The 128407-nt window shown below is 52.0% G+C and overlaps 7 protein-coding genes across 10 annotated transcripts in view; 4 read left to right on the top strand and 3 right to left on the bottom strand.

The window, feature by feature from the left end:
• Tp73 (tumor protein p73) overlaps positions 1–3991 on the top strand; it is a 35269-nt gene extending 31278 nt beyond the window's left edge. The window contains exons 8-12 of one of the 2 annotated variants that reach the window (XM_051173941.1): positions 1–104; positions 501–649; positions 1330–1468; positions 1849–1942; positions 3284–3991. The exon at positions 1–104 is cut by the window's left edge and continues 24 nt beyond it. In XM_051173941.1, the coding sequence (XP_051029898.1) occupies positions 1–104; positions 501–649; positions 1330–1468; positions 1849–1942; positions 3284–3619 (822 nt within the window). In that variant the 3' untranslated portion in view covers positions 3620–3991. The remainder of the gene's footprint in view (positions 105–500; positions 650–1329; positions 1469–1848; positions 1943–3283) is intronic. The other variant, XM_051173942.1, reaches the window with a different exon arrangement.
• Positions 3992–17068: 13077 nt separating this feature from the next.
• Positions 17069–28744, top strand: Ccdc27 (coiled-coil domain containing 27). The gene is made up of 12 exons (XM_051173889.1): positions 17069–17251; positions 17904–18030; positions 18239–18349; positions 19097–19251; positions 20936–21115; positions 21714–21806; positions 22203–22584; positions 22796–22926; positions 23820–23897; positions 24127–24339; positions 27406–27510; positions 28622–28744. The coding sequence occupies exons 1-12, from the start codon at positions 17072–17074 to the stop codon at positions 28742–28744; spliced, it is 1878 nt and encodes a 625-aa protein (XP_051029846.1). The 5' UTR covers positions 17069–17071.
• A 725-nt stretch (positions 28745–29469) lies between these two features.
• On the top strand, positions 29470–32156 carry Smim1 (small integral membrane protein 1 (Vel blood group)). 2 transcript variants are annotated; one of them, XM_051173961.1, is made up of 5 exons: positions 29470–29594; positions 29868–29996; positions 31396–31551; positions 31659–31788; positions 32013–32156. In XM_051173961.1, exons 4-5 carry the CDS (start codon positions 31679–31681, stop codon positions 32137–32139), a joined length of 237 nt encoding a protein of 78 aa, XP_051029918.1. In that variant the 5' UTR covers positions 29470–29594; positions 29868–29996; positions 31396–31551; positions 31659–31678; the 3' UTR covers positions 32140–32156. The 2 variants fall into 2 exon arrangements, with proteins under 2 accessions (XP_051029918.1, XP_051029917.1); XM_051173960.1 differs by lacking the exons at positions 29470–29594; positions 29868–29996 and having other exon boundaries at positions 31239–31551.
• Positions 32157–33852: 1696 nt separating this feature from the next.
• Lrrc47 (leucine rich repeat containing 47) lies at positions 33853–45141 on the bottom strand. The gene is made up of 9 exons (XM_051173884.1): positions 44977–45141; positions 44649–44828; positions 43895–44563; positions 38408–38863; positions 37138–37254; positions 36379–36494; positions 35825–35927; positions 35387–35476; positions 33853–35271 (listed from the first exon to the last, which is right to left on the bottom strand). The coding sequence occupies exons 1-9, from the start codon at positions 45139–45141 to the stop codon at positions 35026–35028; spliced, it is 2142 nt and encodes a 713-aa protein (XP_051029841.1). The 3' UTR covers positions 33853–35025.
• An 8138-nt stretch (positions 45142–53279) lies between these two features.
• Positions 53280–79952, bottom strand: Cep104 (centrosomal protein 104). Its single transcript, XM_051173823.1, has 22 exons — positions 79882–79952; positions 76155–76306; positions 73950–74123; positions 73583–73721; positions 71949–72011; positions 71620–71702; positions 70211–70379; positions 69741–69899; positions 69372–69599; positions 67863–68060; positions 67293–67460; positions 66652–66825; positions 64392–64568; positions 62583–62789; positions 62009–62116; positions 60588–60624; positions 59702–59768; positions 59111–59219; positions 56868–57006; positions 56592–56659; positions 54371–54461; positions 53280–53755 (listed from the first exon to the last, which is right to left on the bottom strand). Exons 2-22 carry the CDS (start codon positions 76265–76267, stop codon positions 53640–53642), a joined length of 2787 nt encoding a protein of 928 aa, XP_051029780.1. The 5' UTR covers positions 76268–76306; positions 79882–79952; the 3' UTR covers positions 53280–53639.
• A 469-nt stretch (positions 79953–80421) lies between these two features.
• Dffb (DNA fragmentation factor subunit beta) lies at positions 80422–93612 on the top strand. 2 transcript variants are annotated; one of them, XM_051173943.1, is made up of 7 exons: positions 80422–80609; positions 80769–80895; positions 82249–82437; positions 83964–84043; positions 86320–86490; positions 88332–88432; positions 92152–93612. In XM_051173943.1, exons 1-7 carry the CDS (start codon positions 80487–80489, stop codon positions 92378–92380), a joined length of 1020 nt encoding a protein of 339 aa, XP_051029900.1. In that variant the 5' UTR covers positions 80422–80486; the 3' UTR covers positions 92381–93612. The 2 variants fall into 2 exon arrangements, with proteins under 2 accessions (XP_051029900.1, XP_051029901.1); XM_051173944.1 differs by lacking the exon at positions 88332–88432 and having other exon boundaries at positions 92152–92392.
• A 2233-nt stretch (positions 93613–95845) lies between these two features.
• Positions 95846–100050, bottom strand: CUNH1orf174 (chromosome unknown C1orf174 homolog). Its single transcript, XM_051173922.1, has 4 exons — positions 99997–100050; positions 97962–98075; positions 96754–97218; positions 95846–96111 (listed from the first exon to the last, which is right to left on the bottom strand). Exons 1-4 carry the CDS (start codon positions 100009–100011, stop codon positions 96004–96006), a joined length of 702 nt encoding a protein of 233 aa, XP_051029879.1. The 5' UTR covers positions 100012–100050; the 3' UTR covers positions 95846–96003.
• Between the last annotated feature and the right edge of the window lie 28357 nt (positions 100051–128407).

Raw genomic sequence — 128407 nt, 5'->3', positions numbered from 1 at the left:
ATCTTGATGAAAGTCAAGGAGAGCCTGGAGCTGATGGAACTTGTACCACAGACTCTGGTGGATTCCTATCGACAGCAGCAGCAGCAGCAGCTCCTGCAGAGACCGTGAGTCAACCCCACCATCTGGACGGGGAAGTGTGGGTATTCTGACCCAGCATGGGGAAGGCCAGGAGCACATGAGGTATGGCGCAGCGGGCTGGACAGTAGGGCCAAGGCAGCTCAGCTCTCAGCTGGCATCTTCTCCTCCAGGAAGCCTTCTGGGACTTAGCTTGCCCTGGGATCCTGGGCCCCTCACCTCCACCACACTTCTGCCTCCCATGGGCCTTGTAAATGTAGGTCAGGAAGGGGCAGGCGTTGCTGGTGAGGAGTTTAACCTTCCTGGTAGCTCTCTGAGAGGCAGGGGTCTTCATCTACCTGCATGTAGGAGTGTCTACAGAAGTGCCGGGTGTGGGAGGCGTTACTTTTGCCTCTTATGAATGTACACTACTGTTTTCCAAGCAGGAGTCACCTGCAGCCTCCATCCTATGGGCCCGTCCTCTCCCAGATGAACAAGGTACACGGCGGTGTCAACAAGCTACCCTCTGTCAACCAGCTGGTAGGCCAGCCTCCACCACACAGCTCGGCAGCAGGGCCCAACCTGGGACCCATGGGTGAGTCCCTGGGGCAGTCAAGGCCTCCTGTGGGTTGCAGGGACCCAAGGAAGGGCCTGGTGGATTTACCAGGCTTATGAACAGGACTGGTGGGGGACTCTTGATGGCTGCCTTCCCTGCAGCTCCACCTGAAGGAGGGTGACAGCCTCAAGGAAGTTGGCTATGATTGTTCCAATCCCGGGAGTCCTGTGTCTGTGGCTTTGCAGATGTGATATAGTTAATGACATCCTCCCTCTTGAGGACAACCTCTAGCTTCACTCTGCCTCAGTTTCTCCATCAGCAAAATGGCAACACCAGGTCCCCTCATTTTAAGGATGACAGGACATGAGACCTCACTGGGGGCTAGCTGTAGAGCTGGGAGAACTGGAGTGTGGGTCTCCGCTGAAAGGTATTTATGGTGACACTAATAGACACTCCTGACACTGAGCATCCCCAGGGGCATCCCACATAAGGGCCCTGGCACCTGGTAACACCCACACGCCAGCTGCTAATCCCTGGCTCATTTAAACCTTCCACTTCCACCTCTGGAGGATGAGTCAGGCCTCAGGGCTCAGCCCTTGCTTAGCCTCAGATAGCCCTTCCAGTGCTACGCCACACTACCAGACCGGATCGTAACCTGGGACTCCTCCCACTGTGTGTGGGGCTTGCTCTCAGATCCCTGGACCTGCTCTTTTGCCCAGGCTCCGGGATGCTCAACAGCCACAGCCATACCATGCCGGCCAATGGCGAGATGAATGGCGGCCACAGCTCCCAGGCCATGGTTTCGGGATCCCACTGCACCCCGCCACCTCCCTATCATGCAGACCCCAGCCTTGTCAGGTGCGTGGGCTGTGGCTGGACCTGGGTTTGTGCTGCACCCCTCTTCCCCACTAACTGTCGGGGGGAGGGGTGGAACAGTCTTGCATGTGGCTCTGTCTTATCCTTTTAATTGCTTGGCTGGCCCAAGGGAAGACAGGCTAAGATGGTCATATCATATCAGGGCTCATCAGCAGGTGCTGGCATAAAGCCTTAGGAGAAGGGGCCCTTGGGCTGAGACCCCTGGGCTGAGACACTGATGGCTGGACACACCTGCTCCAAGGGACCAGCAGCTTTTCCCACTGCGATAGGCAGTTCCCTCCCCAGCAAGGCCACTCCTGGGAGGCCTGAGCACACAGCCCAGCACCGGGGGTTAATGCTACTTTCTCAAATTCTCTTTGCAGTTTTTTAACAGGATTGGGGTGTCCAAACTGCATCGAATGTTTCACCTCCCAAGGGTTACAGAGCATCTACCACCTGCAGAACCTCACCATAGAGGTAAAAGCCCGCAGACCTCCCTGAAGAGAGGCCCGGCCCCAGGCAGAGTATGCCATCTAAGGTGGCTAGCTGGGGTAGCTCCCAGAGCCTTTCCTACAATCAGATTCTGTTCCCAAGTCGGTTCTCAGAAGCCGAAACAGGTTCAGGTGACTTGAACGAGGCGGGTGGACATGTGCTCCAGTCCCTGGGGGTGGCCTGGAGGGCTTTCTCTCTTCTAAAGTCCTCTGGCACCCCAGCCAGGCTGTCTTTAATTTTGAGGGGGGGTGCTGGGCTTTTTCCAGGACCCAACGGTAAGAAGTGTAGGACCAGGGGGAAACAGGCCTAGAGAGAAAAAATGGGGTCTGAAGGCCAGCCTCCACACACAGCGCAGAACATTCTGGGTTGAACGTAGACTGGAAGGGTTCTGGATGTCATGACCAAAGCCCTGACATCTGTGTCTGCTGCTGGAGATTCGTTGTTTGTGGCCTATTCTCTGTTGTCTGTTGCTGGCTCTGACTTGATTATAAAAGGTAAATGAAGACTCCGTCAGCTAACAGGAAGGAACCCAGCAGAAATTATAGTACCTTTAACTAATGAGGAAATTTCCTCCTTATGGAAAGATAATGAATATTGGCAGAGAGCTTGCAGTAACTTTTTGGGAACGATTAGCAACAATTATCCCAAAACTGAAAGAATCAAATTCATAAAGAAAACGATTTGGATCCTTCTAGTAACACAGTCATCCTTGATCTGCTCCTTGGGACACATCCTCAGGCCCAGGGGGGGTGGGGATCACTATCTTAGTGCCTCCTGCCTCTCCTGTAACTGTTTCCTAGACACTCCCCTAGCCTGAGTTCGAGGCCAGTCCATATCTGTCCCCTGTCCAGGCTGGACACAGAGACTTATCAGAGGCGGTGAGGCCAGTGCCTAACGACCTGCATCTGTGTGACCACTAACTACCTTTCCTTCTTCCTGTGCTTGAAGCTAAGGGATGAGCCTGGAGCAGCTGTCAACTAATGGGTGCCAAGGGGCATCCCGTGGCCAGGAGAGACCAGTGGTCTCTTGGACCCCCCCCATCTCTGTTCTCACTGTGACCCAAGAGAGGCCCTCGTCACTGTCCCCCTCCAATGCTCCCGCATGCCTTTAACTGCCCTACCAAAACATGTGGCTAAACCCTGTACACTGTGACACTGATGCTGTCTCTCTCTGGGGCGCTCTGCCATCTATGCTGTCATTGTTCTAATAAGCCAGTGACCCCCGAAAGCAGATGCTTTCTTGCCAGTAGGGACGTCTCTGGTGTGGGGGATGCACAACCCTGTGGCTTCCCTTCTGTAAACCCTAACGTGGCCATAACTCTTGCAGGACCTCGGGGCCCTGAAAATCCCTGACCAGTACCGCATGACCATCTGGAGGGGCCTGCAGGACCTGAAGCAGAGTCACGACTGTGGTCAGCAGCTGCTGCGCTCCAGCAGCAACGCAGCCACCATCTCCATCGGCGGCTCTGGGGAGCTGCAGCGGCAGCGCGTCATGGAAGCTGTGCATTTCCGCGTACGCCACACCATCACCATCCCCAACCGGGGAGGCCCAGGCGCAGTGACCGGCCCCGACGAGTGGGCAGACTTTGGTTTTGACCTGCCTGACTGCAAGTCTCGTAAGCAACCCATCAAAGAGGAGTTCACGGAGACAGAGAGCCACTGAGGGCCGTGCCTCCTTCCTCTGTAAGAAGCTGCCCTTGGATGCAGGACCCCTCAGCCGTGCCCATGCAAACAGCAAGGGCCTTCTGCCAGATGCCATTCCCAAAGGGATGTCACTCACGAACTGCCCCTAGGAAACTTCTGGAACTGTCCTACCTACGTGTACAAGAGGCAGGTTATGGGCCAAATGCTGAGACAGGGGCTGTCCCTTTGTAGGTTGGAATGCCAGCACCCACTCCCTATGCTCCTCCTCCTTTGAGACTCTACCACCGTCTCCAGGACAGAGCAAGGGCCTCTTCTCACTCACCCTCTGCCACAAAGTATTCCAGGATCTTCTAGTTCCCGCCAGCCGTGAGCAGCCGGGCCACTGTGTCTTCTGCACTCATCTGCAGGTGACTCCAAACTGCGTCTTGTCCAGAGACATCCTCTGTGGGATGTGGGGACAGGTCTGTTCCTAATGTATGCCATTCTGCTGTTCCCCTGTGTCTCCTGACCAGAACAAAGACATAGTCTAGTTCCCTGGGGTTAGAGGAGACTGGCGGACCAGAGGAAGTTTCTGGCATCAAGTCTTCAGCCAACACCCAAAACACTGGTTACAGCCCCTCTCCAGACCCCTCTCAGCAGACAGAGGGACAGCGTGAGTCCCAGACTACTGAAAATTGAATTGTCAATATTTGATAAAATGTTACTCTTTCTACTTGAAGGGTCAGCTTGCTTTTTTTTTTTTTTTTTTTTAACCCCACCTCTAAGTTCCCCAACATTCCTTTCTGAGATCAACCTAGTGCGTTCCTGGCTCTTCCACACGCTGTGGTCATCATATCTAAGAAAACGGAGTATCGAGCCAGGAAGGGCCCTCGCCTCACGTATTGCCAGAATGGTTGGATGGGAAAGAAACTCAGAGAGAGCGAAGCTGTGAGGAAAACATCTGTTCTGCCTACCCTGAGTGAGTGCTAGCCCATCCTCATGAGATGGAGCCGGGGTCCCAGCTTTCATGGTGCACCCCAAGGAGAAAGTGGGTTTGGAGAGGCAGCTCCCGCGTGCGCTCAGTGCGCTTCTGCACGGAGAGCTCTGGCAGTTCCTGCAGGAGTGGAGGAGCATGAAGGAGCCCCTTCTGCAGTGAAGCCCGATGGACTGCCATGGTTCTGTGGCATGGTTCCTCCTAGGCCTGGCTCTCATTAGCATTGCCCAACAGAGGCAGAGAAGCCCATGGATCGGCAATACAGTCAGCACTACCAGGACTGGCTTCCTACCAGGGATGCCTCCTGGAAGCACAGGGGCAGACATCGCCAGTCTTAGCAGGCTCTGCAAACTCAGGTGGCCGCCACTCACACCACACTTTATGGAACTCTGAGCGGCAGGGTTTTTGGGTGCACTCAGGGTGGGTGCAGGCACCAGGGTGTCAGATGTCAGGGCTGATCACGGAGGCCCTCCCAACTGGACAGGTGTTGACAGCTTAGCCTCTGGGGAGGGGGTCCCAGTCCTTCCAGAAGAAGCGCAGCTGTGGCAGCAAGCTTACAACTCCCTGGGTGCAGGGTGTGGCCCTCCTGGCATATGCTAACACACCTCACAAACTGTGGGCAAGTATGCACCTCTTGCTGTTGAACAGATGAGGAAACGGAGGCTAGACAGACTGCACTCCCTGCCTCCGGCATCAGGTCCCGGTAAGGGGGGGCGTTGCTCACTCCTGAGGCACTTGCTGCCCTGCTACCTCAGGAACTACACAGATATATCCTCACTCCCGGGTCCGTGAGCCCCTGAGATGTGCTTGAGTGAGTATGTCTCAGGCATTATTCAGGAGGGGCCGTCATCCTAAATGCCCCACCACATGCTCCTGGCAAGGGTTAGGAGTGATTTAAAGGCGGCTGTCAACAGACATCGAGGAGGGAAGAGCCCATCTCCAGTGAGGACCCAGAACTGTGTGTCTCCTCAGACCGTGCCTCAAGGGCCAAAGCTGTCCTGTGAGCCTCCAGGATCTAGCCATGCTTGGAGGGAACCGCCAAGGACCGTCTGCCAGAACATAAATATCACAGAAGCATGCCTTGTCGTGACTGGGAGCATGTATAACTATCCAGGAACCAGGCTTTGGGTCTGAAGCTAACTTCCTTCTGCAAAGCACAGAGTGAGAAGAAGCCAATCTATCAGTCACCAGGCTTCCCGGGAACACTGAAATGGCCGTCTGGAAGTGAGTTTGGGGGTGCCCTGGAAGACACCTGTGGAGCAAGGGCAGGCCACTCCAGCCACAGCCGGTGTGGTCCTGGGAAGCTTCCTGCATCCAGCTAACAACATCTCTCCTACACTGCTCACCATGCCTGACGGAGCTGGCTTGGGCTGCTTTGAGGTCATCCACACTGAGCTTGTGGCACCAGCACTGGGCCCCTGCTCGAGAATCATTGCTACATAGAAGAGCATTTCAGACGGGAGACAAAAGCCAAAACCAAACTGTCCATTTCCAGCGTAATGAAATGCTTCTCCAAGCAGTATTGATGGATGTAGTCCAGTGACACTATTGACTGTTTTGGGTAATGTCATCTTAGAAAAATGTGTTATTTTTTTAGCTGTGTCTCGGTGAGAATTTTTGTTTTTGTAATATAATAAAAACCACATGTTTCCATGACTGGCTCTTATAACTAACCTATCTCTCAGGCCATCGATGAGCATCACGGATGACTCAGAATACAGACAAGCTCAGACAGGCAGGAGTGTGTGGCCTCACACTGGCCCAACATTTGCATCATCCCTGCCACCATGCATGTGTCCTGTGGGTTTGAAAGGGGACATCGCAGACATTCTAGTAGTGGGCACGCTCCCCTCAGCAGGACTTACAGGGAAGAGTACCCGCCTCCTGTTGCCGCCACTCAGGCCTCTTTGTGGTTCTCAGATTTCTTGTTTTCAGCCTGTGGGTTAGGCTCTAAAAACCTATTCTGCTCTAAGGGAAGCCCGGGACTTTTAAGCATTGGAAGACGTTTAGAACAAGATGCGAAAAGCCAAGGTGAGATGGAGAAGGGCCCACATTCCTCCTCACCACCCACGGCTGCCGCTGCAGGAACATCGCGGTTCTAAGAATCCTGGTCCTGGCGGCCTTGTACAGGTGACGCGTTACAAGGTGAAGCCAGGTGGGGCCAAGGGAGACACAATGCTGTAGCTGTGGCCCCAAGGCCACTGTGACACTGGTTCACTCACACTCTTTACACAATGGCCTACTTGTTCCCTCCCCAGAGGCCTCGTGGGTCCCCAGGGTCCACTGTGGAGGGGTGAAGGAGAGGAACTGAACTGTACCACCCCACCTCACCCCTGCTTTCTGGTTGAGTGTGAAGTCCCAGTCGAAAGCATTCTGGGAGCTAAGGCAAGAGAGTCGGCTCCCGTACCGCTCGGTCTCGTGACTTACTGTGATGAGCTGTGCACCATGAAGACCCCAGAATTTGGGTTAAGACTCCAAGTGCTATGTGCTCTGTCATTCATATGCCTAATGAAAAGGGTTTAACATGACGAGGAGATCTAATGCTTGGGTGAACTTTGGAGGTCTGAGGTCCATGCCATCTCAGGGGCCCAAACCAACAGCTCTTCCTCTGGTTCCCCTAGGGCCTCACAGAAAGGTTTAGTTATTTGGCTGAACTAGATAGAGAATCCAAATTCACCACAATTCTGCTTTCCCTAGAGGGTCTGTGTGGTTACTGTTTTGTGGCTGGGGTCTCTGTAGTTAGAATAGGATTCTTATTGGGTGATTCATTATACAGCCTAGCTCGTCCCTAGACTGTACCTTTTGTGAAGAGATTTTAGCCTTTGAAAGAGAAGACTTTTATCTCTATGAGGCCTCTCTCTGGAATTAGGATGGTGTCTAAATGATGTGTATATGGACAGAGACTAATTCCAGGGTGAAAATTGGGGTATGACAGGTCTCTTGCTAGGGTCTGTCCTTAAAGTCAGGGGCTAGCCTAAAAACCCTCAGGTAAGACAGTCCCCGGGAGCCGCTGAGCAACTTGGGGAGAGGGACCCCGCCATTACAAGGCAAATAGGAATGGAGAGTCTGGGAGGGCAGGGATAGGAAGGAATAACTCTCTTTAGATGTAGCAGTGTGACCCAGGAGGTTTTGGCAGGTGTCTGTCCCAAGAGGATATAAGGGACCTACAGTCAAATGACCACCAGCATAGCCCCATTTACGGTCCTCAGGCCCTGGATCCTTCTGTAGGGCCCATCTGACTTCCTTACTGCTCAAGTAAAGGTCTTCCATGGGGCATTGTAGGGGCACAGAAGCCGCTAACCAGGATTTCACCGAGAGACTATCCGCCTTTCTGTTCCAACTTTTAGGATATTGGGGACTTTGGGGAAATTTGTTAGAGCCCTTAAGAGCAATTGCATCTTTTAGGGAACACCCAGGAATGGTAGTATACCAGATGTCAGAGAGAGCTTGTCTGGTGAAGTAGAGGATTGTAGGGAGGGTCCAAGCCATTTCAGCACAGGGGACTCAAGGATTTCATAAGAGCCTCTGAACTCTCAAAAGGCCCTAACTGGACTTGACATTTAGATACGATGCCCCGGGCCTGGGGGTTAAGAGCTCCAGCTGCTCTTCCACAGCACCTGGGTCCCATTCCCAGCACCCACATGGCAGCTCACAACTGTCTGTAACTCCTGTTCCAGGGGATCTAATGCCCTCATACAGACATAATCTGCAGGAAATAAAAATAAAATGATGTCCTGCTAAGGAGAGGGATGGGGAAGACTGGTTGGACCAGAAAATACGTTGGTCTGTCCTACCAGTTAAGATGGATGTAGATCAGGCTGGTTGGGGCTTGACGTCAGTGAGGAGGGCTGGGGACCAGAAGATCAACCCAGAAACAGTCAGGGTGGGAAAGCCACTCCACATCAATGAGAACTATAATTTCAGTCTCTGTCGCATCTAAGGCTGGTCAAGGTTCATAAACAGAAGGCAAATGCAGGAGTCCAGGCTCACAGAGAGGGTGACCTCCTTCCTCATTGAGCTGCTCACACTCCAGGCACAAAGTCAGGGATGCCTGTCCATTTCCACAACTATTCTCGGAGGCAAACTGCCCCCATCTTCAGGGGTCCAGCTGAGTCTGCTTACTAAAACTCATCCCAGCTGGGCTTGTTGGCTGTTGAGCATCTCTCTCTCTTGAAGGAGGGGGATGGAGAGTTCATGGGAGCTTCACCTTAGTATCGGCTAGCCCCTCCAACCAGTTGTAGGCAATTTAATCAAAATTGCATGTCACCTTGTAGTACCCGGGAAGAACCAGAGAACACACCAGGGAGCCATTTACAGAGCTGCAGGGATGCCATCATCCCTGCCTGCCCGGTGCAGACCTTCCAACCTTCTAGAATGGCTGCTTTAAGGTTACCTGTGCTTCTGCCCACAGCCCCTCCCTCACCCACTGCTAAGTAAGCCTAAACAGTCTTTGTTCTTCACCCTTACTCACCTCCCAGTTTGTGGCTGGGACCTTAGGAGGAGGGGTAGATGTTCACGTCCCCCCCCCCACGGGAAGAAATTTTAGCCACGCTGGGTTTCCTTCAGAAGAGAGGAGAACACTTTTCACTTCAGTTTGTCCCTAATTTGCAGTCTGGATGTGGACCTAGAATAGGCTTGTACCCCAGTGGCTTTGGGCAATGACAGTTGAAGTATTCTGGCCGACCACCTTAGCTGGAAAAGATTCATCCTGAGGCGGGCTTAGTTCTGAGACTGGACGGGACCAGGTGTCCACTAGATGGAGTGGCAGGCTTTCCTGAGATGGGCAGGGATGAGGACCAGCTGCAGGCTGAGCTCTCCATGTATCTCTTTTCTCCTCTAGTTTGACCTTCCTGACTCTCTAGACCTCTTCCTTATTGTTAAAGACTTTGGAAGCTGTGTCTAATAAAGGGGGAAGAAATCTGGTCTTCCTGCTAGTTTGGAAGCTGTTTCTCCATTGAGCAAATATGTAGGTGACTATGGAGCCCTTGGGTAGGGTCCCAGCCCAGGTGCCAGGAGAACTTTGCCTGCTACCAACATCCCCTCCTATGGACTTGGAGGATCATCAAGGGTCTGGCATCAGGTGGCCAAGGCCACTAGGCCTCCTGGACAGGCAGTGGTATGAGGTGTTAAGGTCTGTGTGGCCTCCAGCTGCCCCCAGCCTACTCCAGCTCGCAATGGCTCCATGGCTCAACTCAGGTGAGTCAGATCCAGAACACGTTAAAGTTGGGGAGTGGGGAAGACTATATTAGGGGAACAGATCCCTAGCCAGGGGCAAGATTTTGTGGGTGGTTCCTTGTTGGAGGTTGGGGCTTTTGTCTAGGGGCTTGATGGCCCAAGAGGCAAGTTCTGGCCTGTTCAGGTGCATCTGTCCCCAGGTGACTACCATCTCCACCTTGGAGTTTTTCTCTGGACCCATAATCTCTCTGCTGGTTGAAGCATCTCCTCCCAGGGGATCACCTCGGCTCATAGACAGCTTTTCTTGCCAACTTGTATCTTTGAAAAATTAGCTTCTCAGAAAAAAAAAAATAGAAATTTTAGGGATCTGAAGTTCCAACTGAGTTTCATTAAATTCCTGAAACACCCAGGCTGCCATTCTGTGCTGAGGATGCACGGCACATGTATAAGGCATGGTGCTGTGCTCACCTGGGTCCCCGTCTGGGAGCTGGTGTGCCTATAAGGCTCACACACCTGTCCTTATTTCCCAAGTGCCTGGGGAGAACTTGGCAAGCAGCAGTAGAGACCCAGGACAATGTGCAGTGCCAGCCACCAGGGACGACTCCTACTTTATTAGAGGACTCTCCCACCCACTGCCATCTGTCTGCACCCAGCCCAATTCCACACATAGCCTCCACATTTGGAGAAAATCTACTAATTGCTCCTTGAAACAACAAGGCTGCGGTTCTGATTCATTTATTGAATGTGGATGTCTGTCCCAAGATAAAGCTTTTATTTAATGGCAATTGACTGAGTCTCTGTGTCACACATGGTTTTGCATTTCTATAGCTAAGCCGGAAGTGATTGTTTGTTTGCGGTTAGACTTAACTTGAAGACCAGAGTAAAAGCCAGAGAAAGGACAATATGTGAGCTTTCAATGGGATTTTTTTTTTTATTTTTACTTGTGTGAATGTGTGTTTTGCCTACATGTATGTATGCTCACCATGTATGCACACCTGGTGCCCGTAGAGGCCAGAAGAGAGCAGTGACTCTCATATGGATGGTTATGAACCACAGTGTCCTCTGCTCTTAACCACTGGGCCGTCTCTTCAGTCCTGATATGTGACTTTAACAGTCTTTATTTTACAGCCAGACATGATGGCACATGCCTTCAATCCTAGCGCTTGGGAGACAGGGGCAGGTAAATTGGAGGCCAGCCTGGTCTACATAGTAAGTCCCAGCCAGAATCCCTGTAGACAGAAAGTTTCTGCCCCACCCAGTCCCACAGCCCTTTAGTCCCAAATGAACACAGAGGCTTATACTAATTATAAACTGTTTGGCTGATGGCCCCGGCTTCTTACTGGCTAGCTCTCCCTTAATTATTAAGGCATTTCTATTCATCTGTGCATCTCCACGTGGTCTTGGCTCACCCGGTGCTTAGGCCTCTTGCTTACATGGTGTCCTCCCTCGACTCTCTCTGCTCCTCTTCCCAGGATTCTCCTACTCTGGCAGCCCCACCATACTTCCCCCCTGGCTACATCCTGCCTGTCCACTGCCCAAAACAGCTTTGTTCATTGACCAATAAGAGAAACATACATGCACACCATACAGGAGGACATCCCCCATGGAGACCCTGCCTCAAAAAAAAAACAAAAAACAAAAAATAATTTTATTTATGTGTGGTGTATGTGTGTGTGGTGTGATGTGTGTGGTATATATGTGTGTGATGTGTGTGAGTGTGAGTGTATGTGTGTGTGTGAGTGTATGTGTGTGAGTGTGTGTGTATGGTGTGTGTATGTTGTGTGGTGTGTGTGTGTATGTGTGTGTGGTATGTGTGTGTATGTTGTGTGGTGAGTGTGTGTGTGGTGTGTATGTATGTTGTGTTGTGAGTGTGAGTGTATGTGTGTGAGTGTGTGTGTATGTGTGTGGTGTGTGTGTATGGTGTGTGTATGTTGTGTGGTGAGTGTGTGTATGATGTGTGATGTGTGTGGTGTGTGTGTGGTATGTGTGTGTGATGTGTGTGTGTGTGGTATGTGTGTGTGATGTGTGTGTGTGTATGTTGTGTGGTGTGTGTGTATGGTGTGTGTATGTGTGTGGTGTGTGTGTGTATGGTGTATGTGTGTGTATGTGGTGTGTGTGTGAGTGTGTGTGTATGTGTGTGGTGTGTGTGGTGTGTGTGTATGTGGTCTGTGTGAGTGTGAGTGTATGTGTGTGTGTGTATGTGTGTGGTGTGTGTGTATGGTGTATGTTGTGTGGTGAGTGTGTGTATGATGTGTGATGTGTGTGGTGTGTGTGTGGTATGTGTGTGTGATGTGTGTGTATGTTGTGTGGTGTGTGTGTATGGTGTGTGTATGTTGTGTGGTGAGTGTGTGTGGTGTGTATGTATGTTGTGTTGTGAGTGTGAGTGTATGTGTGTGCGTGTGTGTGTATGTGTGTGGTGTGTGTGTATGGTGTGTGTATGTTGTGTGGTGAGTGTGTGTATGATGTGTGATGTGTGTGGTGTGTGTGGTATGTGTGTGTGGTGTGTGTGTGTATGTTGTGTGGTGTGTGTGTATGGTGTGTGTATGTGTGTATGGTGTATGTGTGTGTATGTGGTGTGTGTGTGAGTGTGTGTGTATGTGTGTGGTGTGTGTGGTGTGTGTGTATGTGGTCTGTGTGAGTGTGAGTGTATGTGTGTGTGTGTATGTGTGTGGTGTGTGTGTATGGTGTATGTTGTGTGGTGAGTGTGTGTATGATGTGTGATGTGTGTGGTGTGTGTGTGGTATGTGTGTGTGATGTGTGTGTATGTTGTGTGGTGTGTGTGTATGGTGTGTGTATGTTGTGTGGTGTGTGTGTATGGTGTGTGTATGTGTGTGGTGTGTGTGTGTATGGTGTATGTGTGTGTATATGGTGTGTGTGTGAGTGTGTGTGTATGTGTGTGGTGTGTGTGGTGTGTGTGTATGTGGTCTGTGTGAGTGTGAGTGTATGTGTGTGTGTGTATGTGTGTGGTGTGTGTGTATGGTGTATGTTGTGTGGTGAGTGTGTGTATGATGTGTGATGTGTGTGGTGTGTGTGTGGTATGTGTGTGTGATGTGTGTGTATGTTGTGTGGTGTGTGTGTATGGTGTGTGTATGTGTGTGGTGTGTGTGCGTATGGTGTATGTGTGTGTATGTGGTGTGTGTGTGAGTGTGAGTGTATGTGTGTGGGTGTGAGTGTATGTGTGTGAGTGTGTGTGTATGGTGTGTGTATGTTGTGTGGTGTGTGTGTATGTGTGTGTGTGGTATGTGTGTGTATGTTGTGTGGTGAGTGTGTGTGTGGTGTGTGTGTATGTGTGTGTGGTATGTGTGTGTATGTTGTGTGGTGAGTGTGTGTGTGGTGTGTGTGTGTGTGTGTCCACATGTGCGCACACAGGTGCTCATGGAGGTCAGGAAAGGGTGTGAGTCCTCTGGAAGAGCAGGACATAGCAATGGCTGAGCCATCTCTCCAGTCCCCACTATGCACCTTTCAAATGGGCAGAGGTTGTCCCTGAGATTTCTACTGAAGCACACGCTGGCCACAGGAGCTGTTTTGGAAGCTCACAGAATGAGGACCGGGAGAGAAGTCGCGAGGTGAGACTGGCCTCTCTAGGTTTGAAGAGATCAAAGACTGCATTTCATTTTCCTTTCCTTTGAAATAATTTCTCACAAGTGCACATGCCTTGAGCACCTGCCTGCCCTTCTTTTCCCCATCCTCCCCCCCACCAGCCCCCTTTGTCCCTCAGTTTCACACCAACTCCCATGTCATAAGACATACACGGTTTGTTGTCTATGCAAACGAAGGAAAACAGTGTTTTGTCTCTCTGAGACTGGGTTCACTCACTATCATTGGCTCCATCCTCACCCATTTTCCTGAAAAACACAATCATTCTTTATGACTGAAAAACAAAACCAAAAACCTTTCATTGCGAATGTCTATCACATTCAATTCTCTATTCCTTTGTTGCCGGAAGCCCAGGTTGGTTCCATATCATTTATTTTGTAACTTTGTATTTGGCTACAACTTTTTAAAAAAACCATTTGTGGGTCCTCGACATTGTCTTGGAAAGTATTCTGCTTTTATTTCCGTTGCTGTGGTAAACACCACCACCAAAGGCAAGCTGGGAATGGAAGGGTTTATTTTAGTTTGCAGGCCATATCTATCACTGAGGGAGGTTAGAGAAGGAACTCAAGCTACAGACTGAGACTCCTTAAATTTCATATTAAGTGAAACAAACCAGACCTCAGTGTATAAATCTAATGAAAGAAGACTCGTGTGTGTGTGTGTGTGTGTGTGTGTGTGTGTGTGTTTGTGTGCACACCTACACACACATGATTTATAAGAGTGGCTTTCAGGCTGTGGCCCAGATAGTCCAACAATGGCTGTCTTGCAACAGAAAGGCCAAGGATCCAGAAGTTGTTCAGTCCATGAGGCTGGATGTCTCAGCAGCCCCAGTCTGTGCTGGAGTCCTGGAAGAGTCCAAGAGAGCCGTTGGTCTCAGTCAGTGTTGGAAACCCATTGAAGAAGTAAGTTCTAACACCAGCAAAAGGGGCACCTTAGCCACAGGGTGCACAGACTTGCCAGTGAGAGGGAGGGCAATCCGGTAAGGTTTTCTTTCTTCCATGTCCTTTCATGTGGGTTGTCATCAGAAGGTGTGACCAAGTTTAGGGGGCTTCCCACCTCAAAGTAGCCAAGACAGAAAACCCCTAACAGGCATGCCTTGCTGCTTGAGGTCTACTTGATTCCGATTCTACTCAAGCCCAGGGAGTCCAGATTGACCATTACTCTCGGAAAGCCAAAGAGCACATGCTCCCCCTCCTGTGTGGGCCCTGGATTTGAGTATAGATCCATAAAGTTATTTATATAAGTACACATGGAAAGAGAGGCTGGGCTGTCTGTGTAAAGGGGAGGGCTTGCCAGAGGGGAGGGGGAGGGAGAGGAGGAGGGGGAGGGAAGTCAGGGCATGAGGCTGAAAACCGTCAGAAATAACAGCTGGGGACTGAAGAAATGGCTCCGAGGTTCAGCGCACCGACTACTCTTGCAGAGGACCCAGGTTTGATCCCCAGCACCCACATGGCAGCTCATAACTACCTGTGACTCCAACTCCGCGGGATCTGACACTTTCTTCTGCCCTCCATGGGTATCAGGCATGATGTATATGCACAAGCATGTACGTAGGCAAAACACTCATGTGGATTTTTAAAAATTAAAGAAAAAACTGTTCGTTTTCTTTTTAAATTAATTTATATTTCACATTCCAATCCCAGTTCCTTCTCCCTCCTCTCTTCCCACTCCCCCTAGTCCTCCCCCCATCTGCTCCACAGAGATGGTAAGGCCTCCCCTAGGAAGTCTACTAAGACTGTCCCATCATCTCTTTGAGGCAGGACATAGGCACCTCTCCACCGCCACACCCCTGTGTCTAGGCTGAACGAGGTATGGCTCCATATAGAATGGCTCCACTAAGTCAGTTTGTGCACTGGAGTTATATCTTGCACTCACTGCCAGTGGCCTCATGTACTGTCCCAGTCACACCACTGTCACCTGTATCAAGGGAGTCTAGTTCAGTCTTGTGTAGGTTCCCATTCTGACGGTTCATTTTCAAAGGTTCTTTAAGTCAGGTTCGGTCCAGCTACAAATGATCAAAAACACCAGACTCCTGCTAAAACTTCTAGTTTAACTACCGCCCCCCCCCCCAAAACTGTTCAGCCACATCTGCCAGACTACAAGTCTAGAGTAGAAAATTACTCACAGACAAGCTTTCTTGCAAGTCTGGTTGCATGTTACCGCAAACAGGCTGTATGATGAACATGAGCTCAGCTTTGGTTGAGGAAAAGACAAACGTAAGTGGCCGAGGGCAACCTGGCCTAAGAGCAAGTCAGGCTCTTCTTCTTGACACCCCCTAGGCCGCCTGCTGAGCATCTCCTTGCCGCCACCGGCTGTGAGAAACTCACTGGAGTGGGTGATGAACGCAAGCGTCGTGCGTTCTGTGAGAAGCACGTGGCCACAGCAGTAGCTATGGTTGTTCTGGGTGAAGAGTGGGAGGGTTGGGTTGTTCGAATCTGCGGTGGGAATGACAAACAAGGTTTTCCCGTGAAGCAAGGCACTTCGACCCACGGCAGAGTGCGCCTGATGTTGAATGTGGAGCATTCTTGTTATAAGCCAAAGACAGCTGGAGAGAGGAAGGGCAAGTCTGTTCCTGGATACCTTGTGGGCGCCAATCTGAGTGTTCTCAACTTAGTTATTGCTTTGTTTTTAAAGCTGGGGACGGAGAGGAAATTCCTGGACTGGCAGATACTACTGTGCCTTGTCAGTTGAGATGTAAAGGAGCTAGCAGGACCTGAAAGTTCTTCAGTGTCTCTAAATAAGAAGATGATGCTGGCCAATGTGTTGTCAGAAAGCGCTTACTCAAAGAAGAAGCCGAGGACCCCAGGACCAACACACTCAAGGTCCAGCCTCTTGTTACTCCACTCGCCCTGCAGCGTGAACTCCAACTCCGACGTGTTTCTCTGAAGGAACAACACTAGGAAAAACAAGGAAGAGGCTGCAGAATGCGCTCAACTTTTTAGTCAAGAAAATGAAGGAAGACGAAGAAAATGGTCAGAAACAATGCCAGGAGAAGTAGGCTGTCCTTGCTGAGAGCTTTAGGCCTGAGTCTAGTACAGATAAGCCTTAAGAGGAACACATAAATGAGCAGACATTGAGAAGAGGAAAAGAGCAGATGGCGTGTACAATTGACCCCCTTCCCGCGTGCCCCCCGCCCCCGTTACTCTCAAAGGGAGGAAGAGTCCTGTCTGTCTAGGCTGATGCTCGTCTTTGCAAGTTGGTGAAATAAGCCATGTTGGCTCCAGTACTCTGAGTCTCCGGTGCTCTTACTATGGGGGAGGGTTGTTGTTTCTCACAATATGGTTGAAGAACGTGATTGATATCCTGGAGCGAAGTGTTGTCAATATGCACAGTGAATACGTGCCAACAAAAATGAAAGAAAATGACTACCGCACCCAACAAGAATGAGAGAGGAGAATTCCGGGCCTCAGGGGTCAGAATACTTATCTTACTCCTGTGGCACGCTGAGACTGTGCTTGGGTCTGCTTCCCAGCTTCTTTACCTAATTGCAGAAAATTGAGGAGACTATGACCATGCCCTGTTTCTATGGAGACATCTGTGATGACACACACTGCTCCCAGGAGCCTGTAGGACAGGAGCATTGGAAGCTTGTCTTTTCTGGCTTGGACATCTCTGAAGGTTCAAGCTAAGACTGACTTCCCCACCATAACCGGCGCTGTGCACAAGAGCAATAGACCTGATTGGTCATTCAGGGTGACTGTCTCTTTGGCTCCATCTGTCTTCTCAATGAAGAAGGAGAACTTCCCCGAGGAACTCAGCTTGGCATCCCCCCAGATCAGCAAGGGCCTGGCACTGCTTCAGAGTGTTTCCAGCCGGGGCTCCCATGGCCCAGAGAGGAAGCTTCTAGGAGACCAACACAGACCCAGCAAGTCGGCCCAAGCCATCAGCCGATACTACCGCAAAGTGGTACGGGGTTGGGTGGAGTACCTCTATCTTCCCAGGACAGCCACCATGGAGCTAGCCACTCCTCTCCTTTGCCAAAGTACCATGGGAGCTGTCAACCAGCAGAGATTGGCACATGCTCCTTGGCAATCGCCACACGGAGCCCAGGAGGCCTGAGGACTGCAGCTTCTGGTGGGACAGAGCCCTGGCTCGCCTTGCCCAACTTCCTGAATGACCTATGACCTCCAGAGTGCCCAGGCTTTCCCAGGGAGGCAGCTGTATGGGGGGTGGGGAGGGAGGGAGGTAACTTCCCCCTTTACAGACCTTGGCTCCCGCTCAGTCTGGACAGCCAAGCACAAAGGAGGAAGTGAGCTCTGTACCTGAGCAAAGACGCTGTCTGTCCTGAGTGTCAGACTGTCTGTCCTGAGTGTCAGAGAGGAAGGTGAAAGGGAGAGAAGGATCCGAGGAAGGGAAGTCCAGATGGAAAGGTCCCCTGCACCCACCATATACCAGGGTACCAGGGATGGTGCTGGCAGGCTCGGCGACCTCCTAGTCTGGTGCCGAAGAGCAAGGCAAGGGTTGTTTCTAACGTGGGTCTTTCTGGAATTAACAGCACAGACAGGGTCCCTGCCAAAGGCACAGCCCAAGCACCTGACCTCACTTTTTCTCCTGCCAGAGCCAGCTCAAGAAACTCACTAACCCTAATGGCTTTGTGTCTGACATGGAGGAAATGAGGAAGGCCTTCCTCATGCGGCCCGGATGCCCCCAGTTCAGCACCAGAGCCACATCTGTATCTCACATGGGTGAGACCGCCAACCCCCTACCCCCGTACCACCAAGGGTGACTGGAGCCTGTGCTTTGATGGAGCGCAGGGTTAGGTCTCATTGCCTCCATCAGGAAGACTCACTTGTTCCTGGCCTCATGTTTAAATATACCACGACAGCCTCGGTCCCAGAGATTCCGAGGACAGACCGAACGTCTTGTCACCTCCTGGCACCTTGCACATTCCAGGTTCTGCCACCACGGTTGATCTGCCCAGGGACCCATGTTCCAGCTCCGGAACTTGGAAGATGGCTGAGGACCAGCCCCTGGTCAGGCAGGGCTCTGCCACCAGTATGGATGGTAAGGGAATCCTGGAGGCCTCTGCCTTCATCTGCTGGGACCCTGAACTAAATAAAGCTGCTCCCCAGGGATGCCTGATGTGCCCTTATGAAACTCTTCCTAGGACTGCCTGCCTCTCAAAAAAAAACTCTGAGACACAGGCTACCCAGATCCAGGGCTGTGGTGGAGTTCTATGCTCACTGGTGGAAGACACAGCCATTGTTCCTTGTCTTTGGCTGAACTGCAGCTGAAATCTGTGTCATCTGCCTTCTAGCCCCTGGGTACCAACCTCCTTGAATAGAGAAATAAACTTTCATTTGCCAGGAAGTGAGTTAGACGTGATGATTTCAGAGAATGACCCATCCCTCCAGGCTTAAGAAGGTGAAGAACCCCAAAGTCTAAAGTGAGACTCTGGGGTGCAAAGGGCTGAGTCATGGGGTCAACAAGGGCAGGGGCCGATGGCTTCCTGTCCTGACTCCCAGGTTCTTGTCTCTCTACCCTAGGGTCTGGATGTGAACCTTGATGCTCTGCCACCCTCCTGTGTGCATTCTAGATGGTTGTGGTCAGATGTAGTGGTCCCAGGGCCTATACACAGGATTCTGGTAGAGAAGACACACAAACTTTAAGATTTTAGTTTAGCAGCGGGAGACAGCTTACCGGATAGACGCTGGCCTCTGAGGGAAGGTCTGAAAGGATGGATGTTATTGTGGAAGATTCCACAGCACGTCCGCGGGGGACGAATCCGACTGCCCTCTGCTTCCTCCACAGGGCGCCCATTTACATTCAGCAAGAGTGCTTGCGAGCTCAACTACTCACAGAAGAGGAGTGAGCCCCCAGCCACCAGTCCCTCCAGCAGCCCAACCCTGGTCAAGAGGTCCCAGAGAACCAGAATACCCTGGTACATCTCAGTCATCCACGAGAAGGTAGGGTCCCACGCCTGGCCTGCAAACTGCCCAGCCCTCAGGCGACTGCTGTTCTATCTACTGTCGGGCTAGCTGTAACCTAAAATGACACTCAAGCACCCTGCTTTGGCCTCCTTCCTTTTCCAGGTGTGTGGCACTTTAACCAGACTCGGATCTTGTTAGCACACTTGACCACCAGCCCCTCACACCTTCAGCCCAGAAGTCCCTGTGGGCATAGTTCTAGCCACCTGGGTTAGAGGTCAGCAAACGCCCGAGATCCGGGTACAGGCCAGCACGTGGGGTTTTTTTCTTGGGGGGAAAAAAAAGTTGATGCATGTGAGAGTTGATCACACAACTCGCTTGTCTTAGAACTCTGTTGAAATTTGGCATTCACATTCACGTTATCCTGGCCTTGTTTTTAAAAATCCAGAAGCACTTCACCTGCTCCCCTCCTCCTCCCCCTCCTCCTTTTTCTTTTTATCCTCCTCCTCCTTCTCTGTCTTCTGTGCTATCTTCGCAGTCCCCGCCACCACCACTGCGATCCTCGGGCTACTTAGAGACATGGGCACATATCTAAAATCACCATGGTCAGAATAATAAGATGTGTTCTCTGGCATCGTTTTCCCACTTTGTCTTTTTATTTAGAACATTAAAAATAATTGTAACAGTCACAGAAATAAGCCCCACACACCTTTCATATTTTCCAGGGTTACAATGTTACATTCTGGCTTGTGTGTGTGTGTGTGTGTGTGTCTGTGTGTCTGTTGTGTCTGATGTGTCTGTGTCCCTGTGTGACTTTCTTCCACGTGTGTGCAGTTACCCTCAGATGGCTCCCCTTGGAGCTGGAATTACAGGTAGTTACGAGCTGTCTTGCCTGGGTTCTAGGAACTAAAGTCTGGTCCTCTGCAACAGCAGGATGGAGTTGGGCATGGTGGCACAAACCTTTAATCTCGGTAGACTTAGGAGACTCCAGTCTGGTCTACATAGTGAGTTTCAGGCCATCCAGGGCTGTAATTAGACCCTTGTCCCAAAGAGCATCTTCTACAGACATCTTTGCTCCCCATAAGCTGGCTTTAATTATCCTGAGGTGTGACAATGGCCTCACGTTCAATTCATTCATTCACAATGTTTTCAAACTTCTCAAGTGGTCCGTTCTTCAATCCACAGGCAACGTAGAAGGCTATGATGTTTCAAATAATTTGAGAAATGTATAGTTACCTTCCCTTCTAGATTGCTCTGTGTGGGTAATATTCCCCCTGCCCAAACACCTCAGTTTAGGCTTTTTCTGAGTTCGTATCTTTTGGTGAAGATTTATTTGCCGACGATGCCTTTGTCTTCCATTTTAAAGAACGGGTGGAGTTGCTTTTTTGAGAAGGCAGGCTGAGGGGCTTCCTGACAAGCCCCTTGGGGGTTGTTACTCTTGGGTGATGCTGCTGCTTAGGAGTGGGGCCACTGAGAATACATTGGGAAGGCTGACCAGGCTCTGGCCCTGACCTGAATGCCTTGGCACAAGGATTTAGGGTCAGCTCCCAGGGCTGATGCAAGAAGGCCAGAAGAACCCAGGGGGTGGCTGCAATAAAGAGCTGCACAGCGTGTTCCAGGGTTTGAGTGTCTGGGAGCTACTGTTGTCTGGGTGGCTGGGATGGGATATGGGGGAAGTTGTTCTTGCCTAGTGGGCCAGGTGTTGTCTCTGGTTTCCGCGTAGGATCATTCCCTGGTCCGGCTGGGAGAGGAACTCCGGCGGCTCTCAGTGTTGGAGACACAGATGCAGAAGAAAGATCAGGAGATCCTGATGCTCCAGAAGGAGAAGGAGGCCCTGAAGAAGCAGCTGAGAATCCTTCTCAGAAGCAAAGGCGCAGAAACATCTTCAGCTTCCGTCAGGATGGTGAGTCTTCTGTCAGGTGGCCCAGGGAGTCCCGCACTGTCCCCATGAGCTGCCTGCCTGTGGGCTCTTTCCTCTGTCCTTGCAGGCATTGGCAAAGGGCTGAACGAGGCAGGTCCCTATGGCCAGGAATGGTCCCCCACTGGTCCGGGACTATGATGCCTCTTTCATACCTGATGGAAGCCTGCACTTATGCTGGGGTAGACATATAGTGGGAGAAGGCCTTGGGTAGTGCCTGGGTGCCTTGGGAGTAGCTGCCCACACAGAAGCCTGAGGCAGAACAAATGGGAACTCTGCTCCCCCATTCCCCCCCCCCAAGGGCTCTTACACAGGCAGGGCAGCCAGGTGATCCTGTGCCAAGTACTTTCTGGAAGCTGTTCTGGTGGGGCCCAGATCACTGTTGTCCCCCAAGGCTGCTCATCTGCACACCATTGCCTTGTTCTTCTGGATGGTACTGCTTCCTCGCCCTCTGCCGTGGTTGCCCATGTGCACTTGGATAGCCCGATGTCCCTTTCCGGGAGGGTGGGGGAGGAGTGGGAACATCACCTGGAGCTCTCGTGGGAGCGTTGGGGGAGCCCAGGTTCACAGCAGCATCTGACAGGATCGGTCCATTGAGGCTGCACTGAAGCTGGGGAGGCTGAGCATGCTGAAGTCCATGTACAAAGAAGAGGATGAGTTACAACGCTGGATGCAGGTGTGGGGCAGGCTGAAGCCCGGGCGGGGCGGGGCGGGGCGGGGCGGGGCGTCACTCCTGGGGAGGATGGGTGCTGGGAGGGAGGCCCCAGCCTCAGTGTTCCTGCCTGCGGTCCTGATCTGTTGTGGCACTCCCTAGGCGCAGATGAGGCCAGTGGAGGATAAGCTCTTTCCCTCTCCCTGCCAAGAGCATGTCCTGAGAGAGAGAGAGAGAGAGAGAGAGAGAGAGAGAGAGAGAGAGAGAGAGGAGGGAGAGGAGGGAGAGGAGGGAGAGGAGGGGGAGGGAGAGAGAGGGGAAAGATGACGAATGAACTGGGCTGCCTACTAGAGTCTGTGCCTCTCCCCGGTACCTGGGGATGTTTGCGTCAATGCCCGCCCCTTTTCCCTCTGTCCCCAGATGCAGGACGACTACAACGTGGTAGAGAACAGGGAGCTGCCAATGGAACCAGGAAGTGTCGTGGAGGAAAAGGGCCCTGAGGGGCCCTCAGAAGAGGCTGCCAGGACTAGGAGCAGCATGGTCAAGGGGGACACTTTGCATGAAGTGGACGCTGAGGAGGAGGAGGAAGCCAAGGGAACAGAGGAGGAGGAGGAGGTATTGGTAGAGGAGGAAGAGCTGTGGGAGCTGAGAGAGGCGGAGGAGCAGCGCCCCAGGAAGTCATACTCCCTGACCGAGTCCTTCGAGGAGGAGTTGATGGCCCAGCTGGAGGAGTACGAGCGTATGTTGATGGACTTCCAGAATGAGCTGGAACTCACCAGGGCCAGATATTCCCTGGCCACAGGTAGGAAGGGCCAAGGCGCTGATGCCACGGGATGTGGGTGAGCAGCCCTGCTAGCTCCACGCAGTGGGCCAGAGGGGCAGGAGACGTGGGTCCCCCACCACCACCACCAGGAGTTGACTGGGCTTTCAGATGAGCAACTGAGACCCTGCCTGGGGCTAACAGCTGGTGGTCCGTCCGTCTCCTGCTGTGCCATCTCCTGCCTTACCCTTAGGAACAATCACTTCATTACAAAGGCAGACCGACTTCCAAGAGTCTAGGCTGCGAAAGGTCACCACCGAAAATGAGCTTCTGGAAAAGGAACTCCGTGAACGAAAGCGGCAGATACAGACCATGACCAACAAGGTGACTGGGCTCTCAGTAGCCCCCACCCCACCCCCACCTCCAGGCCGGCTCAGTGAAGCAAAGTCAGCAGGGGCTCAGAAGCCCTAGCAGCTCAGGGAGCCTATGGGCCTTCCCTAGGAACAAAGATCCCAAGCCCAGGGCACCAGCTGGTGGCAGCAGAGCCAAAATTCCTAGCAGACATTGTGGACAGCCCTGCTGTCCTCTGGTCTTGTGCCATAGTAACCCTGGTTATTTCCTAAGCATTTGCCAGTCCTGATCCCTGGGCTGAGTTTGTCTGTATTTACAGTATGCTTAGCAGCTGGGTTTACCCGCACTCCTGTTAACACATGCCTGAGATGGTGTAGAAAGTTTTATTTTTACCCAAGCCACTCCACAAGTGCCTCCTTCTCATATCCCCCATCCCATGGCAATGGCTCCCAAGAGACTCCATTAAAGCATCAGATGGAGTCAACTCCATCATGACGTCATCAGTCATCAGATGACTTCCTCTTTGCGCAGGGCAGGCTGTCCTTTGCCCTCCTGACATCATGCTATCCCAGCCTCAGTGGCATCAACACTGCTAACATCATCCCCGCAGTTGCTTGAAACACACAAGAGTTCACTAAATAATGTTGAGATTCTTGTCATGACCTAGAGCTTCTGCATTGTCGGGGGCGGCCTTTTGGAGGCTGCAGTCAGAGCCAGCCGAGCGAGCGGCCCCAAGCCCATACCTGAGTGGGGGAGTGTAGTTGAGGGAAAGGCTAGCTATAGACGATAAAGAAAAGGCAGACACAGAATAAAAGTCAGGAGGGCGATCTGGCCTTCCTGGGAGGGCTGGGAGGCAGAACTGAATGTTTGTACTCTTGTCTGTCCTTGGCCTGGGCCCCATGCTGACCCAGATGTCTGCCCTACAGTTTTCCAGCCTCCGGGAGGAAAAGAAGCAGCAGGGGATAATGGGACTCATTGAGAAGGAAAATTTTACCCTCCGACAGGTGATGGCTTGGGCATTGCTGAAGGCTGGGCTGGGCTACCATCCTGGTGGGTTAGCTTAGATACCATGATGGACAGTTGAGTTGGGCCTCTTTCTCCAGACAGCACTCCACTCAACAGAGCCACACTGGGGTCCTCTGGTAATGGCTTGGGCAGGTGGCAGGAACCCAAGGAGCACTGCCTCCATCTCCAGCCAGACGGCTAATGCTCCGCCCTCCCTGTTTCCCCTAGCAAGTATCTGACTTGGAGACAGAGCTCCTCAAGCGTGATCAAGTCATCGCAGAGCTGCACAGCAAAACTGGCGAGCTACAGACTCAGGTGGCCCTGAGCGAGGACCACCTGAGAAGGTGGAAAGAGCTGCACGATGACCTCCAGAATCGGAATGAGACAATTCAGCAAGCAGAGCAACAGACTCGTGTGGTCCTGGAGTCCTGTCAGGCCAGGGTAATGCCCACCGTTGCCCCCCACTGAGAGTTCAAGCTCATAACCAACTATTCCTTACTCACTGCCCACACACACCAGGGCTCTGGCTCATTCTGCCTCAGGTTGCAACATGCAGTTTAGAGCTGGTGCTTGGAGAGCAGCGGGGGGGGGGGGGGGTGAGAGCTCATGGAACATTCTGGAAACACAGAGGGCAAGGGTCAGCATTGTTTATGGAGAAAGTGGGACTCGGGTTCAGTTAGAAAAGAGGGCAGGAGGGAGGGCGTTGGTGTCCATGTCTGTGCCCTATTCATCCCAACACTTCCCTGCCCCTCCCCAGCATATCCCCTTTCTGCTTCAAGTCCTCTTATCTTCTCTAAATGGCCAGTTAGTGCTGCCCATATGTGAATGGCTGTGGGATCATGGGGGGCGGGGATGAACAACCAGTCAGTGTCACCACACAAAGAAAAATGAGTCCTTCCCACAGCAGACATTAACTCGCAAAGTTCCTCAACCAGGGGTAGGACCTGGGGAGTCCATTCCCCTGCATGCGAGGAATAAAAAAATCATGTGTATGTGTGTGGGTGTCAGTGCCTGTGAGCACACGTATGTATGTGGGCCAGTACATGTGAGCACATGTATGTGTGTGGGCCAGTACATGTGAGCACATGTATGTGTGTGGGCCAGTACATGTGAGCACATCTATGTGTGTGGGTGCCAATGCGTGTGAGCACATGTATGTGTGTGGGTGTCAGGGCATGTGAGTACACATATGTGTGTAAGTGCCAGGACATGTGAGCACATGTATATGAATGGGTGCCAGGGCATGTAAGCACACATGTGGGTGCCAATGCGTGTGAGCACATGTATGTGTGTGGGTGCCAGTACATGTGAGTACAGATGCCTGCAGAGCCCAGAAGCTTCAGATCCCTGTGGAGCCTGAGCTACAAGGAAATGTAAACACCCCATGTGTGCGCTAAGAGCTTGTAACCTGTGTGGTCTGAATGAGCATGACTCTTATAAGTCCCTACGCTTAAATACTTGGTCCCCAGTTGATAACACTGCCCTGGAAGGACTAGGGAGTATGTCAAAAGACTCGATTATCCCCGGTGTTCCCTCTACCGCCAACTTGTGGGTCAAGATGTAAGCTCTTGTGTATGTATGCCATAATGCCCTTGCTTCACCTTCACAGACTTCAACCCTCTGGACCCTAAGCTCAAATGAAACACTTCCTTTTATGAGTTGCCGTGGTTGTGATGTCTTATTATAGCAATAGAACAGTAACTAGACAGGATCACATGCAGGTCCTCCACAGGAGAACAGGCTCGTCACCATTTACAATAGAGATTTTAGCTGGCTTGACATTGGCCCCATGGCTGTTTTTTTGATTGTCAAGGTTTAAGGGATATACATCACAGATGAGAGAGAGAGAGAGAGAGCTGTCTAAACAGCTGAGGGTCTGTAGAGAAGGGATGGGGTGAATTGTTAAGAGGCTGAGATGAGGCTGGAGAGATGGGCCAGCCATTAAAAGCTCTGGCTGCTCTTCCAGAGTCCATGAGTTCAATTCCCAGCACCCACAGGGCAGCTCAAAACCTCGTGCAACTCCAATCCCACAGGATCTGATGCCCTCTCTGGACCCTGTGGGCATTGCATGCATCTGGTACACAGATGTGCATACAGGCAAAACTTCCATACATATCAAATAAAGTAAAGCAAAACAAACAAAATAGAGGCTAGAGTCTTCAAGGGGCAAGTGGAAACTAAAATTTTAAAAAATTTGTGTCACTCAACCAGGGGTAGGACCTGGGGAGTCCATTCCCCTGCATGCAAGGAATAAAAAAATCATGTGTATGTGTGTGGGTGTCAGTGCATGTGAGCACACGTATGTGTGTGGGCCTCAACCAGGCCCACACACATACGTGTAAAAAAATCATGGAGTGGTCTTCACGGGGCTGCAATCGGAGCCAGCCGAGCGGTCCCAAGTCCTTACCTGAGTGGGGGAGTGTGGATGAGGGAAAGGCTAGCTATAGGTAATAAAAGAGAGACAGAATAAAGGTCAGGAGGGCAGATCAGTCAATACTGAAAAACCACGAGTTTTATTTTTCACCACTCTTATATACCATAACCAAAAAGTGGAACACAGCATCATGTGAATGGAACAGACTTTTCTTCCACTCTCTCCAAGGGTTCAATAACCACACCTTATCTCTAAACTTCTTGTTCCCTAGCCTTGAGGTCAGGAGTAGCCACATCTCAGATCCAACTTCTTCCTTAGCCTTGAGGTCAGGAGTAGCCACACCTCAGATCTTCTTCCTTAGCCTTGACAGTCAGGAGTAGCCACACCTCAGATCTTCTTCCTTAGCCTTGACAGTCAGGAGTAGCCACACCTCAGATTCAGGACTGTTGTTATTTAGACTAATGTTATGGCCGGAACATTCTTCTATAGCCACACGTTTGACCTTTAGGTAGGTCTTGTGGCTTGCTGACAGCTTTGAACTCTGCCCTTGAGCCAAGATGGAGCGCAGCCATCTTTATGGGCACCCACAACTCTTTTATTTTTAAAATATGCATGTGCATGTGTGAGTCTGTGTGTACATACTTACAGAAGCAGAGAGAGAGAGCATTTGATCCTCTGGAGCTGGATTACAGGCAGCTGTGTGTCCCGAGTCCTGTTAGCTGCTAGGACTGAACTCAGGTCCTCTGCAAGAGCGGCAAGTGCTCTTAACCCCGGAGCCATCTCTCCAGCCCTGTGCTGACATTTCCCCTGAGCTAGGAATATGTCTCAGGTGGAGAGCCAGCATGTGAGAGCCTCTCAGTTCGGTTCCCAGGACTTGTGGTGGGGAAGTGCACTTTTCCAGTTTAAGAACATAAAAGTCGACATTTTGGTAAACGCCAAAGCGCCTGTACTTCAATGTGGGGCCACCCAGACACTGGGGTCTGATCCAGAACATTCTAGCTCGTAGGCAATTCCTGTTTCCAGCCATAACAAGCAGGAGCAAGAAATACCTTCCTGGCCTACAGGGCGTACGGTGGCAGGACCAGGCATCCTTCTTGGTAACGGTGGGCGATGGCTCTCACCTTTGTTCACAGCTCGAGAGACTAAGAAATAAGATCATCCAGGCCGTCTTCAGTGTCAGTGGGACCAAGAGCTTGTCCACTGAGCTCTCTGACAACTACATCCTGGAGTCCCTGCAGGTGAGGGGACCCAAGCTGCCAGAGGCTGAGGGAGGAGGCGAGGCCTGGGCTCAGTTCAGAAGCCCAGTTGTCATCCCATGCGTCCATGCGTTGTAACTCCAGGACTGTCCTTTATCCCTGCTCAACCAGAGGGGGACCAGGCCATCCCCAGGGATAGCTCTAGCATGGAATTGGAGAGTCTGAGCTGCTCTGGGTCTCATGGAGGAGGGACACTCAGTTGCCTCTAACCCTCATCCCTGCCCATGGAGAGGGACAAGCTACCTGCATTCTGGGAACTTTCTGCCCAGCTCAACTTCCTTGTGGAGCCCCTTCCATAGGAGCTGCTGGGCCACAGTCCTGTCACAGGGCCTTGCCTCTTGGCCTCAACCTTGTCAACTCCTATGGCAGAAGCTTTAGAGGGGCCTGGGGGTGCAGGCTTTGGTGCCTGTGACGGGGAATAGTCACCAATCCACCAGCCCTCCATACCAACCAAGCAGCTTTGCCTTTTCCTCACTTGTGAGGCCATCCCTTTATAAGGGGGATGGACACGCCTACCCTGAAAGTACAGAGAGCCCTGGGCATCGCTGAGGTAGCAGGCTGCTCTGGTCGGGGTCATGTGCCACACGGGATCATATCTCATTAGCAGCCACCCTGTTCCCAAGGTCTAGTCCTCCTGTTGCATTGCTCAGTGAATCTAATATGCCCGCATTTCCCTGTGGCTTGTGAGGAGTAAGCCTGGGGTCACCGCCCCCTCTGCAGGACCCTGGGCATAGGCCTCGTGTCTGCCAGTGGGGAGGGAACAGGGACAGGAGGACAGAGAAGATGCCCAAGGCCTTGCCTTGTACCTCTGCTTGGAGGGAGAACAGGGCTAGGGCTGCGGAGGGGCTGGGTGGGTCCTCTGGATCTCTAGGCATCAAATGTTCCCTTGTGTGCCACTTTGAAGGGTGGGTGTGAGCGGACCGCTGGGACAAGGGCACATTCTCCTTCCACTCTGCGTCCTGGGACACCCTTCCTGTAGTCCCAGCCCCAGCAGGGATACCCCACAGCAGATCCACAGGTTTTGGGTAGCACTTGCCCACTGCAGCAAGGTGCGAGCTGGAGGTCGGTCACCCATTGACTGTTTCTTGTCCAGAGAATCATCTCAGAGAGAAGTGACTTCTATAGTCAGCTGAAACAGAAAGGCGTAAAGGTGCCCCCGCTGCAACAGTCAGACATCTCCCTGCCCACCAAGATGAAGAAGTTATCTCCCAAGTAGGCCTGGCTGAGACCCCAGGACCAGAACGTAGCCTGCCAGGCAGAGGCCAGGACCTGTGTGGCTTGCTCTGTGATTAAAAAAAGAAAGAAAGAAAAAAAAAAATTAAACCTTAGAGTTGGCCACTGCCTCATCTTCTCTGGTATCTACAGGACCTCATCCTTTGCATCGGAACTACCTGGGCCATGTCCCATGCCACAGCTCCCTCTTCTGGGCCACCGCCCACCCGCCCACTTGTGGGGAGAGCCACACTTCCAGGGCACTCTTCCAGGCTTCACTTTGCAGAGGGTCAGGGACCGTCCCCCTCCCACTTTAGACCCAACACTTCCGCCAAGAAGGTGGAGAAAGTGGGGATGGTGTAGGTGCTGAGGACAGCTCTTCCCCACCCACGGCCTCCTGGCGTCTGCGGTCACGATGTTTTGGCTGACAAAGTCTGAGCCACGCACCCTGCTGAATACAAAGCTCATCCGTCTGCGGCTCTTTACTCTCACATCTTCTGATCCTGCAGCCGCCGCCCCCCACCCACCCAGCCCACCCGTGCGCTGGGCGCCTCCATCTGGGGAGGAGAAAGAAGGCCTGGACTCTGCGAGGCTGGGCAAGGACCTGGCGCCCTCTGCAGGCCTCTCCCGTGGCCCGCGGCTCCGGCAGCCAGAGGGGGTCCGCCCCTCCCGATCTGTACCAGACTTCCCGGTCCGGTCCGGTCCGGTCCACTGACTGCCCCGTTCCCAGCCAGGCCGCCCTCATCTCAGCCCCGCCCTCCAGACCCCGCCCCCAGCCGCGGGCCCCGCCCCCGTCACCCCCGGGGCTGGAGACGCGTCCCCGGCGTGCGCGGCGGCCCTGGCGAGGGGCGCAGGTGAGACGCACTTAGTGGAGACTGCAGCAGTTGCAGCCCGGGGGAGGGGGTTCGCTGCACGCCCCCACCACGCCTGTGTCCTCCGGGGCTAGGGCTTCCCTGAACCTAGAATTCTGGAATGGGAAGGGCTAGATAGGCCTAACTACCAAGGGCTGTCAGGCCCGGAACTGCCGGCCCAGCTCCTGTCGGGCCCCGGGAACACCCTTGGGGCCAGTTTCTTCCTTTCCTAGAGCTATCTGTTCTTCTCTCCACTTTTGCTTTTTTTTTCTTAAGGATCGAGGTACCGACCCTACCTCACATCCTGGCTTACCCTACTGGGTGAAGGTGGGATCCACTGACCAGACCCTGACAGCCTTCCTGGGCACCGGAGGTTTCAGCCCCGGCCGGCCACGACTCGCCTTTGTAAGTTGGGGTCTCGGAGGTGCTCTGTGGGCAAACGGGTCTAATGAGCAGCCGCATGTTGGACTCCTGTGTACACACCTCTTCAGGGGAGGCTCTGTCTGGGTTTGAAGGGGCCTCCTCGCAGGCCCTTCCTACTGTGCCTATGACGGTTGTTCACGAAGCTCGGGAGAGCCTGGCCCAAGGAGCTCATTGCTGTCCAGTGGCCTGTCCAGCCACAGATGGTTGTCAAATAACAGGCTCCCACTACCTCAGGCTTGAACAAGCTGGGGAGATCCTCATACCCCAAATTCTCCACGTGGGCGGGTTTCATATAGATTTAGAGACAGCCCTGCTATGGCTAGTGTTGCATGGGTATTGAGACCGGCCGTGGCATGAGCAGGAAAGAGGTGGCCCCTCTTTATTCTGAAACAGTTTGCTCCCTCTCCCTGCATTCCTCCTGCCCGGCACTCTGCCCTCAGCTGGTGACAAGGCAAAGGAGGGACTGGGGTTTTAAATTCATCTCAGTGTGACTGGCTGCCGGCTGGGGTCAACACTCGTCTGCCCACCTAGAAGAAGGGGTTGAACCTTGCCCAGGTACTGGTGGTGCTGTTTGACACATTCCACAAACAGAGCCCACACTCCAGCAACACTCCAGCCTGAGGACACTTGTGGCTGTTAGGATGGCGCCTCCTTCCACCCAGGCCGCCTGGCACCCCCCGAGCTTCTGCTGTGCCTTTGGGTCGCCCTACGTCCTCACTGTCTCAGCTGCTGTGAGATAGGGTCCTGGAGCTGGGCGCTGTGAGGGGACGCTTGGATGCTTGGTATGCAGGAGACCTAACCTTCACCGTATCTCACAGCCTGTACCTCTGGTGTGTGCCCTGTTCTCCTTAGGTAAACAAGAGGCAACAGCAGAGATCAGAGGGTGTAAACGAGAGGGTTAGTCAAGTGTCCAGTGCAGGCCTGAAGGTAGGCAGGAGCGACCATGCATGGCAACATTGTCACAGTGACTCCTCCCTACCCACTGTCTGTTGGGGGGTGGGGGTGTGGCTGGCCCTGAGGGAGTCAGGGATGGATTGGTGATAGGAGCCTTCCTGTTCTAGGCACTCCCTGCTAATCTATAATCTACAGCCTTCTGGAGCCCCCGGCCCCCAGAAGCCCTGCTCCACCCCTCTCAGGGGCAGCAGGTGGAGGAGGGGCTGAGGACAGCTGCTGCCAGGCAGCTCCTTGGCTGGCTGGACTGGCAGTACCAGCCACCATGCACTGCTCATCCCTTCCCTTGCCAGCCTCTCTGGAGGGCAGCTCCAGGCCTTATCGGCTGAGCCTGGGAGGAAGACAGGTTATCAGGTCCTTGGCAGTTACACTTTCCTGGTCTCCGAGGGCGGCGCTGGCTGCCTCCCCTGATAAAGTGTCCTCCTGCTAGGTAGGAGAGCCCCTCACCCCTCAGAAGAGGCCCGGTCGGAAAAGCAGCGGACTGACATTCCTGAGGGTCAGGGCTGGGCCACTGCCCTGCCCCCTAGGTTGGAATTCCTGCTTTGCTTGGTCCTTCTGACCCTGACCTAGTTTCTTAATTATCCTGGTAAGTCCCACCCCCTCCTTCCAGGCTGACCCTCCCCTAAGAGCAGCTCCAGCCTGCCTCCTGAGTCCCGTCTGATTCCTGTCCTGTCTCCACTGTGAACCGTGTAGCCGCACTTGAGGCCTACAGCATGCAGCCCCAGGAGAGTGGTGTCCACTACAGCCGGTGGGACAACAGCAGCCGGGATGAAGTCAGCATGACTGCTATGTCCAGCTCAGAGGAGGCCTCATGCTATCGCAGGTAAAACCCCAGCAGGCCATGGCTCCAACCCCAGCCCCTGTGACAGCCCACCCAGGTGCTCATGGCTCTGGACCTTACCTGGGGTGGGGGGCAGGTAACTCCCCAACTCCAGCAGAGCACCCAGGCTCAAGCCTTTTCCCGATCTAGCCCTCCTTCCACACCCAAGCCCACCCGGGAGCCTCCCTGTAGCCCTGGCTTGGGCTCACTGGCTGTTCTCACTCTAGGCTCTCCCAGAAGCTGTGCTCGGGCAAGCTGGGGATCGCCATGAAGGTGCTGGGTGGAGTGGCCCTCTTCTGGATCATCTTCATCTTGGGCTATGTCACGGGCTACTATGTGCACAAGTGCAAATAAATGCTGCCCCATCCCCACCCTGGGGGTCCCCGCCCATGCACAGTCCGTTTGTACAGACACCTCCTCCAGGGCATATGAAGATGCCTCGTGCACTGCTCCGCATCTCCGCCACACAGGGTGGATCCACAACCAATTCCCGACCCAGGTAGCTCCAGATGCACACATGCTGGAGACCAGGCTCAGCCTGAGGGAATCTACTGAGGCTGGGCTTTGCACCCGGGGTGCCCAGATCCCTTTGGCCCATGCAAGGTGGGATCTTCTCCAGCCTAGGACCTAGGCCTGTTCCTAGCTGGGGCTGGACTCCTCCCTGTGGCCTTGAGCAAGGCTCCTGGTCCCTGAGGCCTTCCAGATTCCTGATTGTGCAGGGAGGTCCCCTACCTGTTTAGGGGACACAGATGGCCCCTTATAGACCTTTCTGTTTCTGTTCAGGGCACAGAGGCCTTCTCAAACACATTGCTTCTTTTGTTTGTTTGAAACAGGGTTTCTCTGTGTAGCCCCGGCTGCCCTGGAACTCACTTTGTAGACCAGAGTAGCCTCTAACTGGAACTCATCTGTTTCTGCCTCCCAAGTGCTGGGATTAAAGGCGTGCACCACCTGGCATACATTACGTTCTTTTAACAAGCTAGGCATGTTCTCCATGGCTTACCACCTCGGGGATGGCCCTGAGGGAAAATGGAAGCTGGGTGCCCTCTCCTCTGGCTCCCACTTAAGACAATCCACTGTCTCTGAAGGGACAGTGCTGCCCAGCCAGGCATGACTCCCTCCACAGCTCTTCCTGTTTGGCCTCCTGTCTCGGCCATCTCCCAACAACACACACAGACCTGCATAGACCTAAGGGTCAGGATGTGGCTGAACCGTGTTGAGGACAAGGCCTTCAACACTGTGGCTAACGTGGGACTTTGGCCCCCTTTCCAGTGGCCTACGTAGAACCTCCCTGGACCCACCCCTCATCCCTGGTGTGCTGTGAAACGGCCCGCAGGCCGTTTGCTAGAAGTCTTGAGGCAAAGTCTGCACCCTGGGCTGAGGGGCCGGAGGACACAGGAGCAGTTGCTGTCTGTGGGCAGAGAAGGGAGGCCAGGTGGTTGGGAAGTCCCTTCACTTGGCCCACACCGACAAGTGAATGGGCTTGGCCAATCTGGCCTCGTCCTAGGAAGCCCCTGGTTTGGATTGTCCTAAGCTGTGAGCCTTTGTGGTGTAGCTGCTCTGGCTGGCCCGGGTCTCTACGAGTCCATGTCTCAGTTCTAAGACACCTCTGCCCCTGCTTGTAGGCTCCAACTCATGGAAGACAGCTATGAGCGAGACAGGCATTGGGAGGTCCCAGGGGAGGGACCCTCAAAGGCCTAGCCAGGAGCAGGTGTGTCTAGACAAGGCAGCCGTGGCGGGGCCAGGGAAATGGGGTGCAGTGGGGAGGTGGGACTCCCCATGTGTCCCATGTGAGAGGCTCCAGCTGAGAGGAAGGCCAGCACCCAGGCTTCTCTGGGCGGTCCTGCACTTCTGGGGTGACATCGAGGAGTGGGCATCTAGCCACACCCTGTGCTGTGAACTGGGTCAGGTGCTCCCAGCCCACCCTAGCAACAGGCTGGTGTCTTCAGCCTAGTGCTCTCTGGCTGATGTCTCAAGTGACCCCAGGCCATGGGAACCCCAGCGGGGGTTTGGGCTGTGAATGTCTGCTACACTAGAACGGACTGTGGTACTGTCCCCAGGAGACGAGAGTGGGTTTTGATTAGTTTTATTAGAACAAAGAAGCGTTCTGCTTGTATTTGTAAAAACATTTCCAAAAATCTCAATACCACACATGGGCTGTGCTGGAGGGAAAAGCGGGGACTGGGGTGGGTGGGAGAAGATACAGACTTTGGTGAAGCCACACGGAATAGGTGAGCTGGCGCCATGGCCACTCAAAGGGACCTCTGAGCAACTGTGTGGTCACAAGGCAGCTCCCTGCCTCACCGAGCTCTGGAACACTGCCACGAAGGACCCAGGGCCTCGCTGGTTCTGACGACTAAAGGCTCTTGAGCACAGCCTCAAAACAAAAAACCCAAACCATTGTTGTTTAACAGAAGACAGAAATTGTCCTTTGAGATCAAAGACCAGCGAAGAGAGGTTGGTGTCAAGCGGACAGGCTACAGGGCCTGGTTCTCTTCTGCAGCCACTAAGGGGCCACTAAGTCCCTTCTGTACCGTGCACTTGGGCTCCGGGGATGGCGAGTGTGTGATGAGCACAAAAGCCAACACACAGAGAGGCCGGTGGTGTACAGTAAGGCTCTGACGTGGAACCCTGTAGGGAGGGCCTTGTGTGTCACACAGCTTCCTGTCACGCCACTGGCCGACAGTCCACAAACCAGCCTTCCCATCCATTCACAGAAATCTGTCGACTACATGGGACTAGGTGGGTGTGACCTCTGTGGCCCAGGAGCGGATGTACCAACAATGACCAGGGTTCCTGTTCTGGGCACAGTTGTGGGAGCAGAGCAGTGGCACCGTGCTAAAAACATTAAGACGGCAACATGATGCTCCCAACTGCCTCTGCACAGGTGGTGTTAAAAAAAAATGCTATTAACGAGTTGTAGAAAATCAAGTACTGTTCAATAGAATGCCTGCCACTTAACCTGAACTTGCACCTGCACGTCAAAGCAAGCTCGGTGTCCTTCCCAGGTTCCCTGCCACATGATCCAGAACACCTCCAGCGGTTATTGAATAATCCACGGGAACAGGAGAAGCGCATTAGTGTTGCGACAATAACACGGCTCCCTTTACAACAGTCACCTAGACAAAAGCAGACACCTTCAACCACCCAGAGAAAAGGGACCATGGAGAACAACCGCACAGACACCTACAAGCCAGCACACCCACAGGAGCCACGGTGAAGCCAGGTGGGCCGCCTCGACTGTCAGCGAACCACAGTCACGTAGGGAGGGGTGGTGAGCAGGTCGGCCTTGGATGGGTACACCACCTTCAAGCTCCCCTCCAGGTCCACCACTCGGACCTGCTCCACCACCAGGGGGCACTGTCCGTCCTTCCCGGCTCTGGGATCCAGGCTGGAATCAGAAGGCCCACAGCCGGCACCAGGTTCCGTATCCGAGAGTGCCTCTTCCTCTTTATTTTCTGAGGTGCTTTTGTTCAGTTCCACCATTTTCTGCAAATGAAAACAGACGTTTTAACAGAGAGAGGAGAAGTGACCCACAGAGCGGCGAACAGCAGCTCTGTCGAGAGAACGCAGAACTGCTCCTGGGGTTGGGGCCGCTGCTCACCAGAATGAGGGTGTCCATGATGTCTTTACAGAGCTGTAGGCTAGTAGCGCTGGTCACTTCCAAGAACAAGTTGCACGTTGTTTTCTTAATCTTAAGAGTTGGGTTTCAGGAAAGAATAGTTATTGGTGCTGGTACACCAGCTGCTCAACGTATTCAGAAGAAAACTCTATAAGCAGAGTTACACAGGGCTTGCCTCGAGTTAAGTCCCCAGCGCTGCATACACCAGGCTCGGCGGTGCACGCCTGTAACCAATCCTAGCTAGCGCCAGGGGAGCAGAGACAGGCCAGCCTGGGCCACAGCACAGTGGTGGCACCAGGAGTGAGCAACGCCAAGAAGCAGAGGGCCCCAGCCCCCCACTTCGCATTTCTATCTCTCACAGGCGGGCACTAGACGGCAGGACAGCCTAGAGGACGCGCCCATGCTTTCGACATGGCCTACCTTCGTCTTCTCACTGTTAGTTATAGGAGGGAAAGAAATCACATCTCCTTCGGCGTCCACAAGGCAAGGGTAGTTTTCCTTCCCATCCAGCAAATGAAGGTACCTGTGTGGGGGGGGATCCAGGTGACAGACAGGTGGGCAGTGTGAACTAGTGGTAAAGCCAGGCAGGGGCAAAGCTCTGCAGATGAGCCCGGTGAAACATCAAAGCCCACGTCTGTAGATGTGACAGTGGAGCTGCTTCAGCCCTGCACGGCCGTCTGCCCAGTGACCAGTGTTGAAGCTGAACAGAGAGGGCCTGGGGTCGACAACCCTGACCCTGCTACTGAGAACCAGACGGCTGTCTGGAGCAGGGCCCACCCCCCCCCCCCAAACCCCCGGCAATGGAGTTTGGCTCTAGGAGGGGTAATCACTCTCCCTTAGAAGGAAGTGTGTGGAGAGCCCCTCCCTGTCTGGTTCTGTTGAAGGTCTGGTAGCTGTGGGGCTGGCCGTGGTACAGTTGTTTTGTAGTGGGTGGTGAGCCCAGACCAGAGCGCTGTATCTGCGGGGTGACTGACCTGTGCAGCCCTGAGACGCTCTGCCGCTTCTTCTGCTTTCTCTGCTCCTCAGCCTCCAGCTGCAGCTGCTTCACCAGCTCCTTGGCTTTGGCTTCTCTCCGCCCCAAGGGCACGATCTGTAGGAGCAGAAGCCCATAGCTCATTGTGCTACTGAGGCCACCAGTGAGCACGAGGGTTGCCATACACCTATCTCTCCCTTTACCTCCAGCCGGGGAGTCGGCTGCATGTCTAAAGACATGCAATCGCTCAGAACACCAGTGGAGAGACAGGAATCAGTCACCTGAGCTGGTGGAGTCAGGCATGCAGCCGGCAGGCACCTGAATCCCTTCCTCTGGGTTTCTATGCCAAATCCAAGCTTGGAAATCCCAGCCCAGAGCAGCAACCTGGAGAGTCAGCTCACTTTACAGGTGTTCTTTAAGTGGGACATAACCCAAAGTCCGTAGTTAAAGTTGGAGCTAGCTAGGCATGGTGGCACACGCCTTTAACCCCAGCATTTGGTGCAGAGGCAGGTAGATCTCTGTAAGTTCAAGGCCAGCCTGTTCTACACAGAAAGTTCCAGGCCCTGTCTCAATACCAGCCGATGAGGGAGGAAGTACCTTCCAACGCCCCCTTCACGATGGGCATTTGCATGGCTACGCGCTGCGCCCCAGAGCGAGGGCAGAACTCACGTCCCAGGTTAAGCTGCTCCCCAGGCCCCACCCCCAGCCCCAGAGTCTCCTGAGGACAAGTGCAGAGCAGCTGGGGCAGAGTGTTGGGCACCTTGAGGTCCTCGGGCGGCCATGCTGTATAGAGCAGGGGCCCGCGCACTGCCTGGAGGTCGTGGGTGGCGATGGTCGCTGCTGTTCTCTTCTCACAGAGGTCATCATGGAGCTTTGTCTAAAGACGAGAGTACAGTAATGGGCTTCAGAGTCCCTGCTGTCCAGGGAGGAGCCCACATCGAAGCCAGTGGCCTGCAGTGCCCGCCCACCCGCCCGCCCGCAAGCTCGCCATCATAGAGTGGCACCTCCCCGACTCCCAACTACGTAGGATCCGGTCACCAGCAGCCTCTCTTCTCTTCATTTCTAGAACTTTCATCTCAACCTATTACTCCATCTATGAGACAGACTGTAGGTCTGCTGCTAGGCTGGAGAGGGGCATGGGGGGGGGCACTAATGGTTTCCTCCCTGAGCTGCTGAGGGAAGAGTCTCAGACAGCAGCTCTGGCCTTGCTAGCACAAGGCTGTACTGTCTCTGCTAGGCACAAAATGCAAAGACATGCTTCTTATTCCACAAGGGAGGCAGGGCCAGAGGAGAAACCTTAGGGGGCGTGGTCCAGTCAGCCAGACCCAGAAACTGCCATGAGAATGTGCTGCTGAGGAGGAACAATTTTACATTCATTCATTCATTCATTCAGTTTTGAGACAGGACCTCCCGGTGGTATAGTCTTGGTTGGTCTGGTAGGACTAGAATGGCCTGGAACTCAGATTCATCCGCCTCTGCTGGGACTGAAAGGGTGAGCTACCATGCTTGGCAAGAAGAAGACACTGTAACGTGATCTCATAGAAGAGCAGCTGAGCATTGTACCGCAGAAATCAGAACTATCTCACTGGTATCAAACATGTCTGAAGTAGGGCAACATGTGAGAGCTGTGTGAGGGATCCAATAGCCCAGGCCTAGCAGATACTTGACGAGGGTGTGCTCTGGAAACCAAGGACCTGCTGGGGATGGGTGATGGACCTTCCACATCCTGAACCCGGGAGGGCCTGCTACACACACTACCACTGAAGCAGGGAGACTTGAGGCATGGAGACCGCCTTGCACCCCCCCCCCCGCCCCCGTCCCTGACCTGCCTGCTGGCCCCAGTGGTGCACCCGGCATGCAGCCTCCTCAAATCTGCCTGCTGCATGCACGCCCACCCCAGCGCACAACATCCACCGGGTCAGCCTGCTGCATGCACGCCCACCCCAGCACGCAGCCAAGCCTGCCTGCCATGGATCCACCTCCGGCATGCAATCAACCCCCCAAGAGTCTGCCTACTACCGAGCGCCCACCTGAGAGTTGAGGAAGCGCCGGAGTGCATTTCCTGGCTGCAGGTCCATGCCCCTCACGACGGCCCCGACGATGTATGGGCGTATGTCCCTGACCTCAGGGCTCACCCTGACCGTCAGGGATGTGGGGTTCTCGGAGACGTGCAAGACCTTGAGCATCAGCCGCGCTGAGTCTGCGACCTCCTCGTCCACCTCCCCGCTTTCCCGACGCTGCTTCCGCTGCTCCCGCCTCTTCTTTCGGTCCTCCTTCTCGGAGCCCTCCTGCCGGCCCTTGCCCCGACCGCCGCGACCACCAGCACGCAGGTACTCTAGGATGGATTTGGTCTGGCAGCCTCCCACCATCTTCTCCAGGCGCTTGTCCCGAAGCTTGTTCCCTCGGAAGTTGATCTCCTTGAGCTTAGGGCAGTCCGCCAGTTCAGCAGGGATCTCGGTCAGCTGGTTGTTGGACAGGTCCAGTGTCTGCAGTGAAAGGGAAAGAAGAGATGGATGTCCAGGTCTGGGCAGGCGGACAACAAGTTGTACTGTACTGTGGTCCAGGCCCAGGAGCTACAGACAGGCTACCCCGTGAGTTACCTGCATGGCCACACGCGTCACACACAAACCCCCCTCCCCCACATCTACAGAGCCTTGCCAACTCAGGGCATCAGGCCTGCAGACACCATAGCAAACGCTGAGACCTGTCAGCAGGCTAGGGGACAGACCAGAGCTCCTTCCAATCTGAAGCAGGCTCCTCAAATGGCGCCCCACCAAACACCAGCAAACCCTCTCCCCACACCAAGTATGACATCACTAGTGAACACTACTGTTCCCTTTCCTGAGGGTGGGCTGCAGGGAGGCAGTAGGGCCGTCGTGCCCATGCCATACACGCAAAAAGCCCGGTGATCTGTGGAAAAGAACTTCCTGTCGATATCCTGCTGACGGACAGATGCTGTTTCAGCACTGTGCAGGAAGAGTGCAGCCCTTGAGCATCTATAGCCTTTTTGGTCGTTGTTGTTGTTGGTGGTGCTCAATGGCAGGCTGGGGAAACAAATGCCTGCCCTGCCTGCCACCCTTTATAGCGCAACAGTGTCCCGTCTGGGGGCATCAACGGTCAACAGCTTCTTTGGTCTCTTGCAGCAGCCACAGCTGCTTCAGTGAAGACGATGGCTACTCTCTCCAGAAGACGGTGTTTTACCACAGAAAACCAAGAGCCATCCGAGCTTCGATGCCAACAGATACCTTGTGCTTTTGAGAACCATACATAAACAGTTTTCTCAGAAGCCAGGCAGTGGAGGCATGCGCCTTTAATCCCAGCACCCAGGAGGCTGAGGCAGGTGGATCTTTGTGAGTTCAAAGCCAGCCTGGTCTGCAGATTGAGTTACTTACAGGTGTAAGGATTCAGGCATTATGCTGGCCGCCCCCGTCACATGGCAGAATACACTCAGTGCCGTACTCTGGTCAGCCCAGGGTTCCATGAGTACTAGTCTGCAGGCAGGTTTAAGGACGCCTTTAAAGGACAGGACCCCACCCACTTACGCTCTCTTTTGTTTTTGGTCTCTCTTCTGTTCCCGGTGCCTCTATGTGTCTTCCCTTCCCCCTCACTCCCCTTTCTAAATAAACACACTCAAGCTCTGTCTGCCTGGCGTGTTATTCCCTCCGCCTGGGTCACCCTCACCTGCTGTGGAACCCGCTATGCTCTCCCATGTGGTCCCTCACCTTGGGACCCCACCCACTCAGGATACCCTCCCCCCTTCTCCAGCTTTATCCTATAACTGTAACAAAAGGACAGGACAGCCAGGGCCACACAGAGAATCCCTGTGTTGACCCCCCCCCCAAAAAAAACCCGCTTTTCTCGGGGTTGGTGGGGTCTCTGGCTGCCTTGTTTTTTGCTCTCACATCAAGCATCTTTTAGAAGAGCCTGGGAGGTCTGCAGTCACCATGGTGTGACTCGACACCTCACCCCTGCACTCAGCCGGAGTCTGGGGGGCAGCTGAGTCCTTGGAAACTGGCAGATGACAGACAGCACAGAGAAAGGGAAAGGACCGCTAGTGAAAGCCCCTCCGCTCTGGGTGGCGGAGCTTCTCAGCCTCAACTATGGAAGCAAGTGAGAAGGAACTCAAGCCACCAGGCTGCTTGTGGTGGGAAGACGGCACAGAGGGGCTCCAGACACAGCACAGGGCAGGCGACCGCTATTAAAGCAACAGAGGCTGCATGGCAAGGCTGCCCTGCTCATGCGGATGTCCCTGCACGGAGTCACCAAGAGCAGAGCTGCTGGCTGTGTCCACGGTGTGTGCTCCTCCACCTGCGCACTTAGAGCCTAACTAAGTATTTCTTAGATGCGGGTGTCATCTGGTGAGGCATCTCAGGGAGGTGCCAGGTTCAAGCACAAGGCTCAGCTGCTTCACAGCCTGGAGCAAGCTCGTGAAGTTTTAATGTGTTGTTCTGAGTGTGTGCAACTGGCCTCATAAAAGCTGGGCAGGCACTTCCCACAGAGCAGTCATGTCTGTGTTCAGATGGGTCTGGGGCATTCCAGATCTGTGTTCTGTGCCTCTCCACCCGCTGGACCTAGCTGGTTCCCCCGAAACTATTCTAAAAGAGGACCACTCTAAGACACGATCAGGAACCATGTGCTGGGCATGAGCCAGACTCCTCCCGACCCTGTGCGGTCACCAGCCCACGGGAAGGGGCCCTCTGGAAGGGAGCCCGAGAGTGTAGGCCCCCTTTGACTGTCAGTTTGCAGTCTGTCTGCAGCCCTGTGGGTGTGGACGTGGGGGCTCCTGTGCTCCCCGAGAACACACTTCTCAAACACTGGGGTGAATGAACTGTTCCTGCTTCTGAAGCAGACTGTGAAAAGGCCTGTCAGGCCCATAAAGAAGGGTCATTTCATTTTACCTCAAGATCAGAGTTCAAAACTGTCCTTAGACCTGTAAGTCTAAGCTTGGCTGCTGCAGGATGTTTTAGCCTTCCTGGAGGATGTCTTTATCTAAATAACAGACTTGGGCTCAGGTGTATTTACCTGAAGGCCAGATGGCAGGTGTGCCTACCAAATACCTGGAGGATTAAGGGAAGTCTGTTTGCCCCTTATACATGATAATAGAAGTCTTCGGCTATCGGCTATTGTCCCCACACTTTTGGTTGGGTACTTAAGGATGTTGGGGCGCTCGGTATGGACTGAATTTGTCCTCCTGACGTTGCCCCCTCTTGCCTTAACGTCTGCAGCTAGCCTTTCTCAATCCACACTCCTAGATCCTAGCCGGCTGGCTCAACTTCAGACCCCCCCACCCCATGTCAGTCTGAGCAATGTAAAATATCCTAGTATTTTTTTTCTATTCATCAGTTATACAGACGAAGCAGAAATCCTCTTCCTGACCATCCACAGCTATGTGTGTGTCCGACAAGTGTAAAACACGCCACCAAAGGGCTGTGGAAAGAAGCCCACGGCTGTTCTCATCAGGGAGGGGTAATAGTGGCTCCAGAGAGTTATGGACAGGAAACAACCAGTCATTTACAGTCAGTACCGTACAGCTTTGCCATGGGGGTCGATTTGCTAAGCACTCGCCGTCACTGCTCTATATTCCCACGGCCTCTGGCAGCCGGAAGCTCTCGGCCCGCTCCCACTGTTAAAATGCAACTTACTGAAGACCTAGGAGGGAGAGCAATAAATAAGTGGGCGGCCCGAGCGGCTTCCGTGGGATACACCCAGGGACCAGCCACCTCAATCTCAGGAACCACAAAAGTGGCCACGGCTGCCGGGTGAAGCCTGGGCTTACCAGGTCCCCCAGATGAGTCTGGCTACAACTGCGATTTGAGACTGGAGCAGACTCGTTTGCCTCAGGTTCTCGTCAGAGACAGAGGTTTTGTCCCTGTGTGAGTATGGGAGGAACCAGTGCCTGCCCGGGAAGAATCTCCATGGGGATGAATGTCCTTGATGACTAAGGTGCCATCCTGCCTACTTCAGCAGTCTCAACTGGAGAGCACAGCAAGCCGGGCGTCAGTGATGTCACATAACCAACACTCCAGCCCTGGCCTGATTCCCTGGCTTACCACAGCTCTGGCCTGATTCCTAAGAGGCCACAGAACCCCAGAAGACAATGGATTTTACTCTAGGTTCACAGGCCTCCCCCCAAAGGGGAACCAAGCCTCGCAGGTCTAAGGCAGAGCAAAGAACCCATGTCCCAACTAACAGTCAACGGGGGAAGCCAGCTGCTCCTTGCATTCCTTGCCCCAAATGCTGAAATACCAGACTCAGTTCTCCTACTGTTTTCCTGCTGTTATGCCTGTGGTCCTGTTGGTAGCTCCTCAAGCTGTGTGGGGCAGCTCCCGGGCAATGGCCAAAGCATCTGCATTTGATTCTCCTTTTCCGAAGCGAGGAGATGAGTAGGGTCCTTGCCTGTCCTGGGCTTTGCTTTCCCAACCAGTGGGATTGTGGTTTAGTGACGAGAGGGGTTCCAAGAAGATGGATAACGCGCAGATAACAGCCAGCTCAGCCCAGTGGCAGCTGAACCAACCTGTGAGGCCAGAGCAGGCCATGGCTGATTAAAGAGGGGCACCATGTTATAGTAATCATAGACCTCCTGGAAAACCAAAACATCCACTACATAGGAAGGCACAGTGTACAGCCCATGTCCCACCTAAGTCACAGGGCTGACTATGACCTAGGTAGGGGTCTAAGGCTCACAGGAAGTCACGTCCCACAGCCTCCTACAGGAGAAGCTAAAAAACAGCTATCATTTCTGCAAGTGGCTACTAGCCAAGTCTAAATAGACATGTAGACGTATTTTCTATGCTGATATACCTTCATTATGAAACTTCTGCATAAACTCAAGGATGACAGTCAAGAAGACCCATAGGCCTGCCCTGCAGAGGATGCACATGGGCAGCACATGGGCAGGGACGGACGGACGGACGGACGGACGGACACACACACACACACACACGACTGTGGAGGGCCCAGACTGGAGTCAGGTCTGGCTGTGATCCTACATCTTCTACCTTCCCACCCCTCCTCACTCAACAGACTTAATGAGCACCTGCGGGGGCGTCAAGCATGGTGGGAGCTGGGTCCGCAAAGCACAAGAAACCAGTCACTTACACAAAGCAGTCCTGCGGAAAAACTCTAGGTGTACTCTTGTCGGCTTTGGGTAGGCACTTGAGCTTTCTGTGCCACGGAAGCCACGACCCCGACCGACCTCTGAAGGCTGTTGTTAGGGCGAACGCTATACAGACCTCGATCTGTCAATTCCCGCTCCCTGGTGCTTTGTGTCTTCTCTGGATGCACCGTCGTTTGGAAACCCCAACAGTCACAATTAACACACAAAGGACCTGGACCTGGCTTCCCGCTCTTGGGCTTCTTCCCACACAAGAAAACAACTTTAAGACTGTCCCACGTCCAGACACCCCCCGAGCGCGCGGGTCGGAGACGTGGCCGCAGACGGACCGGCTGCGGAGGCAAGGGCATCCTCCGAGGGGGTCCAGCAGGACGCGCTCCCCACCTCTTGGGCCCCCTCTGACCTTGAGCGAAGCCAGGTGCGCGATGTCCCGGCTGAGCTCCCGCAGGCGGTTGTCGGCGGCCGCCAGCTCACTGAGCAGGGGCAGAGCTCCGGGCCGGAAGAGCTCGGCGGGGAAGGCGTCCAGGCAGTTGCCGGTGAGGTTGAGGGTCTGCAGGCGAGGGGCGCAGCGCGCCAGGTCGGCGGGCAGCTCGCGCAGGCGGTTGCCGCTGAGGTTGAGGCTCTGCAGCTGGGGCAGACCGGGAGGCTCGGCGGGGCCCAGGCCCTCGCCGGGCGGCAGCGCCTCCAGCGCGTTGCCCGACAGGTCGAGCACGCGCAGCGCCGGCAGCGGGCCCAGCTCCGGGCTCAGCCCGGGCCCCAGCGCGTTGCGCCGCAGCACCAGGCTGTGCAGCTGCGGCAGGCCCTGCGCCAGGCCAGGCCCCGGGGCGCGCAGGCTGCTGCAGCCGCTAACCTCCAGGTAGTGCAGCAGCGGCAGCGTGAAGAGCCGCGGCGGCAGCCGTCCCCCCGCCGCCTTCACCCGCTCCTCCAGCCCGGGCCCGGTCAGCAGCAGCTCGCGACGCCGCTCGCGCTCCGCCAGCTCCAGCTCCGGCCACGGCTCGGCCGCGGCCACCTCGGCCGCCGCCACCGCCATCGCTGCACCCGCGCGCCGCTTCCGGAGTGCGAGCTTTTCTTCCTGCGGGAGCCGGAAATGACCGCAGAGGGCACACCTGCTCCTCGGGGAGTCTGGAGTTTGCAGGATGGGCGGGCGGGGCGCTCACTCCTAGGGCGGTCGAGTGTGGGTGCGAGCGGGTCGTCTCCTTTCCTTTCCCATCACCCGAAACACCAGCCAAGGACGCAGGGGATGCAGCCTCATTAGCGGAGCACGCTTGCCTGAAGCCCTCCCTCGGTTTGATGATCCCCAGCACACCCGTCAGCTGGCGGAGGCGACCTCGGCTCTGCTGCAGCAAGTTTGAGGTCACAAGACCGTGTCTCAGAAACAGTGGAAGAGGCAGGCAAAGAGAATACAGATTTAGCCAGTGTGGCACACTGGGACGAGGAAGAGATAAGGGGCAGCAGGGACCCCCAACCCGTCTTCAGGGTACCTACATGAGCCTTAGGTTTACTTCCAGAAAAGAACTGGGACGGGCCGCAAGAGGTAACCCCGCAGTTGATAGAAACGTATGCCAGCCCAAGGGTCAAGCCCCAGTACTGGGGTGGGGGTGGGGGCGGGGGAGGAGGCAGCAGTCCTGGGCCAAGGTGTGACTTAGCCATCTTTATCTATGTTCTGGTCCTGCAAGGTGGTCCAAGAAGTTGAAGTCACATCTGCTGCCTTCCTCCGAGGGAGAACAATCAAACTTCCATAGCTACTAATTAATGCTCCAGTATTGAGGCCCGGTGTTCAGCAATAATGAGCTACAACAAATCTCACTGCATCGTGACTGGACCGCACTTATTGTAAGATAACATGGCACGTCCCGTCCGTGGAGCCTCGAGTGTGATTACTGATCTTGTCTGTGGTTTGCTAGGGAATTGTGCAGGAAGACTCGGCCAGGGTGAATGGGGGTTGGGGACTGTCATGGTGGTTATGACTCGGGATGACTTAAGTTCTGTCAGGTGGAGCCCATGCGAGAAGGAAGGCCCAATACACCACCAAGGGGCTTAAAAAAAAAAAAAAAAAAAAAAAAAAAAAAAAGCAGCAGGAAAAGAGGAAACAGACAGATAGACATCGACTGATTCAGCTTGCCTCCCTCTGGTGTGGGGGACCCGTAGTAAGAGACTTGGAGACACCTCCTCAGGTTCTTCCCTAGAATGGAAATGGACCTCCTCGTTCGTGAATGTGACTCCTTGTTGGTCTGACCCAGGTGAGACCTGTATCAGCCCTCAGCACAGCAGGACTATAAGGTGAAGCCTTGTGCTAACCCGCTGAGGCGGCACTGGGAAGTACTGATGCATTTCAGAAGCAATTATTTCCACCTGTAGGTTTTAGAGTGGGCTGGAGGGAGGTGTGCTTGCCCCTGTACTGGTGTGTGAGAGTCCCTGTTGCAGGGGATGAATCCAAGCAGGGGGGGGGGAGCCTCTTGGGGAGGAGGGGGATGAGGAGGTGAGGAAATCAACAACCAGGTGAGAAGCAAAAGCAGAGGCATTTACTAGGGGTATAGGCAGGACTTTTGTATTCCCTCCTGGGACCCAGGGGCTGCTTCTCTCTCTCACAGGCCCAGGTTATAATATTAGTGGTCCCCTGGCCTCCATCACACTCCAGGTTGGCTCAAGAGGAAGCTATGAATGCTGCAAACACACAGGCTGCTCTATTAGCTACCTCCTCCTCCAAGTTCCCTCTCTTAAAGACACAAGGTCTTGGTTGGTTATGCTTTCAGGGTCCTCCCCCATCTTCTCTGGGTCAGAGCTCTGTACACAATAGGCACATGCTGTGCCCCCCCTCTGTATGTATGTATGTATGTATGTATGTATGTATGTATGTATAGATCTTAGTTTAGGGTTCCTATTGCTGTGGTGAACACAACAAAAAAGCAAGTTGGGGAGGAAACGGTTTATTCGGCTCACACTTCCACATCACTGTTCATCAGTGGAAGTCAGGAAGTCAGAAGGAAGTTAGGACAGGAACTCAAGTCAGGCAGGAGCTGATGCAGAGGTCTTGGAGGGGTGCATACCGCTTGCTTCTCATGGATTGCTCAGCCTGTTTTCTTATAAAACCCAGGACCACCAGCCCAGGATGGCCCCCCCCCCATCAATCACTAACTGGGGAGACGCCTCATTGTTGGAGGTGTTTTCTCAACCGAGGCTTCTTCCTACTCCAGTGTGTGTGAAGCTGACATACAACCAACCAGCATAGCATCCAACTGCTCATCATTGTCTACACAACCCTACAGGGCAAGCAGGTGTGGAAAGATTTAATTGCACTTTAAAATATATACTTAATAAAAAGGGGTAACTAAAGGCCCTCAGAGAAAGGGCTTTGAAATTTTGAAATGTGAAGAGACACTGGATAGCAGAAAGGAAATTTGCTGAGTTAAATGCATACTTAAGGGCGGACACCTGGGACTCAGAATGGAAGCCAGGGTATTTGTTACATCAGGGAAGAGGCTTTGCTTTTGTTTCCACGGAAGAAGAAAAGCTGTGGATACCATCAAAATTGAAAAAGATTAGATTTGAACAGGAGACATCTCTTGATTAGGAGAGGTGCCAGTTCAGAGCTTGGTCTTTCAACCCAAACTAACTTCTAAGACTAACAAATGCCTTTCATTTGATAATTGTTTTATTAAAAGATAACACATTTTCTGTTGCCATTGTTCTTTTTGGTCTTAAGAACAAAGACATAACCTGACCCCCCAAAAAACAAACAAACAAACAAACAAACTTCCCAAAGTTAGGATTAGAGAAGGATTTTGTTTTTGTCTACCCAGGAGAGTAAAAGCATCCAACCAAGGAATCTGAAGATCACTGGACAAATGAGACATCTGAAGAAAAAGTTTGAGTCATCCAGAGGAAAATGTCCCAAGAAAAAGAGTAAATTTCATCTAATTCCAGCAGGATAAAATTTCATAAATCTGTCCAAATATTTTTTTCTGTTGCTCTTTACAAATATAAAAGGCAAATGGTCTTTTTGTGGTTCTGATTCAGTTGAAAAATGAAAGCATGCTTGTTAAAGAAAAAATTCAAAATCTCTGTCTGGTGTCAGAAGAGTCACCTAATATGGAACAGAAGAAAAACCAAAATTAAGGAACTGTTCTATTCACTAACTTATAATCTTTTAGCTTTGACTCTTTAAAACTTTTCTTAAGGTATAAATACTATTTTAAATTTCTAAGACTTTTATCTATCCATCTTTACATTTTCTATCATATTAATGGTCATATAGAGTACCTGTATGTAATTTTGGGCTTGAGTCTGAAGCAGGTAAGTAAGAATTAGACTTACATACCCTGGATATACTTAACAGATTGTGGTCCTTTAACCTCTGTGAGATCTGCTGCATATGACATTTAAAATGTTTTGAGTTTTCTGCAGTGAACCATGACCATTCTTAACAATAGTGACCTTTGAAGTCTCCAAAAGGAAAATGGGGCCCCACAATGACAATTCCATCCAAAGATCAGCTCTAAATTGCAAACTCTCAGGACAATTTCAAGGTGGTTGGCTGAGATGATCCATGTAGACAGATTTTCTGTCCTGCCCAGTCCTGCAGCTGTTATGTTCCAAATAATCACTCCTAGGCTTATACGCTGTTTGGCCGATAGCTTGGGCTTCTATTGGCTAGCTCCGTCTTGATTTATTAACCCTGTTCTACTAAAGTACGTATTGCCATGAGTTTGTGGCTTACCCGTAACGCTCTTGGATGTCACTCCTTTAGCAGCTACATGGTGTCTCTCTGGCGCCTCCCTCTTTTTCTTCCTCTTCCCAGCATTCCCAAGCTGGTAGCCCTGCCTATACTTCCTGCCTGGCTACTGGCCAATCAGCATCTATTCATCAACCAAAAAGAGAAACATATATTCACAGCATATAGAAGGACGTCCCCCATCAGATTCAGCCTCACAGACTCCAAATAAGGCCCACACTTTCCCATTTCACAGAGACCATCAACAAAGGATACAGCTAGCTCTCACAGACTTGACCATTATCTCAATTTTCTCAGGGTCCTCTAAGGATGCCGTCACCCCCAGACAACAGAAAATAATTTTAAGAACAAGACATCCATAGTCTCAAGAGGTGGGTGTGGGTGTTTTTTGGTCATTTGGTGGGTTATGAATGTTTGTCATCTTGGGGGGGGGGTTTGATCACAGGTTGTTACTAGTCATGCAATCGGAGAAAACTAAGCAGGGGAGGTTGCCGGCAAGGATCTATTTCTGAAAAGAAAAGGGGGGGGGTGATATTGAAAGGATAGGATGAATGGTTAGATTATTGAACCCACTTTAAACTAAAATGCAACTATTAATCTCAAATGTTTTACACTGGTATGGATTTTTTTATATTGATACAAATTTAAGGCTACTTCTGTTAGAACATACTCTCTATACGTAATTTTTCTAATTTTAAGGTATTTTTGTATATTGACGCAAACTCAATGTTTTTGCTATATTGTGTAAATTTCTACTCTAGATAAAGACATTGTACCTAAGTAGCTCACTTAAAAATGTGATGTATAATTATAAAATATAGGTTAGTATTTAGTCATCTGTAATAATCAAACTTGTAATCATGTTAGATATACCTTCAAGGTTAGAGATATATTTCAGATAGATAGGTGGTCTTCAAACAAGTCGAGAGACCTACAGAATATGGCATTTAAGACGTTTTAATAACAAGGCTTTCACCACAGTGAGACACATATGCTCCAGCAGCACCAATTTACTTCAAACAAGGATGATGGGCATCCAAGAACCTCCATATGGAGTTTGCTTTCTTTGTGGCAAAGTTAGCTACTGTGCAAGAAACTGCCCTGGCCTCAACTGCTGACGGTATGCTGTCCAAATTGGGTAAGCAGCGGCCCCATCTCCCCAAAGCAACTGTTAACTTTTGCCAAGACAGTAAGACAGTCCTTCAAAATTCTTGCTTCACAGAAAAGTTGATCAGATATGCTAGGTCTGTAGGCTGAAGATGGATGCCCCAATGTTGCAGAGGAACCCTGGGTGACTGTCCAGGAAGTCTCTGTCACTTGTATAGTTTGAAAAATGTTTGCTCTGCCCTTCTAGGGTTTGTGATGGGGGTTGAAGATGAGGCAGTTACAGTTTTGTGTTACCAAGTTCCGAAAACAAGTCTTACAAAAGGTGTATAGTTTTACGTGTTAAAACCTTTCCATTTAGACAAAAATGGGGAGATGTCGGGGGACATTCAATGACACTGTGAACCCCGAGTTAGCATTTGCATTAAATAAAATTAACATGCAGGATCTGATTTAGAAACTAGGTGACAGAAGGTAGTCATAGAGCATCAGATGACATCTGGAAGTAGTAGGGAGGGATTCTGAGTGGTATTGCTTGTTGTTGTTGTTTGTTTAGGAGGAGTGGAAGGAGGGTTTGTTTTGGGGGTGGGGGAAGTCAACAAGGAGAGAAGGCTAGCTAGTTGCTACTCAACTTCTCTGAGCCAGCAGATTTCCAGCCCAGCCTTTGAATCTTGAGTCTTATCCCCCGGGAAACAGAAATCCCATCAGGCTGCAGCCTTGGCAGGTGGGCTGCTGCCAGAGAAGCAGGCAGGCAACTGTGGAATTGCAATTGCTGGCTGAAATAGCAGTAGAGTAGATCGAGGCACAGCCATTGTGCCAAAGATAAAACAACATTTTGCCAACCGGAACCATGGTCAAGCCTTTCACAGCAATACTGTATGTAGTCCCTGGTGCTAGCTTCTTGTTCCTATTGCTGTGAAGAGACACCATGACCATGGAAACTCTTGTAAAGGAAAACATTTAATTGGGCATGGCTTACAGGTCCAGGTTTAGTACATGAGCGTCATGGCGGGAAGCATGGTGCTGTGCCAGTGGAAATGGTGTTGGAGTAGCTGAGAGCTCTCCATCCAGATCTGCAGGCACAGGAAGAGAGAGACACTGGCCCAGGCTTGAGCTTCTGAGACACTTCCCAGTGACACACTTCCCCTAACAGGGCCACACTTCCACGCCACTCCCAGTGAGTCTGTGGGTAGGCGGTTTTCATCCAAACTACCACAGACAGACCTTCTCAGTGTCCTGGGAGAGCCCCATCCTTGCAGACCATGGCCCTTTAACTAGTCTGACCATAGAGGCAGCTCTTATGGACTTCATGGAAAGGGCCCAGGAACCTCATTCAAAACAGGTGAGGCTGTTGCCCACTGCCAGGCTCTCAACGTGTGCAGCTGGGAACCCTTGCTGTGGGGATGGTGGCACAGGCTTATAATGCCAGCACGGAGAAGGCGAGACAGGAGGATCACAAGTTCAAGGTCATCTTCAGCTACATGGTGAGTATGAGGTCAGCATAGATTACAATGAGACCAACTTAAAAACAAACAAAAACAAAAATGCACCCCTCAAGATGAGGCTGTGTGTTTATTTGTTTTGTATTCCAGGCCTGCAAAATTAGTCTGTGGCAGCCAGCGAATATAATGCTAGGCCTGTCCCTGAGAAGTCCTATTCCTCAGGGTGTTCTCCCCACAGCTCAGCATCTTTCTGCCTCTTGGTAGGAAAATAACTCATTCCGACAGGACTGAAGTGCACCCCTTTCACAGCAGCTGGAGAAACCCAGGGACTCTGTGACGTCTTCCCTCAGACTGAATTCCCTGTTCTGCATGTTGATAGTAAACTCATTTTCAACCGTGTTTTTGAGACCAAGCTCTCCTAAGCCTCTTTCCTCAGCAAACATTCAGGGCTGAGCCATTTTTCCAGCCCTACAATTGCTTGCTCTTTAGTCACAACTCTGAGCTGGGCACAGTGGCGCACGCCTTTAATGCCAGCACTTGGGGAGGCAGAGCCATGTGGATCTCTGAGTTCAAGGTCATCCTGGTCTACACCATGAGCTCTAAGCCAGCCAGGGATGCATAGTGAGACCTGGTTCAGAAACAAAACTAGGCTTGGTGGTTAAGAGCACTGACTGCTCTTGTAGTGGACCTGTGTTCAATTCCCAGAACTCACAAGGTGGCTCATAACCATGACCCTTGTTCCAGAGGATCTGGTACACTTTTCTGACCTCCATGGGGAACTGGCACACATATGGTACACAAACATACATATATGCAAAATATTCACACATAAAAAGAACACATACAATAAAAACAAATGAAATATGTACATAAAATCTTCAAAGTGACAAAAACACTGAATGATCTTTTTACTGTATTAATGTACTCAAGGCAAATTAGCACATAAATCCTAAAACAATAACAATAAAAATATATTATTTTATAATTCTGGCACCTGAAATAAAGACAAATAGAAAAACTATGTTAAAACATTAAAAAGTTGCAAATTCTCATTAAAGGTATTTACAATGTATTCTAGTATCAGATATGACACAATTCTTTTAAATTAGATTTAATAGAATATCTTTTATGAAAAATAATATAAATAAATATTAAATATCCACAACATATCGTACGTGAAGCTTGAGGAGTGTTCCACATTTGATATTATGAATGGCGGGGGTTCTTAGCTCCTTCCCTGAATCAAGCACAGTGGTGGGGAGCTTTGTGGCTGCCAATATCGCCAGTCACCTCTGCAAACTCATGATTCTGTAACAGGCAAACGTGGGGGCTAAAAATGAAGGATTCCTTTTTCTTCTGTTTAATCTTGAGCCAGAGCCTCACTCTGGAGCCCAGGCTCCCCTTGAATTTGCGGTGAGCTTCTGACTCTGGCCTCCCAAGTGCCAGGAGTACAGGTGTGAGCCACCATGCCAAGCTAAGGAGGAAGAATTTTTACAAATACCTTGAAGTTGCAATAAAAGGAAGCATTACAGGTGTCTGTTCTTAAGTTCCGAGGCTTCCTTCCCATTGTCACCGAACTTTGAGATGGACTAGAGTGTCACCCTCTGGTACCCGTGCTTGGCCTTCTTAGACATTTTGTGCTCTCTCCACACTAAAGGCCTCTGTCAGGACCCTCCTGTTACACTTGATATTGAGCCAAGAGTAGTAGGTGCTGTTTGCCAAAAGCAGGGGTGAGTTCATGGGGTTCGCTACCCAGCGTGCCCGCTGCTCAGTCACCTATATAGTTTTGTGGATTTTGTTTTACATGGTTGGAAATTTTAAAGAAGAAATACATCCTAATTTTATAACACTCATTTCCCCAATCCTAGACCTTTTAAAGGGGCACGAGGGAACCTTAGGAAGCAGGCACAGTGCAGGCCGGGCCTCAGGGCCACCCTTCAGCCCCTGGTGGCAACAGTGACAGGGGTTTCAGACGGACTCGTCCTTCCCATAGATGCTCTGACTGGAGCTCCTGGGAAGAAGGCGGGCTGAGGATGCTGACACCTGTCTCCTGAGGGCTGAGTCACTGTTCCGTGAAGCACTTGAGAATGACATACTAGGAATGATTTGGGACCATAGGACGTCACACGCCTGATTTGGAGGCTCTGGGCCAGCATGGTGTGTGGGACTTGTCTGTGTGGGTTAGGCAAACATGGGAGGTGCTCATTTGTGAAATACAGAAAACAGGCTTGCAGGTAGGCTACGGTCAGGTGAGAATATGGTAACCTGGGGGGACATCATCCAAAATCCACTTAGGACTCTGCGCAGAGGGAAGGCGTCAAGGCAGGGCCCCAGTGGGGTGGAGGGGTAGGTGTGCACAAGGAGCACGGGGCAGAGTGTGTTGGGGGGCCTGTTGTTAGGATGCCTGTCTTTCTCTTGCATTCCTTTATTGCTTGTTGCTGTCTATGGTGTGACGCCCTCCCAGACAGGCGCATGAGAGACAGCACATCAGGTTCAGCCTGGATGCTGCTGTCCTCCAGGGCCACCAAAGCTGAGCTCAGCCCTGTACAAAGTCTACCATGTGCAACAGACACCAGTGAGCTCAAAGTCTGGGGTGCATCTCAGTAGTAAGGAAAGTGGGTGCTGCCCTTGCGGCTTCCTGAGTGAGAGGTACTTCTTGCCTGAGCACAAAGGGCCCAGCACTGTGGGGCCTAGCTCAGGAAGGGGTCTTTGGTCATATCCATACACTCCATTCCTGTGAGAACAGACAGTCACACAGAGGCCAAGGGACAGCAGGTACGGAACCCTGCATCACTACGTCAACACACACGGCTTCGGATGGGGAAATGGGAAACTTGCACAGGCCCTGGCAGAGACAGAAGTGGTAACTGTCACCGTCTCGTGTACGTCCTGCTGGAGCTCTTACTCAGGCCCCCCTTTGGGGTGGGGATCTTGCTTCCAACCTTGGGTCCTGAGGTGCCTGACTTCGATGCTGCTGGGCCCTTCCCTGCAGTGGAGACAGATGCACAGGACACAGAACCACATGAAAAGAGGAACTCTTTCTTAGCCACAGGTGGCTGCAGACCCCACAGAGACAGAGAATGGCTGGGGGAGACCACTCTGGCAGAGAGACACCCACACGTCAGTGAGAGGAAGACAGGATGCACAGCACAGGAGGCCATCAGGTCAGTGACTCCACAGCCATGGACCTACGTCCACTTCTAAGAGGCTGGATAAAGAGGAGCCCTGGGCATTGCACCTGGTGCAGCCCGAGCAGTACATAGGCCACTGATTTCCGCTGAGCCACGAAAGGAGTGAAGGGTCTTTCTTGTACTAACCACTGAAACACAGAGCCACACCCTCAGGACAGGCCACTGCCTCACCACATGGTGTTACTGTATCCAAAAGTCTTTTGGCCTGAGGTATCCCTTAGCAACAGACAATTCCTGAGATGACACCTTGGATGGTGGGCTTGTGAATTATACAGAAGAGCCAAGGGGCAGCTGCTAGGAGGCCTGTGTGGGGAGCAGACAGAGCCTGCTGCACATGGAAAGGAAACTCCGGATGCTTTTCACCTGAGCTGCAGCAGAACACAGGAACCCCACAGGGGCTCACACCTCACCTTGCTGCGGGGCTGTGGCCTTGTAGAGAACGTGTGTCTTCCGCAGGTTCATTGTGCAGCCGGCAGGGCCCATCAGATGAGCCTTCCATGCCTGCAACGAAGGGGAGACACAGCACGCTAGCCTGGTGGCTCCAAAGGGACTTGGGGTGCTGCCAAAGCAGATAACTCACTGTTCATAAGGGGAACGAGATGCTAGCCAGCGGGAGGCTTGGCTCCCTGCCCTTCTTTGGCCTTAGCCCTCAAGTCTTACAGGCTGAGCCTGCATTTCTCATTCTACCCTGGATGACTGGAACCTGAGTCTTGTAGTCATGAGGACTTATTTCTGCCAGCTGCTGGGAGGCACAAGGCAGTGGGCCCTTCCCCTGATGAGCTGCAGGTGAACACACAGGTCAGCTAGCAACTGCACGGAAGCCTGGGAGGTAATGAACTTCACGTGAAGCCAGTGGAGCTGCCCAGGCCGTGAATCAGGGGAAGCATGAGCTGGTAAAAGGGTGTTGTCACACAGGGCTAAGTATGGAGTGTGCTATACAGCACAGACAGCCAGAACAGGGGAAGCGAGTAAACAGCAAACAGCTGCTGACACAGAGGGTCTTAGTGCATGGCAGATGGTGAGCATGGAGGGGAGAAAAGAGGAAGCTGCTGGCTCTCAGTACTGTTCAAGGCGGAGGCCACCAGAGTGAGGGAGAGAGAGGACTGGGCAGCTGGGAGTGCGTCAGGAAAGGCACCCAGGCTGGAGGAGCTATGCCCTCCAGTGAAAGGGGCTGGCCACTGGCTACTGTGTTATCGGCTGTCCTAGGGCAGACACCGACTCTGTGTCCTCAGGGCCTTTGAGGTCAGGGAGGCTACAGAACTGTGGGGTGGGCATGCGGGGTTCCAGAAGGACAAGGTGAGGGAGGTGCACTGGCTGAGGATGGAAGGCAGCAGTGTGCGCTGACAGACAGGGTTGTGACATCTAAGTGTCCCAGCTCTGTCCACTGAGGCTTGGCTGTGCTGAGTCTCCCTATGCTTAGCACCGAGGCCAGCTGCGAGGGCCGCACACCTCAGTGGGACAGCTGATTCCTGGTCTGGGCAGAACCTTCCAGATAGGAAGATACTACTTATGGCCACGAGTCAGCTCCAAAGCCTCAGGAGACCAGGCGAAGGGACCCTCGTTGCCCACAGGTGATCACCCATAGGGCAAGGACGGCCATGGCTCTGAGTAGGAGTTTAGCAAGACACTAAAAGCAGACAGGCTGCCACCTAGAGACTAGTGAGCTGGCCTGTCATCCCAAAAGCTGCCAAGTGCTGTGTAAGTTTTCTTCGAGACTGAAACATTTTATGCTGTGGGGAAATTCCTTAAGCAGGGAGGAAGCACAGGATAGCTTCAGGAAGTCCCTGAAACTAACCAGTTTCACTGGGCCCCGCCCTGACAGAGTATGCAAGCCAAGCTGCAAAGAAGACGCAGAGACCAGCTGAGCTGCTTGGGAGAGGGTTAGACCAGAGTCACTTGGAAAGGACACTCTCCAACCCTGCCTGCAGGCTGTGCAGCGTGCTCAGGTTCCCGGCTCTGTGAGCCATCCCGCATGCTGGGGTGAGCGTTGGAAATGCGCAGTCTTCTCCTATAACCAAGCCCCACTTACGCTACTCTTAAGTTACCCCAGTACAACTCAGGGTTCACCAAGTAGGAGTTGGTGGTATCTGTCTGTAGTGGGCTCCTTCGCCGGTACGGATAGATGTGTGCTGTGTCTCCCCAGGCAAAGTCTTGTCACACAACACAGGTGATGAAGAGAGATGACAGGAAAGAATACTGGACTCTATGGCATCCCAGGGGACAGAGCAGAACTTCCTGGCACGGAGGGCACCCACACTGTACTGTGCAGACAGCCAGAAACGGGGTAGATTCATGGATGCCGCAGGCTCTGCACACACACCCAAACACCAGAGGCAAAGGACATGCCAAAAAGCTGCCAGTGTCACCGCGCTACTGACTCAGGACAGGAGGAGAGCATGGCACTGAGTAGGAATAGAACTATCAACCACCACGGGGCACATTCTGTTACTCCAGATGGCTAGGGGCTACAGACCTGACCGTGATGCCAGGGAGGCCTGGACCCACACATGAAAGACACGACCAGGAAGTCTGAACCCATGGGTGCTGAGCCTCGCCGTCAGGGTATCCGGAGGGCACTGACCCAAAACCTTCGTCCTGAGAGCGCGTTCGTCTCAGTTCAGGCTCCCTTACCTCTTCTCCAGGGGCAAAGTTCTCATGACACAGGGGACATCGGTTTGCCACCTTCTCCGATTTGGCAGCTGAAATGATTTCAATAAAGACGACTTGGTTACTTGGATGAACCCTCAGGGAGAGGAAGGGCACATCCAATCCCTCAGCACCCTCGCCTGGCCCCCAGCAGCCTGGCCCCCAGCAGCCTGGCCCCCAGCAGCCTGGCCCCCAGCAGCCTGGCCCCCAGCAGCCTGGCCCCAGCAGCTGCGTGCACGCCCAGGGAGGGAGCACACTCACGGTTGCACTCCTTGGCTTTGATGTGCCTGGGAAGCTCCTCCTTGGGAACAGCCTCGCTGCAGCGGTGGCACTTCCCAAACCCATCCCGTTTGTCACACTCTGTCAGCAGATGCTCTGTCAGGCTGGATATCTCAACCACCTGTGCCCGAGAGACAGAGCGGCGCTTCTGTGGGCCAGGGCAGCTGTTCTGGGTCCTACAGTGTCTGCAGCCACACACTTTGTGGAGACCCTGTGTCTTTCTCCTGTCACCGCAGTGCCGTTCAGGCCACGGTAGGGGTGGGGCTACAGCTGATCTGAGTGTGCATGTGGCTCGGGGATCAAATTCTGGCTCCCCAGTATTTCTAAGAATGTACACAAAGAGTGCTTTCCCACCCACCTAATACTTGGTCAGGATACCTTCCACATACGCGCCCATGGGACCACGCACTGCTGAAGAGGCAGAGGGCAGGTGCACATGGGGCTTTCAGAATCTGTGCTGTCAGGTAGGGGAATGCGTGTGCAAAGGGCAGGACCTACCCTTACCCTCTTTCCCCGTGCAGCGCACAGAACAGAACACCCCCATCTTGTCATCCCCAGCTGCAGAGGGAGGTGCAGAGCGGCACAAGATGACCCGGCAGGAAACCCAGGCAGGATTGGTAGGGGGACAGCCCCAAATTGAAAACTTCTGTTGTGGGACATTTGTACACTGTGTGGAGAGGTGTTGCCGTGGTTGGTGTAATAAGAAGCTGAATGAGTGGCCAATAGCTAAGGAGGAGGTGTAGGCGGGACTTCCGTAGGGAGGGAAGAGGAGATAATTGAGGTGTGCAGGGCACACCACTGAGTGGTAGAACAGTCAGACACACAGAATTGGGGAGAGGCTGTGCTTCTGTTTCCACAGGAAATGAAAAGCTATGGGTTCCTTAAAAAAGATCAGATTTGATTAGGAGAGACCTCCCGACGACCTTGGCTGCAGATGTGAGGGAGGAATCCAGGAAAGACTACAGGACAGGAGACATGTACACTGATCCTGCGTATGGGAACAGCTCTGAGACTGGATGAGGCATGATCAATCTTGTTGGCTACAGAGTCCTCATGACTTATTGTTACACGCCACCCTTTCACATGGTGTGGATAGACTGATACTACATTTGGTTACACAGTCCAAACAGACTTAAAAAGTTGACAGATGACTTTTACCTGCTCAAACATACAACATTACCATTAGTTGACTTGTGCACACTGTACTCCATACTTAGGTTGACCTCTCTCTCTCTCCCTCTCTCTCTCTCTCTCTCTCTCTCTCTCTCTCTCTCAGGTGATCCAACCTCTCAGGATGTCTCTGTTGCAGTTTTCTTAAAATTTTGCATCCAGAACAACTTCAAAGCTGCTGGCTGAGCTGGTCCAGCCTCACAGACTACTCTAGCCAGACTTCAGATAAACTCTACACTTCCCCATCACAAAGACCAAACTATCTATCTATCTATCTATCTATCTATCTATCTATCTATCTATCTATAAAATCACAGCTAGCTCTCCCAAGACTTGGCCATTGTTTCAGCTTTCGCAGGATCCCCTAAAGATACTGTCCTCCCAGACAACAGGAAATAGTCTAGAAAACACTATGCCCACATTCCCAAGAGGTGGAGTGGATGCTTTTTGGTTTTTCAATAGATTATGGATCTTTGTCATTGTTTAGGGGAATTGGTTACAACCTGCTATTGGTTGTGTTCAGGAAAAATGTTGAGCAAAGGAGATTATGTTCAGAGATCTCATTCTGAAAAGAAAAAGGGGGATATAGAAATGATAGGATAAAAGGGTAGGTTACTGACTCTCCTTTTAAACTAAAAGAGCAACTACTAGTCTCAACTATTTTACATTGGTAAGGACTTTTGTATACTGATACAAATCAGTTTTTTCTTTTTTCTTTTTTACTGTATATCTGTATATCTTAAACTCTTGTTTAAGGTAAGGTATTGTACCTATGTAGCTCATTTTAAAATGTAATGTAAAGTTCTAGTCCTTAAAGGGTATTATTACAAACTGTTAAACTGTTTAAGATAATTAAGAAATGTAGGTTAGTAGTTAGTCATCTACCACAATGGAATTTGTGGTCATGTTAGGTATTTTTCAAGGTCAAACAGAGATATATTTTAAGTAGATGGTTTTCAAACACTTCAAAAACTGTAGTGGTCGCCTGCGTGCCCATGGCTCGTGCCCAGCACCCGACCTGCCTGCGCGCCCATGGTCCATGCCCAGCACCTGACCTGCCTGCAGTGGTCACATCTCGCCAGCATGAGGCAGTATTTCCAGTAGTGGAGGTCCAGGCCCTCTTCTGTGAAGGACTCGTTCCTTTCCCCACAAAAGATGCACAGACTACAATGAAACACAAAAGCTGCACGTGAAGACCACTCAACCCCCACTGCATTAGACTCAGGACTCCTTAGACCCCTAGACCCTCTGTCCTAAATGCCTGGTGCTCTGAGGGCAGGCTGTACCTCCTGGGAAAGTCAGCAGGGCTCAGGGTTCTCGCATAACGCCTGGAGAAAGGGCCTCGCCAAGCAGATGGCACAGTCAGACAAGAGGCGGAGGACAGCCCACAGGCCCTTGCAGATTGGACCCACCCCTGGACAAGATGTTCAGGGCAACTGTTGTGGGGCAAAGATGGGGGCTGGGGCTGTGGCCGGCCCAAACCAGTGTGAACTGGCTTAGGGCAGTTTCCAGCCTTAGGAATCAGGAAGAGGAGTCCAGAGACTGAGAGTCACAGAAGCCAGGAGGAGATGAACGCCCTCCATGTCCCCCCCCCCCCCCCCCCGCACCCTCATGCAACACACACACACACACACAGTGTCACTCACTTATCCAAATAGTGGTTATCCGGGCTTTCTGGAGAGTCAGGCAGGGCAGCTCTCCTTTCTTGAGGGTCTGAAGAGAGTAAAAAAGCACAATTTATGATGGGCCCAGTGGTAAGGTGCCCTGCACCCGGTTGTGTCCAGTGAGGGCTGCAGAACAAGAGAAACAGTTTTCTTTCCTTCTCTTCAGTGCTGGGAGCCAAACCCGGGCCTCGCACATCCCAGGCAAGCACTGCGACCATGAGCTGCAGTTGCAGCCCCGGTTTGTGGCTCAGGACTTGCTACGTGCTCGGAGTGGCCTCAAGCTTGCTGCAGTGCTTTGAGGGGGACCCCCACCCAACTCCAGGCTCATGTTGGAACACTTGGTCCCAGTGGGTGGAGCTGTCCGGGAAGGATCTGGAGGTGTGGCCTTGTTGGAGGAAGAGCGTCACGGGGCAAAAGCCCATGCCGCTCCCAGCATGCATCTCTCTCTCTGCCCTGTGCGTGTGGACCAGATAGGAGCTTTCAGTGACCGCTTCAGCACCACGACAGTCGTGGGCTCAGCCTCTGAAAGGGAAAGCCCCAAACAAACATTTTCTCCTGTAAGGTGCACTGGTTATGACATCACACAACAGAAAAGTAACTAAGACACTCGCCATCCACCTGCCTCATCTGCCACTCACGAGGCTCATACGTGTGACACCAGGTCTGATAAAGGAAGTGGTTTCCTTTTGTTTTGACATAGTCCCACTATGCAGCCCTGGCAGGCTTGAAACTTGTTATGTCGCCCTGGCTGACCTCAGATTCACAGGAGATGCACCAGTCCCTAAGTGCTGGGGTTAAAGGTGTGTGTCACCACACTCGGCAAAGGAAGGAATTTCAGGTCGAGCTGCCTTGACTGCAATTTGCTCACCTTGATTCTTGAGCTTCACAGCATCATCCTCCTTCTCCTAAGAGACAAAGAGAAATGGTCGGGAGCGAACTGTGGCTATCAGCGGCAGTCTGCCCAGCATGCACTATCCTCAAAGTGCATACCAAAGAATAAGAGAATTCATGTTTTTTCTTATTTATTTATTCATTCATTCGTTCGTTTGTTCGTTCGTTCGTTCATTCATTCATGACTGACTGTCTGTCTACTTCTGTGACAGTCTATTCTATGAAGCCCAACATTGCAATCCTCCTGCCTGAGCTTCTTCAGTGCTGTAATTACAGGCACTCAACTCCACACAACTGTGACAAGGTCCTCAGCAATCTTTTCATGTCAGCCAACCCTGGCGGTGAACACCCGTGATGTCAGCATTTGTTAAGCAGAAACAAGAGGGTCACAAATTTGAGGCCAGCCTGGGCTAGTGAATGAATGAGTTCTAGGGCAGCCTGAGCTACACTGTGAGACTCCAGGTTAAAAACAACAACACAACTCCAGCATTTCCTCCTGTTCTCTTTAAGCCCCTTAGTTCCACCGTTGCACAGACACACACACACACAGCAAGGCTACCGATCTCCTCCCCAGGTGACTGCCATTCCTATTTGCCAAGTGACCACCAGCCCCACCAACACAGGCCATGTGCTTAGCTACTTGTGACCTGGAGAGAGCCTCCAGCTCACACGCTGGTAAGCTAGTAGGAAAAATACTCAGCGTGGGCTGCACTTCGCTGGCAGCTACCGTCATGCTACAAGGGTAGAGGAGGCATCTCAGTCTGCCAGGGGGAAGGCCGTGGCCCGCTCCAGCCTCCCGGTTTCCCCCTTCCTTACTTTATTCTCACACTGGCCTTTGGTGGGAAGGTCTGGGGACTTCAGCCCTTCTTGGGCAAATACCCTGTAGCTGTGTTCTCCCTTTCTCTCCTTGCTCTGTCCCGTTTGTATGCAGAGCAGCATCCTTGGAGCCTGTGCAGTAGCTGGGGCCACAGGAGGTAGGCTCCAAGTGTGCCTTGCAAGACTGAACTTTGCATCTGGGGACCTCCTTAACACCTCTGCCCTCTTACACTTTAAACATTGTTTGAATTTGTGGGCGTGTGTGTGTGTGTGGGGGGGCGGGGTGGCTGCACGGGCAAGACCACAATGCAAGCCCAGAGGTCAGAGGACCACCTTATGAAGTCAGTTCCTCTCACCCTGTGAGTGCCACGGTCTGAACCCCCGACCCATCTTGGGGGTGGGCGGGCAGGTCCCCTAAGTCTCCCAGCAGCAATGGAGCTGGCTGCTAACCCACACGACAGACACCAGGCCTTCTTTTACTTGTGCCCCCAACTAACCAGAACTCTGGGAAGTAAGGGCGCCACGTGCATCGACCGCCCAGCACCCCACGCACGCAGGCGAGAGGTTCGCTGGCATTCTGACCTGGGCTTCAGCCTGGCTCTCTCTCAGTGCTGCCAACTGGCCCTGAAGAGCCTTCATCTCTTCTTTCTTCTGTTTTTCTGCTTCTTTGGTGGCTGCTCTTTTCTGGGCCTGGTCAAAATTTTTTTCTTGCATTAGAAGAACTTTCTGGGGGTAGCTTCAGACATTGGGAGACAAATTACAGCATCTAAATCGGGATATGCCTGTAACTTGCACTAAAAGTAAATTCTTCAGTGGTTCACTAGAGGTTTGTGCATTGCCAACCCTGCTCTTCCCAGACAGGGAAACAATGCTCTCACATCTCCCGGCTCACGGGCAGGGCACCGCCAGGTGGGGCCCACGCTTCTCCACATGGGGCTCCTTAAGAGAGAAATTGGCTGTTTATTCATGTCTCAAGTAGCACTGTTATTCCTGTCTTTCTCTCTTCCTAGTCCAGCCTGTCTGGTACTCACAGCAACCCTCTTAGCTCAGCCTCCCAATGCAGAGGTTACAGGTATGAGTCGGCATGGCTGGTCTGTGTTCCACGCTACTCTTAAACACAGACCGCAGTGCCATCCATTCATGAAGGGCAACTCACCCTGACTTCGGCCTCCGTGGGCCTGCCGTCTATCTTAGCAAACCCCTCAAAAATGGCTTTGTAGAGAAGGCTCCTGCGTGTGTTGCTGTCTTCTGGAGGAAGGTGCTCGAGGGTGAGGGCTGGGTGCTGCCGGTACATGTCCAGGATGATTCTGACTGCGGTCTCTCGCACCTCATACACCTTGTGTTCCAGGGCGCTCAGTGCGAACTGCAGAGAGAAAGCATCTTGGCTCTGCTGCTGATGGTCTAACAGCAGAGTTAACTCCGCACAGAAGTGACCCGGATGTGCTCAAAGATGTGCAAAACAAAGACAAGGCAAAGAGGAGAAGGCGCAGAGGCAGCCACACACCCGCAGTGCTTGTCAGCCCAGCACTGTGCTCTGCTTTTCCCACTGGTGTGCTACGAAGCACTCCTGAATTACATCCACCCACACACTTCCCATTAGGAAATACTCCAAACATAAAGGGACTAACACCAACCTCAGGGACGCAGCATCCGGGTCAAGCAGGGTAACCCTGTGGGTTTTTCTGCCTGACTCTGCCATGCCCCTGTCTGTCTTCCCAGGCTGTTTTCTGTCTCTGCCTGGAGGCTCCCACCTGCAGCTGGTAAGCGCTGCTGCCCGGAGGCTGTCACTTGCATAGTGCGTGTGTGCGAGCAGGGTGCTGGCGATGCAGCGAGTATTCAGAGCTCCCGTTTAACATACCCACACGTTCTGTCCCTAGCACTGCAATTGTACATACCCCCACCTCCCACAAAAACCAGTGAGATGGCTCAGCCAGTAAAGGAACTCCCCACGCCTGAGGCCTGGCCTTGGTACCCACGGTGGCAGGAGAGCACTGAATCTTCCATGCTGCCCTCTGACCTCCGCATGCACGCTGGGGCTTCTGCTCCACCGGTGCTCGGACCACGCTTTCCTGAGCCCACGCACCTCATGTCAGCGGCTCCCCAGTGGCTCTGGGCACTGGGCCTCCCTCCTCCCACTCTTCTGAAGGGTCGGCCCGAGCCCCACTCCTAGGTTCTACCCTACAAGTACTTGTTCGCCATCACCAACCATCTGGCTCTCACACTGGGTCCTCACCTCCTTCCAGTCTGTGTTCCGTCTACTCTTACATCAGGGACTTTGGCCCACCTTTCCCTTGAGCCTCCCCACCCCTGCATTCAGTGTGCATGGCACGGCACCCCAGTGGTCCTGCTCATCCATCCCTGCAATCACCCAAACCCTCTTTTCTTTTCCTTTGCATCTTGAGGTGGTGCTGAATGTGATGGCAGCCATCAATGTCCCACTGGTTTATTCTGTTTCACTGCAGACTTGGGCCACACATACCTGTCCTGTGCCATGGACAGCGGAGCTCAGTCATGAACACGAGTCAGGCAGCGATCCAGGCAGGAGACCAAGGTGGGCATGGTTTATATTCTGACGTATTCTTAAGCCAATCATTTTTTTGTTTTTCAGGTTTTTTGAGACAGCATCTTATGCAGCCCAGGTGGGCCTCAATCTCATTCTGAGCCAATGATACTCCTGACCTGGTGCCTCTCCTGCCTCTACCTCCTAGGTGCTGCGTTACAGGAATGTAAAGCCTGGTGTATGCAGCGTTGTAGACTTCTGTGCTTGACAGGTGAGCACTCCCTCAACGCCCTGAGAATGACTCCAGGACCTCTCCCACTGTGGATAGGGACCTGTGCATCCTATGCTCTCACTAATGAGTGCAGAGACAGCATGTTCACTGGTCAGTCACTGATTAGACAACCCTGCCCTCAGCTGTGGTACTGGGGTCACCAGTACACACCCGCACACGCGAGGCTGGCTTACCTTCATCACACTGTCCACGGTGAAGCCTGAGTTCTCAGTGCCTAGGTCTCTCAGCAGTCGGGCCAGAAGGTCCGCCTGACTCATTGCCAGGTGAATGGAAGCATTGGCCTTCAGCGGCTGCACCAGGTAGGATGGAATGAGTTGGAGAGACTTCACATCCTTAAACAAGGCCATTTCCTACAAACGTAGCACAATTTGTTAGTTATTACAGGTAAGGAGCAGGAGGCGATGCAATGCAGCTTAGCATGACTGTCACACTAAACAGCAAAGGGGACGGGGGGGGGGGGTGAAGGGACAGTGACAAGCCACAAGACAGTTATGAATAGGAGCTGGGGATCTCTGGGGTAGAGGAGGCAGAGCCCCAGCCCTGAAGCAGAACAGACCGACATGAGTTGGAAGGCTTCTGACCTAGGTATTTCTCAGCGCCAGTAACACCTTTTTCTGAATGTATAATCTGGGAAGAGGTCAGGCTCAGAGAGAATTTTAGCATCGGGTGTCAGTGATTCTCTGGGAATATGGTCACTGCTGACCCGAGTGAAAGTCCCACCTATGGTGTCCATTGCTGGGCGACAGGGGCTCACTAAGCGGCTTAGGCCTCCAGAGGTTATGACAGCAGGACCCTGAAACAAGTGGGGGCTGAAGGTGGAGGCCAGGAGCAGTTAACCCGGCGACTTTGAAAGTTTATTTTCATGTCTGCGTGAGTGTGTGTGAGTGCGCTTGTGCTATGTGTGTATGGATATGCCATGTGATTGCAGGTGTTTCTGGGGGCCACAGGAGGGTGTGAGAAGCCACACATAGGTTCTAGGAACTCAACTGCAGCCCTCAGGAAGAGCGGCAAGCACTCTTCACCAAGCCGTTTCTCCAGACCTGTGTGGTAACATCTGGCCCAGGGTCACCTCAGACAGTGACGGAGCTTTAGACTGACAGGGAAAGCCAGAGTGGCACACTTGTGGAGCCCTACTGCAAGGGAAGTGTGGGCGGAGGGCGGGGGCAGCACGGCTACATGGTAAAACTCTTAGAAAAGCATCAAACACGGGCTGAGTGTGGTGACACACTCCTGCAGTGGCTGAGGGGGAGGGCCACCTGTGCCCAGGAGGGTGGTCTGGGTGACACGGACAGACATTGTCTCTTAAGGAAAGCAAAACCCAGCTCCATATGTAGCAAAGAAATGAAGCAATACCCATTTTCATTCTCGCTGAGACTCACTGAAATCCTCCTGCCTCTGTCTCTCGAGGGCTGACACACTTTTTTACAGGTGATGACACCCCGCCCAAGCTCTGTGCTACAAGCACCCGATAACACTTCTGTTCTTACCCCCCCCCCCATATGTTTCCCCTGAAAACTTAGTTTCTTAATAAAACCAGCTCTGAGATTGTCCACACTTCAAAGAAAGATAAAAGCTCTAAGACAGATGTCTACACTCACAAAACTTGCATCAATCTTTCTAGTTCTAGGTCACTCTTGGCTACACAGCAAGTTCCAGGTGAGCCAGGGTGCATAAGAAGAAAACAAGCTTCCTGACCTATGTGTGTCCATCAGCTGACTTAGGCGGTTTCACTCATCTGTGCAGGTGTGTGGGTATGAGCGCACCAGAGGACAGTGCAGTCACAAGACAATTTACCGGAGTTCCTTCCTTCAACCGCGTGGGCGCAACTCAGGGACTGAACTCAGGTCGCCAGGCTTGGTGGCAGGCGTGCCTTTTACCCACTGAGCCACCACATGTGAGTGGCGGGTGTGTAGCTGCACGTGGACGCCTGAGTTGACTTCAGGAATCTCCCTCTACAGCTAGTCCACCTTATTTGAGGCAGGGTCTCTTAATCAAACCCAGAGATTGCAACATGCTAGGCAGCTTGCTCCACGGACCTATCTCTACCATCCAAAGCTGGGATAACAGGCAAGCACTATGCCTACCTCGTGTTTATGTGGGTTGAAAGGATCTTAACTGTGAGTCAGCAACCTTTTTAACTGCTGAGCCGTCTCCCAAGCTTTATAAATTCATCATTTTTATCTCCAATAAGCTGGGTGTGGAATCATGCCTGTAACATGAGCACTTAGGGAGCCAGCCAGGACTACACGGTGAGCTAAGTCCAGCCAGCATTACAAAATGGACTGTCTCAAAACAGCAACAAAAGCCTGTGTGTAGACAGAGCTCTCGCTCCAGCACCAGGGGAGCATGGCGGCAGGCGTCTGAGGCTCTGGAGTACAGAACCCTGCAAGGCAGAGCCCGACAGCCACAGCGAGGGGATGGGGAAGTTCAGACCTGAATGAAATTCAAAGCTAAGATGCGGAGGCGAGCAGAGGAGTCTCCGGTTCTGGCGAGTAAAAGGGGGACTGTTCTGTCCACACAGTGTGTTGTTTCCAGCTTGCTCAGCTTGTGCTTGGGAATGAACTGCGTAATTATCATTTTCAGCAGTTTCAATGACGCCTGAAAGACCTGAAGAAAATGAGGTCAGAATGCTCAGTTGCAGTGGCTGGACCTCAGGAGGAAGCAGGAAATCAACAAACGTGAATGTTATACTATAACCCGCTTCCGAGTACGGCAGCCCACACCCCAGGCCCGGAGCCCCGCTCTCTCTGCGGGCCTCGACGCTCAACCCTCCTGACCACGTGATGCCAGCTCACCACTCGTGGCAGACACCCAGCCCTCAGCTTTTCTTTTTTGGAATGCAATTTGCCAGCTCCTTAAGTCTCAGGAAAAACAAGGAGAGTGAGCACTGGTCTGCACGTCTGCTGAGGTCTGACGGGAAGAAGCCGTGTAGAGCGGAGGAAGTGCATCTCCCACCTGCCACTTTCCCTTGAGCCCAGGATGTGCCTCTTGTTGGAGAACCTCATTCCTGGCCTCACTGACAGCTAAGTCATGGTTATGTCAATGACCTGGGGGCAGCAGGTGGAGAGACTTACCGAGATCACAATGTCCTTTGTGGCTCTTCTGATGAGAAAGATGGATGCTCTGAGCATGTTTTTCAAGTCCTCCTTCTGGGTTCCGACAGGCATCTCCATCAGCTTCTTGTACAATGCCAGCAGTGCGTCTTCTCGGCAGGACCATGTCTTGGAATAGGCCCCAGCCACCTGCCGGGAAACAACAGTCCTGCTCTGCCTCCTGAGGCCACACACTTACATCAGACTGCCATCCCGCACTTAGAACTCTTTTATAGTAGGAAGCCCTCTGCAGAACGAGAGGTAGAGCTGTGTTAATGGGAAATTAAGATCCAAGACTTCCACATGTGAGTGGCAGGATGCACATGTGTACATGTGCACGTGTGCGCGCACACGCACGCACACACACACACACACACAGAGGCACACTCGCAGGATGTACATGTGTACATGCGCGCACACACATACACTCGCATGCACAGTAAAGCAGAAACAAAATCTGTAGCTGTTTTCCTTATGTTGGTGTGCTTTATGTATGTGTGTACAAGCACACGTGTGTGCCATGCATGTGTATAACCTGGTTTTCCTTTTTACCAAGGCTTCGCCCAAGGTGTCGATGGCAGAACTGGCTTCTCTCAAGGCCTTCTCTGTCAAGGGCTCTGGCTCCCCTGAGACGCCCTGTCTGCGGACATCACTGCTGTCTGCCTCTCTCATTGCTGGCTCTGCAGAAGCTTCCCCCAGCTGCTTTCGAGTAATAGGAAGAGGCCGTTCATCATAGGGCAGGGCGTCTACCTGTAGGCGAGCAGCAGGGAGCAGAGTGTGTTGAGGGTGGGCGCTCTGACCAGGATGCCTGCCCCACAGTACAGCCCGTCCAAACTCACTACCAGCGCACAGCGCAGTACACACGTTTCTTATCTGGGGGCTCCCACCCGACGCAGCTTCCTCTGAGGTGCTCCTTGGTGAGGCAGCTGGCAGCCCAGTCTTCTGCCCTCCAGCAGCACCTAACTCACCAGGCTCTGTTCCTGGTGCCCACACAGCAGTGAGGGTGGCCTTGTGCCCTCACTGTCTCATCCAGTCAGACACAAAGGCACAGAACTAAGGAGGCAAGTACACAGCAGAGAGAGAGAGAGAGCGGGGAGGGAGCACTCAGCGAGAGGGAGCACTCCTGCCTGGGCACTGAAGCTCATGGAACTGAGACAGTAGGTGCGTGCACGTGCGTGAGAATAAATTTCTCAAAGTCTGAAATCACTTGTGTGAAACCCCGAGACAACACGGAAGACTCGGCCACAGGGGCATCGCTACCCTAAGATAGACATGCGGGCAAAGGCCCCTTCTGGAAAGGCATGGTGGGGCCAGTCAGCACAGGGATCTCCTCTGTTCCAGCTGCTTCAGAGGCTGGAGTGAGCGACTGGAGCGGACCTAGCTGCACTGAAGTGAGCGCCTGTTGGGAAAATACGCTGCGGTGATGGTAGGCAGCCTAGGGGACACGGAGCTGGGGAGTCGAGTGGTAGGAAAAAATTAGGTCTCTGGTGACAGTACTGAGCTCTCGGGTCAAACCAATGCCGAAACCTATTGTGCTCCTAGCTAGAGCAGTCAATAAAAACCCAGCTTGACGCAGGTTCGCTGTTACGATGCTGTTCTAACAGGCAAGGTGACCTCAGATACACGACTAAGGTGCTATTGGAAAATAATTTACCCATTTATTTTGACACAGGACTCTGATGCCTTGGACATCCTGTTACTGAACTGGCAGCAATCCTGCCCAGCTTCTTGAGAGCTCCAGGTATGGGTGTTTTACACATGCTCTCTCATTCCTTGAAGCAATGCTTGAGGTGGATACATATTTTTCCTTACAGAAGAATCATGGGCTACAGATGTCAGGGCAGATCCAGAGGGCCGGCAGGATGGGTTACAGATGTGACTCTCAAGAGATGCGGCCTATGGACTGTGCTTGCTCATGCTCATCCCCAGGTCCCTTGTGGATTCGGGAGGGGGCTGGCCCTGGGGGCAGGCATGCACCTGTGCTTTGGGGTTAGTACCCAGTACAACCCGGGCCCTCAGTGACACTGCTAGTAACGGTCACGCTGGAGTGGAGTAACTTACATGGCTCCTTGGTGCAGGGCCTGCGGCAGGCGGGGACTGGTCCACTGCTGAGTGCCGAGGAGAAGATGCCAAGGTAGATGCCAAGGGCTTTTCCTGGAGGGCGGGGCCTGCAAGCGTGTCTTCTGTTAGCAGCTCTTCTGTGCGTGGGAGTGAGGACACTGCCTTCCAGTGCTGGGGGCTGCTGGGAGATGCAAGGGGCTGGAGCGGCAAAGCGAAGGGCCTCTGCATCTGGGGGAGAGACGAAGGACAAGGGCCGTGACACATGGCGTGGAGTATGTGCTATAGCCCACACATTCACAAAGTCCGAGCACAACTCTGATTGGCCCTCCACTTTCTCCCATGAGCCCCTACCCTGTGGCCCATTCTGACCTCTGGCTCGCCCTGCAGGAGGCCATGCAGCTCCAGCTGTTCGTACACCTGGGCACGGTAGCGTGCCATTTGCAGTTTCTTCTCCTTGGCCAGGTCATAGTCTTCTTTCTCTACTGCACAGCGCTTCTCCACCTCATAGCGACCCAGGCGCTCACCGACCTGTGGCACACAGATGGGCATCTGCTCACAGGACAGCTGTGGGTGGGAGGGGTCTGTCCTGCACGCTGCCTCAACACAGGGTACTCAGGAGCTCCACACAGGCCAAGACTGCCCCCCCTCCCCGAGGAGCGCTAAGCCTCCGGTTCCAGCTCCAGTCTCACCTCCAGGTGCTTGTCCAACCCGATACTACATGCCCGGGATGCTGACTCCTTGCCTGTCCCTCCGCGTCAGGAACACGCTTCGGGGAGGGGGGGAGGGGCAGGGGCGCCCACAGCACACCGAGGAGGCCCACGTGTTCTCAGAGCCTGTACCTTCTGTAAGTCAGCGATCGCTTGCTTCAGTTTCTTTGCGTGGTCGTAGCGCTCCTTCTTGACAGCGTCCCGTTTCTTTTCATCCAGCCTGCGGATGATCTGTGCGACTTCAGGGTCTTGGTACATGTCAAATGCCAAGTCATCAAGCGGAGAAATATAGTCAGATCTCCTGAGGAGAGAAAGCGGCCCTTCAGGGCAGGAGAGTGCAGAGCTCATGCTGAACACACAGGCAACAAGGTCCCAGCATTGTTCATGGGGCTCCCATAGACTCGGACAGGCTGGTCAGGCCGCAGCCACGAGCCGTGTGTCAGGCCAAGCCTCAGGTAAACTCGGCTTCCACGGCCATGTGATTATTGCCACTATTAAAATTTACAGCATGGCAGTGATGAGCTTCCTTCTGGAGCTACGAAGGGCAGCAACAGCATGTGCCAGACCACACCACACAGACTTGCCAACCAGTTCTGGGGCCTCACATCGGACACACTGACTGCAGGGCCTGAGCCAAACCCAAGCTGTGACCCAGGCATTTTACATAAAGGTAAAAGCTTAATTAAATACTATTTGTCACAAAGAATTTAGCTGGAAAACTTGAATAAGAAGAAGCTCAAAATCCCTGGTTCCTTTCTGCCACCCCCATGTCCCCTTCGATCAGGCCCTTTGGCCTCCAGCCCAGTTTCTGATGGACAGCTGCGACAGCTATGAACATCCCTGCCATCAGCAATGTAAGAGTAATGTGTTAGCATGTGCACGCTGCCCCCACATACCACATATTAGCTCTCAACACTGTGCCTGCAACGCTAGACCACTTTGCCATGACGTCCCAGAAATAATACAAAGGTTTTATTTTTAAAAACCTCACCAAAGAGAAAAAAAGGAAAGAAAAAATGTCCCATGGTGCCATGGTCAGAATTTCTAGGGCAGGAGCGCCCACTCTCATGTAGCACCCCAGGGCCAAGTCAGGGTCTCACCCAAACCCCAGCAGGGACACTCACACATCACAGAACCCTAGGCCAGGCACGGCCTGCCCCACACTGAAGCTGCTGTGGCTGCTTTGTAGGTTCAGGCTTTCAGGCTTTGGTGTGGCCATCAGGAAGGAGGCGACTGTGGTGATACAGCTGGTTCTCCAGCAGGCTCAGGACTCTGAGAGCTGAGACACAGTGACAACCGCACCAGTGTTCTCAGGGACACTGCTAACACCGGAACACACACACAACTGAGTGAACACACACACCCACACACAACTGAAGCTTCTCTGAATGCAGCATTGTAGGTGTGCAGGCTGTGCAGACACCAGAAAACCGACCAGTGGCTTATCTGCTCACCAGACCTAACGCTCCCCGCACCGCAAATCCTTTGGAATGACTGAGGAGTCATGAAGTACCCTGTGGATGAAATGGGAGGGGTCTTACCCAGCAAAAGTTCCTTCTAGGGCTGGGTCCTCGTTGTGGGGACTGTGGCCAAGGTAATGGTCAATCAGCTTCTCTCTAGAGGTCTTTGGGAACAAAGCATCTCCTTAGACTCTCAGCAAACAAAGGACAAAACAAATCTTAATCTTACAACTGTTTAATAGAGAGATGTCAGCCAGACTCAGTGGCCCTCGCTGTCTGGATGGGCAGCTAAAATTCCTGAGGAAAGCTTTGGGGCCTTCAGAATTGATACATTTTGTGATGAGAATTAATGATTCCTCCTCCCAAAGAAATTTCTTTTAGTTTTTAGGAACTAAATTTTCCATACTTACAATATTGCTTTCATCACCAAAATCTGCAGGGTCTCCAATGATATTTATCGCAACCAAAGCCACCTAAGAAACAGTTAAATAGGCAGACATTAAGTATGAAGTGTTTGAGATGCCTTAAGCCTTGTAACTAACTCTTGACTGTGGTGTTATAACTCTTGACTGTGGGGAGGGTATATCCCAAGTGCACTGATAGTAAGGTGCACGCTAATGTAGAGAACTGTGAAGTGCTCAGTAGGTTATTACAACTACTGTTCTAATGCTCAATCAAGTCACTATGGTTTACAGGTTTCCAAAACATAATCACTACCTAGAGTTTTAGCAGAATCTTCCAATAAGAGGTCTCTGTCCACATTAGCCCAGAAAAGGAAGAGAAACACTGAATTAACACAGCTCAGTTAACCCACGTGCTGATTTTCACCTTTCACCCTTGGTGGAGAAGTTGCTCTCCTCCCCATCCATCAGTTGGGCCCAAGTTCCTAACTGGTTTCCACTGGGGGACACGTGCAGATGGGGGGAAGGGGAAAAGACGTTCCCCCAGGTCACGCTAGAACGGGGCCTCATGACATAGCAGCTGTGCATTTCAAGACTCATTTGCCTGTTCCAACATGTGACCTGTCGGCTTTCTCCTGTTCTTGGAGAGGCAGCAAGGGGTACCGATGTGTGCAAGCAGGACTGTTCTGGACACACTTCCTTTCCTTCGTCAGGTGGGAAGAGGCTTTGGGACCGAACTCAGGCTCTGAGTGTGGGTTCCACCACTGTAGCAAGCACTTTAGGCCCGAGCTACACTGGGGCAGTCCCAAAGGTTCTGGCTGCCTTTGGGAACCTACTCCTCTTACTGGGGTCGCCTTGCCCAGGATTATTACAGGAGCAGGTGCTTAGTCCTACTGCAACTTCATACGTCATGCTTTGCTCACACCCATGGGAGGCCTGTCCCTCTTCAACAGAAACAGAGAATGGATCTGGGGTGGCGGAGGGAAAGTGGGGGGAGAGAATGGGAGAAGGGAGAGGAAGCTGCAGCTGGGATGTAAAATAAACAAACAAGTTTAATTTAAAAAGGAAAGAAGAGGCAGGGGGTAGCTGAAGCGGGTGGACCAGCTGCAAGCGAGCGGCGAGCGGCTTTCCACGCCCTGGCCTCCAACAGTTCAGAGGGTTCATCTCATCACGCTGCCCAAACAACACACTGCCAGGCATACACACCGTGTGAACGAATGTGGAGTGACTTTACCACACGAGCGTCAAACTACTACACTAAGCTGAAGTGAAAACCCCAGGAAGCCCTTCACTCTCTTCACCTGAGTCTGGTCCAGTCACCGGGCTCTGGCTACATGCCAGAGTTGACAAACGGGAGAGCCTGGCTTCAGAGAGCAACAGCCACTCACACAACCACTCTTCTGAGAGCACCTTGACTGTGCACATACAAGGGTACCTGAGCTGTCCTCTCATGGAGGGGTGTGTGCCTGTGTGTGTATGTGCACGTGTGCATGTGTGTGTGTGCCTGTGTATGTGCGCATGTGCATGCGTGCATGTGTGTGTGTGCCTGTGTGGGTGCGTGTGTGTATGTGTGTGTATGTGTGTAAGGAGGCAGGCGTATGCTCTGGTGTCAGGGCAGAGCCTCAAGCACACACACATCTTACCTGATTATATATGTTGTACTTGTTGGCATGGTTTTGGTGAAAAATCAGTTTAAGAAACTGCCCCACGGCATCCACATAAACAGACTTGAGCTCCCGGGCCTTGCAGCCTGTCTTCTCATTGTCACACAGGGAGACGTAGCTGAAAGGAAAAGCAGGCCCCCCCACTGAACGCCTGAAGCACTGTTGACAAGGCCGCCCCCTCCCCCAACGCCTGAAGCACTGTCGACCAGGCCGCCCCCCACTGAACCCCACAGGTACAGGAGGCACCCTGCCTGCTAAGCACATGGAAGATCACTAAGGGCCAAGAGGCACAGCCCGGGGAGCTGCCAGGCTCAGTGGGACCCCTGTGCCATCACACTATTCTCACCCCAGTCTGCGGAACCGCTCTCCTTGGTACGGCACCAAGTACTCAGGCAAGCTTTCACTGATGTAGAACTCGACCTTACTGGAAATCATGTACTGATGAGCAAGCAACTGCAGTTTTCTTATTCGACACCTCTCCACCATCTGGAGGACAATTTCTTGTGGAAACTGGCAGAACCTGAGAGCAAACACACTTGTGGGTTTCCGAGCAATGCCTGCACTTTTCCTGTGGGCCTGCTTTCAGGCAGGCCAGTATGAGGCCCAGCATACTGGATGTGGGGTAGCCTGTTCCTGACTAGAAGACTGCTTTGCTTCCTCCCTTCGAAAGCTGACTGGCTCTGCTGGCCACCGCAAACCTAACCTCAGGCTGTGAAGAGTAAAGGCGGAGGTGGACTTCAGGTTTATCAGGAGACAAATCAAGCATTCTTATGGAGCTGTACCAGGAGGCTGGGCAGAGCCAAAGGCTTCCCCACAGGACCCTGAGGACATGAAGGAAGCTCCCGCTTAAAGGACACCAGGCTGTCAACAAGCAGGAGGTGACTTCCTGGTGTGCTGAGGGCTCCAGGCACAGGCTGAGCTGAAGCGTCTAACTTCGCTCAGACACACTGCATGAGCACCAAGCAAGACCACTTCGGTCAGCAGGAACCCTACACAGCAGGCAGTCACGGCATGACTCAGCAGTACAGTGTGTGGAAAGACAGCACTGACACTGTGAGCTGGCAAGCACCGTGGGCAGATGGGACAAAGGAGCTCTGAAGGATGGATAGTCATAGGCCCCTCCCCTCGCAGTACCAACATCCTTGCCTGGTGACCCGTGTGTGTGTGTGTGTGTGTGTGTGTGTGTGTGTGTGTGTGTGCGCGCGCGCACAGGTGTGTTGTCTGTGCTCACCTCCTGGGCCTGAGCTCATCTCCCTGGCCTGTGCTCACCTCCCGGGCCTGTGCTCCGGGTTCTTTGACTTCTTTAGGTTGGGTTTAGTGCTCTCCCACTGAGCTATACACTGAGCCTCCCATTCTTATAAAGTACATTGACAGGGACAGATTGGTTTTGAATAAGAATAATTTGCTTCGAATAAAAGCAGCTGAGTGGATGAAGGTCCCTGCTGCCAACCCAGGCAACGGTAACAGAGAACTGAGTCCTACAAGTTGACCTCTGATTTCCACACACACATGCAGTGACATGCAAGGGCACACACATAATACATGTAAGAAAATTCATCTGGAACCCGAGACTGGTGTGCAGGCTGGAGCAGTCAGCTCTGGAGATCTTAAGTCTGGATTCCTGGCTCTAAGAAAGACACAGCAGGAACTTCCTCCATCCCATAAGTAGCACCCTGTGCCTAGCTACACCAGCACCCTGAGCATCCTTTCTGAGACACTGGTGACAGGACAGCTTGCCCATCTTGGTGACACTTCTTTTGAGGATGCTTTCTCTTGACTCTTGCAACATATTTGACCTCAGGTAAATCAGGAGACTACTGGGCCAAACCTAGTGTGACTCTGTGGAGGTGACCAGGGGTACATATACCCTTTCCTTTGGTGGCCTCTGGAAGCATGCTCCTGAAATGGATATAGTTATGACCTTAAAGAAATACCGTGCCAATAACAAAAGTTCCTTGTGAGCATGACTTGCAAAATTACTGTTACAAAGGAAGCCCTGCATATTTGCTTAGGAACCTTCAAGCTTCATGGGATTGCAGGGCAGAGATGGCGAATGTCGAAGGTCTCTGCAGAGGAAAACTCAGAAGGCAGAGATTGCAAGCTTTACCCTTAGCAGCTGGAGGGAGGCAGGAGACCACTGAATCGGGGAGCACAGGAGGAAAGTGGGTGTGTCTGGGAGCACGGGCCTGGCCTTCCTTCCCAGTGGCACCCGGACTGGCAGGTGTAGGGAAAACCAGTGCAACAGGACTGAACTAGGAAGCTCCTGCATTGCTGCTCTGTCCCATCCGTTTGACTTCTCCAGTCCCCAGAGCTCAGGCACAGTGTGTGTGTGTGTGTGTGTGTGTGTGTGTGTGTGTGTGTGTGTGTATGTGTGTGTGTGTCTCCTGTCTCCTGCTTACTGGGTCCCCTTACAAACTCCAAGAGGAAAATGCACTTTAATTTTAGTGATTTAATTTCGTTTCCACTGACCAGAAATGCATTTCATGTTTTTAGAGCATGAGGGATTCAGACTCAGAGATGGGCTCTGCCCTGCCCCTCAGACCAGCCTTACTTTGGTGACCTCCAGCCACTGACAGTTGGTGCATGGATCATTAGTTCCCGGGCACTGAAACCATCTTCATGTCCAGAAGAGCTGACCACTACAAATCCGATCTTGTGGGGCATTCTGCACACACGGGCTGCTCAGAAGATCAGAGAAGAGTTCTGTGAAGGAATTCAACTAGGTTAGAGGCATTAGCTCATGTCCTACAAGGTAAGCCACAAAGTACTCAGAATTGCCCACCACTCTAAAAGGCTAGTTTGTCTAAAAAAACGTTTTTAAAATGGATGTTCTAATTCTACTTCATGTACCATTTAAGCCATCTTGATTTTCCTGGAGGTCTGACCTGTGCTGCGGGCTGAATTACATTCATACTAATGATCAGACCCGCCTTTGTTGCATGTGCATGTGACCTTACTGGGGTTTCTCCAGATGTGACCAAATTAAAATGACACCCCACTGGGGGACTCCATTGCGGCTGTATACTTTTAAGAAGAAGAAAATGATCTGGGTGAATACTGCAAAGGTATAATGCCTGTATAAAAGCACACAGAAGGCCAGGTGTGGGCTTCATATCCAGAAGCTCCCCACTCCCCCACAAAACAAACATCTCCCCAATAAACACACACACAAGAAGTAGAGGCTCAGACACACATGGGGTGGATGCCACATACTGACAGAGACTAGAGCCACTCAATTAAGGCTAAGACTGATGTTGGAAACCATCAGGAGCTAGAAAAGGCAGAAAGACCCACACCTCAGAGATGCCTGTCCCTACTGCCACTTTAATGCCAGCCCTCTTGCTCTGAAATTCCTAAGCCATCCTGCTTGTGATACTGTTATGGGAAAACCAAAGCTTCTGGTTGGGTACAAGTGTCTTGTCTTTTGTATTATAGAGGAAACTAACAACTAGTAATCATTAGGGAGGGGTAGCCTAATCATAGTATAGCAGTAACTGCCTTGTGTAAATGTGCAGCCCTAAGGAAAGCAGGGCGTGCAGATGCACCAGGCAGAAGTGAGCACTGCAGCATTGAGAGCCTGACCCAGGACATCTTAAAGTGTTATCTGAGACCAAGATGGACCAGCATCATCAGCTGGCTCCCAGATCCTGGGAGGATGTGGAAAGCCACACAGAGATGCTCAATAGGGTACCTTGCTGGGTCTCTTCCCTTCACCCTCCAGATGGGCACAAACAGTTGTCAGTTCCCCCCCGAACCTAGACAATCAAGCCAGGCCAGGATAGGCTACACGATACTGGGTGGAGGCTTGGGGGCAGGCAGCAGGGACAGACCTTCCAGTCCTTGTGAAGGAAGAGTGCAGAACACGTAACGGAACTGAGGGGAGACATGGCCAAGCCTGAGGGAGTGAGTCTGGAGAGGAAAATCTGGCTGAATGATGCTCTCAATGTGAGTATCCCGTGAGCTGACCTGTGCCCTGGCTCCCCACTGCCTTTTGGAGGATGCCTGTTGCCATGCCTACTTTGCTGCTCGGCGCCCATGCTCTCCATGCTGGAAGTCAGCACACAGACTCAGCACTGTGCTGTTGATGCTCCATTCCCCTCCAGGCCTGGTTGGGGGCTGCTGCACTTTTCTAGGCTTGGGCAGTCTATGAATTCCACGTCCCTGCACTGGGAGGGTTCATGGATGGGAACACGCATGGGAAGCACATGACACCCTATCCCAGGATTATGTTGCGGTCACAGTAAAGGAGCTTTCTTCCCACAGAGACTCCTGTCACTAGAGTCCAGGGCTGCTGAGGCCACCAGAGAGGAGGCCCTGCCCAAGTGAAGCTAACCTTGGGCAGCAGCACCACACTCACAACCCTAAACGCTCATGGCCTCCTGGCGACTTCTCAGTTACCAAGTCAATCAAATACCTGCTAAGCAAGACAACTGGTGGTAAAGTAAATCACCATCAGCAGAGAAACAAAAATACTCCTTCTAATACAGGAATAAGAAGTCCACTGGAAGTTTCTTGGAATAAGATACACCACTGAAATACTCTGTAGGCAGGACTATCCAAAGTATCCCTCAGGAAGCCTGGTTCATTAAACATGCCTGATGTATAACCTAGAGCTTTGTCTTACTTTCACCGTATTTGGAAAGGGACCATTTCAAGCATCAATGCCAGTCTGGTGTGTGTGTGTGTGTGTTGATTGTATGGACCAAACTATTACAGCTAGAATGGCAAGTCAGTGTTATAAATGCTACTCTGAGTTCCCTGTGGCTGTCACAGCAGAGTGGAGGAAAGTGACCCAGGAAATAATCAAGAGCAGTACTCTGGCATGGTTGGGTGGCTTAACCAGCTTCTCCTCCCTCTGACTGATGAGGCTACACCCCTAGGTCACTCGGGTCCCTGGGCCTGGAGCTAAGGAACCCCTCAGCCACTACGATTCCCTTCAGCATCCACCAGCAGCATGCAAAGTCTCTTCCGTACCCCTAGTCCAGGTGGTTGCAACTGCCTTGGCTCCTGCACCACCCATGGTCCTGGGTGTAAACATTCTCCAGTTACCTCTATCCAGGTCTTAACCCCCCCCCCCCAGGAATTAAGATGGGGATTCTGTCTGGACACCTTGTTTCCACACTCTTACTGCTTGTCTTGGATTTTCTGTTATTTTTTGAGGCAGAGTCTCACTATCTAGCCCTGACTAGCCTAGAATTTGATACGTACACTACACTGGCCTCAAAGTCACAGCGACCCTCTTGCCTCAGCACACAGAGTACTGGGATTAAAGTCCTGTGCCACTATACCTCACCATGCTGTGAATTTTACAGAGCATCCTAAGCTAACGAACACTTGAAGGTCGGTCTGTCTGTCTATCTATCCATCCATCCCTGGCTCTGACTTTTCCAATTCTTTGACCATCTTCAAGGGCCTGGCCTATGCCAGGCGTGTTAGCACACATGTTTACTCTCAGTGTGTGGAGGAAGGAGCTCTGTGAGTCTGAGGTCAGCATGGTCTATGTAGGAGTTACAGGGCTACATAGCGAGAGACAGTCTTAATCAAAACAAAAACAAGCAAAAACAAAAGCAATAATAACAAAAGAGCAGGCCTTTCAACCTTGACATCAGTTGTGCTCAATTGGGTCTGAATCTTCTGGGATATACTGAGACTTGCAAACAAGAGTGTTAAAGGCAGATACAAGTGTGTCCTCAGTAAAAGCAAAACAAGTAACTGGTACCGAAGGCCCTGGCGGGAGGGCTGTGGGGCAGTGAGAAACACCAGGACCTCAGTATGGACACCTGCACTCCCTTTTCAGACTGTCACTAAAGGAGACCTGCCCACCTGCTACTCCTTCCCTCTGCTCCACTCTCCAGGAGTCTCCGTGCACACAAAACCCACCATGGAAACTTTTGAATCTCCGCAATGCAATGCTGGGTTACTGGCGGGTCACCAGATGGGAGTGGTGTGCCAGCCACAGGGTAACATTTACCCTAGCATTGCTTATAAACTGTAACTAAGCCCAAACTCTATATATTTGGTTGCGAGCCTACTACCCTTTCTCTCTCCAGCCCTAAATCCAAACCCAATGTAGCAACTTCCAAACATTTTGTTACAAGGAAACAAAAGAGTTTCCAGTTTCCTTTTCAAGAAACGTAAACATTACAATATTAAGTATTGACTTGGGGACAATTAATCTTAAGGATTCAAAGTATTTTTAGAGAATCTTAAAGCTTAAAAAAAAAAAAAAACTCAACCCACCCCCCCACCCCCACAACACGGATCAAAGTGTAGCCTACGCGGGGCCAGAGCCACACTCTTCAGTCTCGTGGTAATTAGTCCTGTTCAGTAACGCACCCGGAAGAGGACGCGGCGGGGCTGGAACCGGATCCTCGACGCCGAGGCCGAGATGCGCTGCCCGGAGGCCTCAGCAGGCAGCGGCCACGTCCCTCCGCGGCCAGGTGTCTTCCGCCTCGGTGCCTGCTGAGGACCGAGCGCCACGGAGACGAGCAGGCGGGACGCTGCGACGCCGGCCCCCGCTCCCTTCGGAGGGGCCTCGCCTCGGTCCGGCCGCCCCCAGCCCGGGCCACTGAGGCGAGGGCAGCGGAGGAGCAGCCCGGGCCGCCTCTGCCCAGCGCCCGGGCCGCAGCCACGCTCCCATGGCAACCAGGCCGGCCCGCGCTGTACGCTTGCGCGTACGCCCGCAGGCGCCTGCGCGCGCAGCCACGTCTCGCGGATTCCGGCTGGGGGACGGGTCCTGCAGCCGGACGTTTCGGGTCGCGCCTGCCTAGGAAGAGAAAAGCGTTCCGGGAGGCGCCTACACACCGCGGTTCCGGAAGGGGCGAGGAGCCGACGTCAGTCATCCTCGTCCCGTGCGCGCCAAGTCCGCTGCCTGAGCCCTGCAATGTGCGCTGTGCTCCGCAAACCCAAGAGCGTCAAGTTGCGAGCCCTACACAGCGCGAGCAAGTTCGGCGTGGCGGCACGGAGCTGCCAGGAGCTGCTGCACAAGGGCTGCGTCCGCTTCCAGGTGGGTGGGGGCTGCGGGCGCTGCGGGGCGAGGACCCCGGTTACTACTCGCACGGTTTCCGTCTCCTTGTATGGGTTTGGACGGGCGCTGGGCTCCTGTGGTCAGGTGTCGTCTGGAAGCCCGGACTGGGTGGGATAAAGTGCTCTTCCTGTCCTCCAGCTCCCGGTGTCCGGCTCCCGGCTGTGCATGTACGAAGATGGCACGGAGGTGACCGACGACTACTTCCCGAGTCTCCCCAACGACGCCGAACTCCTGCTGCTCACTGCTGGCCAGACCTGGCAGGGCTGTGAGTAGGAACACTTTGGAGATGGGCGGGACCCAGACAGGAGCCTAGTAGATCAGGACAGGGGCTCCGAGTGCCGAGAGCTTTGGCCGAGGAACTCTGTTTTCAGTGGTTTTTTTATTTTGTAATTGCCAAAGGCAAGGGGGAAAGGACTGGGCGTCCTGGGGAAGGTGTTGCTGTGCAGGGCAAGGCAGGGTAGGGCAGGCATGGTTGCCCAGGGATGTTCTCCAACAGGTTAGTGCTGGAACGCCATCAGGAATCACAGTTTTTATTGAAGCTCTTCTAGGTAGCTGTGTGATGACAGCTCATTGTGACTTTAATCCGAATTCCCCGGTGGCAGTGGGATTGGATATCATCTTTATGTGTTACTATTTGCTGCCTGCAGGCACTCCTTGGTGAAGGAGTCGTAATGTCTTTTGTGTTTTTTAATCGGATTTTTAAAGCTGTTGAAGTATTTACCCCACCTCCAGAGAATCCTGGTTATGACTTCCATGTCAAATAATGTGGTTTCCAAGTATCTCCTGTTGTGTACCTTTTCATTATCTTTATCAACACTGAGCTTCAACCAGCTGAGCTAACTGGCCATGCTCTTTTTATGCTCTGTAGTAGAGCAAAAGGTTCTGATTTGGGGGAATGGGAGGATAAGGCTACACAGTCTAGTAGCTAAGGCTGGCCTCCCTACCAACTGCTGCTGGCATTCCAGGCATGTGCCCCACACCCAGCTTCAAAGTTGCTGACTGTGGTGACATCCAGATTGTCGTTTTCTTCGCTGGGCATTTTCACTGTCCAGGAACCTCTTGGAAGTCCTGGCCTCCCGAGGTTTCAGAAGACCTCACTTCTTCAGCTTGCTCACACAGTTGACTCACCAGAGTACTGAGTATGAGCCAGATTTGCAGCCTCACTTGGCTTTCATCTGTGCTTTTTAATTGTTATTGGATTCTGTTTGCTCCTGTTTGGTTCAGGTCCTCGGGAGAATACACTTGGCATTCAGCACTTGCTGGGAAAGCTCACTGTAGTCACTTGTGGAGAGAGTGTCTGGGAAAGTAGGGAGAGGGACTGGGAGGCCTGGAGGTGAGGTCCTGAGGAAATGAGCAAAGGAGGTTACAATGTGCAGGAGAGGCGACCAGGAGAAGAGCAAGTGTACTTTTCTAGAGCGCTACAACCCCGTCGCCTGACAGGAGGTGGCCAGAGGAATGGAATTGGTAGTGTATTCCTGTGGAGGTGTCAAGTGTCAGGGCAAGGGTTAGTGACACCAGAGTCTTGACTTCTGGCAGTCTCTGGGCTGAGTGGACAGGATGCTCTTCTTGGGGCCAGAACAGCATGAATGTGTTTCTGTTTGTCTCCCGGTGGTGGCAGATGTGAGTGACATCACTCGCTTCCTTAGTGTGTTTAATGAGCCACATGCCGGGGTCATCAGGGCTGCAAGGCAACTGCTGTCAGATGAGCGGGCCCCACAGAGGCAGAAGCTACTGGCCGACCTTCTGCATCATGTCAGCCAGAACGTCACTGCTGAGACCCGGGAGCAGGACCCTTCCTGGTTTGAGGGTATGTGGCTCGGGGTGAGCATGGTGGCCAGGGTGTCTGGGGCAGGCACAGAAGGGCCTCTTTGGAAAAGATCCTGATGCTTCTCAACCAAGGGTGTGGCCTGTGGAGTGTGTGAAAACAAAAGGTGCCATGGGAAGGCATCTGGCCGGGACTCCTGGGAGGATGCAGTGTCCTGGGTAGCTTCAAAACAGCCTGGCTTCTTTTGTTTGTTTTTGTTTTAAATCATTCTTCTGAAAGGCATGGTAAGATGCATGGAATGTGGAGTTTACCACTTTACCATTTGAGAGAGAGAGAAAGCATGTGTGCGTGCGTGCGTGCGTGCGTGCGTGCGTGTGTGTGTGTGTGTGTGTGTGTGTGTGTGTGTGAGGATAACCCTGGTGTCATCCTCAGGAATGCCACTTACCTCCTTTGAGATAGGGTCTCATTGCCTGGAGCCTGTCAGTTAAGCCAGGCCGACTGGCCAGCAACTTCAGGGCTCTCTCCTATATACTTCATATCATCCCCGGGTCATACAATGCAAACGCTGGGAAAGTAGTTGTTGGCTGGTCTCTTGAAGGAATAATGACAAGGACACAGTCTGCAGGGTCCTGGGAGATGGCTCAGTGGGCAGTGCTTGCTGCTTACACTTGAGGACCTGAGTTCAGATCCCTGCACCTGTGTAAACTCCAGGTGTGTGGCACATGTGTAACCTCAGTGTTGGGGAACAGAGCCAGGCAGATCCTTGGGGTTCACTGGTCAGCCAGTGAAACCCAAACAGTAAGCTGCAGGTTTAGTGACTCTCAGTAGTGACCTCTGCCCTTTACATGTGCATGCATGGGTGAGTGCATCTGCACAGAGGTGCACACATATGGCACATTCATGTACACCGCATGCACACACACACACACACACACACACACACACACACACACCCTTAAAACCCTTTAAAACAGAAAACAACCCACATTCTTAGTTCAGATGTAAGGTTTTTTATTATTTATTAATTTGTGTTAGGTTTGGTTCTGGTCTATCGAGACAGGGTTTCTCTGTGTAACCCTGGCTGCCCTGGAACTCACTCTGTAGACCACGCTGGTCTCAAACTCACAGAGATCTGTCTGCCTGCTTCTGCCTCCCAAGTGCTGGGATTAAAGGCGTGCACCACCACTGCCAGGCTTAGGTGTAAGATTTTTAAATGGTTCACACCTGTGGTTGGGTGACTCTATTGTACGGAAGGCGGTGGTGCAAATTTGGTGACATTCGATGCATCCAAGCACCTTCACTTGTCCGTCATCAGCACTGGCATGTCATGTCAGTCCACTTCATCTTGCCTGTGCTCTGTGGCTCTGCAGCCCAGCCCCTCTCACTCCAGTTTTAGCTCCATGAGTGGGACACCTCCACACATCTTCCTTTCATGTGGCACCGTGTGTGAATGGAGTCACATCTTGTTTTCCCTGTCCCTTTCTTGTCTGCTTGACTCCTGAGCTATGCAGGACACAAACCAAGAGGTTGTGGTCTGCCTGTGGGCTCCAGAGTCTTCTCTCTTGTAGGTTTGGAGTCTCGATTCAGGAACAAGTCTGGCTACCTGAGATACAGCTGCGAGAGCCGGATCCGGGGCTACCTGAGAGAGGTAAGGCCATGTTCACATCATGGTGAGTGCTCAGCACAGGCTGGTCAGTGGGTGGGGTTCCCTCTCCTCTGCTGATGCTTATCTGCAAGGTTGCTCTGTTAGCAGAAGGCATGTGTACCTCAGAGAGGCAGGAGCATCGTGCATCTGTTCTCTTCTGCAATTTAGCCTCTGACCACATTGTCCAACAGGTGTTAGGACCTTTCTGAGCCATGTCCTTTGGTTAGGGTCAGAGCCTCAGCCTCAGCTCTTATTCCTCTCCTGTTTGGCAGGGATCCTGTTGTGTAGAGTACTACCAGCTTGCATCTTGTGCAGTTGGCAGGTCGGTTCTGATGTGAACTTCATTCCATTATGGATAAGTTTTCTGCATCCCCTCCCTTTCCCTGCTGGCACCTTACATTTTAATTTCTCTCTGGGCATATTGCAGTCCTCTGACTTTGGAAAAGTGGAATACAGGACTGAAGACACCTTTGCTTGGGGTGCTTTGTAGCTTTGCTCCGAGGGACTGCTGGGTCTCAGTGCTGGCTCTAAGTGGACAAAGGCCTTCTCTGGGGGAGTGGCCAGTGGCTCTCTCTCGTGCAGCTACACCTAGCGTGAACTCCAGGAGAAGGCTGTCTTTGATGCCCTGATACCTTCTCTGCCTGGCGTCCTTTCAGTGAAGATGTGGATGCCAGTGAGGTTCAGAGTGGAAGGAGACCCTCCGTGGTGAGTGGGACCTGCCCACATGGGGGCTTGAGGTGCCCATCACTTGGCCTTTTGTGCCTGCCTGCACTGGGCTCCACATGACTGCCTTCATGTAGATAGCATGAGCGTGGATGGGTGGTCTGGGACAGCAGTTGGCTGGTGGCACAGGCCTGGGGCTTCTCCATGCTGTTTTACAGCGTGTCACCCCTGAGCTTCTTGGTTGAAAGCAGGTCCTAAGGCTGTTTGCTTCCTCCATCCACATCCTCCTCTGAATGTGATCCTGCTGTGTAGCTTGGGGGAAACTTGGCATGTGCCTGTGTTCCCAGAGCCTCTGCTGGTTGAAGCTACCCCACTTCCCATGGGTATGGAGGGCCTGCCTGACCAGCTGGCCTGAAACCCTGACTGACTTGGCTGTTCTCTTATCTCTGTGGACACTGCTTGCCTGCACTGGGCCTGCTGGGCTCTCAGGCAGATCTCCATTGGGCAGGCTCTAGGACTTCCTTTTTAAGCTGCTGTGTGGCATTACACTGTATTCACTTACCTGTTAGCCGTCCTCCACACGGAGTGGGGTCTGCAGGAGCACCGTTAGCCGACCTTCAGGAGCACGGTTAGCCGTCCTCCACACACAGTGGGATCCTCCACATGGAGTGAGGTCTGCAGGAGCACCGTTAGCCGTCCTCCACATGGAGTGAGGTCTGCCTGTTCATTGTGGGGACAGTGGTGCTCCAAGCCTGACTGCTCTGCCCAGGTTTCTTGTAGGTAGCAGTAGCCAACCCCAGGCAGACAGGAGGGCCAAGAGAATACAGAGAGCTTGAGTTTGCTGGGCCATGAGCAAAGCTGAGGAGCCAGCCGAGGCCAGGCAGCTGGAACAGCAGGTCCCTGGGCTTTCTTTGTTTTTAAACCTTTTACCTTTCTCCGCTCCCTTCCAGAGTGGGGGACAGCTTGGCCTGGCCCTCATTATCTGCTCATTTGCATATAAGGTCCTCATTGGTCATCTTTGCCTTCATTGTCTGCTCATTTGCATGTAGGGCTCCTTCTTGACTGGCAGGTAGAAAGTGACTGTGTGCTGCCCCTGTACCCCCCAAACCCAGCTTCATTCATCTTCTCAGTGTGTCACAGCTGCTAATGCTCTGGTGTCCAGTGTTCTGTACTCCATGTGGCCTTGGCGATTGTCCCACATGACCTAGCATCGTAGGTGCCCTGACTGGCCCTGGTACCTGCATGGGCCCTTTTGTCACCGCTGCTCACCTGAGCACAGGGGGAGCACTGACTAAATGATCTAACCCCTCCCCGTTCCGCCCCCCATGGGATCTTGCTATGTAGAGCAGCTGGCCTTTGGGATCCTCCTATTTCACCTCCCAAGTGATCAGATTACAGATGGGTACAGCTCTCTCTGCCTGGCCTCTTGTCAATTCCATTTCATGGGCCAGAACGGTTTCCCAGGCCGTGATCGCTGAGCAGTGGTCAGACACTCTGACCGCAAGACTGGGCGTCGGCAGGTGCCTGACCACCAGTGTGGGTGGCATAGGTTGGTGGCTGAAGCTGGCTTTCGGGCGTGGGCTCAGGCTCCGCTGTGTCTCTGGCCCCTCTTTCAGGTGAGTGCTTACGCCTCTGCGGTGGATGCAGCGGCTCGAGGAGAATTTGAGCGGGTCCTTAGCTCCATGAGCCAGAAACTCAAGTCTGTGAAGTACAACGGCAGCTACTTCGACAGAGGTGCAGAGGCCGGCAGCCGTCTCTGTACTCCAGAAGGCTGGTTCTCCTGCCAGGTGAGCTTTGTGCTGGGCTCAGTAAGTACTGCTGAGCACAGCCTCCTGGGGTGAGAGGCCTAAGAGTAGATGCTGGCCCTCACATTCAGAGCGCGGGAGGAGGTAGGGATGGGGGTGTGTAGTTGTTGGCGTGTTAGTATGTGGTACTGTAGGAGCACTGGAGCATGCTGGGAGTAACGGGTCTGCTCCTGTGTGGATCTGTAGAGGCACATAGCAGAGGGTGGTTCTCTAGTAACAGGGGCACATAGCAGAGGGTGGTTCTCTAGTAACAGGGGCACATAGCAGAGGGTGGTTCTCTAGTAACAGGGGCACATAGCAGAGGGTGGTTCTCTAGGAACAGGGGCACATAGCAGAGGATGGTTCTCTAGTAACAGGGGCACATAGCAGAGGGTGGTTCTCTAGGAACAGGGGCACATAGCAGAGGATGGTTCTCCTGTAACAGGGGCACATAGCAGAGGGTGGTTCTCTAGTAACAGGGGCACATAGCAGAGGGTGGTTCTCCTGTAACAGGGGCACATAGCAGAGGGTGGTTCTCTAGTAACAGGGGCACATAGCAGAGGGTGGTTCTCTAGTAACAGGGGCACATAGCAGAGGGTGGTTCTCCTGTAACAGGGGCACATAGCAGAGGGTGGTTCTCCTGTAACAGGGGCACATAGCAGAGGGTGGTTCTCTAGGAACAGGGGCACATAGCAGAGGATGGCTCTCTAGTAACAGAGGCACATAGCAGAGGGTGGTTCTCTAGGAACAGGGGCACATAGCAGAGGATGGTTCTCTAGGAACAGGGGCACATAGCAGAGGGTGGTTCTCTAGGAACAGGGGCACATAGCAGAGGATGGCTCTCTAGTAACAGGGGCACATAGCAGAGGGTGGTTCTCTAGGAACAGGGGCACATAGCAGAGGATGGCTCTCTAGTAACAGGGGCACATAGCAGAGGGTGGTTCTCTAGGAACAGGGGCACATAGCAGAGGATGGCTCTCTAGTAACAGGGGCACATAGCAGAGGGTGGTTCTCTAGGAACAGGGGCACATAGCAGAGGATGGCTCTCTAGTAACAGGGGCACATAGCAGAGGGTGGTTCTCTAGTAACAGGGGCAGAAATGCCTTTATCTTTTGGAAACTCCGAATACAAGATGAGGGGCAATGGAACATTGAGGGCAGGTAGAATTCCAAAGACAGAATTCTTTAAAAATTAGGTTTATTTTTTATGTGTGTGGGTGTTTTGCCCGTGTGTATATCCGTGCACACGTGTGCCGTGTGCCTGGTCCCCTGTGGAGGCCAGGAGAGGGTGTCAGATCCCCTGGAACTGAAGTTACAGGTGGTTGTAAGCCACATGTGATTCTGGGAATCAAATCTTGGTCCTCTAGGAGAACAGCCAGTGCTCTTAATCCCTGCACCATCTCTCTAGCCCAGGGGGAGAGAATTTTTGATCTCTAATGAACAGCAAACACTTTTGTGTAATGTGTAGTTGAGGCTAGCTGACTTAATACTTATTTTATTTTTGTGTATATGTGTGTAATGTTTGTGTACACAAGCCACGGCATGGGTGTGGTCAGAGGGCAAACCACACCTGGCTTTTACGTGGACCCCAGCATCCAAGCATGGTTCTCAGGCTTGTGTGGCAAGTGCTTTTCCTCCTGAGCCATCTCCCTGGCCTTAAACTCTAAATCCTCCTGCTTTTGCCTCTTAGTGCTGGGGATACTGGTGTTGCCACTGGCTGGTTCAAACTTCTGTCCACGGATAAAATGCCTTGTGGGGCCTGCTCCTTAGCAAGCTTGTTGGCTTGGAGGAGAGCAATACTGTCCCTCACTCCTACCTTTCCAACCCCTGCCTTGGTCACTGCAGGGCCCCTTTGACCTGGACAGCTGTCTTTCCAAGCACTCCATCAACCCCTATGGCAACAGGGAAAGCCGGATCCTCTTCAGCACCTGGAACCTGGATCATATGTGAGTGTCTGTCACCAAGATTCAGGTTCACTCATCAGAACTAACCCAGCATCTGGTTGGGCTCTTACCCCCGCTCAGGTCTGGTCCGTTGCAACTGTGTGGTTTAGGCCCAGGGACAGACCCTACATGCTTATGGAAGGGGCTTCTGGCGAGACGCTGCTGTTCTACCAAGTGTCAGTGCCCAATGCTAAGCCGTCTCTCTGCCCTCCTGCCTCCATCTGTGGTGAATCTGGTGGCCTGACTCCTCATGGTCCAGTGTTAGACCCTAACACTCTGTGCTATGTGTTTGAACCACAGGAGCCCACTTTAGGGCTGTGGTGTGGGAGGTCAGAGCCAGCTGGGCAAGCTGCAGCCTCTCCTCCTGGAGCAGGGCAGGGCGGGAACATAATTCTGCAGCTCTTACTGTAACTACCCTTGGCCTTACTTTAGGAGGGCCAAGTGCTCCAAGCACCCCGAATGGCTACCTCGACTCTTGGAATCAGAACTATTAGAAGGATATAAAAAGTGAGTTATATTTGAGGGCCCCTTCCCTGTTGCCTGGGAAACCACTGTCCTGAAATGTGCCGTCAATGCTCTCGTACACCTTTGCCAGTGTGGACTTGGGTGCTGCTGCTGCTCTCTGGCTCTGCAGTGCTCTGTCTGTCCACACAACCCAGGGGAACAGCACGGGTGCTGGCACTTGTGAAGATGCTAGCCCCAGGCCGTTCTGAGTACTCACCGCTTTCTAACTACGGGGTGAAACGTAAGTCTGCCAGTTCCATGCCTGACGGTCTGAGCTGTGGACTTGCTGTACCCACAGCTGGTGAGGAACGTAGACTCGGGCCCCACCTGGCAGGCATCATGAGGGATGTCTGCGCGTCTGGTACACTCTAGATGGGAAAGACTGCCCTGGCTCTGACCGCCAGCCTCCTTGGGAAGTTAATGCCTGTGGCCCCTTCCAGCCTTCTCTCTTCCCACGATAGCCAGTTGCTGCGTGTCCCTGCCACCACTCGGTGTCACTATTGCCTCTGCATTTCCCTGTCTGAGGAGAGCGCCCACTTTGCTGCTTCTGTGTTTCCTGGCCCCTGGGAAGGCCGAGGCCTCTTTGTGGCTCTGCCGTTCACGGCTTTCACGTTGCGTCCTTTTGCTCAGTGTTTTTGTCCTGAGCACTGATTCTCTCCTGGCTGGCTGTGTGAGAGGTGTTGTTGGTATATTTTGGGCACATTCCTGATGTCTTGTAGTAACTGGGTGGGTGGCTGTGGAGAGCCCTAGCAGACTAGTCCCGTGTCTTAGGGTCTGAGACACTGTTGTCAGAATACCGACGGCAGGCCCAGAGTGTGCACGGATCCTGCCATTCTTCCCGTGGCTGCAGGGGACTCTGCCCCCCATTTGTCTGCAGCTGCTTTTGCCCTGTGTTTAACGGCAGTGAGTTTTGCTTCTGTTTTTATCCGTCCTTTCTGCTCCTTTTAGGGTTTCTCCTTGCTCTCTAAGTTTCTGTCTTTTGTGTTTTAATATGTGTTCAATGCTACACATCTTGGGCTGCACCTGGCTTCAGTGTTTTGAGGTCAGAGTGACTGTTCCGATGTCTGAGTCTTTGGCAGGTCTCGGAGTTCCCAGGGCTTTTCTGTCATTTCATGTCATTCTGCTCATCCTTCTTATGCTCCTGTACCTGAAGGTCGAGACTCTGTACACACTCTCTGCTGTTTACTTCACGCTCCCCCTGCAGGGTTTCTGTTGCCCTAAAAGAAGGCGTCTCTTGCTGGCACAGTAGCTGCTGTGTGTGGTCTAAGTGAGACTGTCCGTGCGGTGTCTGGGTATGCTGGCTGCTCAGTAGTTGTTTGGTATTTTGTTGCATGAATAAGTGGGTTTGAACTCATCTCACTGTTTGCTGTACGGCCTGCTCGCACTCCGCACCGCGGACCCACCCGTCACTTCACTCCTCCAGGGCGGTTTATGGGTGCTGTTCCACCTGGCCTTACGCCTGCACAGATGCTTGTTTCCATGTCAGCACCTGTGCGTGCCTTCCTCCTCGCTGCTCACACCTCCTGCATCTTCCTGGTGGCCCTTCCTAGTGCTTCATAAGGAGGGTCTGAGGTGAACGCCCTGTCTGAACTTCTACTGAGCGAGTGGAGAGTGACTGTCCCACCCTGGGTCTGGGATCACAGCCACCTAGGTCCCTTCTGCACTCCCCAGAGGGAGGCTGAGGGAGGTTGATCGCAGTGATTCCTGGCTTCTGCTCATGGGCACTGCTGCCAGGCTTCTGCCTTCTCAGTGAAGACTGGTTCATTCCCTTAACTGAAAGTGTCACACATCCAGAGACACATCGTTTTGGTTCTACTGTGACACGTCCTCCGTTCTGGAGAGCTCTGGTTCTCCTCTGCAGTCTCTTGGATTCCCATGGGCATCCTGGGAACTTCTTGCCACCCACCCTCTTTATGCTGACCCTGCTTGTGTGCTCTGACTCATTGCCCTTGTCTCTGGATAACTTCCTGCTGTGGATTCAATTGCACCCCTCCCCCCACCTGCCACATTGAAGCTGTCACCCAGTGAGACCACATCTCTCCAGGTCCTTTGGGAAAGAGTTAAGGTAAAATGATGCCGTAGGGAGGAGAGCAATCCAACAAGAACAGATATTCTTGTAAGTGGGAGAGCCTGTTCATGCTCTCACTGCTGTGTGAGGGCATGCCAGGAAGTTGGCCCTGATCACACCAGACCACAGCGCAGTGGCTTCAGAGCTGCGAAACGGTAAATGTTGGGGAGGTGGCTTGCTTTCCACCTGCTGTTGTTGTGACTGCGCTTGGACGTGAGCTCCTTTGGTGACTGGCTTTCTGTTGTCGGCTTGTCAAAGCGTCTCTGCAGAGGCCCCTGCATTTGCTCCCTGTGGACGTCCCAGTTTCAGTGGCCCAGTAATTCGACATTGTTTTTACTTTGGTCATACGTGATTGAATCACATGCCAGTGTGGGACACGGGCTGGGGGGGGGGGTCTGTGTACAGTGGGTACGTGAGCAAACAGCAGTCACTAAGGGCGTAGAAGTACTCACGCACGGGGCTTGCCTTGTTGAATGGCCACGTGAGCGGCCCAGCCTTGCGTTCTTTTTAGTAAGTTAAGCAGTGCCTACTGTTCAAGTTTGCAAAGTAAGACAAGCTTGCGCAGGGCTCTGTCTCACTGACCATGCCCACCCATGGCCCACATCAGGGATGGGGGGGATGGGCAACGCCACCATGCTGTGCAGCACGGTGCTGGGCTCCTCTGGTGACTCACCCTCAAGTCCTATCCATTTCACCACCTTGGCCCTTTGGGATATTCCCAGCTTAGGTTCCTTAAGAATCTTCAGGATCCTCTCACCTGTAAGCAGGTGTCTTTAGGTCTCTATCGCTGTGATGAAACACTGTCCAAAAGCAACTTCGGGAGGAAAGGGTTAATTTCATCTGAAAGGGAAGTCAGTCAGGACAGTAACTCAAGGTAGCAACTGATGCAGGGCCCATGGAGGAGTGAGTGCTGTTTGCTGGCTTGTTCAGGCTGCTCATCTGACCCAGGACCACCACCTAGGGGTGGCGCTGTCCACCGTGAGCTGGGCCTTCCCACACCAGTCAAGACTTGCTTACACACCAGTGCGGCAGGGGTATTTGCTGTGGTAGGTACTGCGCTATGAGAGTCTGCAGCTGGCTGATGGGAGGGTGCACAGCACCCTGTGGTGTGTGACACTGACAGCAGGTGGGTGTCTTCCCGACTTGGCAGAATAGAGAAGAAGCGCACTGTGGTGCCCACGCTGGCCGAAGCCATCCAGGACGGGAGGGAGGTGAACTGGGAGTACTTCTACAGCCTGCTTTTCACCGCGGAGAACCTGAAGCTGGTGCACATCGCCTGCCACAAGAAGACCACACACAAGCTGCAGTGTGATCACAGCAGGGTCTACCGGCCCCAGAAAGCGTCCAAGAAGAAGTGGCCTGCTCGGAAGCGCCAGTGACACACACCGGGCCCTCTGCCGTGACTGCAGGGTGATGGGCCGTACGTACTGTCACTCTAGAAAAGCCTTTGAGAGTCTTTTTGACGTCTGGTTTGAGTACCTTCCCGGTTTGCTTCCCCAGCCTGACAGCCCAGTGCAGAGGACGGTGCTGGGCGCTCACTGTGTCCCTGTGATGTGGCAGCATCTTCATGTCAGCTTGGGCACTGTGGTATGGGGATGGTATGTGTTAGTCTGCACCTCAGCTTTTATGGCCCGTTTCCATGGCAAAGCCCCACAGCTCTGACTACATTCCTCTGAGAAATGGTGCTTCCGGGATAAATGTTTGCATTTCACAAGGAAGATGGAGGACGTTCTCTGCTTACCTGTTTTAAATGGCAGGAGGTGAGAAGACTCCCAGTTGTCTTCTGGTGAGAACAGCTGACTGGGGCAGTACCTTGAGCCATGGGAAATTGCTGTTTTTCATGGGTTAAATAATGGCTTTCTGCCGAGCTCGGTGGTGCACAGCTTTAGTCCCAGCACTCAGGAAACAGAGGCAGGCAGATCTTTGTGAGTTCGAAGCCAACCTGGTCTACAGAGCGAGTTCCAGGACAGGCTTCAAAGCTACAGAGAAACCCTGTCTTGAAACACCAAACAAATAATGGCTTTCTGTCATGAGTCTCATGACTCAACACTGATACATGTGTGCACAATTGGAGGCGGTTTAAGCTTTTATGTGTAGAATTGGGAAGCTGTTAAAGCACAGTTGGCAGAGAATGACCCCGAATTCATGATACACCTGTGGCATCCCTAGAGCTGGGATTACAGATGTGCACCACCATGCCTGGTATTTGGTTTTGTAAACGTGTGTCAGTTTGTGCAGAGACAGTCTGAGGAAATGCCACACTGTGAAGTCAGTAAACCTGAGGTATTCAGCAGGATGAGATTTGATCACCAGATACTAACTTCCTGCATCATGTATTTTATGGTACTTGATGTTTTGTTTTTCCTTCTAAGATGGATCTCGTTATGTAGTTCTGGCTGGCCTGGAAAGCACTATTAGATCAGCTTAGCCTTGAACTCACAGAGTTCTGCCTCTGCCTCTTGAGTGCTGGGATTAAAGGTGTGTGCACCACTCCTAGCATGAATTTTTTTAAAAAATGAGCATTTTATATGTTTTATAATGTTTGTATTTTTACTGTATTTTAATTACCATTTTTACCATATAATCAGAAAAACAAATAGAGTTTCCAGAATAGACATGTCAGAAGTTCGCATGTATTGGGAAGATGGGGTTAAGTGACACCAGTAGCTGGTGACTGGACTGTTGCTGAGTCCATGGTCACTGTGATGGGAGACGCTTTGCCTGCTTGTGGGTTCAGATGGGAAGTGTCACAGGCAGGAGCTGTCACAGTCAGTGGGAGACAGCAGAAGCCTGGGACCCATGTAAGCTCGGGAGTGTGGGCGGCACACGCTTCAAGGGCAGTGAGCAGTGGACTCACGAGTCAGACTGCGGTGAGGTATTGCCGACAGCTTAGGGAAAGGCATGGGTTTAAATCCCCGGCAAGGCAGAGCCACTCAAGCCATCCAGGGAAGCTCTGGCTTAAACCTGTGAGGCCAAAGAAGAGCCTGTCTTCAGGAAGGTCTTTGCTGGGTGAGTTCTGACTGCTCCAGGCCCTGGGCCCATTTGATCTGTGGGGAGACTTGAGTGGGAAGAGCAGGTCTTCACCAAGGGGCCAGATGACTGACCTCCAAAAATATCCAGGACCTGACTGGACTGTGTCCCACTGCCTTGAGAATGACAGGATTCCACAGGGAGGGTACCTGGGAACTCACATTAATTCCTGCACTCTGCCCCACCCCCCAAACATAGCTCCTGGCTTGTGTCCTCTTGCTATATGCACTGGTTTCTGGATCCTAGGAGGCTAATCCAAACAGACTATAATACGGGGAGACAGGACATGCTTGTCATAGGTACCCATGACTGGAGCTTTCATGGGGCCGATCTGCAGATGGCAAACTGGCTTTGGCACTTGTATAGACTTTGTGAAAATTTTAAGTCAGCTGGCTGACTCAGGTTCTTAAACAACCTAGCGTATCTGTCTCCCCAAGCAGATTCTAACAATAGCTTTAATGTGCGTGCCTGCTCGCTCGATCATGTCATGCATGGCTTGCTTGTGGAGGTTGGGATGACCTGTGGAGGTCACTTCTGCCCACCATATGGGCTCTGGGTGTTAAACTTACACCTCTAAGCTTGGCAGCAAGCACCCTTGCCTATTTGTTCTTGAGTTGTCTGGTTTTGCTGCTGTGGACACACTGCCGGACCCTCTCCTCGTGTCCTTTTGTGCCCGATGTCCCACGCCCACCCACCACCCTGTCTGTACTTTCACAGAAGATGCGATACCTGTGTTCTCTCTGACAGGGTGAGGAACTTAGGACTGGGACTACGTCCATCTCAACAGCCTCTTTCTGCTCCCACAGGAAAGGGTTCCATTAGCTTCCCAGAGCTGGATGACTGCTGAGACAGAGCTGCCTGCACTTGAGTCATGGCCAGTGAGGGTGGGAAGGGCACCTGCTGCCTGAGGTCTGCTGCTTCTTTACCCAGGGACCGTCAGCAGGGTGGGCTGTACGTAAAGGAGTAGGGGGATGGCTAGGGCAGGCCTATCTCTTCGGTAGGCGTGGTATGGTTAAGGGTGCTCACTCAAGTCTGCTCATGGGAACCAATCAGCTGTTTCACCAGGAACTCTGGTGTGTCTCTTTCCAGGGACGGAGTATATTACTATCCCTACCAGAAGATGACCACCAGCAACAGCTTTAAATTATTGTTCATCAATCGCTAAGTCACAAAACTGAGTAGGTGAGGGTCAGAGCTGACGAGCTCTCAGTGGAAGCTGAGAATGACCGTGGGGAGATTAGCGGGTGAGGGTGGGGGAGAGATTAGCTGGTGGGGGTTGGGGGGTCTGTCTGAACAGGTGCAGAACTGAAAAATCCTCACAGGCCTGGAACACTTGCCTTTGCATAGAACCGGCACGGCTAGCCGCAGTCCCAGCAGAGCAGGGGAAGGGGCAGTCGTGATACCTCTTGGTCAAGGCCTGCTGTACCAAGGGCCTTGTATCTGCTGCTAGCTAATGGACCCGAAGGGTGGCCCTGGCTTTGAACACCATTCATTTCTTCCCAAGGTTCTCAAACATTTGAGAGGTGGCAGTTTTGGGGACATAGTATTTCCTTAAAAATATATTTTATTTTCTTCTCATATGTACTTTGTAAAAACTATAAGCTATACGATTAGCTTCACTCAGAAACAGGAGTCCTTCCAGAAGACGCTGAACTCACCTCCAGCCTTCAATTGGCATGGAAAGCAAGCTTGTGTTACCAAAACCAAAGCACCCAGGAATTCTTATTTCCCACTGCCCAGCCTCCTGCTGACCTGTGCTAGCATGGAGGAGGCAAAGGCATCAATCAGCATAGTGGTGGTGGCAGCAGCCTGTGGTCATGAGGGACCCTTCCACAGGAGCCCAATGTTTGCACTGGTTATGTTCATGTCAGTTGTGGTCAGTTAAGAACATGTTCTCTTGGAGATGCCATATGGGAATCTTAATACTCGCTGCGCCGTTCAAGGGAACTACTAAGCAGGTGAGGACACCAGTCTACATCTCTGCATCATCCTCGTCCTCATCATCTTTGGCCCTAAAATGCATTTTTCTGAATTCTCGTCTGCTCATGGAAGGACAAGATGAAGAGGCTGGTGGCAGATCCTTGGAAGAGAAGAAAACATGACTTCAATCTTGATGACATTTCCTGGGCGAGCACCCAGATCCAAACCCGATCATGGTCTGCCCTGGGCCTTGCGGAGCAGGTCCCTGTTTCAGGCATGGCAAGTCTGTCCAGGCAGTGGTCCCTTGGTAAGAAAGATGCTACACTCTAAACTAGAGCTAGCATCAGAAACATGGTTTCATGTTCACAAAAATCACAAATCTGACTTTCTAACCTTGTTCCAGGCCCAAGACACACCCAGGGGGCTGAAAAAGTGGTCCCTTGGTAAGAAAGATGCTACACTCTAAACTAGAGCTAGCATCAGAAACATGGTTTCATGTTCACAAAAATCACAAATCTGACTTTCTAACCTTGTTCCAGGCCCAAGACACACCCAGGGGGCTGAAGCCAGGGACCCTGCCTTCCCAGCCTTTCAAACTGGAACTGATTCCCAGCCTATGAGCTTGAGAGTGGGGGTGGTGTAGCACATAGCTCATTTTCTTTTTCTCCTCTTGCATGAACACGATGCATTCATGTTTACCTTTGTGTTGTGGAATTACGGGCAAACAGTAACCTGGGAGCTCATGGTGGTAGCTACAGCTTGCTGCCCAGGTGATGCAGGAGAGACAGGAGGTAACACTTACCTGCATAAGCTCTACATTCCCGAAGAAGCGACTCACAGGCATGGGCTGGTTGCTGTCATCATCGAGAAAGATGCTGCTATCCATCTGAAGCACAGGTGCCCGCTCCTCCTCTGTCCTGGGCACAGGCTCAGCCTGTCTGGCAGAGCTGTCACCAGGGTCCTGGGCTGCGGCAGCACTGCTGGGTTCTGCTGTGGGCAAGCCATCTTCAGTCTTTGCTGAGGGTTCCTTGCTCACAGCCTGGGAGCAGCCCTGGGGAGGCTCTCCACTCTCTGGCACAGGGACAGCAGCCTTTGCACTGTCCCCCGCAAGCTCACTTTCACAAGGGGACGCAGGGGACACTTTTGGCAAAGAAGAAATGTCACTTTTAGGGTCAGCTTTCTGTAATTCTGCCTTTACAAGGTGACCTTTGTCATACTTGAACTTTTTGGAAGTGCGTCTGTCTGTAGTCTTGTGTGATGAGGAAGCCTGCCAGGAAAGAAAAGTGTAAGAGAAAGTCAGACCCATCTGGCAGAGGCACAGGGCTGTCTCAGAACACCTCTTCCTCTGCTGCTGAGGGGCAGGGCAGACTGGAGGCTGAGGAGGACCCAAAGCACCGCTCCAACAAGATGCTTTCCCAGGGTTCTTTTCTGAAAGGCATGCCTGCTGCTAAAATTACACCCCAGAACCCATATAATGGAAGGAGACTCTTCTACTTCAAGTTGTCCTCTGACCTCCCTCAAATAAAAATGTAATTAAAAAAAAAATGTAAAAGAACCCAGTTTTCCCATCTCCCCACTCAAAGCAGGCTCCCAGCTCTTTGCTGTAAGCATGGCAGTGCTGGGGCACTCACTGTAGGAATCAGCAGACACCTAGGCTGGCATCAGCAACGTGTCAGTGAGCTGTCCTAAGTGAGCGCTGTGTGAGGCCACTCAGAGTCATTTCCTTGCTGCCTGACAGACACCTTCAAAGTGGCACCATGCACAAGCTGTGCCACACTGCACTGCCAGCACACCTCCACACACTCGTGCAGGGTGCTCGAAAGCTAACTCAGCTGCACTGCCATGAGCACTCCTCTCTGACGGCAGGGACGGCACCGTCACATGGCCTCTGAAATGTCTCCCAGGCTACACACAGCAGCAGTGGTTTGCATTTCACACAACACATCTCAGAGTGACAACTGTAGAAACGGATGGAGCCAAGGCCTTGGTGTTCTCGGTAGTGAAGCTCACCAGACATGCTGTCTTGGCAGATGTGGAGCTGGCAATGTCCTCGGCAGAGGCCAAGCTGGCTGAAGAGTAACTCCGGGCCCGAAGGCGTGCTGAGGATCGCACTCCACCTGTGAGCTGGAGGAGAGTGAAACTCAGAGAGCAAGCTTTGGGCACAATGCCAGCACAGAGCTGTGGGTGCTCAGCTCAGGGTCTGAGGCCGGCCCACACTCCCTCACCTACAAGCAAAGGCTTCTATGGCCCACAGTACCTCACCCCAACTGTCCAGGGTTAGACACAGGGTCCGGGGCCAGAGGGATGGCTCAGTGGAAAAGGAAAGGGGCTTGCCACCAGGACCGAGGACCCAGTTAGCGGAACAAAAGAACTGTAAGTTGTGCTCTGGCCTCTACCTGTGCTGTGCTACGCGCTACACAGGTGGCACAGCACACACGTGGGCATACACGCATGCACACACAAGTGGAAACAAAAGCTGGCTGTAGACAGGTCCACTGTGGAGGCGGGCACTGTAGCAAGTGACCATGAAGGCATACCCGTGTGTCTCCCCCTCCCCCCCACAGCACCTTATGTATCCGGGCTGGCCTCAGACATGTATGTAGCCAGTGAGCACCTTGCACTCCTGAGCCTCCCTCTGTTTCCCGAATGTTGGGATCATAGATGTGAGCTGCTATGTTCAGCTTATGTGGGACAGGGAAATGAACTCCGCTTCATGCATGCTAGGGGTCACGGACTGGTACAGGGGTCCCGGCAGCTAGGCAAGCATCCTACCAACTGTGTCATATTCCCGGCTCCACAGGTCTTGAATGCACGATCCATGGATCTGTCCTAGCTTCTCAGTGCTGGGGTCCCAGCCGGTGTCACCACACACAACTGTCTCACACATCATCTTACTGCCCCCACTGACCAACAACACCCTATGTAGCCTAGGCTGGCCTTAAATGCACACGCCAGCACACATGTAAGGGACAACCAGAAAGGAGGGAAGGAAAAGTATTTGGAGAAATAGAGGCTGAAAGCTTCCTGTGTTTACTGAAAACAATCGAGGAATCTGAACCAACTCAACTCCAAGTTGACAGGCCACCTCTGTGACAATGGGGGGAGACAGACAGCACAGACCATCCCCCGTAACAGTTCTAATCTTGGAAGAACTGGGAAGAAACCAACTCCTTTCTCTGCAGAAACAGCGAGAGCCACAGTGAATACACTTAGTGCACTTAAAATAAATAAATAAAAAATAAAACAAAATGTCATTTAAGAAAGTAAATCTACACCAAAAAAACCTGTCCTGCAAAATGAAGGCCCGGATAAAGACATTTCCAGATGCCAACTGAGGACTGTTGCTTTAGAACTTCTGAAAGCCAGTGACCCCAACAGTAGTAACCCAAACACACACAGGGGCACCCCTTCCCCATGGAAAGTCCTTGTACATAACAAGAGGCAACACGTTAGTAACATGCAAGTGGTAACAAGCGGGGTGGGCACGAGGGCGCCTTGCTGGCCTAAGGAAGTGGCCAATGTGGAAGGCGGTAAAGTGACCACTGCGGGGGCTGGACTGTCAACAGATGGCTCACGAACTCCCACAAAAAGCGGGGAGAGAAAGAACTACACGAACGAGTCGGACCATTCTGCACGAACCGAGGCAGTGCAATTCGGAAAACACCCGCACGCGGAACTCAGATCTTAACGCCTGCAAGAGGGAGCAGCACACAGGCGGTGCCGACGCGGGCAACAGTCGCCTATCAACGACAGCACGGGCGCACGCCATTCCCCCGAAGGCCGGGGGTCTGGCTGGACCCTGGCCACCGGTAGGTAGGTAGTGGGCAGGCGACCCCCGTCAGGCTACGGGGCACTTCGGAGTGCCCGCCAGGCCTGGTCAGAGCGCCGCTGCAGCTGGGGCAGGGCCCAGTCACCCTGCCCGCTGTCACTGCGCCGGGGTCGGCCGCCGCGCTGGGCCGGGGTGCGGGGCCCCGGGGTCCCCGGGCGAGGAGCGGCCGCCGGGCGAGGCCCAGGGAGCCCCGCGCGGCGCGCGTCCCTCCCTCACCTTCCTGCTCCTCATGGGTGAGCGCCCCGGGCTAACGCTCCTCCGCCGACTCCCGATCGCGCGGCTCCCGGCGCGCGCCTCCGCTGCCAGCGTCTGACGTCACCGCCGGCCGGCCAATCGCAGGGCGGCGCCTGCCGGTCACGTGCCGCCAGCGACGCCGAGCGCGCTTCCTGGGACGTGAGCGGGGGCGCCGGAAGCCGGGCGACGTGCCCGCCACGCGCGGGGGGGTGCGGGGCGGGGCGCGCGCCGCACGTGTGCCCGCCGCGTCTGACCGCCACGCTTGGGCGAGGCTCGCCCTATGGCGCCTCCGCGCCCGCCGCGTTTGGGAAGGGCGGGCGCGCCGTGCGAGGCGGGCGCCGCCATGTTTGAAAGGGGCCGTCGCGTGACGCACCCGCGGCCGCCATGTTTGAGAAGGGCCGTCGCGTGACGTCTCCGCGGCCGCCATGTTTGAGAAGGGCAGGCTGCCTCGCCGCCTCTTCTGCCAGGTCCCAGTCCCTTCCCATCCTGCGGGGCCACGGTCAGCTCGGGGTCCCGTTTACCCTGAGCGAAAATGAGATCTTCGGCCTCAGCCTCCGGCCTTGCTGGGTCGCGGTGCTGATGAAACGAAGGAGTCATGGGCCGTGGGTCCTGGAAGCGCGTGTCCTCTGCCGTCCCGAGCTGCTGTCGTCAAGCCTAGACCAGCGCACGAAAGGAGACGAGCACCGCAGACCTGTGCAGCCCCTCTAGGCGGACAGAGCCCCTGGAACCTGCAGCCGGCAGGCCTAGGCTTTGGGGCGCAGCCAAGCGCCTTGCAGCCCCAGCATAGCGCCGCCGTCTGCTCACCTTCCTGGCTGGGGTTCCCTCTTCCGGGCCTCATGCTTCTTCCCATTATTTCCCACAGTGCTCGGAAGGCTCCGACAGATGTGTGGCTGGTGGGAAGTCCATTGGAAAGGAAGCTTAATATAATCGCAGCCAGCTGTCTAAAACCAGCTTGTGCTGTGATCATCACTGTGGTTATTGTAGGCTTGGCTCCATGATTTCCCTTCCTTGTCCAGAGTGCCAGGTTCTGGTCCTACTGGGCTTTGAAGTTGGTCAGTCAGTCAAAAAACAAAAACAAAAACGTACTGCTACAAGGTTGACACTCCAAAAGGCCCATGGTCTTTTGCTTGCATTCATTTTAGATTGGTTTACTTTCTGTACAAGAGTGTTTTGATTGCATGTGAGCCTGTGGACCGGATGTGTTCTTGGAGCTCTTGGAGGTCAGAAGGGGGCATGGAAGCACCTGGAGTAGGAGTTATGGGAGGGTGTCAGCCGCATGTGGGTGCTGGGAACTGAACCTAGGTCCTCTGCAATAGCAACAAGTGCTCTTTCTCAGAATAAGTACACTGTCTGTGTCCCCAGCTGGGATGGGAATGGTGTTTCCTCTGTTGCTACCGTGGGTGGTCCTGGCATTGTATTCTTACCTGGCACACCAACCAGCAGGTCTGTAAGTGTGGACTGGACATCTCAGCTGGACACATTTGTCTTCTGGTCCTGTATTGTTTATGAACTCTTTCTGGAGCTCTTATGATCGCCTCACTGCTTCCAGAATCAAGGCCAACATTAAGGATGGGGCCTATGAGGTCTGTCAGGCACCCACAGTAGGTCACAGGTGAGTGTTGTTGGACTTTTCTTTGGGCTGCTACGTTGTGGTATTTCCTGTCCAGTTCTGCAGCCTCCTGGCCCCAAATGAACACACAGACACTATAGTAATTATGAGACTGTTGGCCGGCTTCTTATTGCTAGCTCTGTCTTAATTATTAATTCATTTTTATGTATGTGGCTGTGCTTATTTTACTGGAGAAGGGTCTGGACCTCTAACTCCTTAGACAGCCCACATGGTGACTTCTCAGTGTCTCCGCAGAGAAGAGAGCGATTTCCTGCATGCCCCTGCTTATATCCTGATTCTGCCCAGCTTCATCACTTCCTGTCTGGCCAATCAGCCTCTCGGTGTTTTATTCATTAACCAATGAGAGAAGCATATGCACAGAAGAACATCCCCCATCACTTACCATTTCACAAAAATGACATGGAGACTCCTTATTAATTACGAAAGCTGGCCTATAGCTTAGGTTTGTCCCATTAGTGCTTATAACTTAAACTAACCCATTTCTATTCATCTATGTGTTGACACATGGCTTGTGTCTTTTATATCCCCTCCACTAACACTATCAATAGCTGTCTTTGTGGTCAGTTTCCCTTCAAACATTTTAAAATATCTCTTGGTACAGGGTGAGGGCCTAAGACTAGCTTTGAGTACCTGGGCAGTCCTCTGAATGAGGCTTTAGGGAAGAATCCTTATTTACCATGTTGTGCCTGTCCATAACGGTCCTGCATATGATTAAACCAGATGCATCATGGGAAGAGGCATTTCAGTAAGCCCAGGCTTGTATAATCCAAGCCTGTTAATCAAAACAGACCCATCTTGTAGCAAGTCTTTCTCTGTACTGCCAGCTCCCAAATAATGACACAGGGACTTATTATTAATTATGATAGCCTGGCCTTAGCTTGGTTTTGTCCCACTGGCTCTTATAACTTAAATTAGCTCTTTTATTTTAATCCAAATTCTGCTCTGTGGCTCTACCCCATCTCTGGGTACTGCTAATGCTTTCTCCATGTCTGTCTGGCAACTCTACTCTCTTCCTCTTCTAGTCTTCTCTGTCCCCAGGAGTACCACCTAATGTCATTGTGCCTAGCTATTGGTCATTCAGCTCTTTATTAAACCAGTCATAATGACACATCTTCACACAGTGTAAAGGAATACTAAACATTTCCCTCTTTTGTCCAAATAAAAAGGTAATGTTTTAACTCTAACACAATAAAACTATAAACAAATAAGAACAACTATGAAGCAAGAATTACAACCACAATGGCCGGTCCATGTATATTTGGCATATTCAGAAAAAAATAACTATTTTAATCTATCTTATGTTGATGAAATTCAAGTTTTATACCTAAACCTATCCTAACTTGTATTACCAACCCCAAAACTATCTCCTTAGACCTCAAAACATTTTTTAAATAAACAATTTAAGCTTTTTATGTCTCTTAACCTTATACACTTTACACCTATTTTGTGAGTTTCTTTTCTGAATTTGGTAACAAAGAAAACTGTGACTGTTAACTATTTCATCTTGAACTCTGTCAGAGACCCAAGAAGGATTTAATATTGTCTGAGTAAACAGGAAGTGCAGAGCAAGCAACTTCCAAAACTATAGAAATGGACAGAGACAGCTGACTGCCTGGGCCATCACCCGAGTTTCCTCTGAAACATTGGGCCATTCATCTTCAGCCCACACGTCTAGAATATCTGAAAGAGCTTTCTGTGAAGCAGGTTTTGAAGGACTGTCCTACCTTGTCTTGGCAAAGTTCAGCTGTTGCCTTCTTTGTGTCCTGTTTGTCCAATTTGGACAGCATTGTATCAGCAGTCGAGGCAAGTGCAGTTTCTTGCCCAGTGAGTAACTTTGCCACAAATGAAGGCAAACTTTCTTGGATGCCCATCATCTTCTCTGAAGTAGGTTAGTGCTGCCAGGGGCAGATGTGTCTCACTGTCATGAAAAGCCTTACGTTATTAAAACATCTTAAAAACTATATTCTGTAGATCTTTAAAGTGTTAAAGGTCATCTATCTATTTAAAATATCAGTTTGACTTTGAAACATACCTAACATGACTATAAGTTTAATTGTTATAGATGACTATTAATCTGTATTTTTTTATTAGGATAAATAGCTTTCAAGGACTAAAACTTTATACTACATTTAAAATGAGCTGTGTAGGCACAATACCCTAAACAAGAGTAGAAACATATATACAGTATAATAAAAATAATCTTAAACTTATATCTATATATAAAAATCCATATCAATGTAAAATATTTGAGACTAGTGGTTATTGAAAAGTAAAATTGACAACCTTCCCCCTATCATCTCTATACCATTTCTCCTCTTTTTCCCTTCAGAATCTAGTGTTTGAATCTAATCTCCTATGTTAAGCTTTTTTTATGACTATGACCAATAACAAATTGTAATCAGCCCCCCTAAATGATGGATAATATCCATAACTCATCGAATGACCAAAACCCACCCACCATACCGCTTGGGAACATGAGCATCATATTCTCTAGCCTGCTTCCTGTTTTCTGGGGATGAGAAAATTGGGATAATGGTCAAGTCCTGGGAGAGCTAGCTGTATCATTTGTTGTCCAGTCTCCATGAGATAGGAATGTGCAGGACTTACCTGAAGTCCTAGTTGGAGTAGTGTATGAGGCTGGGCCATCTCAGCTAGCAGCTTGGAAGATGTTCTGGATGTAGAACTTGAGTAAATTGCAACAGAGGCATCTGAGAGGCTGGGTCACCTGGCCTACTTGTCTTTATTGGTGTCTGGTCCTTTTTTTTTTTTAAACATGCAAATTTTAAAGGTTACAAATATCTGTGCATTAACCTAAGCATGGAATGCACAGTGTGCACAAGTCAGTTAAAGATGGTTTTTTTTTTGTTCTATGTTTGAGTAGGTAAAAGGCGTCTGTTAACTTTATAAGTCTGTTTGGACTACATAGACAAACTGTAATATAAATCTCCATTCATGCCACATAAAAGGATAATATGTAGTAATAAGTCATGAAGATTCTGTAACTAATAAGATTTATCATGTCTCACCCAGTCTCAGAGCTGTTCCCATGTCAAGGGATCACTTTATATGTCACCTGTCTTGTAAGTAATATCATATATCATATCATATCACATCACATCATATCATATCACATAATTTCTCTCATATCATATAATAGCCATGAACCTCAGGAGGTCTTCCCTGGTCAAATCTGATCTTAGCTGACTTTGAAAGAATTCATAGCTGTTTGTTTCCTGGGGAAACAAAAGTATAACCTTTCCCACAAAGCAACACATTATCTGACTTCCATTTTGAAGCCAAGATAATCCTCAAAGTGTATAGGCTGGTTTAATTCAGGCGTTCCTTCCACAATACAATGTCTCTCAGCATATATAGTTCTCTCTAAAAATTCAAAGTTAACCATTGTAAATATTAGTTTAAGATGTATTACATTTGTTTATGCCTTGGTTTGTTATGAGCATGTTTTTCTGCCGGCCTGGTCCCTGAGCTGCACCAGCCCCAAATAACACACAGAGATGCTGTATTAGATATAAATGCTGTTGGTCAGTTACTAGTATTTCTTATTGGCTAGCTCTGTCTTAAATACTAACCCATTTATATTAATTTATATTATATTAATATTTCCACATGGTCTTATCTTACTGGAGAGAGGGGCTGGCATTTTGGTTTCTCCGTCCTCCATGTTGAATCTTCTCCTCCCTCTCCCATGTTGAATTCTCCTTGTCTCTTCATCCCGCCTATCTTGCTTTCCTATTGGCCAACAGTGCTTTATTCACTAACCAATAAGAGAAACATAGTTACAGAATGACATCTCCCATCAGTGGTTTATTTGTTTAATGATGCAAAGATGTGTTGCATTCTTTTTTGTTGCATTTGTTTAACTCTGTAAAGCTGTGTTACTTTTCAATCTTAAAATACCTGATTGGGTTAATAAGGAGCTGTACAGCCAATAACTAGGCAGTGGGAAGTATAGGTGTGGCTGGCACGCAGGGAGAATAAATAGGAGGCGAAATCTAGAGAAGGGTGAGGAGTGAGAGAAAGAGAAGGCTAGGAGAATGCCAGGGGACAGCCACCCAGTCACCCAGCCAGCCATGGAGCAAGAAGGAAACAAAGATATAGAATAAAGGAAGGTAAAAAGCCCAGAGGCGAATGCAGTTAAAGAGAACTGGGTAAGTTAGCAAAGCTGGCTAGAAGCAAGACAAGCTAAGGCCAGGCATTCATAAGTAAGAATAAGTCTCTGTTTACTTATTTGGGAGCTGGGTGGCAGGCCCCCAAAGAGTAAAAAGACCAACCACAGTCAACAGAACAAACACCATATAGGATCCAGACGCCCTCTGTGTTTCTATCTTCACTTGGCTTTGAAAAACATTATTTTACTTTCTCTTTAAAGACCTTATTATTTTTAAACCGTATTTTGTTTCTATGACTACCTAAACCCATTTTCTTTTCTTCTTTAGCATTGAGCACACTTTTAAACACACTGCACCTTTTTTAGAGATTTTCTGTGCCTGGACCTGGCTTTACTACGCATCTGCAGTGTTCTCTGACCTCGTGAGACAAATCTTAAATGGTCAAGTCAGCAGCTGTGTGGCTCAGCCTAGTGCGTGGCACCGATAGCTGACCCCCACCCACAGGCAGCAGCTGGTAGCCGTACCTCTGTATGCCTCTGAGCACTAGCCCACCTGAGGGCCTGCAGGATGAGGGAGCTACATCCAGGTCCTCGTCCATCCAGAACTTTTCTTAGCTTTATCAGGCCCTGTGTTTTTATATTCAAGCCCCCACATTGCACACCATAGCAAGTCTTTCTCTGTATTGCCAGCTCCCAAATAACAACATGAAGACTTATTAGTTATGAAAGCTTGGTCTTAGCTTAAGCTTGTCCCATTAGCTTTTATAAATTAACTCATTTATCTTAATCTATGCTCTGTTGCGTAGCTTGCAAGCTCGCCTCTCCACACTGCCTTTCTTCCTCTCCTAGTCCTCTCTGTCCCCAGAAGTCCCGCCTAACCTCTTCCTGCCTAGCTATTGGCCACTTAACTCTTTATTAAACCAATCACAGTGACACGTCTTCACAAAGTGTAAAGGAATATTTTACAACACTGTCCTTAGTACACCCCTTAGCAACCCTTTATCTCCTCCTTTCAGATCTCATAGAGGAAGGCCCTGGAGCGTCACCTGGGTCCCTTGAATAGCTTAACCCGAGGAGCTTTCAGCTCTCTTTGTAGTGTATCTGATCTCCACTGTTCCCTTTTTTCCCTCATTAGTTTGCATATCATCAATTTATTATGAAAGGGAGGCATGGAAATGATTTACATGATGAAATGTGTCAGGGCTTTAGTGAAAAGGGCAGCTTCATGCCCAAGAATGTCCCCAGCTGTAAATGAGACATAACTCTTGTAATCAGAACCATGGTGGTGCCTCTTGGGAGAACTTTGTTCCCGACTTTCACACATTTGGCTGAATACCTCTACCCTGTCTGTAACACCTCATCTCACAGCTGTCCTGTTTCCTGGAGGATTTTTCTTGAAGATTTTTCTAGAAGCGTAATGTTACCTGATTGGTTAGTTCCAGCTACATCCCTTTTAGCCAGTACTCTGTCAAACCTGAGGAAGAAGTTCTCTCTGTGCTCATCCTGCCACGACTCTCACTGCCTCTGGAAGTGATATCCTCTCTAGTGAGCAGGGGGTGGTGGCCAGGACTCTCCTTCCAGGCTTTTCCAAGCCTGTGCTCTGCTCTTGAATAAGGTTTCTTGCAACTTGCCCCTCTGTATTATCTTCTGCAGTTAGTTCTTTGATTATGGAGCGAGAACCTGGAGGCCTGTGGTCTAGACAGTGACCCCAGGTAACGGATGTCCCTCAGAGACTGAGGGTGTTGTGCGCCACTGTTTGGAGCTATGCGTTCACCCACAGGATGAGGTGACAGGTTGAATTCTTCTCTCTCCTGTCTACCTGTTCCGGGGTGTGGCTCCTTCATCTACTCCCATACATTACGAAGCTCACGGTGGGTCTGGACAGAGGAGATGTTACAGTGTTGGCAAGTGAGTCCCTCTCATGACTTTTTACAGCCTTTGGACCAGTGTGTGTGTGTGTGTGTGTGTGTGTGTGTGTGTGTGTGTGTGGTGTGGATACAGGTATCACTGAAACATCACATAAAGAGTTCTGAACGTTTTCAAGGTAACAAGAATCACGGGGAGAAGTTACATGACATGATGGGTACAGAGCCACCCCCCAGGTCAGATGAGGTGCCTTTGTTCACCTCATTCTTTATTCACCCTTTCTGGCCCATCAGGAGAGAACAGTAAGGATTCCTCAGAAACAACTGAGATCGAGTAGTACTCCAGGCTGGCCAGGTGACTCTCTCCATGAGGCGACTCATGCTGGAGTGGATGGTGATGCTCCCCGCTCCTCCCTGATTCCCATGATGGAGTGTTTGCATGCAGAAACTCCTGGGAATACAAGTCCACACAGAGCAAGCGCCAGCTACCCCCCACGTCCCCGGGATGCTCTTGTCCACTTCATTTCTGTTTTTGGGGACCAGCTGTACACACTGACCTCCTAGGATGAAGGAGTAGGGGGCTGGGGGTTGGGGGCACCATCTTGGTGTCAGGATAAGATGTTTATACAGTGCTTGCATGTGGTTTGTCTCCCACATGGATTGGGAGTCTGTTGAGGACATAGACACAGCACAGTGGCTGGGGCAGGCTGGCTGAGCCCCAGAAACACTCACGGCCCCATGTAGGTGAACTCCGCCATGGAACCACACGCCCGGCTCCTTTCCTCCTCTGCCTACTCCCTGGAGACTGACCCCCTGTCCTCATATGTCAGCTTCCTAAGTGCTGGCAGGACAGTGTTTGTGGGGTGGACAGCAGTGGCATTCAGAGAGGGCGGATTGCAGGTTCTGAGGAAAACGTTGTATGCTTGTACACGGCACACATTCACTGATTAAACACTGTGTGTCCAGTGCTCAGTATTTGCCTTTGACAAACACTGCAGGCCTGAGGAGAATTTTGAGCTGATTAGTAATTGGTCAGTAGTCTCGTTCACCGAGCCAGGGCACCTTTAATTTCTGCCGACAAACGGAGGCCTCTTCGATGGAGGCGTGTCTCCTGCTCTCTGACTCTTCATGTTTACAAGAGTGTTGTAGTGGCTGGTGAGATGGGCTCAGTGGGAAAAGGCAGTGGCTGCTGATGCTGATGACCTGAGTTCTGTCCCCAGAACCAACATGATGGAAAGGAGAGAACTAACTCTTCCAAGTTGTCCTGTGACCTGTACATGTGCAGACATGCATGCGCACACACAGACATATACGGGAATGGACACAAAATAATGCACACAAAATGCAGACATTTGGAAAAAAGACATAATATAAGCAGAAAGCCCCAGAGAGAACACCCCCTCCCCAAAAGCTTACAACTTCTCTTACTTGTCCCAGTAAATACTTTCCCTGTAGACCGCCTATCTCCTGGCCTTGCCAGTGACAGCGAGCTACAGCAGGATTGTCATCTACCTTGGATCCAGCATGCATTGATCCCACACATTTGCTGAGAGGTGTGAGGAGGTGGAAGGGTGGGGGGGGGCAGGATCAGGGACTTCATCGGCAAGGAATAGGAGCAGATGTTGAACCAGCTAGGTCAGGACAAGTGTCCTGTGTTAGGCAGCACTGCCTTGGGCTTTGGGCTGCAGGAAATGTCACTGGAGATGGAGGGGGCAGCAGAAATGAGGGCTGGGCTTGGGTCTCTGTGGAAGCCCTGTGCCTGGTCCTTTTGGAGCTCGAGAGGTAAGCGCTCCTGGCATTTAGACAGCTTTACTTTGTAGACTAATCAATAGCCCATGACATTAAAATGTTTGAGTACAACAAGCCACTTTCTGCCTCAGATAGCCTACAACCCGCTGGGATCAGGACCCGGCTTGTGTCATCATGTTGGTTCTTGAAGCATAGCTTCACAATGCATGCTGAGGGCAGCTGTATCAGCCGCCAGAGTCATAGATGGCGCCTCAGTCTGCTGGCCGACCTCTCCCAAAGTTCACAGCCTCAGCTAGACTTCCCATCTGCCCTCTGCTGCTTGCAGAGAACCAGCGGCCCTGTGTTTACATCCCACACACTGGCAATGCCGTTCATCCTCAGTCTCCTGTCTCCTCCTTCACGGGGCTTCTGTGCCTTTCTATCAATCAATCTCGTGTGTTTGAAAAAAAAAAATCTAACTTTCTTTCTCCTCGCAGTTGAAGACAGCTTCTAGGTCATTCTGGTCACTCATCGGATACAAAAGGGAGATAGAAGCCTCCTCATGGTCAGGGTCAACCAGAAATACTCCCCAGTGGCTTCCCACACCCCCAAGCTGCTGGTGCCACCTAATTGGCTCACCTGACAAATTCCATTTAGCCCTGGAGTGAGTTTTAGCATGGCAAGGAATGTCGTAGCAGCAGGCATAGAGCTACTGGACATGGCTTGGAACGGATGCCGACCTGGAGAGTCCTAGCATTCACATCTGGGCATCAGAGAAACGCCAGGATGCTGTGGGCTTTGGGTACTGCCTGTTTCAGCTTGCTCCAGCAATGCCAAGGGCGTCCCTCATTCAAGTGTTAGTGAAACTGCAAACCCTAAAGAATGTTCACACCATGAACTACGACATCATCTGGACACAAAGGCTGAGCCTCTCACAGCCCTCTGCCAGCTCTGTGGTCCCAGCACAGTCACAGAGTCCTTTGAATAAAAGGCTTGGGGTTTGCAGAACTTCGAAATGGCTGTTCTCAGCTCCATATAAACAAATGCCATTTCTGACAACCTGGGCAGACAGGAAGAAACAGAGATGCAAAGCTCTATTTTGAGGGGCCCTTGCCTTTTGGGGGAGCAGCAGTGGTGGTGGATAACTCCTGTGATCTCATTAAATGGGAGCCTGGGCTCAGACTGCAAGGCAGAGTGGGTGAATCAGCCTTGAAGCAGCCATTCCCGCCTCCCACTCAGATGCCCCCGCCTCCCACTCGGATGCTCCCGCTTCTCCTTGCCCTCTTGGCTCGTTCGGCTGAACACCAGGGACACAGTGGGGACAGCTGTAGGAGAAGAGGGTTTTGCCCATGGATGTGATGATCATTAACTGGTCCCTCCCTGGCTGGGTAATGACATTGTTGAACACAGGAAAAGCACGTTCCAGGGGACCTGTCAGCGCCAGAGGCGTCTCCTTTATCAAACCCAGGGCACGGGCCACATCGGCCGCTCTCGATAGTGATCCCAGTGCCTGGGGAGGCTGAGGTAGGAGGATTGCTGTGAGTCTGGAACCGACCTGGGCTATACAGGGAGTTCCTGGCCAGCCTAAAGAGTAAGAGCCTGGGGGTGGGGTGGGGCTGTTGGTGTGGGTTCACAGTTAAGAACACTCACTGCTCTTGTAGAGGGTAGGAGGTCAGTTCCCAGCATCCACATTAGCCAGCCTGCTGCCCATTTTTTGCCAGTTCTAGATCTGATGTCCTCTTCTGGTCTTGGGGTGCCCACACATTGCGCACGCGCACGCGCGCGCGCACACACACACACACACATCCTTAAAAGAAATAATGAGAGCCTGTCTCAAAACAAAGCACCACCAACTCAGACATCCATCCATGCCACCTTTGCCGCAGGCAGAGACACCCAGGAGAGGCTCACAATGGGAGCTCTGTTTGTTTTTTTGATGGTGATGGCTGACTTCAAGTTGGTGTTGAGGTTTGAGTCCATAAGTGCACACACCCCGAGCTAAATCTCACCAGCTTTTAAGTCACATGGTTTCTTCTAGGTCACAGAGTCTGGGGATGGCGGCAATGGTGGCTTCCGAGGTGGCAGGGAGGGCATCGGGAGATGCAAGAAAGAATGTGTACAGAAGGGCCAAGCGCCAGCCCCAGAGGGCTGGTAGAGCTGGGAGGGCCACCTTCCCACTCAAATCATTTTGCTCTCAGGGACTGGACGGATTTGGGATAGCGCCATCATCTACAGGAACAAGAAGGCTCAGGGAGGAATCCGTTCATTTCCATACTGTGAGTCTGTCCTCCATGAAGGTGTCCAGAGGTTCCCCTGCAAGAGCACATCCAAGGATCCCACAGGTCAGCAGGAAGGAGCTCCCGGGAAACCAGGGTTCTTCTCTGTTCACAGTGGCTCTCCTGCCTGCACACAAGCAGACCCTGATGTCTTGAAGGGTGTTTGCTTGTGGAGGCCCCTTGGCAGCAGTCCAGCCTGCTGCTTCCTAAAAGCCAGAACAGACCCAGGTCCATGCATCTTGGGCACCGAAATGCCAGATAAATGACACTGTGTGTTCATTTGGGCAGCAGAGCCGGGGCTACCTGCGGCTGGTTCACAGTGGCTAACAGGTATGAACTAATGTGTCAGCCTTGCCTCTCAGGTCTGTCTCCCAGATGTCTTGTGGAAGTTTCACCTTATCTCTTGGAGTGTTAGCTCCCCCTTGCCTCACAAACTCCTTTGCAGAGCCTGGGCATGAAGTGGAGGGCAGTATATGTTTCCTTATTTGGTTTCCACAGCGTCCCTTGGCTTAGGGTGTCAACTCCTGTGTGTAGGTTGCAGCTAACAAGATTTGTGTCTTGTCTGGGATTTTTATGGCAACCATCTGGAATTCTTGGACTAACCCAGTTGACCTGAATTTAGAAGCAAGAAGGTAGGGATAATCGATCCATTGATTTGTTATTTCTGGGATTATACAAGTGCCCTGGGAGATAGGACGGAACCACACGTTGGGGAAATGGATTCTCTCCCTACCTCTGTGTCCTTCACACACAGAACCAAAGCTCAGGCTTCCTGCAAAGATAAAGACACAGTCTTTACAGCACAGACGATGATTTCTGAAGCCACTCAACATGCCAAGTCACGATGAACCACGGTACAGGTTCCACATTCTCAGAGGGCCTTGTGGAAAGCAGAAACCCGACAGCTGTTATTGTCTCGGAGACGGTCTCTGAAAGGACATGGAGAAAGACCAGCTAACAACAAGGTGGGGTGAGGATGAGGGTGGGCTTCAGGAAAAGCCCCAGAGCAGGACATCCTGGGCTGTCTCCTAGGGGTCAATATTCTGGACAGACGTGTGACATGACACTCAGAGCGAGGCTGAATCTCATGTTGGACGAGAGAAGACAGGGTGGCTGTCTCCTCCTCCTCCCTGCTGGGTCTGGCATGCATGGCCCAAAGTGCCCTTGTGCGTTGACCAGGCCTGCATTCGGCGTGGCTCTTACCACCCTAAATAATACCATTAGCCTACTCAGGGTGACCTAGCATCCCAGACAAAGAGTGCAGATCCCATTAGGGCATCTCAGAGGTTATGCTCCTGCGGGAGCTGAGGACAGAGTCTGGGTATCATTTGGGATAGCAGTGGAGTTCTCCCTAGAAGTTCTCTCCAGAGCTTAGAACACATTGATTGAGGGAGTGAGGGCCTGGAAGAGCACAGCCCCGTGGGTCTCTAATTCCCCTCTCCGAGGCTGCTGGGGCTTTCTTCTCTTTCTCTTTGTGACTTCTGTTGAAATTCGCCCGGAACTAACTAATGCCTCTTGCATGCCCCTGATGACAAAGAAATGTTCTGTAGAACATTTTCCTCTGAGGGAAACAGGCACCCTGCCTCTTTCCCAGCCAGAGAGGAATGTTCTTCCAGATACTTTTTTAATTTGCTGAAAATCTTTTGACTCTCTTGCTAAGGGGAAGCAACCTTCCAACAGAGAGACACACAGATAATGTCCTTTTAATATTGGCGCAGAGCCTAAATCAGGCTGGCAACAGCCCAGGGGGCATCTCACTTGCTAATGGATCCGCCCTCTCTCAGAGACAGAAAGCCAGTCTGTCCCTCCCTACAGCCAATGGAGCCCCTGGTGGCTCCCCCTCTCCCTCAGTCCTAGCATGACCTCAGGAATGTCATCAGGGTGGTGGGCAAATGACCAGCCATCCCTATTCAGTGAGGACCCCACCCAGCTGTTCAACTGTCAACCTGAGGCATGCCGGGGGAGTCCTGTCCAGGTGGGGAGTGTTGCTGCTCTGTAAACAGCAGCCCTCATGCCTGTGGTTTTTTGGGTATCCATAGGCTGGGATCCACAGAGGAAGGTGTTTTCTGCTTGAGAATCTGGATAGGAAGAATGTTCTAGCAATGGTGATTTAGACATTGCAGCTAAGGTCTCAGCAGGAGGGATACTGGACACAGAGACCTCAGGGTCCTTACCAAGCTCCCCTGGTCCAGGCCCAGAATTTTCAGCTGTCCCACCTGGGTTTTTATTCCTAGGATACTTCAGATGTGGTGTGTATGTGTGTGTGTGTGTGGTGTTGTGTGACGTGTGTACAGGGTCTGGGTACAGTGTCATAGAAGCAGGCTGTGGCTGGAGATGTAGAGAAGAGGATAAACTGCTGGATCCCGGGGTCTCCCGAGAGATCAGGGACTCAGGGCAGGCCGTCTTAGAAGTTTCATGATGCTCCAGCCTTGCCACTTCACTACTGACCGACCACAGGGCCTAGGGAGTCTGGGTCTGCAGCAAGTATGGTTTGAAGAAGTAGGCCCTCAGTGACATTGTGGACATCTGTGGCTTGGGTCCATCTTGATGGTGACAGGGATGGCTGTGTCTATGGGTGGGAAGAGCACTTGGCCTGTGTATGGAATGGTTCAAAGTTCTCCGTGTGCCACCATGTCATTGTCACAGACACGCAAGGCACACACAGAGACTGTCTCTTGTGACCCCATGGGGCACACGGAGAGGAGAGGGTATAATTCACCTGAGATTACTGACACGCAGGTAAGAGGCTCTGAACTTGCTGGAGGCTAGACGTCCCTGGCCCCCGACACCGGGGGGGGGGCAGGATGAGACAGGAGGACAGGCAAGCAGCCATGCTTCAGATCTGCACCCCCTCCCCTGGGAAGTGGCCGAGATCCAGCCTCCCAGGACGCTATTGAGGAAGTGGTGCGGACATCAGGTGAAGCAGAGGAAGCAGTCCCTTTCCCAGTGACTTCCAGAATCTTCCATGGGGGATGGAACTGGGGGTGGTAGAAACACCCACAGGAACTGTGCCTTGAGCTTTGAGGTCCCTGCAAAGTCTGGAGAGGAAGCACCAGATATGCACCAATGAAAAGAAGCAGGGCAGTCGCCTGCAGGACGGGCACCCCAGCCGCCAACCCAGTGTCCGCCTGCTGTCCAGGCTCAGAAAGCACCCCACTTATGCCCTCACAGCATGGGCTAGCTTGGCGTGCTGTGGGCTCCTGGATGCCATGATGGTGCTGGGCTGTGGGCTCCTGGATGCCCCCGTGCCGTGATGGTGCTGGGGCTCTGACTTCTGCTGTCACTCACCCCTGAGTGACATGGTCTCAGGTCCCTCGGCTCTCCCAGTGTCCCCTTCACTGGCAGCAGGACCTGTCCTATGCACAGAAGAAGAAGCCCAACCCTTCCACACATTTCCTTCAGGCAGGAAAGGGGGAATGTGTGTAATTCTGAACATTGTGGGGACCAAAGAAGACAGGCATTGCCCCTGAATGACGCAGGAGAGCCTTGTGAGCAGGACCAACGTAGAGAGTGGAATGGGAGAGGCTGCCTCTGACCCTGTCCTTGCCCAGGCTGGCTACTGCTGATCCCAAGTGCCAACGCAAACACAGATGTGGCAAACACAGATGAGCACATGCTCCTAGGGGCTTCTGGGAGAACCCAGTCCATAAGAATGGAGGGGCAGACATGAAGCATGACGAGGCCATAACGCCAGATGGCTCTTGAGGTCACTTCGGCCAGGCCCCATGTCCGCAGCCCCATGCCGAACTCTGGAATATACATCAGAGCATCCGCCCGCCGGGTGGCCTCAGGGGAGCACGTTGTTAGCTTTACTCCCACACTGTCCTTGGACTGCGGGTGATCCACATGAACATCACCACCCACAGAGGGCTCGTGATGCACGTTGTCACCGGGCTGGCTGCCCTCGGATGTCATCTGCAATCCGCTCAGGGCTCTCTGTGGGGCCCCGGTTGAAAGGCATGAGGGTTCTTTGCCGTAGGAGGTGGATGTATGGTTTCTGTGTTAGGTGTGGGGTGTGCATGCTGGCCTCTCCAGTTCTTTGCAACTGTTGTCCTTCTCAGCAGCTTTGGGTCAAGTTTCCGTACTGGCTCAGATCATCCGCGCACCTCTCTGGACCTCGGCGGGATATCCAGGCCCCGAAGCTCATCGCACCCATCTCCTCCATCTGTTAGCGACACAAGTGGGGTCTATTCTGACTAATGCATCAGGGGCCGGGGGGATTAGGGAGACCATGAAGGGCCACCCCATGTCTGAAATCTGCTACTGTCTGATGTCTAGCTCCCAACTACACTCTTTGGCAACCTTTGATCTGTAGACTCCTAGTCAGAGTTGGCTGTGGTCATCAGACCATGTCAGTGGTGACGAAGTTACCTTACCCATACTATCCTTGGGAGAACCTCCTCTGAGATCTACATCACACACAGTAAGGTTCTGTCCTCAGGGACTTCAAGGCTGTGCTTGATTCCCCTCTAGAGACTAATGGATCCCTCCAGGGTTAAAATGCCCCATACAGAATGAGAAGATCCTGCAAGGCTTATAGGTTTCCCACTACATTTTGACCTTTGACCCTACCTATGACCTTCAGTTTCTCTGCTGAACACCTGATCACCTCATGTTATTTTGGTCCCCACAACTTCCCGGAGGCCCTACTTCATTCTGAGATGGTAGTAGGCCTCCCCCGAGTCATCAATACCTCCAAAAATGGAAATAATATATAGGTAAGTATCTATCCCACTGTGTTCTGAGGGTCACGTTCCGTTCCTTCTGTTCCTTGTCCAACATGCTTGGGTTGGGCCCTGACCATGGTTGAAAAAACCAGCCTCTTCCTCATCTGGTGCTGAATAGACACTCCCAAATGTCCACACATCTTTGTCCCTCGCAAGCCAGAGGACTGGGGTATGACTTCTCATCTGGTCAACCCCGTCTTAGCCAGGCTGGGGGCTGCATACCCCAGAACCTGCCCCTGGGGTGTCTGGGAGTTCCGGCGAGATGGACTTGGTTCTTCAGGGTAGAAACGATTCCCCAGAGGTCAACGGTTAGCTGTGATAGCATCAGACTCAGCATCCTTCATCAACCCCTCCTTTGTGTCCACACCTAGGGAACCACTTGGGGACCAGACACCCATTGTCAGCTCCCAGGACACACTCAGAGCCTTTAGCTTACAGAGCCACGGGCCGTTCTCTTTACCCCCTTTCTAAACCTTTCAACCCTCACGTTTGTAAGCCCCTGATTTCTACATGGAACCCCTTCCCTTAAACCTGTGCAGGGACCGTGTTCCTTGGACCTCTGTAGTGACTGATGCCCACTAGCATGGAGCCAAAGCTCTCGGCAGGGTTACTGCTGCTCACAAAATAGATGTGCAAGCTGCAGTAGAGTTTGTCCCTTCCCACACCCTGCATCTCACTGTTACCACGGCGATGAGTTCTCTGTGTATAAGTCATGAGGTACAGTTCTCCTGAGAGGGAGGAGGATCTGGCTGGGCGCTGACGTTTCCTTCCAGGTGGAAGTGATCTCTTCATGGACCATGGCCTCTTGTCCTGGGTGGGCTTATGCCCGTGGTCTATTTGGCTCATCAGATATTGTAGACCGAATCTAAGAATACAAGAGTTGAGAGGATTGTGTCTCCCTCCCTGCTCCCTCAGAACCAGATGTAGATGAAGCAGTGAGCCATCCTGTCTCCCCAGCGATGGAGTCTCTCATCAGGAGGGTTCACTAGGTCTACTCTGGGGCCAAAACCCTGTTTGGATCTCTCCCAAAGCCACATATCCAGACCTCACCCCGTCCATCACAACAGCCTATTGACTCATGCGTTGTATTCCTGACCTGGTTCATAACTTGAGTTGGAAGAAAAATGGTTATCAAATGCAAATGGACTAGACATTGTTGATGTAATTATTGCCCGCATACATTGTATATACTTACTGTAAAAAGTTTTTCTTATGTTAGCTGTAGTCTTTTTTGTATTAGACAAAAAGGGGAATTGTGATATATTATTTATGACTTATTAAAGCTTGCTTGAGGATTCAGAAAGCAAAGTCAGCCACAAGGTATAGAAGCCAGGCGGTGGTGGTACACACCTTTAATTCCACCATTTCGGAGGTAGAGGTAGACAGATCTCTGTTGGTTCAAGGCCACACTGAGCTATACGAACTATATCCAGTCCCAAAGGGAAACAGCTCACACAAAGATGACCTCAGCACTTCCCTTTAATCCAAGGACTCATGGGATGTATTTAAGACAGGCACAAGGTCTGAGAAACTGGCATTCATTCTGCAGCTACATTGAGGATAGAAAGATATTCAGTCTCGGGACCCGCCAGCCACCATGTTGAGGAGAACGTAGCAGTCTGGGATTTCAGTCTGAGGTTTGGTGGAGACAGGGTTACCTTTCAGTCCGAGGTGGAGGTAAACATTAGTGGCTGTCTGCTCTGCTTTCCTGCTCTCCAGCTTGAAGCTGGGACTCCACTATCAGTCTCTGGGTCTTTTATTCATCATGCTACAGGCGGTGATGTGTGGGTCTCCGCAAAGGTCTTGACAGAAGTCAGGTTCAGAGATAGCATTTTAAAGGATCGTTGTTCCTTCCTGGCTTGGTGTCTCTGTAACTGTCAATAACACACTGGCTCTGGCAGTAGCAAGCCTGAATTTGAACATGGGTGCTGCCTTACACCTGCTATATGGCCTGGACATGAGTGCCATCGCTAGCCCCATGACCTCACAGTGAAACATAGTGAATTGTGTTCTACATTACTGGTTTCTGAATAGATGGGACACTCACCAAATGTGTGGGAGCTCTGTCAACATCCAACCAAAGGACCCCCTTTCCAATCCCAGTACCTCTGTGTTGGATGCTCCCTGGGCAGCAAGGCTCATCCTCAGCCTTGAAATCCTTGTCCAAACACCAACAAAGGGTCCTTCATGGTCTATAATCCTTTTTTTTTTTACTTCTTGAGAGGGATGAGCACCCAGGCTTAAGGTGGGTTGCAGCAGCTTGGAGGATGTCCCAGGCCTAATGTCTATCCAGTCACTCCCAGCAACAACCCAGAAACCATGCTGTGTGGGGAACCGCAGGCATCCATGCTGAGTCAGAGTGGCTTGGCTTTGATGGTGAGGACATTTAGAGACATCAGACCAATCATTTCCACATATTTTCCTTTTTGTGTATGTATAACTCTCCCAATGAGTTCAAGTAAGCCTCAACAAGGATTCTAAGAGCTGTATCATATGGTAGCAGATTGGATACAATGTGGTTCTTGCTCCAGACACAGATCTGACTTAAAAGTTTAAGTTCAGCTGTGCAAGTCAACAGCAGTGTGAACTTGACGACATTACTTAATCCCCCGAGTGTCAGCTTCCTTATCGACTGTGGGGCTGATATGCAATAGGGCTCTTTGGATTCTAGGCGAACACGTGACACACCCAAACTGGCTCAAGCTTAAGAAAGGACTGGAGCACATCTGTAAGCCCCAGGGTCTGGCCTCCATCTCCCATCTCTGCTCGGATTCAGTGATGTTTTAGGAGTTCAGGGCTTGTATCCCAGATTCCAGCCACTCTGGGCTGTTCTGCCATCCATGTGCTTTGATTGGGTACCAGGCCCTTCCATAAGCCAATCCTCATTGCCAGGGAATGGCTGGAGCCTGACTGGTGAGACCTGCCAGGGAGCTGAGGGCAGTCAATTCCATCCTAATGAAATCTCCACTGCCAACAGGATGTGGGTGCCTCCCTGGGGTGCTAAAACCCAACCTCCCACACCACACCTGCTCCCATATAGTGGGAGCTGCTTGTTATATAGTGAGGCTTCATCCTTTCCTAACATTGAGAGCTATCTGCTCTATGTGACTAACCTGGAACCAACCAACCACACAGACTGCAGAGGTGTGGAGGTGAGGTGAGGAGGGATGTTGGTATTCAGAAGGGGGCTCCTGCTAGTAACAAACAGCTCGCTGTTCTCAGAAAAGGGGTTCAGATGACTTTCCTCCTAATGCAGACTGTGCACATCTGTGGTGCGAAGGGCACAGAGGAAACATCTGGATGCTGTCACTGCAGACTTTGGGGGTGGTGAGTTGGCACTCAACCTCCTTTCGCAGGATAAGTGCATGCGTTTCTGTGCACTGGGAATGGAAGCCAGTGCTTGAAGTTGCATATTTCCCAAGAACCCCCTGAGCTGCCTCCATTGGAATTCTTTCCTAAAATGCTTGTTACAAGCAGCTCAGTATGTGGAGTGATGGCAGGTGGTGGCCTGGGAGGAAGAGCCCTGAATCAGGGGCTGCTGGTGGCTCATCACACCTAGCTCACCAAGGAGTCAGAGGGCTGTTCTGAGTGGGTATGGAAGACTCAGTGCAGAGGGCTCCTTATCCACCCAGCAAGGTCCCTCATCATTTCCCTCCCACCTCTGGACCCCTATCCAGACATTCACCAGCTACAAAGGGCTCAGCCTCTACAGTGCTATTTATGGCTTTCACGATTCACGTGGGTCTCCTTCTTGGTAGGGAGGAAGCCTTTGTGTACCAGGAAGGCCAGCAGAGGAGGCTGGCTCCCCCTGCCATTTAATCCCAGCCCACGGCATCAGCTGCCTCTGCAGGGACAATTTCTTTCCTTTGCCAAATAGGGACTCAAAGTCATCCTTGTCTCTAGCTACAGCCAGTCCTCAGGAGCTGTGGTGCAGGGTACCCGATGCTCTTCCCTGCCCCAGGAAGCCATTCTCTTCGATAAAGCAGTGTGGGGAGTAGAGGGATGGGTTTACCTTGAGATACACGCTCTTTTTCGTTTCTTTACCTGGTGACAGAGGCAAGTTGGCACAGTGGCTGGCCCCAAGGGACCCCAGCAGGCAAAGGATGGACACTGTGGTGGACTGGGTACTGCTCACACTACAGCGGCGCTGTGACTTTGATGGGCAGATACAGTTAGTTGAGGATGCTTCCCAACCAAGCCACCTTCCACGCTCTGCAGACAGGCTGCTCTGGAGAACGGTGAAGAGTCCCGTCCGACCATCCCCTAGCAGTTGCAGTTGGTTCCATCATCCTTCCCTTTCCACACGTTGCCCTCCACACCTCCTTAGCCTCCTCCTGCCTTGCCTTGGTTTCTGGACCCTTACCCCTGCACACCACTTAGCTCGGTGAAGTCTGCATAGCTGAGAGTGTGAGACCCCTGTTGTTATCACCCATGCCCTGCCGCCAGGTGCTCCCTGGTTGGCACTGACTGGCCCAGCAGTGAAGGTTTCGGGGTGACACTGTGCCACAATGCTCCAGTGGCCTGGGAGAGGGCAGCCAGCCCCTCCTCCCCTTTAGGTTGCAGATCAATCATGAAGTGCTTGCTTTAAAAATTTGAAGACCTGAATCTGAGCCCCAGGGCCCACGAAAGGATACACATCTTTAACCCCAGCCCTGTGGAGGCAGGGACAGGAGGATGCCTGTGGTTCACTGGCAAGTCCGTCTGGCCTACTGGGCAAGGGCCAAGGCAGTGTGAGATCTGTCTTAGGAAACAAGGTGGCCAGCTTCTGAGGAACACTACCTGATGTTGAACTTTGGTCTGTACATGCGCGTGCACACACGCACACACACACACACACACACACACAAGCATGCACACACATACAAAAGCAAAAGCTAAAACAAAATCAACAAAAGCTTGCATTGAGTTCATTATTAGATAGGCCATGGCCTCTGGGTAAGAAGAGTGGACCCCTGCAACTTTTGATGGGCAGCAAGTCCTGTTGTGTCTCTTATTTTGTGTCACGACCATGTGGGGACATTCACTTGCCTTTAAAATATAAAATGGAGTTCCACAACTCCCACAAGTGGGTCGTTTTATGACTGAAATAGGAATTGCCACGAGATTTAAATGACAAGGTCCATCTTTTTTGCGGGTTCTGGGGATCTGAACTCAGGTCCTCATAGTTACACAAGGGTCTTGCCCACTGAGCCATTTCCCTAGCCCCCAAGTCCCTTTCCCACTTCACGTCTCACACAGAGAAATGCAGATGCTTGCGTAGTCACCATGCAGACAGGCATCTCCTGTCCACAGTTCGCAGGCCCCAGGTGGGAAAGTTCACCGTGGCTGGGAGAGAGTCCGGGTTTCTCATCACAGGGGTATGGATGTCTATAACCATTTGTGGAGTGGTGTTAGGAAGACAGTGAGGTTTCTCTGCTTAATCAATCTTGTATTGTTATGATAACATTATGGACTGGTGATTTATGAAATAAAGTGTTTCTGACAATTCTGGAGGCTGCTAAGTCCTAAGTTTGAGGCAGGGCTTTCTATGTAGCCACAGCTGACCTCAGACTCAGGATCCTTCTGCCCTAGGCCCCCTCCCAAGTGCTGGAATGACAGACGTGTGCCTTTTGCTCCACGTGACAGTGAGTTTAACTCAGTTTTGTCTTTGTCAGTGTGACACAGCCGGGTCACCTGGGAAGAGAAATTCAATCGAGGAAATGCGTCCATTGGATTGGCCTGTGGGCGAGACTGGAGGCTATTTTCTTGGTGACTGACACGGGCGCCCAACACTAGTGGTAGTACCACCCCTGGGCAGTGGTCCCGGGGTGTGTAAGAGGGCCAGCTGAGCAAGTCAATTCAGGGCATTTTTCATGGCCTCTGCTTCAGCTCTTGCCTCCAGGTTCCTGTTTGAGGTCCTGTCTTTGTTTCCCTCCATGATGAACTGTGACCTGGAAGTAAAAACGAAATAGTCTTTGCTCCCAAGTTGCTTTGGTCATGGTGTTCATGACGGTGACACAGAGCAAACTGTTAGATGGCTGTGATGGAGGCTCCTGCTGCATCTCAGCGTAGTGGAGGAGGTGTGGAGTCACCTCATCTCTTTTCCCGTACTGTTAGCCAGTGGTCCTGATGGGAGATGTCATTCTGTAAATATGTTTCTCATACTGGTTAATGAATAAAGCGCTGTTGGCCAATAGGAAAGCAAGATAGGTGGGACTAGGAGACAAGGAGGATTCGAGGGAGGAGTAGGGAGGAGTTCCAAGATGGTGGACTGAGCAGAACGCCAGCCGCTCTCTCCGGTAAGATGAGACCACGTGGAAGTACTTAGAGTAATAGAAATGGGCTAATACTTAAGACAGAGCTAGCTGATAAGAAACAAGTAACTGGCCAACAGCGTTATATCAAACACAGAGTGTCTGTTTGTTAATCGGGGCTGCCGCCGCGGTGGGGACAGACCGGCAGCGGGGGGGGGGGGGAGGAAATCCTTACTCCTAACAATGGTCCCATCAGGAGGCCACACCCAGCCTCAAGACCTCACTTAGCCCTCATTGCCTCCAGATACATCAACATCCGAATGTGGGGACTAAGCTTCCGACATATAAATTGTGGGGATGCAGTCAAGTCACAGCAACGACGGCGATTCTATTAGCAATCTGAGTAGCCATCTTCAAAGGCTTTTTTATTGTAACAGAAGCCACATGGAGAAAAAAACCATACCCATTTGGCTAGGTGTGTGCAGCACATGGAGAAAAGCATACCCATTCGGTAGGTGTGTGCAGCACACACGTATATCTATCTCAGTCTGCCTCTTGACTGCAGTGGGATGTGGCCAGCTCCCTGAAGCGCCTGCTGCTACGCCTTCCCCCACCGTGATAGGTGATAGATGGTGTCATAGTTAGGTTTCTATTGCTGTGAAGAGACATCACGGCCATGGCATCTCTTGTAACAGGAAGCGTTTAATTGGGGTGGCTTACAGTTTCAGAGTCCATTATCATCATGGTGGGAGATGGCTGTGTGCAGGCAGAGGGAGCTTAGGGTGGAGAAAGTACATCTTGATCAGCAGGCAACAGGAAGTGGTCTGAGGCAGTGGGCATGGCTTGAGCATCCATGAGACCTGAACACCTACCCTCACAGTGACACATTACCTCCAAGAAGGCCACACCCATTCCAACAAAGCCACATTTCCTAATAGTGTCACTCCCATGAGCTTATGGGGACCAATTACATCCAGACTTCCACAGATGGTATCCTCAAACTCTGAGCCAAAACAAACCCTTTCTCCCTTGAGTGGCTTTCTGTCGGTATTTTATCATACTCACAGAAGCAGCCAACAGTGCCCTTGATAGTGTTCTTTTATCCTCAGGATTCCTGGGAAGGGGGTAGCAGAAATAGAGGTGCCATAGACTCCTGGCTATCCTTCTGAGGATCTGCAGGGTGGCACCAGCTCCTTGCATCAGGATCCCGCGCTTCTCTTGGCAGATGTTACCAGCTGTAGTGGGTAGAACTGTACTCCTTCTAAAGACATAGTCAAGCCAGGGCCCCTGGTGCCCATGTCTGTGGTCTCATTTGGAAACAGAGACAACATGGATGTGACCATGGGAAGCTGGAGACATAGCTGATCAGGGTGGCTCCCAATCCAATGATGAGGGTTATTATAACACAGGCATCTGGGCACAGACCCAGGGAAAGGGCAGCCCTTGGTGGAGGTGGAGACTCACACATCCAAGAGGAACCCGATGAGGGTGGGGTCAAGTTAGTACCAAGCACATGTAAGTCAAAGAGAGGTGACCACGGGCACAGGGAACGTGTGCGTGCGTGTGTGTGTGTGTCTGTGTGTGTGTGTCTGTGTATGTGTGTGTGTGTCTGTGTGTGTCTGTGTCTGTGTGTGTGTCTGTGTGTGTGTGTCTCTGTGTGTCTGTGTATGTGTGTGTCTGTGTGTGTGTGTCTGTGTGTGTGTCTGTGTGTGTGTGTCTGTGTGTGTGTGTCTGTGTGTGTGTCTGTGTGTGTGTGTCTGTGTGTGTGTGTGTCTGTGTGTGTGTGTCTATGTGTGTCTGTGTGTGTGTGTCTGTCTGTGTGTGTGTCTGTGTGTGTGTCTGTGTGTGTGTGTCTGTGTGTGTGTGTCTGTGTGTGTGTGAACACTTGTTCTGCAGATGTGGAACTGTTTGGGAAGGATTAGGATGTGTGGCTGTGTTGGAGGAGGAATTGTCATTGGAGTTGGGCTTTGAGGTTTCAGAAGCCCATGCCATTGCCAGTGTGTTTCTCTCTGCCTTGTACTTGTGGGTCACATAAGAGTTTTTAGATACTGCCTATCTGCTGCCATGTTCCTGCCATGATGGTTATGAACTCGACTCTTCTAGAACTATGAGCATTTTCTTTTATAAGTTGCCTTATAAATTACTTTGGTCAATGATGTTCCGTCATGACAATAGAAAAGTAACTAAGATGCCCAGGAGTCCCCAACCCTATAGACTCTTGGCTTTAAGTTTCTGGCCTCAGAGAATCCGAGGGAATCAATTCCTGATGTCTTAAGTTTCTGTTGTTTCTGAGGTGGAAGTGAATATGGTGGCCCAGATCTGTCCTTTGTCCTGGTTAGTTTTTTGTCAGCTTGATATAAGCCAGAGTGAGAGAATGTTGGAATCAGGATGGCCTCTGGGACATTTCCTGATTAATGATTGATGTGGGAAGGGCCATCCCTCTGTGGGTGGTACCCACTCTGGGCAGGTCGTCCTAGAATGTAAAGCTGGATGAGCAAGCTCTGAGACCAAGCCAGCAAACAGCATCCCTCCATAGCCTTTGCTAAAGTTCCTAACTCTGGATTCATGTCTTGAGTTCCTACCCTGAGTTCCTTTACTGGTGTGAAAGTGTAATAAAAACATCTTTTTCTCTTCAAGTTGCTTTTGGTCACAGAGCTTTAGTTTTAGGGTTTCTTTTTTGTTTGTTTTTTATTTTAAACAGGGTTTCTCTATGTAGCCCTGGCTGTCCTGACCTCACTATGTGGACCACTGTGACCCCAAACTCACAGAGATCTGCCTGCCTCTGCCTCCTGTGTGCTGAGATTAAAGGCGTGTGCTAACCACATCTGGTGATCATGGTGTTTTAATACAGCAGTAGAAACCCCAGCTGAGACTCTGTTCATTGCTGGGGACATGTCGATCACTCCGTTTTCATACACTTACGACTTCCATTGCCCATCTCATAGCTCCATCTTACTGCTCCATCTCATCGCTCCACCTCATCAATCCATCTCATGTCTCCATCTCACCGCTCCATTGCATCAATCCATCTCATCGCTCCATCCCATCTCTCCATCTCATTTCTCCATCCCATCTCTCCATCTCATCGCTCCATTTGGCCGCAGACAGGGTGCTGGGACATGACTCCTCCTGTTTCCAACATGTTGCTAAGTTTGATAGGAATGTGTCCCACACCCTCATTGCTAAGTCCTCAAACCCTTAACCTCAAGTCCTGGCAGGGCCCTGAGCATTCTGAGAGACAAAGGGACAGTCCAAAGCCACCTTCCCACCACAGCTCTATTTCCTCTCTACTCGGCTCAATTTCTTTGTCAATAAAATACGGTGATGGTACTGCTCCCCTCCATCAAGCCTCTTCAGGGGAACATCAGGGAATAGCCATGACACAAAATGAACCACAGATGGTCAGTCAGGACACAGAACTTCCAAAGGGCCCCGTTCTGCCCAGGCCAAGACCCTAGGGCTCTCTTTGACATCTTCTTCCTGCTTTTCTCTGGATCACACTCTGGGGACAGGTAAAGACCTCAGCCTCATGACAGGTGGCCTCTGAGCATAGAGGCCCACTACACTCCTGGACACTGTATGTTGTGGGTCAGCAGGCAGACCCTAGATGAGGGGAATACCTGGGCCTGGGATCAAGACCGAGGGAAGGATCTGCCAGGCCTACCTTGTCCCAGAGTGGGACTAACAGTGTTGGGCACTAGAGAGAAAGCATCTTGCCATGTTTCAGACCCAGAAGTGTCTAGAAACCCAGTCACACGGTGTGTAGCTGCTGGCTGAGGTACCATCTTGGAGGGACGGGGTGTGTGTGTGTGGGGGGGGTGAAGGAGTCCTTGTCCCAGTGAGCACATGGCCTGGATCATCTGGGACACCCTGGCTCATTGAATGCCAAGCTTTCCTGGTGATGGACACATTGCTTGTGTAACATACTTGTAGAGTCAGAGAGATTAAGGGCAAGTTTGAAGTTATTACAGATACACTGACAGCTGTGTACCCTGCTTTCCATGGGGCCTTTGAGGGGATTCTGCTACAGGGAATGTCCTAAGGGCAACTTCAAGGATAGATCAGGAGGAATGTCATGGAAGGATCCACCCCATGGCAACCTCCATTCTTCCCTGGGAGCTCTGCCTTTCCCACCTGTGATGGTCTTAGCTTGTCTGCACCCACACCTGCCAGGGATCCCCGCCCCAAATTCTTTGGGTGCTTTCTTAAGCGGTGCCTCTATGTCTAGTATTGCTCTGACAGGGTGGGTGAAAATGACATGTCCCCAGCTTTTGGCACCTGGGGGGAGGAAAATGATGGACAGACAGGGGGCTGTGATTTTAAGCCAGGGGGAGGAATGTATTCTGTGTGCTTGGAGGTGCTCAGTCTCCAGAGGTTCCCCGGAATGTGGTTCTGTGTGTTCGGAGCCCCCATGGGCTGGGACAGCTGTTACTGTAGATGTCTTCCATGTGACCCTCCCCCTCCCCCCACGCTGAGGGTCCACCTCGTCCTCAGTGTCCACAGCCCCGAGCCAAGTTCGTGGCTTTCTCCCGTCTTCACCTCGAGTGTGTCCTTCCTGTGTTGGAGGATGCTCTGTCCTTTCACATGCCCCCTCCCCAGGGCATACCAGGTCGCGCACCAGCAAACCCCTGTCCCTCTTGGTCCCTTATGAAAGGGAAGAGCCTCTGAGTCTGCACGTGTCTGCCAGCTTCCCCGCCCCAGGTGGCCCTGAGAGTGTGCACATCTCCTGAGCAAAGTGACTCACTCACACGCACATGCTTCTCTCCATACAGATGACAGATGTCTCGCTTGGCTGAGAGCATCTGGAGTCCTTCCTCAAGCCCTGGCAGTCTGAGTACTCAGCAGGTCCTTACTATGTGTGGGGTGCTCTCCCTCCTGCCTGGGCGGGCCTCCAAAACACCCGCCCCATGGGCCATTGCAGTGTCTCACTGGGGTCTTTCTCTTCATCCAAACCTTGGGCTTTCTCAGGGCAGGGCACAGGCTCCTGGTTTCTGTTCTCTGTCACTCAGGTAGGGTCCATTCTGTTGCACGGAATGATGGGATGAACTGGTGGTTGTTCTGGGGGTTCAGTTCTTTCTCCTTGAGGAGCGTGCTGGGGTTGGGCATCCCCGGGTCTTGTTTCCTCAAGGCCACTGTTGAAGGCCGAGAGCCTGATTGGCATTGCCAGTTCAAACCTTCTCGTCCCTCATCGCATACCCATTGTCTTCATCCTTAACGGTCTCCTCTGCCTGTGGGACTGTGTTTGCCTCTGAGGTGAAGGATGTTTGGGGCTTCTGATGGCAGGCACTGTGATAATGTGTGAAACAGGCCTCCCGCTCCCACAGCCCTGAGAGGCCATGGTGGCAGCCAGGGGCACCACACCCATGGCTGGTTCCCAGGACCAGCTGTTGTCCTTGTGAAGTTAAGAGACTCAACACAAAGTGGACAAACCACATGTCTGAGGCCGTAGAGCTGGAAGGGGCTGGAAGCTAGGTTTGGCAGGGAATCATGAAGCCATGTGGAATACTTGATTAGCAGAAGCAGGGTGAGAGGCCACCCACCCCTCCATACGTTAAACACACGTGACTAACAGGCTTATGGCTCAAAACGACAAAGTGTTTAGCTGGTTCCACTCTTAGCTCCAGAGAGTCTACAACTTGCCTTTCTCAGCCTCTAGAGGCCACTCACACCTTGTCTTACATTGCTTGCTTTTTTAAGACAGACTTTCATGTATCCCAGGCTGGCCCCCAACTCACTATATAATTGAGGATGACTCTGGGCTCCTTCTGCCTCCACCTCCAAAGGGCTGGTGTTACATCATGTACC

Source organism: Phodopus roborovskii, unplaced genomic scaffold (assembly GCF_943737965.1).
Source record: "Phodopus roborovskii unplaced genomic scaffold, PHOROB, whole genome shotgun sequence".
Classification (NCBI taxonomy): domain Eukaryota; kingdom Metazoa; phylum Chordata; class Mammalia; order Rodentia; family Cricetidae; genus Phodopus; species Phodopus roborovskii.
Note: the sequence above shows the minus strand (reverse complement) of the source record. Positions and strands in the feature narration are given on the sequence as shown.

Bases quoted from the DNA above. Each gene is read 5' to 3' on its own strand.
- Ccdc27 (XM_051173889.1), top strand. From the start codon at position 17,072: ATGAAGAAGGAGAACTTCCCCGAGGAACTCAGCTTGGCATCCCCCCAG. The intron at 18,031-18,238 runs GTGAGACCGCCA...TGCACATTCCAG, and splicing joins CACATCTGTATCTCACATGG to GTTCTGCCACCACGGTTGAT. The intron at 23,898-24,126 runs GTGATGGCTTGG...TGTTTCCCCTAG, and splicing joins AAAATTTTACCCTCCGACAG to CAAGTATCTGACTTGGAGAC.
- Smim1 (XM_051173961.1), top strand. From the start codon at position 31,679: ATGCAGCCCCAGGAGAGTGGTGTCCACTACAGCCGGTGGGACAACAGC. The intron at 31,789-32,012 runs GTAAAACCCCAG...TTCTCACTCTAG, and splicing joins GAGGCCTCATGCTATCGCAG to GCTCTCCCAGAAGCTGTGCT.
- Lrrc47 (XM_051173884.1), bottom strand. From the start codon at position 45,141: ATGGCTAAGTCACACCTTGGCCCAGGACTGCTGCCTCCTCCCCCGCCC. The intron at 38,864-43,894 runs GTCAGAGGGGGC...CTTTCACTGCAG, and splicing joins CGCACCTGGCTTCGCTCAAG to ACACTGGACCTGTCCAACAA. The intron at 35,477-35,824 runs GTAGGCCATGTC...CCAACTCTTAAG, and splicing joins CTAACAGTGAGAAGACGAAG to ATTAAGAAAACAACGTGCAA.
- Cep104 (XM_051173823.1), bottom strand. From the start codon at position 76,267: ATGCCCCACAAGATCGGATTTGTAGTGGTCAGCTCTTCTGGACATGAA. The intron at 74,124-76,154 runs GTAAGGCTGGTC...GTTTGCTCTCAG, and splicing joins AGTGGCTGGAGGTCACCAAA to GTTCTGCCAGTTTCCACAAG. The intron at 57,007-59,110 runs GTCAGGTGCTGG...TCTCGGGCACAG, and splicing joins GATGTGACCACTGCAGGCAG to GTGGTTGAGATATCCAGCCT.
- Dffb (XM_051173943.1), top strand. From the start codon at position 80,487: ATGTGCGCTGTGCTCCGCAAACCCAAGAGCGTCAAGTTGCGAGCCCTA. The intron at 80,610-80,768 runs GTGGGTGGGGGC...CCTGTCCTCCAG, and splicing joins AGGGCTGCGTCCGCTTCCAG to CTCCCGGTGTCCGGCTCCCG. The intron at 82,438-83,963 runs GTATGTGGCTCG...TCTCTCTTGTAG, and splicing joins GGACCCTTCCTGGTTTGAGG to GTTTGGAGTCTCGATTCAGG.
- CUNH1orf174 (XM_051173922.1), bottom strand. The intron at 97,219-97,961 runs GTGAGCTTCACT...CTTTCCTGGCAG, and splicing joins CTGCCAAGACAGCATGTCTG to GCTTCCTCATCACACAAGAC. The intron at 96,112-96,753 runs GTAAGTGTTACC...TTCTCTTCCAAG, and splicing joins GGAATGTAGAGCTTATGCAG to GATCTGCCACCAGCCTCTTC.